This window comes from Mirounga leonina, unplaced genomic scaffold (assembly GCF_011800145.1).
Source record: "Mirounga leonina isolate KUSES-001 unplaced genomic scaffold, KU_Mleo_1.0 Mir_53, whole genome shotgun sequence".
NCBI classification, from domain to species: Eukaryota; Metazoa; Chordata; class Mammalia; order Carnivora; family Phocidae; genus Mirounga; species Mirounga leonina.
The window spans coordinates 55,712,735-55,856,148 of NW_023270807.1; the positions used below are offsets into that span (position 1 = coordinate 55,712,735).

General features: G+C 38.6%; 1 protein-coding gene across 1 annotated transcript; it reads right to left on the reverse strand.

The window, feature by feature from the left end:
* Positions 1–9,959: 9,959 nt before the first annotated feature.
* On the reverse strand, positions 9,960–90,154 carry FBXL4 (F-box and leucine rich repeat protein 4). Its single transcript, XM_034991578.1, has 9 exons — positions 90,015–90,154; positions 75,040–75,157; positions 73,801–74,384; positions 64,757–65,102; positions 55,511–55,755; positions 48,357–48,570; positions 28,872–28,943; positions 24,957–25,269; positions 9,960–10,324 (listed from the first exon to the last, which is right to left on the reverse strand). Exons 3-9 carry the CDS (start codon positions 74,310–74,312, stop codon positions 10,161–10,163), a joined length of 1,866 nt encoding a protein of 621 aa, XP_034847469.1. The 5' UTR covers positions 74,313–74,384; positions 75,040–75,157; positions 90,015–90,154; the 3' UTR covers positions 9,960–10,160.
* Between the last annotated feature and the right edge of the window lie 53,260 nt (positions 90,155–143,414).

Here is a 143,414-nt window from a genome sequence, read left to right on the forward strand (position 1 = left end):
ATGAGTGAGAAATAGATGTTATCGGAAGCCACTGATACTTTTGAGGTTGTTATTCACTGTAGCCTGATAAAGGCTAATACATAAACGCTTCCAAATCTGGACCAACAATCCGGTTCCTGAGGCAGAAAGATATCAAAAGTAAAAATTCTGAGGTTCCAAGAATCTTTGTGATAAAAATGTGTACATATCTTATCAATGTGCCTACTATACATTAGTGATAGAATGTTTTTATGCAGTTTAGAGTTCAGTATATGATAGGTACATATTTGAGTTATGGTCATTTGTGCTTGGAAAATAGGTGTAATGAATCTCCATGACAATTTCATAATGTAAAATTGCACCAACATGCAGAAAGGAAATGTCACAATTTATCTGGGGATATAATTTTCAAAGTCCATGGAAATATGGGGGAATGTTTTTTTAAAAATTATAATCCCACAAACACACAATGCTCTATCAATTTACATGACTGATGTCAGATTTACATCAGTAAAAATAATTTGCTTCTCATAATTTTGCGAAGTTTTTCTTTTTAGTACTCTTAATTCTCCTCCTAGTAACCATTTGATAATAGTTTAGGAAGATTTATTTTAACTTTATTCTTTCAATGTAGTCAGTGGCAAGGAAGAATTTCATTGATTTTGAAGGACCACTTGACCCCAGATAATACCACCTCTGCGGGAAAACCAGCGATAGCTTCTGATGCCTGTTTTTCATCTGGCAGCGGTGAGCTGTGGCCGGTTCACATCAACTCAAAAGAACAGTGTGTGCATCTCATCCCAACTCAGCACTGAGTGACTTCACATTGAAAGCTTGAAATCAGTCACACTGGGAGTACTTACATGACAAAAATTGGAAAGCACTACAGATCAGGGCTTTTCCCCCCCACCAGAGAGTTGGTGGTTAAACATTTATCAAAAGGCTTAAAAAGTCACCTTCTTTTACATTTGGTACTTTAATGTTCAGAACATCAAAAAATAGATGGCCTAGTTTGATTTCTGCGGGAGGATTTACAGGTACCGAGTTAAAACCGAAGCTAGCGGCTGGTTACAGAGGTTTAGGACTGTCGGTGCCAAGGAATCAGGCCTAATGACGCTCTGGGAATGCCCTTGCACTCAGACTCCGGGCCATGGTCAAACTGACGAACCGAGAGTAGGACATGAGACCCCTGACTTTGGTGAGGAGTGTCTATAGAAGGGGGATCAGAAGACATTTTGAAAGACAGAAGCAGAACAGTTGTCGAATAGTCTAATGTTTTTTCTCTTTTCTGTGTAGCTACACGTGGTCAGACACACTGCTGACAGATGCTAAGGAAACATATGCTAGAAACACACATTTTCAGATCTTGCCATTTTACGAATATTTCTGATTATAAGGACTTACGAATATTTATTTTAGGTTTTCTGGGTGGAATTATTTTTAGGACTTTTAAGCAAAGGAAACAGGGCTTCAACACTATCAATTCTTTATTTGGAGTATCTGTCAGCAAAAACATCTCAAATAAGAACGATGGTGTGCCGGAATCTGTGTTGGTATTAATAATTCTCGAGCTTTTGTGGTTGTAATCTTAGCAGCAATTTACAAATATTCTATAGAAAACACTGCAGAAGCATAACTTCTCACTAAAAAAAAAATAACAAAATTAAACACATACTTGAGACTGAAATGTATATGTGTGTTTATTTTTTTTTTCTAAGATTTTATTTATTTGAGATAGAGAGTGAGAGAGAGAGATCACAAGCAGTGGGGGAGGGGTAGAGGGAGAGGGAGAAGCAGGCTCTGCACTGAGCAGGGAGCACGATGCGGGGCTCCATCCCAGGACCCTGGGACCATGACCTGAGCCGAAGGCAGATGCTTAACCGACTGAGCCACCCAGGCGCCCCTGTAGTGAATATTTTTTTTAAAAGATTTTATTTATTTTGAGAGAGAGAAAGCACGCAAGTCAGGGGAGGGGCAGAGGGAGAGGGAGAGAGAATGTCAAGCCGACTCCCCATTGAGCACAGAGCCTCATGCTGGGCTCCATCCCACAACCCTGAGATCATGACCTGAGCTGGAATCAAGAGTGGGGCACTTAACCGACTGGGCCACCCAGGCGCCCCTGTGGTGAATACTTTTTATAAGGCACCATATAATACTGCTTAGTAGCACTTTCTTTTTATTTTATTTTATTATGTTATGTTAGTCACCATTCATTACATCATTAGTTTTTGATGTAGTGTTCCATGATTCATTGTTTGCTTAGTAGCACTTTCTAAACTGTGCCCTGAGAAACTATAGTTTCCAAGAAATGTTGACAAGTATTCCACAGAAAAGTGGAAAACACCACAAACCTTACCTCATCTCACCTTCCAGGAGATATTAAGGTTCTGAAGTAGAGAAAGGTTCAGTAGTAAAGAATTCTCCCTAACTGTGCTGAATCCATTGGTATCCCATGCTTAGTTCACCACTGATTTTTTTTTTTTTCTTGGCACATAACCACTTCTTAAAATTGCTCTTTGAGGGGCGCCTGGGTGGCTCAGTCGTTACGCGTCTGCCTTCGGCTCAGGTCATGGTCCCAGGGTCCTGGGATCGAGCCCCGCATCGGGCTCCCTGCTCCGCGGGAAGCCTGCTTCTCCCTCTCCCGCTCCCCCTGCTTGTGTTCCCTCTCTCGCTGTGTCTCTCTGTCATATAAATAAATAAAATCTTAAAAAAAAATTGCTCTTTGATTATTTATATGCATTCTGTAAACCTGGTCCCCCCCACCCTAATATGTGCCTAGCACAGAGATCTCCACATATATTTTTTGTCCATATACATTATCAACTAAGTGGATGGGTGAATGGGTCTTATCTTGTGTTATTCTTTCCATTCTAGCTCACTAAAAATAGTTTGGGCACAAGAACTGTAGAACCTGGGAACTAATTAGTAATGAAGGGATTGGCTTTTACAGAAACCAAATGCCACAGTACATGATACCTTATAAGTAAACTGTGTGTCAAACTCTGGTTTAAGTAACAAACCAAACAAACTTTAAGTAAATAAATCTTAATTGGGGGAATTACTGAGAAAGGAGAGAAAAGTAAATAACAGTGTGACTGCAGTCTGCAGTTTAATTGCAGACCTGTGTAATTTTAGAGTTTAAAATGAGCTGATGTCATTTCAGAACATGAGGATGGATTGTGAGTGGTTAGCACATAGATGACGGTTCATCTACCAGGCTTATCCTCGTCTAATTTCATAGAGGCTGTGACACAAACCTATTTACCCAAACCTTCCATTATAGTCAGCAGTGTCCTGAAATGATCAATTTTGAAAGTGAGCTAATGAGATACTCAAGCTTATCGTATTATTCTCAAGTACAGCATAATACAAACAATAAAAATCATTAGACATTGAACAGCATTTTTATACAAATAAAATTTATAACATCCCCGTTAGTTGTCTGTACAGATTCTCATTTGTAACAGAAAGAGCTGTTTTATCTTTGGTGTAATCTACTCAATTTATCTGATCATACGATTGCTTTGCTTTTAAATTTTTCCTTAAAAATTTTATAGCTAAGATTGCCCCAATTTACTTCGCCAAATACACGGATAAAAATCTTCCTTCCTCTGAAAATGTCAATTTCAACATAATTACCTTTTTCCTTTCAAAATGTAACAAACCATTAATAGTATTCCTATGTACAAAAATTTAAGCCCAAAATTCAGACCTATAGGCAAAAATCTTAAATACACTTTCTGCTGTACCAAAGGAAAAATCTTGGCTTCTCTCCACATTTATAAATTATATATAATAAATCATGATCTGATTAATTTATCTTTTACCTTTTGACTGGTAGCTATTGCTGTCAATCATCATCTCATTTGCTTATTGACACTAATGTACTGCTAGAGGACTAGGCTGCAAGCATAAAAATCGCAGCTGCTAGAATAGTTTTTTAGCAATAGCTAACATTCTGTTAAGGGTCACTGACAAAATTTCCAGAATAGCTGAAAAGTAAAGTTCTTTTGAAGTATTAATTTAGTATTAAATGTACTAAGAGAGGAGGAAACTAGATATAACACTGAAAAACGTGTGATAAATGGCTTTGAAAATGAAAATTACTGTGTCAGAAATAGGTGTCCTTTAATACCATAAAGTAAAAAATGAAAAGTCAAACATTCATTATTAATTTACATGGTAACCAAATGAAATTTATATTTGGTTTCATATCTCTTTGTTAGTATTATTATACTTGTAAATATGAGTTTCCAGTCTTTAGTTAATTTCTGGGAAACACCAAAAAAAAAAAAAAAACTTCTTTAAAAAAATTACTTTTTATTTGCTACATACTGGCCCAAAATTAATCACCCCACAAGAAAGGAAGAAGAATATTAGCTGTCTAAATGTTTTTCTATATTTTGTATATTTTTAGGGTCTTATTTCAGGGCAGTTTAAATTAAGAGGTTCCTTTACTTAATGCTCACAGAGTTAGGGATGTATTTTAATCTATTACTAGTCACTGGGAAGATAATTTATCTTACCAAAATGCTAATAAATATTAAAAAACTTAGGTCAGTTGACAATATTAATAATGATGGGCCATTTGGCCTCAAATTTTAATGGATAGTCTACATATTTTCTCGTGTTAAGGGAACCCTTATACACTGCTGGTGGGAATGTAAATTGGTACAGCCATTATGAAAAAAATATGGAGGTTTTTCAAAAACTTAAAAATAGAACAACCATATGATCCAGCAATCCCACTCCTGGGTATATATCCCAAGAAAATGAAATCAGGATCTCAAAGAGATATCTGCACTCCCACAATCATTTCCATATTATTCATAATAGCCAAGCTATGGAAACAACCTAAATATCTGTCAACAGATGAATGGATAAAGAAAATGTGGGATGTGTGTGTTGATATATATATGATAGATGATGTATATATATGATTTATATCATAACATATATAACACGCACATAATATGGAATAGTATTCAGCCTTGAAAAGAAGGAAATACTGCCATTTGCAACAACATGGAAGCACCTGGAGGACACTCTGCTGAGTAAAACAAACCAGACACAGAAAGATAAATACTGCATGATCTCACTTATGTGTGGGATCTAAAATAAACAAATTCATAGAAGTAGAGTATAATGGTTACCAGGGACTGGGGGAAGGGGAAATGGTACAAGGTTTTGGTTATGCAAGATGAATAGGTTCTGAAGATCCAATGTACAACAATGTGAATATGGTTGACAATACCTATTGTGTAATTGAAATGTGCTCAATTGTCACCACCAAAAAAAAAAAAAAAGGTGGTAACTATCTAAAGAGAGACATTATTTAGCTTGAATGTGGTAATGACTTCACAGTGTATATCAAATAATCACACTGTACACCTTCAATATATACAACTCTTAGTTGCCAAATATACCTTAATAAAAAAGAAAAAATCCAAGATTCTCTCTTGTTACGGTAAAAATTTTTGTTTTTTCCTAAGTCAATAAAAACTGTTCTTCATATTAAAATCTAAATGGTAAAGTGAGAAAGATAAAAGCTGAGAACAGGTTTGAGTGATGTATAAAATTAGGAATGGGCAAACCTGAGCTTAGTAATGATTTGGGAATATCCAAGAACAAGGGTCAAAGATTTGGTCCACCAGCCAAATTCAGACCGCACTTGAAAATGGCTTTAACATTTTCTAATGGTAAAAAAAAATAATAATAATCAAAGGAAGAAGAATATTTTTTGACACATGAAAATTACATGAAATTAAACTTCCAGTGTCCATAAGCAAATAGAGTTTTGTTGGACTGCGGCCACATTCATTGATGTGCTATGGTTGCTTCCGCACCCCAGCGGAAGGCGTGAGTGGCCACGGCGCAGACCTATGGTGCTGTCAACGTACACATTACAGATGGCAGGGATGCAGTTATAACTCTCCGCATTCTGAATGCCACGTATATTGCCATGTCGCAATGTTTTCTTATTACCAGTGGACACCCGTGATGCCAGAACAAAAAGGAAAAGGAAAAAAAGAAATGTGGGCTCCAAGTTTCCTGCGTTTAAGGCACGGTGCAGCATGGATAATTTTGTTACCACAGTAGATGGCAAAGCGTTGTGTTTAACGTGCAATGACACTGTAGCTGTTCTGAAGAATACCATATGTACAATGGGATTATCAGATGAAGTACTCATCACAGTGGCCAGAAAAATTAGGAATTTTGAAACAAGTAATCTCATTACTCATTACAGAATTTCTTTCAATAAAAGAAAAAAAAAATGAAAATAAAGCTGCAGCCAAAGTAAGCTTCTGAGTGGTTCATTCATTAGCTCTGCAAGGAAAGCCTTTTACCAATGGTGAGTTAATTAAATTGTTTTTGATTCATCAGCTACAGAAAAGTGTCCAAAGTAAACTTGCTTAAACTATTTAATTAGGCTTTTGGCAAGAACAGTGGCTTGAAGAATTGAGAACATTGGGAACAACATCAACAGTCAGTAAAAAAATGAGGCACATGATTCGGAGTGGTTTTCCCCGGCTCTTGCTGAGTCAACAGATGTTACTGCTACTGCGTCGTTCTTCTTGTTTATCGGATACGTCAGTGCTGAGGTTGAAGTGACTGGAGAGTGAGTTTCTATGAATAGTCTGTGTGGAGCAACTACAGGCAAGAGTATTTTCTCAGAAGTTAAGAAAATAGGACTTCGGGGCAACCTGAAGTAGAATCTGCTAAGATGTGTCATATTTGATGGTCAAAATATGTGGGGAGCAAAAAAAGGCTTGGTTGGTCAAATTTAGAAAACTTGTGAAAATGTGAAGTGTTCAAAACACATACCAATAACTGGTTATTTACTGTATTATTTATGGCAGCTATTTGTGGAATACATGTGACTTGACCTTGTGTTAATCACCTTGCCCTCAGCAGTGAACATCACTGAACCATCCTCAGCTGTCATCTGTCAGCTACAGAAGCTGAATAGCCCGATCTGTCCTACCACACTGCAGTCTGTTGGCTTAACAGTGGCAGTTTTATCCTGAGTTTTTGAGTTCAGAGCGGTTTTTCTGGACCAGAAGAAATACCCTGAACCACTAGTATGGAACACCAAATGGCTTTGGACTGTAGCTTTTGTTGCAGACTTGATCCTGTTTTGTAAGGAATTCGAGCCAAAACGGAAACACGGCAAAACAATGGCAACGGTTATTCCCACTGTAGGTGGGATTCAGGAAAAGGCTTCTCCGGACTCAAAGAGCATTCTGGAGTAGTGCTTTTCAAAGGGTGGCCCTCAGACCAGCAGCATCAATGACTGCTCATTAAAATGCAAATTCTACTGAATCAGAAGCTCTGGAGGTAAAGCCAGCAAAACGGTGTTCATATGCAAAACATACACTAAAGTAATTTTGATGACAACTAACGTAATCTGAATCACAAAGTAACCCCCCCCCCCCAGCAGCTTTATATATTTCCTGCGCTATCAAAAGGTAAGACAAGAAGCAGACTCTCCATTCTTACAGGAATCTGTAGCATACATTTTCTGAGCTGAAACCACAGGTCCAGCAGTGGGTTTTTTTGGACCCTGATGCAAATGTAAAGGAAATTTCCATTTTTCAAATCCATTCAATTGTGCAATTGAGGAGCTCCACCCAACCTTCAACTGGACGTGATTAATCTGCAAGGTAATAAATAGCATGCTAAAAGGAAAATACCAAGAGAAGAAATAATCTAATAGCATTCTATCAATGCCTTCCAAGGGCTAAATATGCCCAGTGAAAATATTCTCATGGATTAACGTATGTACTTGGCAATACTTATCTGTATGAAAAGATATTCTTAAAGACAAAATATGTAAAATCACACTAGAGATCAACATTAACAGATGAATACTTAAAATCAATTTTGATGACAGGACATAGTAACTTTGAATCCCAACTAAGTGAAATATTATCCTCCCCAAGAGTATTTCATTCTTCTTGTTGGTAGAAAACCATATCACAAAAAAATGGTTCTCAATTACTACGTTTTGAATTCTGGCAATACAAATTTTGTGGAAATTCATGTTCTCTATCATTTTATAATACCCATGCGATAATCTCAATTTTGCCTCGGAGTCCGTTACAGGAAATGTGTGCGGACCCATGCACACTAGGGACCACCCTAGACACTTAAAACATAGGTTGACAGCACTGTCCCTAAAGCCAGATGTCCGAGGCTGTATAATGGAGCTGCCACCAGCAGTGATGTGGACATGAGTGCATTCTTCCATCTTTCTTTGCCTCAGTTTCCTCAACCGTAAGCGGGATGAGTAATGGTATCTATCTTACAGCGTTGTGGTGAAGATGCTGTGCCTTAGGAAACGCAGAGCACACAGAGCATCTGGCACAAAGTAAGCACTAACTCCATGCCAGTTGCTAATTCAAGATGAAAGTACTACTTCACCCAGTTGGTAGTCAATTGATAAATCTCATCCTCCTAAAAGTTTCACCAGATAAAACATTTAAAATGTTTACATACATTTGTGAGTGAAAAGAAAATCCAAGTGCATGAAGGTAACAAGGTAGGTCAACCCAGCCCTTTCCCAACGTCCCATGCTTCCACCATGAAACGGAAGATAGAATGGGTCATACACATGACAGCAATCCTCATACCGATGGTTTCTTACGTGGAGGAGACTGTATTACTATTTTAATATTTCAAATGTCACAATATTACATTCTTTATATTCAATAAAAGAATAAGCACAGTACTACTACTAGTAATAATTTATAACCGTTACATTTTTAAAGTCTGACATATTATATGGCCTAACTCAGTAATATATTCTTAGCATTCAGTAAATATTTATTGAATGCCTAATATTTGTCAGATGTATAAATTCACTAGCTTAACTACTTTGGGGGGAAAATGCTTTCATATATGTATTGTTGAGAATACCCTCAAAAATGGCCTAGAGTCATATATTAATCATGTTAACTTTTTTAGCTGAATGTGCTTCTTCTTAAATGACTACAAGAAATTCTAGAGTAATGCTGTCTGATATGATAACCACTAGCCTCAGGTGACTACTGAACACTGTCGAGATATGGCTAACACAACTGAGGTACGGAATTTTTAATTACATTTTAATTACATTTAATTACAATTAACTACAATTAAATAAAATAGCCACACATGGTTAGTGGCTGCCATATTGGACAGCAGAGTTCTACAGGATTATTCTAGCACGTGCAGAAGTTGGAATTTAACATTTTGTTCTCCGTGGGAAAATAAATTTTGTTACACCATATAGTTAGTGTGCTACTCAAAACAGCCTTGTCTTCTCATGCCACAGAATATTTTTTGTTTACTTTTTTAGCAGAATTAAATCAATTCACTATTTAACAAAACAATGTTGTTTGTTTTCCCTCCACTGTAACAGATTTCTAATTATTTAAGGTGCTAGGGCACAGAAAAGAAAAAAAAAATATATATATATAAATGAAATACACATATATTATGTAAATCTTAAACCTTTCCCTCTGGCAAATTTTTAAGGCATCTGCTTAACAGTTGGAAAGCTATTTTCTTTAGTAGTTTACCTCTATTCTTGATCATGCTCATATCTTTATACTGGTATGATCCACTAGTAAAATAGATAAATATGTCAGAAGAAAAATGGAAAAACTAAAATTTTCAAGTCGAAGAGTTAATGAATCAGCTTAAAAAATAACCACAGCATGATTAGTTTCTCCAGCTAACTCTGGAAATTCTGTATATACCCAAACAAAACACTGGCCAGGTCACAAGGCTTATTAATAAGACATCCTTACATGGAGGTGTGAAAAATTAATTTTATTTTTAAATATCATGATACTTTCTGGCTCAACATGTTCCTTTAAAAATATTAAAAGGTTTCCATATTACTCTTCTATTACACATGTAATTACTGACTAAAGAATAATATTACTGATTAACATAAGGTAAAAATAATGTGAGCCACTCACATACACTTCAAGGAAAGTGCTTGCAATTTTTTATGAAAACACCTGTTTACATTTTCACTTCATTTAATGGACAATTTCATATTTTTCTTCAAAATCTACAAATGCCTTAATGGAACATTAAGACATTCCCACCATTATAAGAACTAAACAAAACCAACCCTAAAATAAAACCCTACAAAAGCGCATTGATTTTATTACAGAACACATATTAAGTCACTGCGTAAAGCTCTTTTTTATGAACACTTTTGGAAAGCTCACATTGAGTTCCAGCACAGCTCTATTATCAATCTGTGAACAGAAGGACACATCAAGCAAGGAAAGATCTTTACAAGATTCCAGAAGCTTTCTTAAGGATGGTGGACTTACCATTCTTGTTCCTGTTAAAGCAAAACAAAACACTGTAAATATCATATTTATATAACATCCTGATAAAGAGCCCCTTTACTATTTATTGTTTAAAATGCACTTAAAATAAATTGCCTTTTAAAAGGAAAAAGCATTTCTTTAAACCAAAGACATACTGCAATAATCCTGTAAAAAAAATACAAACTGAATTCTCCTTAGCCAATTTGGCATCTAAGACCTGGATTTTGTCAATACTCTACCCACTGTCTTCATTTCTACCTCCAACTCCTTCTAGTCAGCTCCTCCAGACTTTCCTATTTCTGTCACCCAAGTTTTCCTCAACCCGTGGGTCAAATCAGACAGCAGTGCTTATAATGATCCCCCTCATATTCCATGCAGTGCAGTTACTGAGCAACCACCCCTGCAGAAACTTGTGTGTCAGACACTGGAGATGCAAAGATGAGTAAGACATGTGTCTGCCGTAAGGAGCTCACTGACCAAACAAGTAACTACAACACAATTTGGTCAGTTTGACAGTAAGTGGTGGGTACAAAACGGCATGACTGGAAGTCAGATGATGGACACTGGACACTGTGTAGCTCACGTTAAATGTGAAGACACTACGGGACGTTCAGATAGAAGCTCAATTACATACATTATGAAAAGCACCTGCTACCTAGCAGGTACTCAATAAATACCAAATATCATTAGGCTTTAGGATATCATCTGTTGTAAAACAAACCTTGCTTTAACTACAGGTTTTCTAGGGAGAAAAAAAAAAAATCACAGTCCTATCACTTATACACTCCTACTGTTATGGGGACCGAAGTATCTGTAAAGTTAACCTAATGCCTTTTTCCCTGAGAAATCCTTTTGACTCCCTTCCCCGCCGTGGGCTCTGGAGGCAGAAGCTATACTGCCACATTGACTCTGGCTGGCCCCCAGATTCTCCCGGGCATTCAGAATGGGGCTTCAGGACAGCCTTCAGTGTCCATACATCTCTCTCGAACTAAAGACACGAAAAACTGATCGGGGCTGTTAGATTTAGCCATGTGTACCTAGAAAGACAGAGATGGCCAGCATGACAAGAAAAGAACAAGGCAAAGCCAAAGGGAGAAGCATACATAAGAGTATCTGTGAGTTTACAGATACAGGGGCAGAGCGGGGAGGGGGCTGGTGCCTGAGCATGAAGGACAGGAAAAGAAAGAAAAAAGAAAAAAACAGCTTTCTTGCCTTTTGGTGGTTTTCTAGTCTCTCCTGAGGTCTGACCATAGCTAGCTCCTACCTATGGATCTCAGAGAGACACCTCTATCTTCATAATCATTTTCTTTCCCTTATATATATGTTAGCGTGAGTGGTTTCTGTTACACAAGCTCAGAGAACCTCAGCTAAGACACTTAGCTATGTGGTGTTTTTCGCCCACCCATTTTCTATTTGGTCATTAGAAATGAGTTTCCTGATAAATTAGAAGTTCCTAAAAGCCTAAGAGAATGTCAGGGAAGGCAGTCGGGAGATTGGAAACTGACCTAGGCTAGGACGCCCTGTCTTATGCTTGCAGACACCATGTGCTTTTGTTTTTTTATCCATTGACACAGCTATGTTCTCCAGCTCGCTCCTTCAGGGCTGGGGCAGCATCTATCTTGTTCAGTGACCCATCTCCAGTGTTGGCAACAATGCCTGACACAGTATATGTTCAATAAGTGTGTAATACATGAAAGAATGAAGGCTGGTGTTTAATTTCCCAATACCACCACCCTGGTTTAGACCCTTATTAGATGGATTACTGCAGCTAATCTCCCTGATCTCCTCCATCTCCAGTTCACCTACCACTTGTTTCTAGATTAATATCCCTAAAAAGCTCTAAATATATCACTCATGCCCTGAATTAAACCTGATAATAGCTCTTCCTTGTTTAATTCTGTGCAGATTCCTCATCCCAGTGTTCAAAACTCTCTGTGAAAGCCTCCATTATACTAACGTTCTAAGTCAAATTAGATTGTCTATTCTCTGAAGATACTCTGTATTTTTAACTCTGATGCTTTTGTTTCATGCTATTCATTCTGCTTAAAATGCTCTCCTCCCCTTATTTCCTATTCACGTTTCAAGGATACCTTTCAAATACCTATTAACCTTTTTAATTAAACTTTTTCTTATTTCTCTAATCATATGTGTACTCTCTTTTCTTTGAGCCTCCAAATGCACTTCCTTCTGGCTTGCATGTAAGTTCTTTATATTCTGTTTTACTTCTTCTTTTTGGGGGGGGGGGCACGTTATAAACTCTCTGAAGGTAGAGACTGTATCTTGCTCAGCTTTGTACTGATCAGTAAGCATTTTCGGTATGAAGAAGGTATGCTACCTAACGTTCATACATGCCAATCACAAAATGACAAAATAATCACTGTCAGCTTGGGGTTTAACTAAGAATTTATTTATTTATTTATTTTTTTAGTGGATTCAAACACTTAAGGATAAAAGGAAACCATAAAACAACAATAAAAATGAAAATATAGCATAGTGGTTTAGGAGCATAGACTGATTCAAATTCAAATTTCCTTACTAGCCATGAGATCCTGGGCAAATCACACAACTTGTTTCAGCCTGTTTCCACTTCTGTGGCTATAATATACCTCATAGAATTGTTGTGAGGGTTAAATCAGTTAATACAGGCTCACAACAGTATAAAGCACACAGTAACATTGCTGCTATTATTATTAATTATTATTATTTTTTTACTGTTCTTCATATTTGAAATAAGATGTTCTAATACATAGGCATGTATGGCCCTGTTTCACCTCTAATTTGTCTTAGCCTAATAATGATACTACCTCACTCCTCTTTTCTGAGTATAGTTGACACACAATGTTACATTAACTTCAGGTATACGAGGTAGTGATTCAACAAGTTTACACATTACGCTACGTTCACAACTGTAGCTCCCGACTGTCACCATGCAATATGCTACAACAGCATTGACTAGATCCCTCTACTGTGCCTTTTATTCCCATGACTTACTCATTCCATAACTGGAAGCCTGTGTCTCCCACTCCCCTTCACCCATTCTGCCCATCCCTCCACCACCCTTTCCTCTGGCAACCATCAGTTTGTTCCCTATAGGTCTGATTCTGCTTTTTGTTTATTCATTTGTTGTTGTTGTTTTAAGATCCCACTTATGAGTGAAATAATGTTATTTATCTTTCTCAGTGTGACATGTCACTTAGCATAATACCCTCCATGTTGTCATAAATGGCACAATCACATCCTTTTTATGGCTGTGTAATACTCCATTGCATATCTATACACCACATTTTCCTCATCCATTTTTACTGATAGACACTTAGGTTGCTTCCATACTTTGGCTACTATAAATAATGCTACAGTGAACATAGGGGTGCATATATCTTTTCGAATTTGTGGTGTTTTGTTGTTGTTGGTTTTTTTTGAATAAACACCCAATAGTGGAATTACTACAACATACAGTAATTTTATTTTTAATTTTCTGAGCCACTTCCATACTGTTTTCCACAGTAGCTGTACCAATTTACATTCCCACCACGAGGGTTCCTTTATCTCCACATCCTCACCAACATTTATTTCTCATGTTTTTTATTTTAGCCATTCTAATAAGTGTAAGGTGGTATCTCATTGTGGTTTTGATTTGCATTTCCCTGATGATTAGTGATGTTGAACACTTTTCATGTGTCTGTTGGCTATCTGCATGTCTGAACACTTTTCATGTGTCTGTTGGCTATCTGCATGTCTTCTTTGAAAAAATGTCTATTCAGGTCCCCTACCCATTTTTTAATCATATTGTTTCTTTGGTATTTTTAAGTTCTTTATGTATTTTGGATATTAAGCCCTTACAGGATATATCATTTGAAAGTATCTTCTCCCATTCAGTAGGTTGTCTTTTTGCTTTGTTGATGGCTTATTTTGCTGTGCAAAAGCTTTTTATTTTGATGTAGTCCCAATACTTTATTTTTGTTTTTGTTTCCCTTGCCTTAGGAGACATATCTAGAAAAATCTTGCTACAGCTGATGTTAGAGAAATTGCTGCCTGTGGTCTCTTCTAGGATTTTTGTGATTTCAGGTTTCACATTTAGGTCTTTAATCCATTTGGGTTTGTTTTTGTGTAGGGTATTAAAAGGTGGTCTGGTTTTATTCTTTTACATGTAGCTGTCCACTTTTCCCAGCACCATTTGTTGAAGAGACTGTCTTTTCCCATTGTATAATCTTGCCTCTTTTGTTATAAATTAATTGACTATATAATTGTGTGTTTATTTCTGGGCTCTCTATTCTGTTCTATTCAAACACATTGATCTATGTGTTTATTTTTGTGCCAGTAACATACTGTTTTGATTACCACAGCTTTGTAGTATATCTTGAAATCTGGAATTTTGATACCTCCAGCTTTGTTCTTTCTCAAGATTGCTTTAGCTATTTGAGGGTTTTTGTGGTTCCACACAAATTTTAATACTATTTGTTCTAGTTTTGTGAAAAAATGCTGTTTGTATTTTGAAGGGGATTGCCCTAAATCTGTAGATTGACTTGGGAAATATGGACATTCTAATTAGACTAATTCTTCCAATTCATGAGCATGGAGTATCTTTTCATTTATTTGTGTCATCTTCAATTTCTTTCATCAGTGCTTTATAGTTTTCAAGTACAGTTCTTTCACCATTTTTGTTAAGTTTATTCCTAGGTGTTTTATTCGTTTTGGTGCAACTGTCAATGGTGTTGTTTCTTAATTTTTCTTTCTGCTACTTCATTATTGGTATATGGAAATGCTACTCATTTCTGGGTACTAATTTTATATCCTACAACTTTACTGAATTCATGTATTACTTCTAATAGTTTTTTTGTGGAATCTTTAGGATTTTCTATGTATAGGATCATGTCACCTGCAAATAGTGAGGGTTTAACTTCTTCTTTACCAATATGGGTTCCTGTTATTTCCTATCTGATTGCTATGCCTAGGCCTTCCAGTACTATGTTGAATAAGCGTGGTGAGAGTGGACATCCTGGTCTTCTTCCTGGTCTCAGAGGAAAATCTCCAGTTTTTTATCATTGAGTATGATGTTAGCTGTGGGTTTTTCATATTGGCCTTTATTACATTGAGGTATGGTCCCCTCTTAATTATTACTATTATGTTGAGGTAAGTTCATTCCACTTTGTTGAGAGTTTTTATCATGAATGGATGTTGAATTTTGTCAAATGCTTTTTCTGCATCTATTGAGATAATCAGATGATTTTTATCCATTTCTTCTAGGTTGTTCAGTTTGTTGGCATATAAGTTTTCATGGTATTCTCTTATAATTCTTTGTATTTCTGTTGTGTTGGTTGTTACTTCTCTTTATTTCTGATTTTATTTCTCTTCTATTTTTGATAAATCTGGCTATGGGTTCACTGATTTATCTCAAGGAATCAGCTCTTGGTTTCATTGATTTTTTTTCTTTTTTTTTAGTCTCTGTATCATTTAATTCTGCTCTGACCTTTCTTCTATTTCTTCTACTCACCTTGGGTTTTGTTTGTTCTTTTCTAGTTCCTTTAGGTGTAAGGTTAGATTATTTGAGATTTCTCTTGTTTCTTGAGGTAGGCCTGTATCACTAAAATTTCCCTTAGAACTGCTTTTGCTGCATCCCAAAGATTTTGGACCATTAGGTTTTCATTTTCATTTATCTCCATTTTTTTTTTTTATTTCTTTCGATTGCTTCAGTGACCCATTCATTGGTTGTTTAGTATCATTCTGTTTAGTCTTCAGGTGATTGCATCTTTTCTGTTTTTTTTTTCATTGTGATTTATTTCTAGTTTCATACCATTGTGATTGGAAAAGATGGAAAAGATGCATGGTATAACTTTAATCTTCTCAAATTTATTGAGGCTTGTTTTGTGGCCTAATATGTGATCTGTTCTGGACAATGTTCCATGTGCAATATATATATATTATGTTGTTTTCAGATGGAATGTTCTCTATATATCTGTTATGTCCAGCTAGTCCAATGTGTCATTCAAAGACATTATTTCCCTGTTGATTTTCTGCCTGGATGATCTATCCATTGATGTAAGTGGAATGTTAAAGGCTGCTACTATTCTGTATTACCATCAATTTCTCTCTTTATGTCCACTGATATTTGCTCTATGTATTTAGGTGTTCCAGTGTTGGGTGTATAGATATTTACAAGTGTTACATCTTCTTGTTGGACCGATCCCTTTCTCATTATGTGATGCCCTGTCTCTTGTTATAGTCGTTGTTTTAAAGTCTATTTTCTCTGATGTAAGTATTGCTACCCTTCCCTTTTTTTTTTTCACTTCCATTTGCATGGTGAATGTTTCTCCATCCCATCACTTTCAGTGTATGTGTCTTTAGGTCTAAGGTGAGTCTCTTGTAGTCAGCATAAAGATGAGTCTGTTTTGTTTTGTTTTGTTTTATCCATTCTGCCTCCATTGGAGGTTTTGGCCATTTACATTTACATTTAAAGTAATTATTGATAGCCATGTACTTATTGCCATATTATTATTTGTTTTCTGGTTGTTTTTGTAGTTTTTCTCTGTTCCTTTCTTCCTTTGCTCTCTTTCCTTATGATTGATGAGTTTCTACAGTGTTATGTTTGGTTTTCTTTCTCTTTATTTTTTGTGTATCTATTATAGGTTTGGATTTGTGGTTACCATGAGGTTCATGTATAGCATCCTAAGTATATAGCAGTCTATATTAATTTCATGATCTTTAAGTTCAAACACATTCTAAAAACAAAACAGAAAAATAAAAAAAAAAAACCTGTTTCTTTTTCCTCCTTCTGTTTTATGAATATGTTGTCCTATTTTACAGCTTTTTACTCATAACTTTCTTATGTCTAATTATGGCCATTTCTTTTCCACCAAAGAAGTCCCTTTAACATTTCTTGAAAATCTGGCTTAGTGGTGATAAACTCCTTTATTTTTTTTGTTTGTCTGGGAAACTCTTTATCTCTCCTTCAAATATGGATGACAACCTTTCCGAGTAGAGTATTCTTGGTTATAGGTGTTTTCCTTGCAGCACTTTGAATGTATCATGTCATACCCTTCTGGCCTGCAAAGTTTCTGCTGAATTAATCAGCTGATAGTCTTGTAGGTTTTCCCTTGTAGGCAACTTTTTGTCTCTCTTTTGCTTTTAAGATTCTCTCTTTATCATTAACCTTTGACATTTTAATTATTATGTGTTGTAGTGTGGACCTCCTTGGATTCATCTTGTTTGGAACTCTATTCGATGTGGATGTCTGTTTCCTTCTTTAGGTTAGGGAAGTTTTCAACTATTATTTCTTCAAATAAGTTTTTTACCCTTTTCTCTCTCTTCTTCTGGGACCCCTATAAGCAAATGTTTTTTGCTTGATGTTGTCCAAGAGATCTCTTAATCTATCCTCATTTTTAAAAATTCTTTTCTCTTTTCAATGTCCATTTTGGGTGCTTTCCATTACCCTGTCTTCCAGATGTCTGTTAAATTCTTCTGCATCTGCTAATCTATTGATTCCCTCTAGTGTGTTTTTTACTTCAGTTATTGGATTCTTCAACCCTGACTGGTTCTTGTTTATATTTTGTATCTCTTTACTGAAGGTCTCAATGGGTTTTTCCACTCTTCTTTCCAGCCTGGTTATCTTTATGATCACTACTTTACATTCTTTTTCAGGCCTACTGTTTATTCCTGTTTCACTTAGTTCTTTTCCTGAGTTTTTTTTTTTTTTCCTTATTCTTTCTTTTGGAGCATATTCCTCTGTCTCCCCATTTTGCTTGACTTTCTGTGTTTGTTTCTACGGATTAGGCTGAAGAGCTGCTTCTCCTAAATTTGAAGGAATGGTCTTGTGTTTGGTCATTCCCTATGTAGACTGTGCTTCACTTTTGCTGGCTGGCTGGAGCTGCGGCTCGCCTGGGCTGGCAGTCCTGGTACTTTCCACATAGTGAGTGCCCTGTCAGGATAGCTAAAACTGAAGTGGATGCAGGCCAGGGTGCCCAAAGGTTCTATGCACTGAGGGCACCCTAGCAGGACAGCTAAAGCTGAAATGGGTGCAAGCCAGGGTGTCCCAGAGTGCTCTATGCGGTGGGTGCCCTGGCTAAGTGGCTGAAACTGATGCGGTGTGCAGGCCAGGAGGTCCCTGAGCTCTCTGCACAGAGGGTACCCTAGCAGGATAGCTGAAACTAAAGTGGGTGCAAGCCAGGGGGACGTGGGGCTCCACACATAGAGGGCACCTTGGAAGGACACCTGAGGCAGAAATGGATATAAACTAGGGGTGTTCCTGGATTCTTCACACAGAGGGTGCCCTGAATGGTGGCTGTAGTTGAGATGGAGTATAGGCTGGGAGGTCCTGTGGCATTCCACATAGGGGACATCTTGGCAGGACAACTAAAACTAAAATGTGGTCCCTGGGCTCTCCACACAAAACATGCTCTGGCAGGACAGCTGAAACTGAATTGGGTGCAAGTTGGGTTGTCCCATGGTGTTCCATGGAGCAGGTGCCCCGGCTGGGTGGTTGGAGCTGAGGCTGGCAAGGGTGGAAGTGTTCCAGGGTGTTCCACAAAGGGGGCGGGCGTCCTGGGCTGAAATCAATGCAGGCATGGGCCTAGGGTACCCAGGGTGTTCCACACAGGAAGCACCCTGGCAGGGTGGCTGGATCTGAAGCAGAAGTCAGCCAAGATGGTCTGAAGCACTCTGCACTGGTGGTGTCCTAGAAGTCATCTGAAGCCAAAGCGGGTGGGCCTGGCATGTTTTGGAGTGTTTTGCACCTGTGTCACCCTGGTGTGAAGGCTGGGGCTGTAGTGAGAACTAACCAGGGGTGTCCTGGTGTGTACCACTTTGTGACCACCTTGGTAGGACAGCTGGGGCTGGTGTGGGCTAAGGGCCCAGGGCTCACTGAGGCACCAGGCCAGTTAGGTTGCCCAGACTGTGCAGTGGTCTGTGCTTTCAAGGTGGAGGGGGAGTGCAAACCATGTCCATCAGCCCCGCCCACTCTGAGAGCATCCTAGCAGCCCCACCCCCCCACTGTTTGGTGGAGTTCTAGTGCCAACTCTTTTATATACTAGTTGTTCTTTTAGATCACGGCTTTCTAGAGAAAGAAAATAATAATAATAATAATAATAATAATAATAATAAAAAATGAGAAAAGAAAAAAAAACATAAAAATGAAAACAAAAACAGAAACAAACAAGACCAAAAAAAGAAAAAAAAAACAAAACACAGCTTATTTTCTATGCCCCAGCACCACCGCCCACAAGGTGTGGGCTTGTGGACCCTGGTCTCACTGAGGTCGCCAGTTCACTGTGATGACCAGAATCGCTGGGGTGTCCAGATTCTGCTGGGGTGTAGGCTTTTAAGGTGGGGTGGGAACATAAACCGTGTTGTTCTCCACTCCCTCTGACCCAGAGAGTAAGCCCTCAGTCCAGTGCAGTTTGACAGGGTTCCAGTGTTGTCTCTTTTATATGCTAGTTGCTCTTCTACACTGAGGCTTTCTCTGTCCAAGGACAGAGAGACCTGTTCCCGTCCCTCAGTACTCCCCCTCCCCACTGCTGTTGGCATTGTCGGGGTCGGGGGGTTCCTTCTGTTACTGTGTTTCAGTTGTTCTTGCTGTTCTGTCTCTGGCCTTGAAGAAGCTGTTCAGTCAACCCTCAGTTCTTCAGGACGAACTGTTCCATAAATAGGTATTAACTGCTGTGTTCCATGGGGGTAAGTTCAGGGTCTTCCTATGTTGCCATCTTGGACTGGAGATATCCATATATCCTTGCTCTTATGTTTAGGAAAGTTACAAATGTTTTCAAAAAGAAGCCATTATACTTTTTTTTTTCTAAATTTTATTATGTTATGTTAGTGACCATACAATACATCATTGGTTTTTGATGTGGTGATCCACGATCCATTGTTTTCGTATAACACCCAGTGCTCCATGCAGTACGTGCCCTCCTTAATCCCCATCACCGGGCTAACCAATCACCCCTCCCCCCTCCCCTAAAAACCGTGTATGTGTCTCAGAGTCCATAGTCTCTCATGGTTCATCTCTCCCTCCGATTTCCCCACCCTTCATTTTTCCCTTCCTTCTCCTAATGTCCTCCATGCTATTCCTTATGTTCCACAAATAAATGAAACCATATGATAATTGACTTTCTCTGCTTATTTCACTTAGCATAATCTCCTCCAGTCCCACCCATGTTGGAGATCATATCACAGGCTATCTTTTAATCTTGGACTTTAAATCATTTTTTATTTTTTCTTATCTCTCCCTCCTGCTCTTATATTTCTCTCCTACTACACATCATTCTCCTTTACCTAAAGGAACCCATGCTATTAATCTTTTGTATTTTTCCATGTTTTCTTCAAGCTTTTTAAAGAATTCAAAATATAGTTAATATGTAATAAATATAAGATCATTTTTTTTTGTAGTTTTTAATTTTATTATGTTATGTTAGTCACCATACAATACATCATTGGTTTTTGATGTGATTCACGATCCATTGCTTTCATATAACACCCAGTGCTCCATGAAGTACGTGCCCTCCTTAATACCCATCACCGGACTAACCAATCCCCCCTCCCCCCTCCCCTCTAGAACCCTGTTTGTTTCTCAGAGTCCATAGTCTCTCATGGTTCATCTCTCCCTCCAATTCCCCCCCCATTTTTCCCTTCCTTCTCCTAATGTCCTCCATGTTATTCCTTATGTTCCACAAATAAATGAAACCATATGATAATTGACTTTCTCTGCTTGATTATTTCGCTTAGCATAATCTCCTCCAGTCCCATCCATGTTGGTGTAAAAGTTGGGTATTTATCTTTTCTGATGGCTGAGTAATATTCCATTGTATATATGGACCACATCTTCTTTATCCATTCATCTGTTGAAGGGAATCTCGGCTCTTTCCACAGTTTGGCTATTGTGGACATTGCTGCTATGAACATTGGGGTGCAGATGGCCCTTCTTTTCACTACATCTGTGTCTTTGGAGTAAATACCCAGGAGTGCAATTGCTGGGTCATAGGGTAGCTCTATTTTTAAATTTTTGAGGCACCTCCACACTGTTTTCCAAAGTGGCTGTACCAACTTGCATTCCCACCAACAGTGTAAGAGGGTTCCCCTTTCTCCACAACCTCTCCAACATTTGTGGTTTCTTTCCCTGTCCATTTTGGCCATTCTAACTGGTGTAAGGTGGTATCTCAGTGTGGTTTTGATTTGGATTTCCCTGACGGCTAATGATGATGAACATTTTTTCATGTGTCTGTTAGCCATTAGTATGTCTTCTTCAGAGAAGTGTCTTTTCATCTCTTCTGCCCACTTTTTGACTTGATTATTTGTTTTTTGGGTGTTGAGTTTGAGAAGTTCTTTATAGATCTTGGATACCAGCCCTTTATCTGTAGTGTCATTTGCAAATATCTTCTCCCATTCTGTGGGTTGCCTCTTTGTTTTGTTGACTGTTTCCTTTGCTGTGCAGAAGCTTTTTATCTTGATGAAGTCCCACAAGTTCATTTTTGCTTTTGTTTCACTAGCTTTTGGAGATGTATCTTGAAAGAAGTTGCTGTGGCCGATGTCAAAGAGGTTACTGCCTATGTTCTCCTCTAGGATTTTGATGGATTCCTGTCTCACATTGAGGTCTTTCATCCACTTTGAGTTTATCTTTGTGAGTGGTGTTAGAGAATGGTCGAGTTTCATTCTTCTGCATGTGGCTGTCCAATTTTCCCAGCACCATTTATTGAAGAGACTGTCTCTTTTCCATTGCGTGCTTTTTCCTGCTTTGTCAAAGATTATTTGACCAAAGAGTTGAGGGTCCATATCTGGGTTCTCTATTCTGTTCCATTGGTCTGTATGTCTGTTTTTGTGCCAGTACCATGCTGTCTTGGTGATCACAGCTTTGTAATATAGCTTGAAATCGGGCAACGTGATGCCCCCAGCTTTGTTTTCCTTTTTCAACATTTCCTTGGCGATTTGGGATCTTTTCTGATTCCATACAAATTTTAGGATTGTTTGTTCCAGCACTTTGAAAAATGTCATTGGAATTTTGATCGGGATGGCATTGAAGGTATAGATTGCTCTGGGTAGCATAGACATTTTAACAATGTTTATTCTTCCGATCCATGAGCATGGAATATTTTTCCATCTTTTTGTGTCTTCTTCAATTTCTTTCATAAGTGTTCTGTAGTTCCTAGAGTATAGATCCTTTACCTCCTTGGTTAGGTTTATTCCGAGGTATCTTATGGGTTTTGGTGCTATTGTAAATGGAATCGTTTCTCTAATTTCTCTTTCTACAGTTGCATTGTTAGTGTATAAGAAAGCAACTGATTTCTGTGCATTGATTGATTTCTGTGCCACATTACTGAACTGCTGGATGAATTCTAGTAATTTGGGGGTGGAGTCTTTTGGGTTTTCCACATAAAGTATCATGTCATCTGTGAAAAGTGAGAGTTTGACTTCTTCTTTGCCAATTTGAATACCTTTTATTTCTTTTTGTTGTCTGATTGCTGTTGCTAGGACTTCTAGTACTATGTTGAACAACAGTGGTGAGAGTGGGCATCCTTGATGTGTTCCTGATCTTAAGGGAAAGGCTCTCAGCTTTTCCCCATTGAGGATGATATTCGCTGTGGGTTTTTCATAGATGGATTTTATGAACTTGAGCAATGTTCCCTCTATCCCTATATTCTGAAGAGTTTTAATCAGGAAAGGATGTTGTATTTTGTCAAATGCTTTTTCTGCATCAATTGAGAGGACCATATGGTTCTTCTCCCTCCTCTTATTAATGTGATCTATCACATTGATTGATTTGCGAATGTTGAACCACCCTTGCATCCCGGGGATAAATCCCACTTGGTCGTGGTGGATGATCCTTTTAATGTATTGTTCGATCCTATTAGCTAGGATTTTGTTGAAGATTTTGGAATCCATATTCATCAGGGATATCGGTCTGAAATTCTCCTTTTTGATGGGGTCTTTGCCTGGTTTGGGGATTAAGGTAATGCTGGCCTCATAGAATGAGTTGGAAGTTTTCCTTCTGTTTCTATTTTTTGAAACAGCTTCAGTAGAATAGGTGTTATTTCTTCTTTGAATGTTTGGTAGAATTCCCCAGGGAATCCATCAGGCCCTGGACTCTTGTTTTTTGGGAGGTTTTTGATCACTGCTTCAATCTCGTTACTGGTTATTGGCCTATTCAGGTTGTCAATTTCTTCCTGTTTCAGTCTTGGCAGCTTATAGGTTTCCAGGAAGGCCTCCATTTCATCCAGATTGAGAAGCCATTATACTTCTTACCTATTTTTCTTTTATGTCTCTGTCAAGTAATTCATGCATTTCTTGGCCAAAGTTAGGCCACCTGACCACCAACCCCATTGTTCACCACAATTGTGCTTTTGTTTTAGATCAGTGTTACCGACTATCTTTGCGGTTCTGTAGCATCTCTTTCAGATGCTGGCTACTCTTCATCTCTACTGTATGAGGTTTTGAGGGGGAGAGTTGTAATACAGGTATTAACCAACAATACCACCAATCCTCTGAAACGAGGCCTCGTGCAATTAGTGATCCAGTTTTAAAGGCCCTGGCCACCTTTCCTCATTCTCTCTCATTTTCTTGAACTTCCCCAAATACTTCTAAGAGGTCTAGACTAATTCAAGGTGGAAGGTGGGTAGGAAGGAAAAGAAATAAGCAAGAAAAGCAGTTGTGATGGGATGGAAAGACAGTACTCACTATGCTGGGGCCCCAAATCTGGCATTGAGCCACGTTCTACCATATGCTTTCTATGAAAGACAATGATATCCAATTCCCTGAGCTATGAAGAATGAAGAAAAATACAACACAGATGAAGTAGCTAGCCCAAAGTGTATATGCAACAGGCAAGAATTTCTCCCTCAATTTTTAGGTAAGAATTTCTGCTTAAAAGTAGTTTGAACAAGTAACATGCAACCATATAAGCAACAACCACAAATGTATCATAAGTCTGGACTGTGCATTTTCCAGTAAACCACAAACTCAGATGCTGAAAATCTTCAGGCTTTCCTGTTGTTGAATGTTTAATTAACAGGAAAGGATATAATTAGCACTTTATGAGCTAACCTACTAACACTCATAGATTACCAGAGAACACAGTCCAAGTGCTATGTGAGTTCACAAAGTACCAACCATATGGGCAGTTATAACTATGATGTTGCCAGCAATACCTCACAGGGCTCCCAGTTGATGGACTGCAATATGGACACAAGGAATCCCAGAACTGGGAAGGATTTTCAAGAGATCTGCCTTGGGGTAGAACTATTCCTAAAATCTAAAATTATCAGGGATGAAGATTTGGCAATTCCTTAATCACGAGTTTAACATCGAGGAGCTTTATGTATATATGTGTGTGTGTGTGTGTGTGTGTATAATTCATTATACAAATGGATTTCTTCTCTGTCTTTAATAAAAATGGAGAACATAGCTCATATAAATTCTCACTCTTCTTACTAGACCAAGAAATAGTGCTTATTTATGAGAGCTTTCTGATAGGTTCAACTACAAAATTCTGTTATTTTCCTTATTATTCTCTGTATCAATTGGCCTATCTTGCACTTCCTCAAACCAAGCAGTCTTATCAGGACAAAATTTTATTGTATCCAAGAAGCGTTTTTTTTTCCTTGCAACAAGTCTGAGATTTGCTTCCACGTCAAGGCTTTAAAACAAATTGATATACTGTGCCCTTACCTAGTATGTCCAGTTGCCGTAACCTGGTACAATTACATGCCAGTTCTTCAATGTCCGTGTCACACACAGACCTGTTAGCTGTGAGGAAGAGTTTTTGCAAGTTGGGGAGTTGGCGTGCCAGTCTGGCGAAACACCCGGTACCACTCTGCAGTGTAGGGCACCAGCCAAGGTCGAGTTCCTCCAGAAGCGGGCAGCCAGAAGCCAGTTCTGCAATCCCGTTCTCAGTAATATTCTTGCATCTCCACAGATCCAGAGTGCGGAGTTTTTTACACTTGGCTCCTATCATGCTGGCTATCACATCATAGTCTTCAACCTGGAAATCAAATCATTCCAGTCTCTTACGTATTACACTCAAAAATACAAACTGTAGAGCAAGTTAAAACATTCCTTTTATTTAAGTGAAAACATTCTTAATCATCTCCTATTGTTTGCTTCCACGTAAACACACATTCTTGTTAATACAGATCTACCCACTTGTCTTATGGATCTGCCACTGTTTCATAAAACAGCAAGAATAATCGCTTACTTAAAAATCCATTTAACAGAACTCCAAAGGACTTCATGAATTAAATCCCAAAGCATATGAAATCTTCAGTCTCTCATAAAGAATGTGAGGATTCTGTGTTGTTCTCGTATGCCTTCCATTTTGACCTTGCTCTGCTACTTGTTGACGGGGCCTAGTTTCTTCTATTTTATATATAATTCATCAACTTTGGTGGGTATAGAAGATCTCCCTGACAAAGATGTGCACTTCACCAGGCTCTAAAATAGTATGTGAATATGCTGAGAGTACTAATAATGATCCTGGTTTGGAGTGAAATGAGGCACTTGGGGACTGAATATACAACACGAAAATAACTTAGATCATGGTATGTTAGTGCCGGTTACTGCGGTGTCCACAGTTTACTTCCTGATCACAGGATAATCCCCCACCAGACAAGGATTAAACATTTCAGTTCATGGGCTTTATATGCTTTCATAACGATTCGTTGGACAGCTTTCTTTTAAGAGTTTCATTGGTTTTATAATCAGGTGCCAAAATGATCACCAGAAGTCAAAAGGAAACAAAATAGCTAATAGTTCCAATCATTACTTCCTTTTGTTCATTTTGTTTCTTCGTATTTTCAACTACTATGTGCCAGCACCACTCCAGAGGCTAGGAACAACAGTGAACCAAAACACAAAGACTTTGTTCACATTTTTGGAAAAGACATACAGACAAATGAGCAAAATAAATTTAGAGAGTGGTAAGTGGTGTGAAAATAATAAAACAAGGTGATCAGCCTGTCAGGTGCTCAGAGTGTCAGGTGTGGTGGAAGTGGGGGGAAGGAGGGAGGGAGGGAGGGAGTAGTGATTTCCAGGAATGTACCTGGTGCATTCAAGGAACAGAAATAGGACTGGGTATGGGCCCAAGGGGAGTGAGGAGACTCAAGGGGTGTAAGGAGAGAGGCGGTAAGGGCAGAGAGTTATGCAGGGGCCAGGCCATCGGGCCATGAAATCAATGGAGGGTTTGAAACAAATATGATCTACATTAAAACAAAAACCCCTCTGGTTTCTGTCTGGAGGATGGTCTATGGCGGGTAAGAATGGAGAGAGGAAGCCCAGCGAAGAGGCCTGCATGAGCTTGGTGTAGAGAGACAAAGGCTTGGATTAAGTTTGCAGCAGTGGAACTGGAGAAATGGACAGATTTGGGGCTATATTTTGAGTCAGAACTAAGGCCTCATGGCTTAGATGTAGTCATGATGATTTCTAAGGTTCTGGTCTTCAGGAACTGTGTGTGGGAGAATCATGCAGGAGACCATGAGAAACAGATTTGGGGGGAATATAACTACTTAAGTGAGTGTACCCCAACTATACAAACCTGTAGCTTTGAAAATTAGTGCAGCCAATTAACTTCTTTACAAAGAAGTAATTTAAAGAACTTTTGCAAACCCTTGATTCTGATTGCTATTATTCTGATAGTCAAAACTAAAATCAAATGAATCATCCTGCCCTCTGGTCAACTGACAGAAAAGCAACTGAAATAAACATGGTATTAAAGTGTCAACAAAGATCTGTCTGTGTTACTGTTCCGGTGAACCCTGAATCTGCTGTGAAATGTGAGCAGTATTTCTATGACAGGTGCGGAATGTTCTAGCCACAACGTTCGTAACGGGATCAGCAATATTAGTATTTTTGAACTTCAATGTCAAGTCCTTAAAACTTAACTTCCTGGCAAACAAATATCAATAGCAACCATATTTTACTGATAACTACATACTTTAATTTAAAAATAGCCTACTGGGGTGCCTAGGTGGTGCAGTCAGTTAAGCATCCGACTCTTGGTTTCACCTCAGGTCGTGATCTCAGGGTCGTGGGATCAAGCCCCATGTCAGGCTCCATGCTGAGCATGGAGTCTGCTAAAGTTGTTTTTCCCTCTCCCTCTGCCTTTTCCAGCATTGCTGGCTCTCTCCCTCTCTCTCGCAAACAAATAAATAAATCTCTAAAAAATAAAACAAATAAATAGATAAAAATAGCCTATTTATCTAAATGCTTAAGAAGAGCCAAGATGCCCTTCAATAGACGAATGGATAAAGAAGATGTGGTCCATATATACAATGGAATATTACTCAGCCATCAGAAAGGATGAATACCCAACTTTTACATCAACATGGATGGGACTGGAGGAGATTATGCTTAGTGAAATAAGTCAAGCAGAGAAAGTCAATTATCATATGGTTTCACTTATTTGTGGAACATAAGGAATAGCATGGAGGACATTAGGAGAAGGAAGGGAAAAATGAAGGGTGGGGAAATCGGAGGGAGAGATGAACCATGAGAGACTATGGACTCTGAGAGACAAACAGGGTTTTAGAGTGGACAGGGGATTGGTTAGCCCGGTGATGGGTATTAAGGAGGGCATGTACTGCATGGAGCACTGGGTGTTATACGAAAACAATGGATCGTGGATCACCACATCGAAAATTAATGATGTGTTGTATGGTGACTAACATAACATAATAAAATTAAAAAAAAAAAAAGAAAGAAGAGTCATGCTTAAGTAGCGTTTTCTACAGAATCCTGTATTAATAGAAGTACTATGGAACCATGGGTTTGGCAGTCAGGTAAAGCTGGAAAACACTGGCTTACATAAAGGCACAGTGTCTCTGCTGCAGGACATACCACTGAAAACTCCAGGAGGAAGACAGAGTAGCATCATTTCCTAACTTCTGACCAGGAATCCCTACGTCACTGTCCCCCAGTACACATCCTTCCTTAACTGAATGTCTTTTAGGACTAACATTCCATGGGTCAACTTGAAAATGCTGACTTAAAATACCGGAAATAATTTCACAACTTAAAAACTGCAGTTAGCTTTGTGACCAACTGACAGCACTACTGGCCTGTGGGTATGACTGATCTCTTCTTTTGTAAAGAAATCCAGAGAGGAGGGCGCCTGGGTGGCTCAGTCGGTTAGGCGACTGCCTTTGGCTCAGGTCATGATCCTGGAGTCCCGGGATCGAGTCCCGCATCGGGCTCCCTGCTCGGGGGGGGAGTCTGCTTCTCCCTCTGACCCTCCCCCCTCTCATGCTCTCTCTCTCTCATTCTCTCTCTCAAATAAATAAATAAAATCTTAAAAAAAAAAAAAAATCCAGAGAGGTAAATAGCTTGTCTGAAATAACATCTGGCTTGAGGCAGAACCAAACTCCTTTTACCACGCACACTTCTTTCCTTGCTCTCATAGATAAATAATGTCGATGTTTCAAAGACATACTCTCCAATTTGAGAAAAATGTTTGAAAGCGGGGGACACAGTAGTTCACCGTAAATCTGAAGAGCTGCGGGTGAGTGTGGAGTGGGCGGGCCAGGATAACATCCCCCCACGGGAAGAAAAAGAGAACAAGTGATGGAGCAGAAAGAATTCTCAACTACTTACCATTACACAACTGCCCAAACTCAGGTGCTGAAGCTCTGAACAGAAGTTCAAAATGCTGAGCAGCGCTGTTTGCTGCCATCGGGGACCGCATTGGTGGCAAATATGGAAAGTGAAAGAAAGAGAAGAGGTCAATTAGACATTAGAGGCTGTCAGTGCTTTTCCTGAAACAGAGCTCAAAACCCAGGTTACAGACACCACAAATGCCATTTAATGAGTCCCCAGGTGCTCCCACCATTGATTGGCTTGAAGTCAAGGTAATCATTACTAGTTTCCATGTGAGTCGCCTCTTGGTATTCGGTTTTGCATGCCCTACCGATACCTTTGTTCCCTGTGACCTCTCAGCCCATCTCCCAAAGGTATGCAATTTGAAAATCTGGTTAAGACTGGACAATAAGAAAAGCTAAACAGCCTCTCCCTAAAAAAAAAAAGAAAGAAAGAAAAGAAAAGAAAAAAAAAAAGCCAAAACCCAGAGAGGGCTGGTGACACTCTAAAGAACAGCGGCAGCTCTGACAGTCACTGATCAGCTGCCGCCTGCTGGAGCTGCCAATAGTCACCCCAAATCAGGATCAAGCTGGTGACTTTAATGTCAAAGGATTCTCTCTGCTGACAACGATACCAACAACCATTGAGCACCTGTCACTAGCAACATGCTGACTGGAACATATATAATGTGCACTTTCTAGTCATGTTCCTGCCATGTAAGCCCATCTATTCTGTGCAATGAAAACGGTCTCACCACTAAAGAAACCCAAAGGATATGCTGGACTGCTACATAATCATGGGACCTAAAATCTCTCTAGTCCTAACTGCCTTTGATGAAATGCCTGCCATGAAACATCATGAGAAACAAATAATGCAAAGCATTTAAATTCCACTAGAAATTTAATTTTTTTAAATTCCATAAATTGAGGAAAAAACCTACTCAAACTTATGTGGCAAAATTTCTTTCTAAACATTTTAACTCAATCCTATCTAATTAAATGACAATGAGACTGGACCACCTCTGTTTAATCTGTTCCAAGTGTTCAGAAACTGAAACATGTCAGTTGGGGAAAGGATGAAGAATGTGTCAATGACAATACAAAACATGAGTTCAAACCCAGATAAGATTCTCACTGAGAAAATAATGAACTATTTCGGATAAAATAAACTTAGATAAGGCAAAAATAAAATAATAGGCCCAGAACAAAACTAGACTTAAGGCTAATTGTTTCACTGTTGGGTATTTCTTTAAATTAAAAATTTAAGGTAATCATTACTAGTTTTTTTTTTTATGATTCCTAATCCACAAAAATATGTGGATTTCTCTGTAAAAATTCTCTAATATGTTCTGATCTTGCCCATGGGAAAATCTTATTAAACAACTTTGTCATAAAGATCTGGTATTTTAATAAAACAAACCTAATGTTGTTTTCCCATCTATTAATAAGTTAAAATAGCTGAGTATTATAGAGAATCTGAAAATTAAATAATCTTCATAGGTCTCTTCTTAATGCCAACATTCTGAGAGCTACATGGGATTGTCTTATAAATGTGATAAGTGGTGTTGAAACTTAAGCATAAAATCATAAAATCAATATAAACTTTTATTTTTATATTTATTGAAAAATACAGTACTATATTTATTGAAAAACACATAGAACTGTATTTATTGAAAAACATCAGCTCATAAGTTGACCCAAGTTCTTCAAGGGTTAACTGTATTTAATTTATTGGCATTTTATCAATTTCTGTGTCATAACTGCTGACTTTATCTGATACCTTCTCACTGAATTTTTCTTCTTGTTGAAGAATATTTTTAATAGTTCTTTTAGTGAGTGTGAGTGGTAAAATCTTAACAACAACACACATTTATAGAGTAGTTATTAACATGGCAGGTACTGCTATAAATTATATATTTAACCCGCACGACAACCCTATTGTTTATGTTTAGTCCTCACAACAACCCTACACACTCATTTTACTCATTTAATAAATATTTATTGAATGTCTACTCTGTGTTAGGCACTGTATAGACACTTGGGATATATCAGTAAACACAGCAGATAATAACCTATAAGGTAGATATTATTATTTCCATTTATTTATTTTTTTATAAAGATTTTATTTATTTGAGAGAAAAAGAGAGAGCAAGCACGAGCGGGGAAGGGGCAGAGGAAGAGGGACAAGCAGATTCCCCGCTGAGCAGGGAGCCCAACTTGGGGTTTGATCCCAGGACCCTGAGATCATGACCAGAGCCAAAGTCAGATGCTTAACTGACTGAACCACCCAGAAGCTCCTATTCCCATTTATTTATAGATAAGGAACTTATAGATAAGGAATGTGAGTCACAGAAAGTTAAATACTGTACTTAGTCTTTATATTTTCCTTCAATCTTGAATGAAAATTTAGCCAGGCTTAAAATTTTAGGATGACAGTTACTTTCTTTCATCACTTTGAAAGTGTTACTCCATTACCTATTAGCCTCTATTATTTTGATAAGAAGTCTACTGTCAGTCTAATTGTCTTCCTCTGTAGGTAATATGTCTTTTCTCTCCAGTAGCTCTTATTCCTTTATCTCATATTCTGCAATTTCATCACAATGTACCTAAAGATTTATTTTCACTTACTCTGTTTGGTTTCCTGAGTGAACATCTGATTCAAAGACTTGCATCTTTCATTATGAAAGATGAAGACTGTTATCAATTTTCTCTTCAAATATTGCTTCTCTGTCATGTTCCTTTTTTTTTTTTTTTCTTCTGGAACACCTACTAATGAACACTGGAGTCTCCCAAGACCAGTGCCTACAGTAGTTTAAAAAATATGTCCACAAACTATTCTATACTTCTTCCTTCCAGAGATGGAGCTTAGTTCTTCTCCTTTAAGAGGGGGCTGGACTTAGTGACTTACTTCCAACAAAAAGAACATAGCAGAAGTGATGGTATGTTAGGTTATTGTGATGGCTAATTTACATTAATCAACTTGACTGGGCCACAAGGTATCTGGGTATTTGGTTAAACATTATTCTGGGTGTTTCTGAGAGGACGGTTTTGGATGAGATTAATATTCAAATCAGTAGACCGAAAGCAGTTAACTCCGTAATGTGGATGGGCCTATCCATCAAAGATCTAAATAGAACAAAAGGCTGACTCTCCTCCAAGTTAAGAAAATTCTTTTTTTTTTTTTTTTTAAAGATTTTACTTATTTATTTGACAGAGAGAGACAGCGAGAGAGGGAACACAGGCAGGGGGAATGGGAGAGGGAGAAGCAGGCTTCCCGCCGAGCAGACAGCCCGATGCAGGGGTCAATCCCAGGACCCTGGGATCATGACCTGAGCTGAAGGCAGATGCTTAATGACTGAGCCACCCAGGTGCCCCAGTTAAGAGAATTCTTCCTGCCTGATGGCCTTCAACCTGGGGCATCAGCTTATTCCTGACTTCTGACCGACACTGAAACATCAACTGTTCCTGGGTCTCAAGTTTGCCAGCCTTCAGACTGGAAACATTGGCTCTTCTGGTTTTCAGGCCATTGGACTTGGACTTAACTACACCACTGGCTCTCCTGGGTCTCCAGCTTGCTGACTCACCCTGTAGGCCTTCTGACTTGCCAGCCTCCATAATTATGTGAGCCAGTTCCTTAGAATAAAGCTACACACACACAAACACACACACACCCTCTTATTTCTGTTTCTTTAGAGAATTCTAATATAGTTATAAAAGGGCACTGGCTCCTCTTGGTTCTACCCTCTCCCCCTGCTCACTCAGGAAAAGCCAGCTGCCATGTCATAAGGACACTCAGAAAGCCTACGGAGAAGCCCATGTAGAGAGCAAGAGGACTCTGGCCAACAAATAACAAGGAAGTCTGCTGATGGCCATGTGTATAAGTTTAGAAGCTGGCCCTCCAGCTGCAGTCAAGCTCTAAGATTGACTGCAACCTTGTTAGAGACCCTGGGCCAAAACTCTCCAGCCAAACAGCTCCCAGATTCCCGACCTACAAAAGCTGTGCGACATCATGAATGTCAGCTATTTTAAGTCACCCAGTTTGGGGGTAATCTATGCACAATAACAAATAAATAACATAATGACTGGCATATAGAGTAGACACAATATATATTTATTAAATCAATGAATAGGTTACTCTGAGGATTAACTGAGGTGTGTGTATGTGTGTGTGTGTGTATTTTATACATACGAACTACATGCAGTGGTGCCTGGCATTCAAACCTTTTACAAGTTTAAGTGCATTCCTCAGACCTCTTCTTCTAATTTAGTAATTCTTTGTGTCCAATATAGAATGTAATCAACTTTTATTACAATAACTACTGTTTATTTCCTAGATTTCCAACTAGTTCTTTTCCACAACTACTTGTTCTTGCTGTTTCAGTGTGTGTTCCATAACTTCTTGTTCCATTTTAAAAGGTGCTTTCATTTACTTCTTTGAACTCCCATTCCCTGACCTCACTCCTTTTATTCTTCCCTGGCTAATGGTCTTGCCAACTGCCCCCATCCAGAATCAGGGCTTCTACTGAAAGTGCAGTAGGCCTGCTCTGCGGTGGTCCTGAGGATACTGCAGAATCAGGAGAGGCTTGGCTCAGTTCTGATCACAAGGTCCAGCCGATGCCAGGTCACTAGATACTTTTTAGTATATGTTCCCAGACCCAAATCCCTCCTTTCTCTAAGATTTCCATCCAATCCCTGGGGTGGCTTGGACAGCCATCTAACATGGTCACTTAGCTCTGACTACTCCCATGTTGGGACAATAAGATTCTCTTGATAAAGTCTGAGATGAATTCCTGTTAAATCAGTTCTTCTAATTAAAATTAAGAGTAAGGTAAAAAATTTATTGCGAAGAGCACCATATTAACCTGTCTGGACTGCTCCTCAGAGGAGCCGTATCTATTGCTAACTGTCCAGCTTAAAGATTGTAACTTTGAGGCACAACATACTTTTGAATTAAAATTCTCATAATTATATATCTAGAAAACATTTTATGTAAGGGTAGCTGCATTCTGGAGGAATTTCAAGCCACAGAAGAGGAATTCATGGCATACTGTACTTATTCATGGAAATATTTTACAATAACTTACATAGACTGCACATTAAACTGGGAATTAAAAATTCATTTAATAGTAGAGAGAACTATTATTTTCATTCCCGCCTTAAAGAAGGAACACAGAATAAAAGAGATTCATGTCAAATGATATCAACACAACTTCGCTAAATAAGAGATGGGAGATGAAATGCTGAGACCGCCATACAAGGGAATGGAGGTGATGGCTACGGGAAACAAGGATGACCTTGGGAGAGATGCTGTGAGGAATGCAACTAGGAGTCAGAGATAAACGCAAGGGCTGACAGGTAGCACTGAAGTGAACAGGTACAAGTTTACAGTTTCATGACTTTCTCCAGAGCTCATGAGAAGCCAGAGACTGTGGGAGTACCCAGGTTTAGAGAAGACAACAATAGTTTGCAATCTAAGTCCAATTAACCAATTTCCTCCTAGAATATCTTTAGGATATTCTTTCTCTATGCTGTTAGTATTCAAATTAAAGTACTGCTAGTGATGCTGAAGCAAAGAGGAGAAACTAAAGAGAAATGAACTCTTTGTTTCCAGATATAAAAGGGCCTGATTTGGTGGGGAACCACAGACTCAATGATCTAGAGCAGGAGTTGACAAACTATTGCCCACAGGCCAAATCCAGCCTACTGCCTGCTTTTGTAAATGAAGTTTTATTGGAACAAAGGCACACCCAATCATTTATGTATTGTCTATAGCTGTTTTTACACTGTGACAGAGATTATATGGCCTACAAGACCTAACATATTTACTATCTGGGCCTTCACGAAAAAAGTTTGCCCACCCCTACTTAAGAGAACAATTCTACCATAATGAGTTCTTGTGGCAATTCTACATGTCTAGAACACACAAATGAATGGATTAAACCTACATTATCAAATGTGCTATGCAAAAGGAATTCAGAAATAAAAAGTGAAAAATTATATGAATCGCTTATTTAAGATTTAAGATATCTATTAGGTCCCCAAGTCCACAAATTCTGCTGGTTAGTTCTGTAAAATTCAATAGAAGCACAAGAGTAGCTCTATAAAGTTAAAATACAATTTAAATAGTTATCAGCTTTAATAATGCAAGACAGCAGATTCATTTTCAATTGAGTTTGTAATTTTTAAACAAAGGTCCAACCTTATTTAAATCACCATGGAAAGGAATTCACTAAGGAGTGACTAGATCCGTATTAATTTCTCCTACAGAATTATCAAAACATCTCCTAGGTGAATGCTGGCATCTGGTAGTACAATATATGCTCCTAAAGAAAGGATCCTTTTGCATTCCACCTAAAATCTGCCTACTAACCCTGTTCAACAGCTTCAAAATCCAATGGGTAACTATACGTTGCAGAGAATTATTAATGCCTCTCCTTGTTACAAGGAAATTTATTAAGAGGTAAAAGAAGGAAATTCAAATTTTCATTCACAGTTTTTTTAAGAAATGTTACCCATAAACTACATAACCTTCCATCCTCCAGACTTCTCAAGTGCTAAGAAAAATACTTAATAAGATGATAACTGCTGTTTATTATATACTCACATATAAGTTTTAGACAGTCCAGATTTATGGCTTAAAAGAATTATATTTATGCACACCATGTACATAATACAGTAAGACACTGTTTAATCAATGTATGCAGTACTATGGTCACTTTTTATACTAATACAGGTTTATAGTTGTTATAACTAGTTTATGACCTTTGTTGGTCAGTTAAAATTAGTTGTTGCTTAAATTTAATAAAGAATGCAACCCTTAAATACAACATTCTTAATAGAGGAAGGTAGGAGTCCAAATCAGTATTCTCTACTCTAAAAAATGATTCCTAGAAAACATTCTAAAGGAACATTATAAGTTTATATATTACAGACATGTATTAGCTAAAATACAGACTAGTGACATCACCTGATCACAAACAAATGTAGTTTCACTGATCATTATATTTCAAATACATCAGAATAATATCTATAACTAAAGAGATGGGATTTTACAAAAGTATATTCACAATGTGAAAATTCATAAATTTGCATAACAAACACCACCAAAGAAATCCCAAGAACACAATCAATCAGCAGAATTTAAAATACACCTATATGTATGGGGGCATCTGGCTGGTTCAGCTGGTAGAACATGTGACTCTTGATCTCTGGGTAATGAGTTTGAGTCCCACACTGGGCATGAAGATTACTTAAAAAAAAATACACATATATGTATGAATCACTCTTTCTCTAATTTAAAAATTTTTTTTTGCCCCAGTGCTCCAATCTCAATAAAATTGAGGAAGGGGAATATAGAATAAAAGAAGTATTTTGTGGGATGCCTGGGTGGCTCAGTCGAGCGTCTGCCGTCAGCTCGGGTCATGATCCCAGGGTCCTGGGATCAAGTCCCACATCATGCTCCTTGCTCAGTGAGGAGTCTACTTCTCCCTCTGCCTGCCGCTCACCCTGCTTGTGCTCTCTCTCTCTGACAAATAAATAAAGAAAATCTTAAAAAAAAAAAAAAAAAGTATTTTGAGAACTGTTTAAAGCACTTGCAACTAACTATATGTAGAAACAATCATCATTCTAGAATATTTAAATTCAATTACTTTACAGAGATTTGCTATGAACCATCTACTACAAAGTGTTATCTTTTATACAGTTTAGATATACAATATGGTATAGGTTATATAATCTGATAATCACAACTGAATATCAGAATATGGTTCCAATAATTTGTGAAATTCCCAAAGTGCAAGTATGTGACAGAACAAAACCTTAGACTAAATCACACACGTTGACCCTGCCCTCGAGCCTCATTCAGAAGCTATTTTTACCACTGTAGTGGATCTCTTCTATAATCAGTTGACTACAGTGAGCTTTGCTCACTGATGACTAAACTGACTAATTTCCATATCAACCCATCATGGATGATGGCAGTTCCCACACCAGCTGGACTTGACAATAGCCTTACTGACTACATTAAAAAAGAATGTTCCAGTCAGAGGGGTAAGGGCTGGACTGTCAAAGAAGCACATAAGAAGAGCCTGAGGCATATGTTGGTTGACACTGTTTGTTTAAAGAGAAAACATTAGTCCAAAGACTTTATCTGTCTTCTTTCCTGTTAAGAGGAAAGTGTCCACCTGTTCTGTGCTGATGCCTTTAATCATTTAAGTCACATAACTAACTCTCAGTGTTCTCACTCTAAACTCACCAAATAAGTCTAATAACTATAATTTGGTTTCCCCTGTGATATGCCAACAGTGAGAGAATGTGCTAATCAGCTACCTCTAACGAATGACATCCTTGCCAGGTAGGTTGTTTACACCTGACTTACTGGTGGATGATAATGAGTCTGATCCCCAAGAGATGACGCTGACCCCACATCCCACCTCACTGCACTGACAAGTCAGGCTTCTTGGCCCTAAATGAACCCTGACCCTGAACGAACCACAGCCACATACACTCAACCCCATCGGAAGCCTCATATTCCCACTGGAACTTTTTTTTTTTTTTTTTTAAGATTATTTATTTATTTATTTATTTGAGAGAGAGAGAATGAGAGAGAGCATGAGAGGGAAGAGGGTCAGAGGGAGAAGCAGACTCCCTGCTGAGCAGGGAGCCTGATGTGGGACTCGATCCCGGGACTCCAGGATCATGACCCGAGCTGAAGGCAGTCGCTTAACCAACTGAGCCACCCAGGCGCCCCTCCCACTGAAACTTCTTTAAAGCCTATTAGGATAAAAAGAAGTATAGATATATCCTTGCCTGGAGACATATAGGAAAGACTTTAAAAGTTGTTAACTTTTAGTATATAATAGTAAGCTAAATATATTAAAAGTTATTAAAATTCCTAACTCTTAATTCTGTTTAAGAACAGGGGTGCCTGGGTGGCTCAGTTGGTTAAGCATCTGTCTTTGGCTTGGGTCGTGATCTCGAGGTCCTGGGATTGAGCCCTGCGTCGGGCTCCCTGCTCAGCGGGGACTTTGCCTGTCCCTCTTCCTCTGCCCCTCACCCCTGCTCATGCTCTCTCTCTCAAATAAATTATTTTTAAAAATTCTGTTTAAGAACAAAGTAACTATTAATATCTTTTCGTTTTATATGTTATCTAGACAAATTAATCTGTCTGAAGTGGACTGCATTTAAATGGCAGTTAGCCAATGACCGCTTGCATTAGTCAATGTAGGTGACCAACGTAGGTTTTTCCTATATCAGTTTCTCCTCTTGTTCTCGGTTATCCACTCTGGCTCTGTTAAGTGAGTGGCCACCCCTTTCATTTGAGTCTGTTAGCTGCACTGACTCCATCAAAGGAAAGGCCATCCCTGCTTCTACTCACCAGCATAAAATAATGTGTTCTTTAACTCAAATAAGAATGCAGTGAGATCACCATTATCTCTGTTTCAGAAAGCAAATTCATGGCATTAAATCAAATCATACTGTTTTCAAAAGACAGTTTATGTATCCTTTGTGGGACAGCTGAGGCACAGGGTGGTATGCATTTTTACTTATATATCTCCTCTCTGCCAAATAACCTGGCACAGAAAAAAGAAAATATGAGGAGAGTGCTGATATCCAACAGAAGTAAAGATCGACTACTTTTGTTGTCTTCTAGTTGATGAAGATGAAGGCAGCGGGGTCCTTGAAACTGTTGTCTCTGCCCTGGTAGGCCAAGTAAACAGCTGCTGAACCATACTTGCGGATTACTGTCATATACTAGTCCCCCACAATACCTATAATCAGTTTTTTCACTTCTTCAGATTCTTTCAATTTATGCTCTATCATTCTTGAAGTGAGGCAATCAAAACTGGATGCAGGTGTTCCATTTATAACTCCAACTTTTAAAAAACACACTTGGTTTTCTTGTCTGCTGCTAAGCAACAGAATGACATTCTTACTGAGCTACTATCATGCCCCATCTCACACCCATTCCAGATTTATATATATATATATTTTTTTACAAACAAAGAAAAAGTGAACAGGCTCAAACTTCTAACACTAATGCGGACTGTTTTAGTAAATGCCCAGGACTGCTCTTAAAGACACTTTTTATGCCATGTGTTAAAAAGTTATTGTTATGCCATCCTCTACAAGTTGTATTAGTTGATTATGTCTGCCATAACAACATCCCATAGACTAGGTGGTTTAAACAACAGAAATTTATTTTTGTACATAATTCTGGAGGCTAGAAGTCTGAAATCAAGGTGGCAGCAGAGTTAGTTTCTTCTAAAGCCTCTTCTTGGCTTGAAACTGGCCGTATTCTTCCCGTCTTCACGTGCCCTTCCCTCTGTGTATCTGTGTCCTAATCTCCTCTTCTTTTTTTTTTTAAGATTTTTATTTATTTTTGACACAGGGAGAGTGTACAAGCAGGGGAAGCAGCAGGCAGAGGGAGAGGGAGAGGGAGAAGCAGGCTCCCCGCTCAGCAGGGAGCCCAACATGGGGCTCAATCCCAGGACCCTGGGATCACGACCTGAGCCAAAGGCAGATGCTTAACCAACTGAACCAGCCAGCACCCCTAATCTCCTCTTCTTATAGGGATACAAGACATACTGGATTAGGGCCCACCCTGATGACCTCATTTAACCTTAATTACCTCTTTTTTTTTTTTAAAGATTTTATTTATTTATTTGAGAGAGAGAGAATGAGAGACAGAGAGCACGATAGAGAAGAGGGTCAGAGGGAGAAGCAGACCCCCCATTGAGCAGGGAGCCCGACGTGGGACTCGATCCCAGGACTCCAGGATCATGACCTGAGCTGAAGGCAGTTGCTTAACCAACTGAGCCACCCAGGCGCCCCAACCTTAATTACCTCTTGAAAGACCCTTTCTCCAGTCACATTATGAGCTACTAGGGATAGGACTTCAACACATGAATTTGGGGGAGACACAATTCAGCTCATAACACAAGTATTTAAGAGTAGGCTGCAGATATATGCCCCCTCAGAAGCAAAGAACTGTATCTTCCACTTATTTCCAAATGGTTCAGGAAAAAAAAAAATTATGCATATGGTAGGGGAATGTATTTTTTATTCCACTTTTCTTTAAGTCTAAAATCATTTCGAAATAAAAGGTTTCTTTTTAAGTATTTAAAAGTCTATTTAATGAGTTAAATTTTTACAGCCCTCCTCTCATGAAAATACATCATCATGTATGATGGAAGAAATGCTTGTAATCAGTGCTTATCATACATAATAAGAATCTTGTGAACAGAGAAGAAAAGGACCAATCAGACTGAAACAAAGTCCTTCCTATCATTATATATCTAACTCTATTATAATTACCTCTTCGTCATGAATGGCAGAAGATCCTAGTTCAACAAATTTCTTTCCTGTCTGCTCTAAGTTCCCATCTTTTGCCTAAAATGTTGTCTATACAACCTAAAAGATCCACCAAATTCATTAAAAAGAAAGTTACCCTATTTACCAACCCATTTCACTAGTTACTCTGGGATCATGTAGTAAACAAGGCCCAAGTCTTGGCTCAAGGGTCATTTCTTCTCAAAAAGTTTGCCCAACATGGACCCCTCTCCGACTAAGCACAAGCTGACATTCTTAGTATGCATCTGGGCTTACTGCACACCAGTCCACTTTGTCTCTCTTTATCGCAATACTATCTTGTTCTTTACAGGCATATGTTTACTGCTTTGTGTCCACTGAAATTCAACAAATGTATACTACTAACTCTGCAAATAGCTTATTTAGTGATTTTTTTTTTTTTTGGTTGAGTTATAAGAAGACATTTGTTATTTCTCCGATGGAACAATTTTTCATCTCAAGCCTAAACATCTAAAAAATGAAAGGGATCTCATGAAATAAATGAACAAAACAAGGTGAACTATATTTCACTGTTTTTCAGGGCTAAGAATTCTGAATAGATACAGTTCAAATATTTTCTTACAAGTTTTTCAAGTTCAGATCTAACCATCCATCTGCTTAATACATGTTTAATAATGAAAAAAATGAACTGATAAGAGCTAGCTATTACTCATTCATTCAACACAAGTTTACTGAATACCTACTACATATATTCATTATAGTGAACACCAGACACTGTTCTATGTACTAGCCGTGAAGAAGTATACAGTCAAACATGGTCCTTCCAATTATGGAGTTCTCAAGTTAGGAATGAACATTCCTTTCACCAGAAATAAATCAAAAGGGTGAAAGAGATAATTCAGCCTAAATCTCCCTTAGCACACGATGGGAAAGATACTCTTATTTAGGAAGATCTATAAGAATACTTCCCAGAGGTGGAAATATTTGTGTAGGATCATGCTGAGTAAATCTGTACCACCATTTTCACATTTACACAAGTTCATCTGATTATTATAAAGTGTGTGGTTCTTTTAAACATATAACCTAATTTGGTCTTCTCAATAGCCTATGTGATAGGGTAAGCTTGTTTTTTTTTTTTTTTAATAGACAAACGTTTAGCTTAGTACAAGTGACTTACCCAAGCACATACATCTTTTAAGTGGAAAAACCAAGATAAGGACTAAGTTATATGACTTAGGTTCATGATACAGAGTAAATAACAAATATCTTCCCAGTTTTTAAATTATCAAATAGTGTATGAATCAGATACTTGAACCCTACTGCTAAGCAAAAGTTTTAATCACAGCTGAAGTCTCAACAAGATCCTACTGCTGCTTTCTCTCACTGTAGGTACCAGCTACAGTATTAGCTAAAGCAGTGGAGCTGGGCAGAAAAATCTTTTTTTTTTTTAATTTGATAAATTTGATGTGTGGCACTCTGTAAATTTAAGGTGTATACCTTGATACTTTAATACCTTTATATATTGTAATATGATTACGATTGAAGCAATCAATAAATTATATCATTACAGTATAATATTATTGTCTATATTCCTTACACTGTGCATTAGATCTCTTTGGCTTATTTATTACACGTTACACATTTGTACCCTTAAATACTATTCATCTTATCCTCCCCCTACCCCTTATCCCCTGGAAGGCACCATTTTACTTTGTTTTTTTCTTTTTATAGGTCTGGCTTTTTAAATGAACTAGGCCAGATAAAAAGCTGGGTTCAAAAACTGGTGAAAATGACAGCTAGGACTTATTTTAAGGTTGCCCTCATTTTAGTTTACTACCAAAGCAGCAATCAAGCAGTACAAAGGATATGCACCAGGATACAACCCCAGCTCCCGACAAGGTTATTACGCATGAGGCTCGGTGGTCAATGCAGCAGCCCTGACGGTAAAATCTGTCAGGGAGAGAGAAGCCCACTGCCCTGTGCTCACTGCCTGTTTCACCACTGGCTCAGGAAGGGGCCCCACCAGCATGCCAGGATCTACCTACCAGCATAAAAGGCAATTCTCACCCTATTATGCTTTCATTCTCCCAGGTTCTCAGTCTTACTGAGTAATCAGACCTGCAACACGCCTGGCTATGCCTAACCACTTAAGAACATACCACTAGACATCAACAACGTATCATTTTACATGCCAATATTATTTGTGGGATTATCTATCCCCATGCTACTCTCCATTATGGTATAATATTGAGAATTGGCCTATATAAACTCTTTGCTTAAAGCAGTGTATTACATATTGATTCCACAAACTATTACTTAAATGTAATTTGAATATATATAAGTTGAATAACTTATTTATAAATGCAGAACACTTCAAAGTAAGTTTGTTCATAATAAAAATAAAAGACAAAACTTCCACTTCCTGTAGTAGCTTCAACTAGAAAATATTTATATAACATAACTTAGTAGTTTGTATATTACACTGGATCCTGATGTTGTGTGTGCTGGTTACAAGGTTATACTCCTTCACCAGTTGCAAACTGGAAAAGGAACAGGTAGTAAGGAAAAATCTCTGGTTTAAATAGGGACAGCCAAGTTATGAGAATAACCACCATTCTATGCTTTTATATATAGTATAATTTTAATTATAACACTAAGACCACCAAAGCCGGGTTCAAAGCCTGACTCTAACTTATTGCTCTGTGCCACCAGGAAAGTTACTAATCTTTTGGGACCTCCATTTGATCATCTGTAAGATGAGAGTGATACCACTTTCACTGGACTAGTGTAAAAAATTAAATTATATGCAAAATGTCTAGGACAGCAAACACAATATATTCAGGAAGCTTTCCCAAATTTTGGGACTAAAACCCAGGTCTCCAATATCACCTAAAGCTTTGTTCACTATGCACACAGACTTACTTAAGTCTTATAAAATGGCACAGATGTATTATGTTTATTAGTGTAAATTATATATAGGCACATAAAGTGTAACTACTAAATCATCAATCTAACCTCTCTGAAGTTAAATGCTATAACAAACTCAACATTTTATAATATTCATTTTTGCTTATTTTAGAACTTTGTAGAATTTAGAAAAATGGGTAAAAGTGACACTGGATAATTTGTATTCCTTGTTTAAAAAAAAAAAAAAAACTCTCCCAAGAAGTTCAAATTTGTATCTTCTTTTTCTTCTACATATTTCCTTAGAGCAAACAGAGGCATTTAAGATTAACTGCTGTTCCTTCTTTTCAAAACAGTTTATAAGATCTGAATGTACTGCCAATGATTACATGGAAGGCTTAGAGAGAAGCCAGGCCCCTAGATCGTGTCTTCTTATTCTGTTTGCTCTTCATCCACCAACACCACTGAGTGCAGGAGAGGAAATGTACATGCATGGAAGAAAGAAGGGGTGACGTAATGCTTTGCTTAAGCGAAGAGGGAAGTGTTTGCAGATTGATATGAATACCAGTGTTATAGCTTGTGCTTGTTAAAAGAGACCAGCTGATCATGCTGCCTTCTCCCTTTATTCCTGTGAGCTGCTTAGTACCCATGTCAGTGTCTGATATAGAGACCAAGGAGGAGAGGACAATAGAAGTGAGTAGAGTATAGGTAAAGAGCATTGAATACAGACTTGAGAAGCAGTGAAAGTAAACACTGCCTGTGTTTTTCCCAATTTTGGATTTTCCCTTTTATATCACTGAAATGGCATTATTTTTTTATTTTATTGTATGTCAACTGTAAATCATTAAAATTTAATTTTATGATTTTTTTACATATTCAATGTCAGAAGAACTGTATAAAACAAAGTTATAGATTATTTTTATAATATTTTAGCAGATGTACTAATAAAAATAAACTTTAAGAGGTAGTAACATAGTGTACAATACAAATTTTACTTAATGGATTCATATAATAATTTTACATCTATACTGAAGTAACTGAAAGAAGCTGGAGCTGATGCTATCTAGATTTAGATACATATGTATAGATCTCCACTCTTGAAATAGGAAATCTTCTTAGTCTTTCATAAATCAAACTTTTTAAAAAATATACTCTTATGTGGAATTTAAGAAACAAAACAAATGAACAAAGGAAAAAAGTGACAAAGAAAAAAACACTCTTAAATACAAAGAACTGGGTGGTTGCCAGAGGGATGGTGAATGGGAGGGTGGGTAAAACAGAAAAAGGGGATCAACAGTACACTTAACACAATGAGTACTAACATACAGAATTGTTGAATCATTATATTGTATACCTGAAATTAATAAAAAATAAAAAGAAAATGATTTCAGAAATATATAGTCATATTCTATCAGTTTCTTAAGGTAAATTAAAGAAAACTGGATCACTTAATGATTTCCTAACACCTAGACCATGTTAATACAGAACACTTCAAAAGCATCCCATGGGATATTTTTTTTTTAAGAATTTATTTATTTATTTATTTGAGAGAGAGAGAGAGAGCACAAGCAGGGGGAGGGGCAGAGAGAGAGGGAGAAGCAGGCTCCCCGTTGAGCAGGGCGCCTGATGCGGGACTCGATCCCAGGACCCTGGGATCATGACCTGAGCGGAAGGCAGAGGCTCAACCGACTGAGCTACCCAGGCACCAACCATGGGATATTTTTTTTAAAAATCATCACAGATGTAAGGTACCTAGCAGGTTAATATAATTTCTTGGTTCTTACCCTATTTTTCTTCCTGATGATTTATTTAATAATTAACTTTGCTATATTTCTCCTTAAAGTTAAATTTAACCAGAAAATTTTTAAAGGAGGCATTATCTTGCTCAAAGGATCTCAGAGTTTATAGTACATAGACCAATAAAACAGTAAAAATACCAATAAAAATAAGATATGGTATAATTTAAGAATGGACAGACCTACCCAAGAAAAGATAGCTGACGATTTTATACTCACAAATGGTAAGTCATTTCACGACAGATGAATGAAAACATGGGCTAATATTATCTTTAAGCTGGCATTCAGGGACAATAGCCCTTTCATTTTACAAAGAAATCTGGAAATTTGAGAGACTATGTGACTCACCCTAGATCATTAAGCTTCTCACTGGGCCAGAACTAGAATCAGTCTCCTTTCTACCATACTAGGTCACCAGTTAAACTCTAGCTAAACATTTTGCCCCAAATTGAAAATAACTGTATTAAACAGAAGCTCTTATACTCACATACTCAGGCTTCCAAAGATTAGAAAAAACACCATGTCTGTAAAAAGGTATATACTCTGATCTACCAATAAAAAAGGCTATATACCCAGATGGTTTTATAGGTAAATTCTATAACAGGTAATTTCCATCTATTCAAGTTATGCCAGATCAAAGAGAAAAACAGGAGCTTCCCAAATCATTTTGCTATGCTGTCACAATCCTAGCCCCAAACCTGATAAAATAGCATGATAAGGAAAACCACAGCTCAATCTCACTTATTATAGACATTGTTATGGACACGGCATGTATATTAAATCATTTAAGCCTCACAACAACTCTTTGTGATGCATACTATTATTATCTCCATTTTTATAGAAGGGAAAGCTGAAGCACAGGGGGTCAAGAAACTTCCTCAAGGTAACAATTTGTAAGTGATAAAGCTAGAATTCAAATTCAGGCAATTCGGCTCCAAAATATTAGGAAACTAACCTAGTTCTGTATTAAATTAAAAACATGTAGGGATGCAAGGACTATTCAACATAAGTCATTATATTGTTAAGTAAAAGAAGAAAAAAGATGAATGCATTAATGGAGGCTTAAAAATAATATACATTTTTGATAAAATATTCTTAATCAAACAAGAATGATAAAAACTACTTAGCAGAAAGCAACATCAAACAACATATAAAATTAGTAAGCTGCATTAGAAGCTGTCTGTTTAATTCGACACTAAAGTTCCAGTGCCTAAAACAGTGCCTGGCACATAATAGGTAGTCAAATATTTGTTGTATAGATATTTTTGAAATGAAACAGTAAGACATCCCCACTATATTAAAAATAAGACTGGTGTATCTGTTATGATTCTATTATTCCACATTACTTATTAAGTTCTACCTAGTGAAGCAACACTTTAAATATTAAAAAAGAAAGAAAGTGTATTAATTTTGAGGTTATATCATTGTATCATGAGAAAATCCAAAAGACATAAGTAAAAAATTAGAACAATTATGAGCATTCAGCAAGGTGAGCAGATATAAAATATATATACAAAAAACAATAAGCTCTAAACTAACAATAATCAATCAAAATTAAAGAGAAGAAACAGTATCTGAGACTATAAAATGCAAAAGATAAATCTTTTAACCAGGATATAAGACCTAAGTGAAGAAAACTATAACATGCTCTTGGATGTAAAACAAGGCCTACATGAACGATAGGAAGCCTTATTAAAGAGCAAAATGAAATATAATGTACTTCTAATAAAATCCTTGCCGAAAGATACAACTAGAAGAAGAATATACAAGGATTAACAAAAATGTTTAAAGAGAATGGAGATGAGAGTTTCCCTACCGTAGAGTAAAACCGACTACAAAACGGCCACAATGATACTATTAGCACTAACATTTATTTATTGAGAGTTCACTATGTTCTAGTCACCCTCTAGGCACTTTACATGTAATTTAATTCTCACAATGACCCTGAGATATGTATTTTTATTCTCTCCATTTTAGAGAAAAGAAAACTGAAATACCAGAGGTTAAAATACCTTGGTATTTAAGGTAAAATTTAAGATAGTCAAGGGTCCACCATAGCAGGAAAGCATCTGGCATATCATTCTGGAAAAGTAATTTGGTTATCTTATTCATTCACTTAATAAATATTTATCAAATGACCAATCTTACCAAGTACCATTCTAGATGTTGGCAATACGGCAATGAAAAAGATATACAAGGCTCCTACCTTCATGACAGTTATGTCCCAGTATAAGGAGACAGATACTAGGAAGAAAACAAAATCACTTCAGAGTGATACAGATGCTAAGAAGGAAATAAAACTGGATGATATGAAAGAAACAAACCAGAAGGGGGGGGGGCTACCTTTTTATCAATACCCAAAAAGTGATCTCTGAAGAAAAAAAATACTTGAACACTGAGCTAAGAAAAGGGCAGCCACGTAATAAGCTGGAAGAATATTCCAGACAGGCAGAAAAGCAAGAGCTGTGAGCTGGGACCAGGTCAGAATGTTCAAGTAATAGAAAGAAGGTCAACATGACTGGAGTAGAGGAAAGGAGTATATGACAATAAGTGGATGTTTACTACAGGGGCCCAGGCACATCCTCTTTGATCCAGCAATACCACCTACAGGACTCTATCCTACAGCAATAACAGCATGTATATGCAAAACTCTGCACAAAAGAATGTTATTGCTAGATAATTTGTGAAAGGAAAACAACTGGAAAAACCTGAAGGTTGATCACTTGGGGAATGGTTGAATAGATTATGGTATAACCTATACTACACAGTTAATGAAAAGAGTCAAATGCTATATGTAGTGATCTCGAAAGAAGTCCTAGAGATACTATGCGAAAACAAGCAAGTAGATCAATATAAATGACAGGATTCCATTTTTCATTAATGAGACTCCTAAACTATAGTATGTAAAAAAATTTTTTTAAGATTTTATTTATTTATTTGAGAGGGGGAGAGAGAGAGAGTGCAACAGCAGGGAGAGGAAGAAGCAGATTCCCCAATGAGCAGGGAGCCTGGCTCAGGGTTCAATTTCAGGACACTGGGATCAGACCTGAGCCTAAGGCAGATGCTTAACCAACTGAGCCACCCAGGCGCCCCATGGTATTGAGAATTTTAACTCCTAAGTCTAGCCCTGGATAAATTCCACTTTGCTTCCTCCCCATCCTGCACACTATCACTCTGCCTCCTTCTCTAATTCATTCCCTGCCAGCATTTCAGCTCACCTCAACCCATTGCTTATTTTTTTACCTGGAAATATGAACAACCTTACAAAAATTTTAAGAATACAGAGAAGAAGAACATTTTCCTATAATTATACAAACAATACAATAGACTAAATAACTTTGAAATGACTGAATCAGCTCTATTAATTTTAGAATAGTCAAGGGGCATCAAATCTATTTAAAAATCAGAAAGCATATTATCATGAGCAATTATAGGCAACTAAATATTCAGCTAGCTATCACACTAGCAAAGATGTAAATGATGATTATTCTTACCTCTACTTTTGTTCTATAGAGAACAAGTCGTCTAAGACCGCATAACTTGGCAATGTGGTTGAAAGCTTGAGGTGGTAGTTTATCACAGGATGAGAGATTTAAGTCCTGTAAATTTGGACACATCTCAGAAATAATCTCCAAGCAAGTTTCATTAAGAAAGTGGCTGCAAGATAATTCAAGGCGCACTAATTCAGATCCACAAACCTTCAGAAACCTGTAAAAACAATGTTCTGTGTGAATTTTGTAAAACTAAAAGATACTTTTGCAAGTACATTGGAGTTACCTCAACTCTCAGTAGATACCTTCAGAAGAATGGATTTCTATTACAGAAAATGTAAAACTTGTTTCCCTTAAATTACCAAAATAGGCATGATTAGGCTAAAATAATTCAACCTGATATGATAAGATGTATTCATATCATATAAAAAGTCAGCTAACGTGAAGTGAAAAATTAAGAAAGTAGAGAATGTATTTCTCCTATCTATCTAAAATTCACATCTGAATTGGTAGAGCCAAAAAACCAAAAACATAACTCTTAGAAGTAGAAGTATTTCCCCCTAAACAATACGCATACAGTACTGGATAATTTATTTTGAATATGGCACACAAGATGAAAGCTTTAATTAAATGACCTCAAAATAAATCAGACTAGCCTCCTCTCAACTAAGGAAATGTCTGAACTGGTTTAACTGTCCTATTGTAATGTTCCTTAAAACTGTTACTATTTACTAGACTGATGTTGAAATTATTACAAGATATTCAACTGCAGCTTCACATAAATACACAGAAGTAATTCAACATGGCGGACATAAAACTCTGTATCAGAGCGGTAATAACAATATTTATTGTAGTTGCATTACAGATGGGGGAGGACAGTCCTGTCTATAATCATCATCTGAAAATAATATAAAAGTAAATGTGAGTCTAGGAATATTTGAATCTATGAAACTTCATCAACTAAGCAAACTGAACCCTTAACTGTAACAATTATCCCTGTCCAGGTCTCTTGACATTTTCTTGCCTATCACAGTGCCACATCAGTAACATACTGTTAGTTTATTTACTCCACATCTTTTTTCCTGAATGGATTAATTAGCTTCCAAATACACATATAAAGGAAAATTAACTAAATCAATCCCTTATGAAAATAAAAGAAGTAACACTGGACTTCTAAGTCAAAAGGTTAATTTTTTGCCCTGTTCCACTTCCTGGCATGTGACCTTGGAAAAGGCATTTACCCAAGTCTCAGCACTTTCTCAGCTGTAAAAGGCAGACTAGAATTACATAACAACACTTACCACACTGCCTCATGGTTTTGAACATCAAACATTATGTGAAAGCAGTTGGTAAAGGTCAAAGCACCCCACAAACATAAAAATACAAGTTGAACCTTGGCCAACTCACATTCAAACAACAATAAAAAATTCAGTTGCTACAAATTTATTTTAAATGTTGAAAATAACTATTGCCCACATATCTTATTTATACCTGAACACCCATTTATTCTTAATCCACTGCAATATGTGCTTTGCTCTCCCTAAATTTGCCCTTTCCTTTTAAATGCCAAACTCAATGCCCTTTCTTTTCAGTGCTTGAATTACTTGACTTATTGTGGCATTTCACACAACTGCCCACCCCTTCCTTAAAATTCCCTGACGCTCCTCAAGCTACTCCCTCTCCCAGATTTCTTCCAACCTGTCTCACTACTGTTACCTTTGCTAAATTGAATTAGTTAAACTGCGGTTTGCATCAAGCATATTCACTTATTCATTCAACGAATATTTATTTAGCTCATATTATGATCCAGGCATTACTCTAGGCCCTGGGGAGTTAGCAGTGGACAAAACAAAGTCCTGGCTCTCATGGAGCTTACTGATATTTTGGTAGGAGAGGTAGGCTATAAACAAGTAGCTGAATAAAACAAATAGTATATTAGAAAGTGAAAAGTGTCGAGGAGGAAATAAAAGCAGGGAAGGGCAATAGGAAGTATCAAGGGTAGGTAGGGTGGTCAGAGACGCCTCACTGAGAAGATGAGTCAAGACCCAAAGGAAGTACGGCAGTAAGCAAAGCAGGTATCTGGGAAAGAACATTCCAGGCTGAGGGAAGGGCAAGCACAACGGCTCTGGGGCAGGATACCACGTAGAGTGAGGAAATGTAAAGAGACTAATCCAGGAGGTACGAAGTGAGGGACAGATGAGGAGCAGGTCAGAGAGGTTAAGAGGCAGTTCATATAGTGTGTGTCCCATAAACACTTCGGCTTTGAGGGAGATGGCATTCTCAATCATCAGAGGGTTTTGAGCATAAGAGTGACACAACCTCCTTGTGTCTTAGCAGGATCACTCTGGTTTCTGTGTAGAGAATAGACTGAAGGGGAAGAGAAGTAAAAATAGGGGGACAGTCAAGACACCACTAAAATATTCAGGAAAGAGAAGATGGTGCACTGGATCCAGATGGTAGCACTGAATGTGGTGCTCAATATTCAGATTCTGGATCTATTTCAAAGGTGGGCAATGTATACTAAATTATGACACACCTTCTCTATACTGAACTGAACTCAGGCTCATCTACATTTTTTTCCCTCCTAACTACAATGTCCTTCCCTACTAATTTGTTTTTATTGAGATTTAAAGCTGCCTCAAATCCTTTGGCAACTGAAACAGATTTTTGGCATACCCAATCCTTAGCACAATGCCAGGCATGGAAAAAACATTTGATGAGAGTTTACTGAATGTATCTTCCAATTAAGAAAATTCACTTGAAGAATTTAAGTTTCCTCTACTCCAGAACAGACTAAGTTCTATGGGCTCAGGGTATTTTCCCCTTACTAGGGTTAAACTATTCCCAAGAAATATGATGAAATTAACAATTTTACCTAACTTTGAGTATAAATAGTAGTTATAGGTAGTTCTTCATATTTTTGTAAGCTAGCAACCTAGAAATGGATGTAGGGTTTCAAAGAACTAAAGACTATTCTACTTTGATTTGATACTTGCAACACTTTGACATCTCTTTTCTCCTTACCTCATTATTGAACTTTTCTTCTCTAAAAAATTTAGAGAAGAAAAGTTCCCAAATTGATTTAATGAATGACAGAATTTGAAAGCACAATAAAGATAATGATCATGCCTACAGTACCTTTTGGACTTTCCCTCTCTTTTTCTATATTGCATATTTTTACTCTGAGCAGATTATTTAGTTAATATCCCCATACTGTGTCTTCCTAAACTTATAGGATCTGTACTACCTACTTCTTCATGATCTCTGCAGTTCAAGAAGGCAGACGTAGTAGCAGACTCAATTAATTAGCCGAACACAACTCTTGTTTCTTTCCTTAATGCTCCTCATGTAAGTTTTATGTTACTGAGTAATTACATACATGTTTTTGTCTTGGTCATCTATTTATTTGTCTCAATTGTGATACTGGTCACCTAAAAGGAGAACTACAGCTTCTTTATTTTCTACAGCCTCTTCATTCCATGATATGAATTCTCATAAAGTATTTCTTGATATTGAGGGTATTATGAGAAGACCTAAACTAGGTCTCTTGCTATGGGAAAAGAAAGAAATGGCTTATCCTTATGTGAAGTAATTTGTCCAGAGTAATATAGGCACATAAGAAGTAATTTACTACATGGTAACTCGCACCCTAAAATAATAAAATCATATGAATACATTATTTAATCTGAGTTTACTCATCAAAATAAAAGGCACCAATCCTCAGAACTTGCCTGATGTATAAAGGTAAGGGGGAAGAAAAAGGGAAGGGGAGAATGAGACATAAATGTCTATGGCTTCTGATTCCTACCGGTACATTTTATTAGCTGACTCTGAGTTTTATGAAACAGCATATTTAAGATAAATCTTTAATCCCTTATAATTTGGAACATTATTTAATACATCTGATCCAAAATAAAGCCATTAAAAACAAAACTCCTTATTGGCAGGAGAAAGAAAGTCTTAAAATTGCCTCAAATCTCTGGGAATTGACATTCTAAAAGAGGTAACTGTATAAAGCATAGGTAGGCAATTGAATAAACAAATAAGCAATAAGCTCTTTATCCCATAAAATTGTAGCTCTGTTTCAAAACACCTAATAAAATTCTTGTATCTAAAAAGCATCCAAGAATGTTTCCTGAATGAAACAATTAGAGGAGTCAGGGGTAAAATCTCTACATAACTGAAGTGGAGATCAAGGTGATTAATTTGGGCAACTATCCGAAGAAAAATAGTAGTGGAAAAATAAACCTAAGGCTTTTTGAGCATCAGAGTGATACGATTAAGCCTCAAAGCACAAACAGGTGGGGTGGGGGGCAAAGAAATATCAAAGACTAGGGAACTCTATTATAAAAGAAAAGTGGAATTATAAAAGATGTGGTTCTAATGAGTAATGATATGCATGAGCAGTACTTGAAGTTGCAAATCACAAATCTGGAGATAGAATAGGATTTTAATAACTGATTAAAACTTTTAAGTTCTTGTTATTCCAATTCAACCTATTTTCCCACTCTTTTGAATAATATAAATTCCTAAAAAGTTCCTTGAAATCCAGTTAAACAGTTCCAACCTGTGAGGAAAGGTTTTTCGGCAACAAAAATAAACTGTATCAAACTTTTCCCAGAGACTTGCTCAACAGCAGCTCATTATCACTGGTCTCTAGTTTAAAAATGTACTTTTTTCTTTAAAGTATTATAAATAAGTCTTCTTCACAGTAATGAGCATAAATAGACCATACTTATTCATAGATTATTCATTAATAATCAAGCCATAAATATGTATTGTTTATTCTGGGAATGCTGCCTACAAGCCATAATGACTATCAATTCGGCAGTCAAGTCAAGGAGGCCAACAGCAATCAGTAGGCAAGACTCCAGTATCTCCCATCCAAAAAAAGAATTCTCTCTTCCTGGTATTTAAATGTTTTATTTCCTTCATGGGAACAATGACTATGCTTAAAGGAATGCTATCAAGATTTATAGTTTCACTGGCTGAAATACTACCGTAAAATATGGAAAACTTAAATTTATGTATGTACCTTTGTGATTATTCAAACAGCCCCACAGCAACTAACATGGCTGAATTGAAAATGGAAGAGAAATTGCTGGTGAGAAAGTAGACTGGAGCTTTAATCTTGCAAAAGAAGATCTTTATCCATTATGATTCTAAAATTTAAAAAGTAGCATTACTAAACTTTCTTCTCACAACTTATGCCTCTGCTCATGCACCAGAATGAGTGAAACAAAGGGAGTTTTAAAACAGTGATTTAATACTACTGTTCCATTTTACTCATTATATCATGGTCTTATGCAACATTTTGCCAAAGAAGCTGGACTTCAGCTGTTCACTACCAATGTTTTCTTCAAAGTCTACACTCATTAGTTATCATCCTGTTATTTTATTAATAAAAATATAGGAAGGATGTTTACATGTTTATATCTTTATTCTTCCTATAGCCTGACGTAGGAACTATGTTAAACATTTCTTTACACAGTCAACACTCAGTATAATTTCTTAAACACTAAGGATGAAAACAAACAATAAATTCCGAGTAGTGGGAAACATTGAAGAAAGAGCTCTTAGAGGAATTAAAATAACCTGAAAGGTCCTTACAATGTAAAATAATGCTTACTGACACCAGTCATTCTATCTATGAGTTAGTCTTGATTTTTGAGCCACGGTGCATGCTCTAAACACCCGCAGTCATCATTAGCTTCAGTCCTTCTTGGTCCTATTAGCAGGGAGGAAAATTTTCAAATGAAGGGTGGGGGTGGGGGGAGCAAGGGGAAGTAGAAAGGATTCAGCTGTGTTTCATTGGATAGCTGTCAAATGTCCAGCAATTTTTAAAATGTGGATTCCATAAAAATTCACCAAAATCATACTGCCAAAAAAGAAATGCCTATTTTTTTTACCCTAGGTATCTCCTAAGCAAACTTACATAACAGAAAATATTTTGTACACATAGCATGATATATATATATATGTATACTCTCTGACCCACAATACCGTAATGTTTTATGTAAGATCTCCTTTCTATGGCTCTATTTTTGGCGGGAAAGAAAGGAACTCAGGGTATCCAGGGTTTCACAACATGTGCTATAAGCCATTACTGCTTGTGTTTATTTTTTACTTTGTTGCATAAACTATCAATATTAGCACTTTGAACACACTGTTATTCTCCCAAAAATTATTATTTCATCCGAATTTTATGGCATCAAATATTTATTTCTGGAACTGCATCTTTATTTTTATAGTCTAGTCAAGGGAAAACAAGGCTCAATATACAAATTTCTAATTCATAAAGCACTGTTCAAGAATGTATCCACTGAGGATGTGTGAAGAGAAAGCTGTTGTTCATTTTTAACTTCTAAAAACCAAATAGAAGATGATCCATTAATCAAAAATAACAGGTAATTTCCCCAAAGTTTCTACTCCTTCATTATTTAACTTAATGAAATGATGGGATTATACTGTAATGGACAATGAGAATAACCCTCGTCAAGGTTAAAAGAAAAACACCTGTTTGTATCATAAGCAAAATTAAGATGGCATTACTAAATGAATATGCATTTGTGCAAGCTTTCAAATGTTTAACAGGTGACATTTAATAGTAAGAAAACGAAATGCTTAAATAGAAAGGAGCAGAAACACCTGGGCAGGTCTGCAAGTGTGGTCGCCTACTTAGCATGCAATTGCATTTTCAACATAATTAGTTTAAATGAGCTTCTAAATTTGGGTGATGTATTGCACATGTAATTAAGATTTAATTAAAAATGTTCTATAATAAATTGTTTTCCATTTCTGACAAATCACATTAGAGAGGTGGATTTTGATTTGGAAATAGTTTTTAAAATGTGTTAATCATCTGTGCTGAAAATATGAGGGAAAAAAGGAGGTCTGCTGAAAGTTACTTGGGATTTACAAAATTGGAGGGAAAGGGCAGAGTTTTGCGTCATATTATTGTGAAGTTTAGCTGAAGAGGATGGTGAAACTCATTTTGATAAGTAGAAGCATTCTGAACGTGATGATACACAAAATGGGTTTCTTTTTTATTTCTGTAAAGTATACAGTAGATACTTTCAAACTTTTCCTACGGAAACGACTCAACAGTTTAAGTACCGTGTGCTGGTAAAATGAGTGCAGCAAGGCTTGGAACTAACCTGCTAAATCCCGCCACAGAGATGAAGCCCCTATTGCCAGTCCAAGATAAATTAAGCCACTGAACGAGGGTGCAGCGAGGCTGCAGAAATTCCAGAGAGGTGTCATTTAGTTTTGCCCAGTACGGTTGCAGATTGAGGTGGATGTATTGTAGAGGATCACAGCAATGCTGGTTCAGTAGTTTGCAAGTCTGGGCTAATCTACACAGGTCTGGTAGTGTAAGATGATTCAGAATCAGTTGAATGAGCTACATCAAACAGATTGAAAAACAGAATCACTTAAGTATATTGTCCGGTCTAATAAAGAACAATAGTGTCACATAATTCGTAACAATATTTTCACATACAACATCAAGACTCCACAGCATTACCCAAATCAGAAGAAACCATACTTACATAAGACAATATATATTACATTTCAAAATTGTTTTAAGTATACTCGGTTCATGTTGACTACTCATTTTTTTTTACAGTACAAACATCTATTTTGGTAATCTGTTGAATAATAGTTTCTCATAGACTCAACATTTACTGAACATCTACTATACCTCAAACATGGTGAGAGATGAAGAGTTGCCATTTTCAGAGTTTTGCAGAGTCCAATGGGAACTGGTAAGTACAATGACATGTTTTAATAGCTTTGAAAGACAGCAGCAGGGGCTGCTCTGGAAGATACAGGCCTAATCTCAAAGGGAGAGTGTACTTATACCAGGAAGGCTCAGCTTTAAAGGGTGAGAGGCAAACTAAGTGAAAGACTAGTTAGTGGTTGGGGCACCTGGGTGGCTCAGTTGGTTAAGCGACTGCCTTCGGCTCAGGTCATGATCCTGGAGTCCCGGGATCGAGTCCCGCATCAGGCTCGCTGCTCGGCGGGGAGTCTGCTTCTCCCTCTGACCCTCCCCACTCTTATGTGCTCTCATTCTCTCTCTCTCAAATAAATAAATAAAATCTTTAAAAAAAAAAAAAAAAGACTAGTTAGTGGTTAAGGACCGGGTTATGAGGAGCCTCACAGAGAAGCGTGAATTTATTCCTTATTCCGAAAGCAATAAGGAGTCTTGAAGGGCTTCACCCTGCAGAATGACATGGTCAGATTTGCATTTGGAAAGCTCATGGCAGGGGGTACTCCTCAAGGCAGGGAGGCAGGGAGGAAGGGAGGCAGGGAGGCAGGGAGGGAAACCAGCCACGGAGCTGCTACAGAATTCCCAGAGGAAAGAGAAAACAAGGGCCTACTGGCAGTGATGATGTAGCAAACATATACAAAAAGTATTAAAGAGGAGGAATCCAAAAGATTTTTTTATCTCTAATTAAAATAGTTTCCTTGAACTAGTCCAAGATTTTTTTTTCCTTGACTATGAGCAGTTTGGGGCTTCTAAACTAACTTTTCTAGAACTACTGCTAAATAGCCTGGTCTGGACCAAGAAACAAAGAAAAAAAAAGATCAAATATTTGCTAAATGGTAAAAATCTTTAGATGAGAGAGAATATTGAGTTTCTTGCTTAATGCAGCGTATTTGTCTAGCTACACTTTTTGTTTTGCAAATATACCCTTTAACCTTAAATGATGTTCTTCGATTTATTTGACTACGTAAGCCCAATATTCACTTCAGGACAGAATTTCACTGTTTTAGGCCAAAAACTTACAAAATAGTGACAACAACGTGATATTTAAAATAAGCTTAAAGGGTACATAAAATATGAGCATTGCTGACTAATACAGATTGTGTTCAGTAAGGCTTGGGGTATTTTTGCTCTTTATTTTTAAGACTGAACTGGACTTTAAAAAATATTAAAGGTGTCTGATATAAAAAAGAGGGAACGATAAGGAAATTAAAAATTATCCTAAAATCCCATCACCCCAGGGCGCCTGGGTGGCTCAGCTGGTTAAGCGACTGCCTTCGGCTCAGGTCATGATTCCAGAGTCCTGGGATCGAGTCCCACATCGGGCTCCTGGCTCGGCGGAGAGCCTGCTTCTCCCTCTGACCCTATCCCCTCTCACGCTGTTTCTCTCTCTCTCTCAAGTAAATAAATAAATAAAATCTTTTAAATAAATAAATAAATAAATAAAATCCCATCACCCCAATAACATGCAAACTGCTGACATGTAAAATATTATACAAACAACAAAAGAAAATCGGGGTAAAACATTAGAAAACCCAAACACCGAAGAAAGGTAGAAAATGAGAAGTTTCTATCATCAAATCTAACGAACCCTCTCCCCACTGGTAAGCCCTTAACGTTTTTCTGATCTCTTCCAATAAATATGTACAAAATCCCATTTTGGATTTGCACTAAAAGAATGATAATATATACACTGTTCTATACCTTGCTTTTCTCATTTAATGATGTATCTTATAGGTACCTCTTTATCTGCACATAGAAATCCACCCCATTCCTTTTTATAGATGTGGCATACTGTCCAACTGATTTCTCACTGACATAATTCCTGTTTTAATACTGCAATAATGTTGTGTGTGTGCATGTATGTATATCTTGGCAAACTTTGCAAACATACCTTAGGGTAAATTTCATGCTTTTAAGTTTTGACATAAGCACAAAATTGCCCTTCAGAGTGTTTGCATCAATTTACTACAGTGTAAAAAAGTACCCATTCAGGGGCACCTGGGTGGCTCAGTCGGTTGGGTGACCCACTCTTGGTTTTGGCGTAGGTCATGATCTCATGGGTTGTAGGTTTGAGCCCCGCGTCAGGCTCCGTGCTCAGAAGGGAGTCTGCTTGAGATTCTTTCCCTCTGCCCTTCCCCTCACACATACTCTCTCTTTCTCTCTCTCAAATAATTTTTTCAAAAGATTTTATTTATTTGACATACACACACAGAGAGAAAGGACAAGCAGGGGGAGGAGGAAAGGGAGAAGCAGGCCCCCTGCTGAGCAGGGAGCCCGATGCGGGGCTCAATCCCAGGACTCTGAGATCACGACCTGAGCTGAAGGCAGATGTTTGACTGAGCCACCCAGGTGCCCCAATAATTTTTTTAAAGTAACCATTCACTTATGTCCTAGACAGCACTGTTAGCAATAAATTTCATCATTCTGAAACCAGAAAAAGAAGAAACAGAAACAAAAACAGTATGGCACTGTTGTTTTTTATTGCTCTTCTTTTTTTAACTACAGAAATGTAACCCTTTGCCAAGGGAGTTGCCAATATTTCTGTTCTTTTGGCCTGTTTCTGGACTCTATTCTGTTCCATTTATTTATCCATTATTTCTCTCATATCAATAGACCTCTAAATCAAATGAGTTTTGTTCTAATTTTTTTAGAGTTTATGCATTGGAATGCACTGGCTGTTTGGCTGCACATGAGAATCTATCTTCATTGTTGATGCACAAATATCATTCCCATAGCTTCAGAATATGCCTTATTATCTGGTGGAATTATGCTCCCTCCATTACTCTTCTTTTCCAGAATTTTCCTGAGTATTTTCATGTTTTTTCAGGTAAACTTTCCAATTAAAAAACAATAAAAAAAAATTCTGTATTTTAATTGGGACTTCATTGAATACACAGATTAAGGAAAGCTGACACCTTGACTTTATTGTGTCTTCTTAGGCAAGGGCATGGTACGATTTATCATTTAATGATCTTTCATGTTCCTAGAGTTCCTAAAGCTATTGATTTTTGTCTATTAACTATGTGACCTGCCAACCTTTGTTCCTAATAGTTTGTCTATTCTAAGAATTCTAGTACATAATCATATCATCTGCAAATGATGATGATTTTATAGCCTCCTTTCCAAAAATTACACCTTTTCCTTCTCATATTTCCAGCATTGGCTAGTGTTTCTAGAATAATGTTAAGTAACACTGTTGTCTTGTTCCTGGCTTTAATTTAAATGTGAGCCACAAATGTGGCACATATGTAATTTTTAAAGTAAATACATTTTTTTAAAAAGTCAAAAGACTGCAGTTAATAATACTGTATTGTACACCTGAAAGTTACTGAGAGTAAATCTTAAGCATTTTCAACACAAACATTAAAAAAAAAAAAAAAGCGATATGAGGTGACGTATGTGTCACTTATCTCGATCTTGGAAATCATTCTACAATGTATATGTATATGAAATCATCAGGGGCGCCTGGGTGGCTCAGCCAGTTAAGTGTCTGCCTTCGGCTCAGGTCATGATCCCAGCGTCCTGTGATCAAGCCCCGCATCGGGCTCCCTGCTGAGCGGGAAGCCTGCTTCTCCCTCTCCCTCTGCCTGCCTGTCTGCCTACTTGTGATCTCTCTCTCTCTAATAAATAAATAAAATCTTTAGAAAAAAAAAGAAATCATCATGTTGTACGCTTTATATACAATTATATTTTTCAATTATTCCTTAATAAAGTTAAAAATAAAGGCAAAAGAACAGTGATACTAATTTTAATATAGTTTATTTAATACTATATTAAAAATGATCATTTCAACTTGCAATCAGCATAAAACTACTGAGATATTTTATTCTTTTTTTTTGTATGAAGTCTTTGAAATCCTGTATTTTATACTTTCAACACATTTTAATTCAGATTAGCCATATTTCAAGTGCTCAATAGTACATGTGGCTAGTGGCTACCACATTGGAGAAAGAATTTCTAGTGTTTGATAACTAAACGTGATGTTAGCTTTTGGCTAATAATATTTGGTAGTAAACAATTACTATCAAGAAGCTTAACAAGGTATATATATATTTTTTTAACGGCGACGGATAACAAATTTGGGTATCTATCCAGCTGTCATTTGTCAACCAATTTTATGTATCCACTAAGATGGGATAGGATTTTTCTCCTTTTGACCTAGTACTATGGTATGATAATTCTCTAATACCAAAAACAATTTCTAATAGCAAAACACCCTTGAATTCCAGGAATGCGTCCTGAATGATTTTGTTGTATTATCTTTTAAAATAATTCTATTTACTCTACTGTATTTGTTTGCAGAAGTAAAATTGGTCTGTAGTCTTTTTATGTGCTACAATGTTACCCTGGCTTAATAAAAACATCAAAAGCTTTCCTTTTTTCTTTACGCCATGGAAGAGTTTAAATAATATAGGATTTATCTGTTTCTTAAACGTCTGAAAGAACCTATGAGAGCCATCTGGGCTTGGCAACAGTAGGATCTTAAATATTTGTAGAATGAATTAAAAATCTGTTGTTTTAACTACAATATTAAAAGTCATATCAGGAGAATTTTTAAGCAGTTAGTGCAAGAAGGCATTAAAAATTAAATATATCCCTGTATCAGAGGATCAATAATTCACTTTTTCCAGATGATTTGTAATTTAAATAACACCCGGCAATTTCTGGCATCGTTCCAAACAAAAGACACCAGTGTTAAAAGATGTGTATTTTGTGTGAAAACATTCTATGATACTTAATATTACATTTTAAGCAAATATCAAAATAGAAAAAGAATAGCAAAAAGTCAGAGACCATGACATTGACGTGTGAAAAAGCACTTTTGGATTTTGATTAAATAAGAGATGACACGTTTCCAGCCTACAAGACAATACCCATTAATCATTACATATTTAGTATCTATTACAACGTGTTTTTATATGGGGGCATCCTAGCATGAAGTACCATTTGATACTACAGCGAATGTAGGATGTGATGGTGGGGAGGACTCCCCAAACAGACTTGATCTATCTGCCCTCAAAACCCACTCTACTCATAATACAATTATCTTCAACTATGAAAACACTGTCATTTGACACATTTATATATGGGTTTTTTTTTTTCCACTTTAAATAATTTGGATTATCTTAAGATAATTTGGGTAACTTTTTTTTTTTTAAGTTTCTCTTTTTTAGTCACTGAGAGATCATTCAGTGTTCTCTCTCTCTGCATGGTGCTCGGCTTTCGTCAGGGCTCGGTAATGTCCTCAGACTACAGATTCTGTCTCCCGGTGTTTTCCCCATGCCTCTGTGGTAGTGATCAAACCCCTTACCCGTACTGGAAGCCTTCTCTCTCTGCTTTCCTTCAGCATAGAAATATGCTGAAATCTCTCCCAGCCTGCATCACAGATGGAAATCTTCCTACTCTGCTGCTCCCTCCACCATTCACTTGTCTTTTCTCCTTTTAGAAGTTAGAACAGATAATTCCTATAATTCATACTCTCCCCCATTTTGATATGCCTTTTTTGAGTGCCACACAAAGGGGCGAAATGTTATGCAAGATGACAAAGTAGTATTCATTATTGGTGGACAGTCTTCTCCATGTTACAGCCCATAAAAAGAATACATTCACAGAAATATTTTTCTGCTTACACTCAAAGTAAACAGTTTTTGTCTCTGCTTCTCTCACCCTCCTTCATGCCTTAACCAAATATGGCAAGGTTTTCTCATTCTTCACCTATGTTCATGGCTCCACTAAACTGATAAATGTAAAGGATTATCAAAGATCTCCCAGCAACCAAAACCTGTGGGTACTTGTAATTTAGCTCTCTGCAGCAGTGTGGCTATGTCCTTTTTTATGTTTTCTATGCCTATTGCTTTGCTTTTAAGACTCTCATCTTCATCTCGAGTGCCTTTTCTGATGGGTCTTCCTCTATGGGACTCCTAGATGTTAGTATTCCCAGAATTCTGCTCTTGGCCCTTGATTCATACTCGACAGACTTTCTCCAGTTAATTTTATCTACCATGGTGCCCCTTGCCTCTTTCAAGTAGACTCACTCAAATATAAACTCAGACCTTCCTCCTGCATTTCAAACTGAAATACTAACTGCCTACTGTCCTCAACAAGTTGAGATGCTTTGGTGAATCACAGGCACCTCAAAGTCAGTATGTCCTTCCTACCTTCACCCACTGTCTTATGATTAATGGCATGTCCATCCACCTAGTCATTTCGACCAGAAACCTGAAAGTCTCTCTGATGGTCTGCTTCATCTAGAGATGAACATTTACTTACTACTTTCAATTTCTACCCTCTGAGGTCTGAGAATATTTCTCTTACTCATCTCCTTTCCAAATCTTCCAGTATCCAGGCTTCATCATTTCTTGCCTCAATACAGCAGTAATTTCCTAACTGGTGTCCCTGACTCCCACCCTGACCTCCTCTTGGTCTACTCTTCATTTGCCAGCGGAGTAATCTAAGACAGAAATCTCATTTTCTTATTCTCATTTTTTAAATAAATTAAATAAAACCTTCAGTGTTTCCCCACTGACTACAGAAAAGGTCCATGGTCTTTTTAATACCATGACACATATGAAAGACAAAATTTACATGAAGGCCAAAAACCTGAGCAATTATTCTAATTGTGGGACAACGCATGTGCAAAAATGCCTGCATATTATGGGACGTTCCTGGCATGTTAGCTATTCCACACCTTTCTCTCCCACTCAAAAAAGCATTATGAAGAATACAAGAGAATACAAGAAAGTGAGTGTGAAACTATTATAGGTATATCATCTCTAATTTTTTACCACAAGGTATTTATATAAAGTCTCAAGTATCTAGGACTTCGCCCCGATTAATTTTGCTGGGTACTGAAGAAATACAGCACCCTGAGGAACACAGGCTGAAGGGATAAAACGCAAATCTCTCAGTAAAACAAGCCCTCTCGGATGCAGGCTGTGCATTGCCAATGCCATGATGTCCCAATCACTGTCATCTCCATGAACGAGGTGCTGTAGAGTTAGGCACCGAGGCTGTTCTGAGCCTCCATCCAGCTTCATCTCTTACAGCCTCTGCTATCCAATCCTCTCCCAGTCACCCTGAAAGACCGGAGTTTCCAAACAGGTCACAGGGTTTCACTTCCTCTCACCTCTGTACATTCTCTTCCTTCTGCCTGAAGTTCCCCTCAGTTAGTCATCCGAATGCTCTGTGTCAGCCTTTTCTCAGGTCTGGATAAAATTCAAAAACTGTTCAAAATATATTTGCTGAATTTAAATCTCTATTTTGTAGTTTTAGGAAATGGGTAAGAATCAAAGAAGTGATTTCGTTTCCTCCTGATGAACTGCTCCCACTGTCGAGAGGACAGATACTCCTTGAAGCCTGGGGAACAACCCTGTCAGGATCATATCCTCCTCTTTCCCCAACTCAACTCTTCCTTCGACTTTCCTCAGTCCTCCCAACCAAGAGCCAGAAGGTCTCACCCAATCTGTGAAGCTTTCTTTCTATAACACAAGACCTGACCTAGATGGCCTGGGTGGGACCCTGGTCCCATGGCTGACTGACTAAATTACGTTGGATCCTTAACTTCATCTTTATGTGCCAACTTGAGCTACTTCACAGGATGTATGACAGCATTTTAACTGCAAAATGTTGTACGGGCATTGTGGTGACCGTTAGGCCTTCAAGAGGCCATCTTACTGTTCTCTGCAAGTTAAGTTACTTGTGTTATTACAATGAAACCTGAAATACCTACCAAGTTGGAAGGGGAGAGTTTAAATTGGCTGAAATTTGTTTATAAATTTTTCTTGAAAAGATTTGGTTATATTATTTTTAACCACACATAGCAGTGGTCAGCAAGGGGCAAAAATGCCTGGTGGTGTGCTTTTGGCACCTGATGCCTGGGAGTCAGGGATGCTAAGCTGCTACACTGCAGAAATGCCCCTGGAGAGACACACTAAAAACAAGGCTTTAGGCAAAGACACCCTCCACCTGCCTAGACCAAAAATTATAACTAGTCAGCATTATATAAAAGAGAGTTAGTAGAGAAGCATAAAGGACACTTGGAGAAACTATGGGCTTATCAAGTAGATAAGCATCCCTCTCACAGTCTTACTAATACTCTAATGCAAGACAAAAGTGGTAAGATTACTTAACATAATTTTGTCTTGTTTTTTCAGAATCGAAATACAGTCAACCCTTGAACTACAGCAAGGGTTAAGGGCGTCATCCCCCTCCACAGTTGAAAATCCATGTATAACTTCTGACTCCCCAAAAAGTCAACTATTAAGAGCCTACTGTTGACTTAAGCCTTACAGCTAACATAAACAGTCGAGTATCACATTTTGTATATTATATGTACTATGTACTATATTCTTTCAATGACATAAGCTAGAGAAGAAAAAATGTTAAGAAAATCCTAAGGAAAATGCATTTACAGTATTACACTGTAAAAAAAAAAAAAAAAATCTATGTATAAGTGGACCCACACAGTTCAAACCCATGTTGTTCAAAGGTTAACTACACATAATACATGAAATTATGTACACTTTACCAATGCTTCTATTTTTCCAATACCTAGCAAAATAAACATTAATACCTAAACATTTAAAAATTATAGTGTTATGTCCAATACTGCTACTGATTATCTTTGTCTTACCTCATAAGGCAGTTTATCAAAATATCCATTATTTGGCCCTTCCCTGAGGGCAGTACTACTAAACTTTTTGTTAAGACTGTCCATTCCACAACCATCCTTTTCTTCATAGTCATCATCTTCTAGATCATTCATGTCAATAAGTGAAGTCTTGAGAGAAAGCACTGGCTTGTCCTTCGTACCATGTAACACGACTGCATCTAATTCAGTGTAATAATCCAGAAGAGAACTATTTACTTCCAGCCGTATGAGGTTTGTGGGAAAATTTATCTGCTTAATACAAGGTTTAAATTGGCGAGCCTGGGAAGCATTCACCTTCGCCGGTCTCTCTGACCAAAGAATCTCCCATCTGCCAAAGAAAGAGATTTACCTATAATACACTTAAGAATGAGATTTACTGTTACCTTCAGGTTATGGCCCCATGCCCAACATGTTACAGTGTGATGCACAAAGGTATTAAATAAGGTGAACAGAATCAAACACAAGTATTATTTCCAGTACATAAATAAATAAATAAATAAACAAACAAACTAAATGTCATAGACCTTGAAATATTTGTACTACTTAAATTATTTTTATAATTTCCTAGAAAGTGCTTTCTGGCACATTTCACATTGGTCAGTTAGAAACTGGCATAGCTAGACCTACATGAGGAACACCATTCGGTTCTACAGAAAAAGGAAACCCAAAGTCAGAATAAGGCGTACAGGATGAATAAAGCTCTGCTGTGTGCATGTCCTAAACCAACTGTGGGAACTACACTGAGCATCTTGTCACACCAGGGTCTCCTTTTCCAACTTTTCCATTTCTGTCACTAGCAACATACAAACTCAAAACTTTCGTTATCTCTGATTTTCTTTTATCTGGCCATTAAGTTTTGTCAAATTTTTCATGAAATTGTCGCTTTTATATGCTCTTCCTCTGGGAATTCCTATTATTCTCCTCTTTTAGTCATCTGTATATGTTCCATATCTAGCAAGTATCTAACACATACCGGGTAAATAACATTTTCTCCTACTCCTCCAAAATGAACCCCCCCTTTCCAGCCAGATTAATCATTACCTTCCAGATAATAAACTCATTTCCACCTTTGTGTCTTTGCTCATGTTGTCTCCCCACAACGAAATGTCCAACCTGCAATTATATGCCCATCTGTTCTTCAAGGTCCAACTCACCTGCCATCTCTTCATGGAAGTCTCCTTATAAAACTATTTTCCAAAATTATTTAAAGATTCTCCATAACATAGCATCATTAGATACATAATATTCTCACATATGTGTTATAAGTAACCATTTCTAATATTGTTTCCAAATATATCAGAGAAAATTAGAAGCACAAAAAATACTTCAATTAACATCTTTCCATTTCTAATTACTTTAGTTAGAATTTTTTTAATACATATTTTATGTCAAAAACTAAGTATTTTTAAGTCTCTCAATACATACTACACACTGCTTTCAAAGAAGCTTATGCCAACAGCATATAAGAATGACTACTGAGAGGCACCTGCCTGGGTGGTGTAGTTGGTTAAGCCTACGACTCTTGATTTCAGCTCAGGTCATGATCTCAGGGTCATGAGATTGAGCCCTGTGTCCAGCTTCACCCTCAGCATGGAGTCTGCTTGAGATATTCTCTCTCCCTCTGCCCCTCCCGCACCCCCCGCAGCAGGCACGCACGCTCTCTCTCTCTCTAAAATAACAAATTCATAAATCTTTTTGGAAAAAAAGAATGACTAAAGTTTTATTTATTTTTAAAAATAATCTGTAATTTCATGGTAAGCCATATCTCCACAGAACATAATTTATAATTCACTGATTACTAATCACACTTAAAATGTTTTCATAAACTTATGAATCGTATGAGGTTTTTTCTAATATATTGTCAGTTCATTTCCTTGGCCCAGTGACCTATTAAGATTTAAGTAAAAACTGATTACAGCAAGGCATTTAGGAAACTGAGATAGACAAAAGAGTGAGGCAAAACTATAGAAGTCATCAACATGCAGGCACCCTAGCGGGCCTTGAGGCCAAGATGGCAGCAAGAAGGGCACAGAGCACCAACTTGGAAGCGTAAGGCAGAAGCTCATGAGGATTATAGTGAACGTGTCACTAACCATTATAATAGGAACTTTTGCAGTTACTAGACCCTTTATAATCACCTCATATTTGCTACTTTTGCTGATTCTCTCCCGAAAATTCGGAATAAACCCCATCAAACATAAAGAGCCTATGAGTATTATAACTGGAGACAACACGGAAGTCAGAATGGAGAGATCAGTCCCACTGTCTAACCAACCTTGGGAGACGAGGGAAAAGTTCTAAGGAGTACAGCAAGTTGTGGCAGGTTCAAAGAGTGAAGGAAAGCAGGCTGGGTGTCTTGCTCTTCCTGTAACAAGGCAGGAAAGCCCACCTGGAGTGCCAGGCTAGACCTAAGTACCCCTAGAGCTTAACTGCAAAAATCTTGAGGGTTCCTAACAACAGAATTGATTTGAACACTCTAATGTAAACCTACACAGTTAAACAGAGCTAGCCATACAGGTACAAGGAACTGAAGTATGAGTCATTTAAAACCATGTTGGTGAGAAAATGCATTCCTAATTTTGGACAGTATATTTCCAAGAATCATGAGGCAAATGCTTTTACTGTTTATAAATAGTAAACTCTTACTGTTTGTCGCCACAGTGAAATGACATCAGACGATGTTAGAGGAACCTCTCGTGTCTAGGAAACAGGGACTGCACAGGACCCTGTGAAATAATTGCGTGTACTGGGTCACAACACATGTGGTCTAACCCTATCTATTCTATGATTTAGCTTCAGTGAGGAGTTTTTATGAGACTTAACAGAAACTCTGAAAATGTGACGTAGAAATCACCTCTGCCAGGTCCTTTGCAATAAATAAATACACAACTAACACATGTTCTTCATGTACAGTTTGAACTGCATTATAATGCAAATTACATTATAAATTTACAAACATAAGCTTAAAGAAGAACTCTGACTAGAGCAGAAATATTCTATTTTAATAAGGTATTAATCCACTAAAGTCCTCCCTACTTACCTTGCAGAATGGACAAAGTTAGACGATGCTTTAAATTGACTTCCTTAACCTTTGTTGTATATTTAAACATATCAGGAGTAACGCTATTTTAGCAACATTTTTGCTTCTTCTATGTAGCATGAATATTATATATTTACTTACACATATATCTTAAGTTGTAAATATGATGGCATACTTAAAGAAAAACATCAATATCATCAGTTTTTAGAAATATTTTAAAATGTCTAAATATAAAAAACTTTCATGTATCTAAATTAGTCATATTTTACTTTTTCTTGATAACCTAAAAAGTAACAAAAATTATAAAAAGAGAAAAATTATTTTCTAGGTCTGTGGCCATCTGAATTAAACTAACATTAACTATAAGACCAATACAAATTGATCCTGAGGGATCTGCATTAAAGTGAATTTTTATTTACAATTTCCTAAGAGAACTAGAATATATTATTTCCAAGTTAGAAAGAGAAAGGTATCTATTTTATCCAACAAGAGAACATGCCAATATTATTTTATTCTGGAAAACTAAAGCCAGAATCTTAAAACCTAGTCAGTGAAAACAAGCAAGCAAATACAAACAAATGTACATGCGCGCGCGCACACACACACACACACACACACACACTCCTTTCTGTGAGACAGCTCCAACTCTTAATCCTCTTGACCCAGGGCAGTGTTAAGGAGAGTAAACTGCTTTAAGTCATGCCCTCTGTGGTCTGTACATTTATCTGTTTACTATATGTGCTCACACACTGTATATATGTATGGGACAAATCTGACCAACTCCAACATCCTATGTAAGTATTTTAATCTACAGTATCACATATGAAAAATCAGCTTGGAATTCCATTCTGGCTGTGCTTAGAGCACTTAATTCTGGAATGGTAACCAACAGCATTCTCTTCATCAGCCCACTTATTTCCCTTTCTATTGTACTGAATGCCTACTATGTGTCCAGTTCTTAGAAACAAATCCCTCTCTGTGATGTTGATCTGTTGCTTCTCCATTGAGAAAGTCTCTCTAGGGCACCCCAGAAGCAACTGGGAAACAGAGAAAGAGAGATGTTCACCAATGGAAACCAGAGAAACAAGTTTTCCAGCATATTTAGGTTGGACCCTGGCACATGGATACAAAAAGCTTCCCTGTAACCAAAATTTCTCCTGGTTAGTAAGCATATCTAGTAGCCAGCACAAAGAAAGTTCTCTTGCCAACACTGTTCCATTCCATCAGCTGAAAGTAAAGGGATAGAAGAGGAACACCAACAAGAATAAAAGAAAGCTATTTAGATAGTACACCTACTCACTCCCTGCCTCCCAGCCCATCTCTAATTGGAACTAACTAGCATGTGCTTTAACAAAATCATGCTTCTTGGCCTACAAAGTCAGGACCAGACAATGACCAATTTGTGAAACTGTTGCTTAAGCAACTTCCTTTGGCAGCAAATTCTCTCTGTGACAGCCACTGTCTTTCTCCCTTTCTTAACTTCAGTATTATATAAGTGTTTTCACTTTATTTTTTTGAGGACTATTTATTTATTTATTTATTTGACAGAGAGTGAGAGAGAGAGAGGGAACAGAGGGAACACAAGCAGGGGGAGTGGGGAGAGGGAGAAGCAGGCTTCCACCTGAGCAGGGAACCCAATGAGGGGCTCAATCCCAGGACCCTGGGATCATGACCTGAGCAGAAGGCAGATGCTTAACGACTAAGCCACCCAGGCGTCCCTAATTAAGTGTTTTTAATGCTCAGAAAAATCCACTAAATTTGATCCCCAAATAACTTTATTCCAATCGGTTTCTTTAATATGACCTCAATTTGTCATTTTCTTTCTCCTCTTTTCCTGTCTCTTTTTTCCAATGTGTAACCCTGTGCTAGCCTATCTTCTGACTCTTACACAAGCCTCCATTAACATCTTATCCTCAGGACTGGGACACTGGATACTACCTGTTTTATTTTCTCTGAATCGGCACTAAGCAAGAAGTAAGAAGACTTTGAGATCTTATAGAACTACCTGTAACTTGTCTACTTCACTTACTGAACAAAAAAAAATGCAACCAGAAAAAAAGGGGAAAGATTGCTTTTAAATTCTGAATGTTCTGGGACTACGAGTCCATTTCCTGCAAACAAATTCCTGAGCCACTCCAACACACTCTCTTGCTTGTTAACTCTTAAGGAGGGCATAAAACCACGTGCTCAATTAAAATAATAGGCAGTACAGTCCAGGGGTTCCCAAACAACAGCATGTGATGGAGATTTCCATGACTAAATGTGAAAAATAAGGAATGTATTGGTATGTATAAAAATATGCACACATACACATGTAAAATCGCCAGCCATTCTTTAAGATTCTGATCATGCCAGTTTCCTAGTATAAACTGAAGTTTCTTGTATAAAGTGATGGTGATGATAAATGATGTTAGTATTTCATGGGTTTGTCTTTTTAGGTGTACTCATTAAGCAAAGTAAATAATGTGACAACCTGTATCAGTTCTCTAATGTTTATTATCATTATTATTATCTTTCCTAGTTTATGACAGCCAACGTTCCCTACCTGTACTCCACTTAGACCTCTTGGGCAGTTCTGTGGGCCCACTCTCCACACCTCCCAGCTTTGCTGCTAAGGGCTTCCCCCTGCAGCCTTCTTCAGAGAACTGCTTGGGCTCCTAGAGCCTCCTCATCCAGAGGGTAGCATGTGCCTGGAAGATATCCATTCTCCTTCCCACTCCCCTCACCCACAGTCCAAGACAGACGGGTGCAGGAGCATAAGAGCCCAGCTCCCTGACAACTTTTCCTCCAGGCTGACTGCGACTTCTTAGGAAAGTGCATCCTTGCCTGACTTCTTCCCTTCCCCACAGTGCTCTCTCCACTCTCTTAGTGATTCCTCCAGGAGCCCTTCCATTGTGAATCATCTGCGTAACAACAGTCTTCTCAAGGTCTGCTTCTGGGACACTGAATCCAAGAGCCTGTGATTCCCAAAGTCTGGAATCCACTAGTCTAGATCTTGAGAATGGCACTTCCATGCCTGTGGCCCTTCGCTAGCTTGTTCTCCACACTTTTTCACTTCTTTAAACACCAAGACCTCACCTCATGACTTCACCTTTGCAACGTGCTGTTCTCTCTCCACCTTCCCCATCCAAACTAAAGCTTCACTCAACTTTTGGGTCTCAGTGAAGTCACTTCCTCAGGGAAGACCTCTCTGAGCCCCAAAGACTAGGTTTGCCCTCCACCATTACACGTTCCCTATGATCTCACGTTCTTCTTCCAGGCTGGCCTATAAAACACTCAAAGAACAAGAGCCATGTTCGTCTGGTTCTTTGTTTTGTTCCCAGCAGTGAACTGGCAGAGAGGGTGTTCAATGTTTCCGACTGTTTAAAGAAATTCACCAAAATGTTAACAGTTACTGAATCTGGGGAGAGTTGTGAGGGTTTTTTTTTCCTGTGTATTTTCTTTCTTGATATAACAAGTTTTTTTTAAACAATGAAACATCTACTGATTTCATAATCAGTAAAATTTAAAAGGTCCTTTTATATCCTGCAATAATATATATTGGTTGGATCCTTTTTCTCTTAAAATTTAATGGTATTTTCTGTGGAATAAAGCTAAAAGTCAGTTAAGCAAATTAGAGATACATTTGTAAATAAAGTTGCCACTTTAATCACAACCATATACTACAACTGTCAGCTAGGAACCCAAGAGCATGATTTATATTCAAAATCAGTTATGCACACATTATGGTTTAGATTAAAGATATTACATGTTTCATAGATCTCATTCCCAAATTTATCTAGCTTTTTAGGGAAAAAGTACATAACTTTGTAGGAAAGAGACAAAGAATGACAGAATCCAATAAAAACAATTCTCACATAAAGAAAGGATCCTGCCCAAGGTACTTTTTCTCTCAGAAAAAAATTAAACAAAACAAATCTGTATATTAAAGGATGCTGGTTCTCTGTTTTATAAAAAATAGATTCATTAATAATATTATTCACGATGAATTATCAAGGTCATTCTGAAAAGAACAAACAAAGATCATCCCAGCAGGCTCCAGCTTGAGCTGAGCTGTACTCTGCATTTGTTTCCTAACACTGGGGAGGTGTTTTGAGGGTACAAGGGCCCTCAAGGAAGCAGTGTGTCAGGTGGTTAAGTGATCCTTGTCCCCACTCCTCCTCCAGTGGCAGCTGGGGACTGACAGTTTAATAGGTGCCCAAAAACTGCTCTGGGGTTCGAATAAGCTCAAAAGGGCAGGGCTTTTTGTCTACTTGGTTCATTGTTCACTGCTGTATCCCTGGTATCCAAATCAATGCTTAGCACATGGAAGACACACATATATTTAATGAATGAATTAGCAAAGTGATAGAAAGATCACCGATATCAACAAGTAATAGAAAAATGAGAAAATAATATGATTAGATAGTTCAAGGAGAAGGAAACATAAATGGCTCTTAAACATGAAAGCATATACAACCTCAGAGACAATAAAAGTATTTTAACTTAAGGTTTACATGAGATAACATTTTCACCTACCAAAATGACAAAAATATTAAAATTTATTAACACACTCTGTAGCTCACATGAGGCTTGGACAAAACATGTATGCATATACAATGCTAGCAGGAATATAAATAAGCAGAGCCTCTTTGAAGAGAAATTTGGCACTATCTATCAAAACTGCAAATGCATAGACCCCTTGGCCTGGCAATTCTTTTGGGATCTTAACCCACAGACATACTTGCACATATGTAAAATGATTTATGATAAGGTTATTCATTGCATTAATGTTCATAATAGCAAAAGCATGGAAAAACTAAGTACCCATCAAAAGGTGATTGGTCAATAAGTTGGAATACATATACACTGTGCATTACTTACAACCACAGAAAAGAATGAGGAACCTCTCTTTGCACTTATATGAAAAGATAACAGTATATACTACTAAATGAAACAAGGTATAGGGCAATGTGAATAGTATGCTTATTTTTTGTGTATAAAGAAAATAAAAATGTATTTGTATTTGTTTATATCTGCATAAAGAAACTGAAAAGAAATAAATAAGTGGATAAAAGTGATTTCTTTGAAGATGGATGGGTCTTAGGCACATGGAGAACAGAGTACATGCAAGACTGCATTATGTACTTTTTAGATTATTGAACTATGTGAATACATTACCAGGTCAATAATTATATTTTTTAAAAAACAGGAGGCTGAACTACAAAAAGAGAGAGAGAGAGACAGAGGCACTGCTATGCAAATTGATGTAAGTAAACAGGCTTTCAGAAAGAATGCACGAATTTCTCAAAGCAACATTTGTTTTTAAAAGAATATGCTTGTTACAGAGACATTCCCCTGGGCGCCTGGGTGGCTCAGTCGTTAAGCGACTGCCTTCAGCTCAGGTCATGGTCCCAGGATCCTGGCATCGAGCCCTGCATCGGGCTCCCTGCTCGGCGGGGAGCCTGCTTCTCCCTCTCCCACTCCCCCTGCTTGTGTTCCCTCTCTCACTGTGTCTCTCTCTGTCAAATAAATGAATAAAATCTTTTAAAAAAAAACCAAAAAACAAAAAAACAAAGACATTCCCCTAACATTAAAGCTAATTCCCTAAGTACCCCTCCTAAAGTATCACTATAGATCTACTTTGAGTTACTCACTGTGTGTTAAAGCAGTAACATGATGCTTGTTTGAAAATATGTTACAGGTCATATTTCCTACTAACTTCTCAGATTGGCCCACATCCCAATTAACTGAAATCACCCTTTTTGTTTATAGTAACTTGTGATGCATAAATCTCATGATCTATGAATATTACGGTGTAAGTGTTACATGTATAAAGAATGTATTACAGCTTTAAATATGTGATTTTTCTTTCCCTATCAGAAAACTAAAGAAAATTTTAAAAATCCAATTTGTTCAAATTACTTAGAATAAGAAAAGACATCCAATATTAAAACAAACATAACCTTTCAGCCATATAATTTGGTCATTAAAAAATGAGTCTTACCTTACTTCAGCTGGTGGAATTGGTGAATAGGGATTTGCAGAACAAGCCAGAATTCTAATGACTGCTCCAGGATGATAGGTTTCCAGAACATGAACGGCTGTTGGATACACCTGTTGTTCAAAAGTAAGTTCCACGTAGTCTTGGCTTTGAAAATTAGGCGGTGTCCTCTTGAATGGCAAGGAAGCGCTAGGACACTGATCCCACCATGTTCCATAAGTTCGAAATACAGCTGTCTGAGTGAAGTCACCAGAACTTGGAAATACATTTGGTACACCTGCCAAATTCCACATGGTATAGGACATACTATTTTCACTTCCATAATGGGAACTGAAATCCACTACTTCTTTGGCATACTGGACCACCTCTGCGTTGAGAGAGGAAGTCCGGCTGTTTGATTCTATAGTTCTACGGCTGTTCATCATTTCTCCTCTTGTAGCTGTCCTGGCTCGGCGCCGAAGGCATATATAATAAAACATGGTCAGAACTGTTAACATGGGAAAGACTGGTGACATCTAGGTGTGAATTATGAAGCTTCAAAAGGTCAGGTGTCCTCAGTAAGACGCATGAACTCTTTGAAGGATGTTCTAAAAAAAATGAATGGCTTAGTAAAGTAAAAATAATTCAAATATACAGAAAAATGCATGGATAAGGTAGTAATTAGGCTTTTCCCCCAATGTAATTTCCCAGAATGAAACTGAAAAAGCAAAATTCACTGTAAATGTAAATCTCTGGCATAATTTATCGAATGAATTTTTAAGAAACCTATATATTGATAATGTATACACTTTTATGCTATATGGGAAGCAAAACTGATATTATAAGGCAATGGAAAGTATACGATCCAAAAAACTCTATTTTATACAAAATTATAACTATCTTTCAAAAAATACTAAAGTCCTTGAACTTCTAAAATGAAAATTATTTAAAATATCTAGCAAACCACTAAAACACTGCTTTAAATCCAAAAGAACTTTAAGGCATTTTATAATTTCACATTTTAACAAATGATTCCCTATTGTTAATTATTACTCACCTCCAAACATGCTAAGTACAGATTTCACGTTATGGGAATATAGTTTTCTGGAGCTGACAGTTAATCCAGATGAACTAAATTAACTGCCTTATACATCACAGATCACCAGACAGTGTTTAATTTATAACTCTTAGCAGTATTTGTTAGGGCAGGCCATGGCTGGCTGGCATCTGGTTTGCTGCCAGATACTCTTAGAAATCACTCACCCCAGAGAGAATGGTCACAGGATACACACAGGAAATGCAAAAGTTGGCATTCATCCATGTGGCCTGAAAATTGCATGCTGATTTCAGGTTCAAATGTTGAAATGTCACATTCTTTTACCTATAAGACAACAGTTTTAGAAGATCTTTTTATTTCCAACTTAGGAAGTCAAATATCTCAAAAAGATTATAGATCACCTTTTAGGTAAACAGACAAACATAAATAGCTACCTATTAAGTACAACTTTCAAACTGAACAGGTCACATATTTCTGAATTTTGTGGACAATTCTAAATAATGTAATTTTAAAATTTCAATACAGAATGTAGTAAAAATGTAATAATGACCCCTTTCTATATAAACACAAACCTATAGCTATGGGTCCAAGTATGTGGGTAGACATATATTATGGGGACCACACGGTATTTTTTATCTCGTTTTATTTATTTTTTTTTAAAGATTTTACTTATTTATTTATTTGAGAGAGAGAGAGAGAGAGAAACAGCATGAGAGGGGATAGGGTCAGAGGGAGAAGCAGGCTCCCAAGGAGCAGGGAGCCCGATGCAGGACTCGATCCCAGGACTCCGGGATCATGACCTGAGCCGAAGGCAGTCGCTTAACCAACTGAGCCACCCAGGCGCCCTATCTCGTTTTATTTTTTTAAAAAATTTCTAAATACAGTTGACACTCAATTTTACATTAGGTTCAGGTGTACAACATAGTGATTTAACATCTCTACACATTATGCTGTGCTCACAAGTGTAGTGACCATCTGTCACCATACAACACTATTACAGTATCATTGACTGTATTCCCTGTGCTGTACCTTTTATTCCCATGACTTATTCATTATATAACTAGAGGCCTGTATTTCTCACTCCTCACCCATTTTGCCTACTCCCCACCCCCCTTTCCTCTGGCAACTATCAGTGTTCTCTGTATTTATAGGTTTGATTCTTTTTGTTTATTCATTTGTTTTGTTTTTTAGATTCCACATATAGTGAAATCATAAGGTATTTGTCTTTCTCTAATTTCAATTAGCATAATGGCTATGGTCCATCCATGTTGTTGCCACACATAGCAAGATCTCATCCTTTTTTATGGCCGTATAATATTCCTCTGTGTGTGTGTGTGTGTGTGTGTGTTTACATCTTCTTTATCTATTCATCTATACATTTAGGTTGCTTCCATATCTTGGCTACTGTAAATAATGCTGCAAAGAACATAGGGGAGCATATCTTTTTGTGTTAGTGTTTCTGTTTTCCTGGGTAAATACCCAGTAGTGGAATTACTGGGTCATATGGTATTTTTATTTTTAATTTTTTGAGGAACCTCCATACTGCTTTCCACAGTGGCTGCACCAGTTAGATTCCCACCACCAGTGCACAAGGGTTTCTTTTTCTCCACATCCTCACCAACACTTGTTATTTCTTGTCTTTTTGATTTTAGCCATTCTGACAGGTGTCAGGTGATATCTCATTGTGGTTTTGATTTGCATTTCCCTGATGATTAGTGATGTTGAGCATCTTTTCATGTGTCTATTGGCCATCTGTATGTCTTCTTCAGAAAAATGTCTATTCATGTCCTCTGCCCATTTTTTAATCAGACTGTTTCTTGAAGGCAGGATCTAGCCAAAGATCATTTCTCAAAGTACTCAGTACATGGTAGGCACAAAATATTTGACATGTTGACAGAAAGGTGATGAACAAAAAATACTACAAAAGTCCAAAATAATTTAAGATTATATAACAGTATTCTTGTGCCTCTTAATCCCAGCCAGATTCAAACACACTGAAAGGCTTGACAAAATATAACCAGTAAAACAGTAAATAAAGAACTGAGCTTGAAACAAGTGAGGAAAATCCACAGTTGTGGGAAACAGACAAAAGAGAGCAGGAGCTGAAGCTAATACAACTGCTGGAACCAGGTACAGGCCTTAATCGTTATAAGGGGACTTTCTAATACCCATACAGAGAGGTTATTTCAAGCCAGGTCATATGTGGAAAGATCTTCATAAGCCAAAAATAAGGAAAGATCATCCTATCTGTTAAAATCAGAAATATGAAAACTCACTGGCTAGGAAGCCTAAGGAGATAATGACCTCAATTTGGGTAATGGAGAAAAGTTGCCGAGGGAAATCAGAACCCTATTAGGTGTACATTATGCATACAGCAAGGGCCTAAATTCACACTACTTTCATGAGTTAGAATCTCTACCCCATCCCCAAGCCAAAAAAATTTAAAAAGATAAAGTAGCTCTGAACTGGTAAACTTTAGAACCTGTTAGGGGCAAATGTGAAACCTCTTTGCAGGGATACTTCCATGACACACGACACAGGACAGACTAAACCCTTACTAAAGATACATCACAGTAAAAACAGACTCCAAGGGAAAATGAACCACAATGAAGGTCAGTCAGTAGGCAGGCTCACTAAATGGAGGAACTTGAACCCCAAGAACAAGAAATAATAGAAAAATCTGAACAAGACATTTTTCTAGGGAAGAGTAATAAAACATGTATTAAAATAATAAGGTGTTTCTGTAGCACACATTCCTAGTGCTAATGTACCATGAATCAACAACCTCAGGAAATATAACACCAAGTGCTAAAGTATAGGTCATGTTATAAATATGGGAAAATATTCCATTGTATATATATGGACCACATCTTCTTTACCCATTCATCTGTTGAAGGGCATCTCGGCTCTTTCCACAGTTTGGCTATTGTGGATATTGCTGCTATGAACATTGGGGTGCATATGGCCCTTCTTTTCATACATCTGTGTCTTTGGGGTAAATACCCAGTAGTGCTCAGCCATCAGAAAGGATGAGTACCCAACTTTTACATCAACATGGATGGGACTGGAGGAGATTATGCTCAGTGAAATAAATCAAGCAGGGAAAGTCAATTATCATATGGTTTCACTTATTTGTGGAACATAAGGAATAGCATAGAGGACATTAGGAGAAGCAAGGGAAAAATGAAGGGGGGGAAATTGGAGGGAGAGATGAACCATGAGAGACTATGGACTCTGAGAAACAAACTGAGGGTTTTAGAGAGGAGGGGGGGATTGGTTAGATTATGGGATAATATCAAAAGCAGCAAGAATGCCATATGAGCAATATCATCTTTAAGCTGCGTTAAAGTTAAATTTTACACTGAAGCAACATATGTAAAAGTGAGTTATAAACTGTAAATATATGTATTATATATTCAAACTTCTGCACAGGAGAAGAGAAATGTAAATGGATGCTTTATTTTTCCAACTATGAATAACAATAATCGTTATTTTTTGTAAGATAAAGCTAAAAATGACAAGTTTATGAAAGAAGGAAAAGCAGTGTACATACAGTACCCTGAAAAAGCAAATATATTTATTCTTTTCCAGCAATACTATTCAGAAAAATATAATAAAATTAAAACCTGTTTTTGAAAATAAGGCATAGAAATAAAAAAGGAAGTGTGCAACCAATGGTTAACACCCTTTATTAATTATAAACTCCTTTCCAATCAACTAAGATGACACTATAAAAGTGTTTGGGGGGGGGTGCAGAAGAACATATGGAGAAGAAAGGATAGCTCCCTTTACTTTTCCCTGGGAAATGAAGCTGAAAAAGGGAATAGAGCCATAGTCTCAGGACTCATGTGGCCAGCAACGGCCAATGCTGAAGTCCAAATTGTCCATGTACTGTCTGGACTTTTGCCAAGGCATGGAGGCAATTTGTGATAACCAATGAACATCCCAATGAGCAATGAACCAAATGCAAAAGATACAATAACTCTATTTTATGAGGAGAATGGGATTCAAAGACAAAATGACTTTTCCCACCTGGTGCAAATAAATAAATATTAGTCTGGTACACTAAAAGTGGTCCAAAAGGGTGATTATAAAATATACCTTTTGAGAGACATTTTCTCTTCCAGTTCATTCAAAATGCTACTTTAATTTTTAAAACTCTCACAGCATATAAAAATATTATTTTCCATTTAAAAAAAGTCACAATTAGAAATAGGGTCACCGTTATTTTATTAGTTGTTTAATCCAATTACTTATCAACAACGGCTATGAGGGGAGAAATTCTCCACAACACACGGAACTTTTATACTAGCATAATCAAGGAATACAGAACAACAGCCATTTTAACTTCTATCCTGAGACTTGCATACTCCTTGGGAAACAACTTGCTTTACACAACATGATTTTATTATAATACAACTTTATTTTCAACTACATCTTTCATGTTATAAAATGTTCAACAAAGTTAAATAATACAATTACAGAGAAAGCAATAACAGTGGAAAAGAGAAATTAAGAGGTATAGACAAGGGAGAACATATGTTTTCTACTGAGATTTGAAGTGAGATGGGGAGTCGATGAGGCGGAGAGAAGCAGGATGGCAGGAACCGCAGAGAAGATGGCTCCTGTTCCGGCACCGCAAAGAGGAGAAAGGCAAAGGACTGCCCATAAAATAAACAAAAGGAGGCCATCAAAATGAACTCGAAACAGGACCACGCCAAGGCCAAGTTCACAGTGGGATGAAAGAACCTAGAAACAAGCTTAAAACCCCAAGAGGATTCTCAACTTAAAGTGAAGATAGAGGAGAAGCAAAAAGGACAGGCAACAAGGCACAGCCAGATACTGAAGACAAGTCACAACGCAGTCCTGCCGCAGAACGGCCCACAGACACAAGCCAATGAAGTGATGGGGAAAGACGAGGGTCTAGGCAGCTCCGCGGCATCACACCAAAATGTAACAGAGTGCATAATGTGGTAAGAAATCAAGATAAAAAGGCCAAACCTGGTAATGTTATCATTTCTGAATCCTGCCAAAACTGATCAAGAAACGCTATTTTGAGGAAGGGACTTTTCTGGACAAGTCTAGAAATCCAGACATCGGTGAATGGAGGAAAATATCAATCAAGAAGAGGGGAATTATATTCGAATTCAGTGCAGCAGCTGCCCCTCACAACCAGCCCTCTTTCCTGGCCTGCCCCCTCTATGCTTCTAGACCACCGCGGGCTCTTCTATCTCCTTCTGCCTGTCTGGTAACTTCTCCTTCCCGGGCCTTCTTCCTCTTCATTCTCAAATATATAGAGGTACCATTAAGAGAAGGCCAACTTTTAATAAAATGACACCCAAGAATGTTCCACCTACCTTGGCACGTCTTCTCCCCCCGTCCCTTCCATTTCCACACTCCCCACCTCTGCTGTAGAACATCTGCCTCACCCCCAGCCACACTCGTGCTTGCACACCTCAGCATCCTCAAGTCTTCCACTGAGGCTGGGCTGCTCTGGAATGCCCTGTTCTTCCCCACTTGGCAGCCTCTTATTCATCCTTTAAGGTCAGGTACAGACTTGGTCTACCACTCACTTTTTCTCTGCTCTTACATTTTTGTGGGCCATTTCTTACGTGGTGAGATTTTCTTCTACCCCAATAGACTATGAATTCCTCAAGTTCAGAGAATGTGATTTAATCATAACTACACCCTTAGGGCTTAGCACATGCCAAGATATGCTCAATAAGCATTTGTTCTGGTTTTTTTTGAAGATGGGCAGAGAAGATGGCGGGACAGAATTAAAATAAACACAGAAATGAAACCAGGGACTCTTCAAGATAAGAACACGAGGACCGAAAAATGAAGCAAAAAAAGGTTCCTTATCTTGATACAGAGCAAAAGAGGGGAAAAATGGATAATAAAAACCGAAACACAATAGGTAAGAATCAAATGTATGACCTTCTTTGAAGCCATCCAATAAGGAATAGTATACATATTGAAATTTTACCGTTCAAAGAGAATGTAAAAAAGTAGTAACCTCTGTTAGTACAAAAGCAGCCCCTGAACACATAAAAGAGACTTGACCTTGGCTACAAAGAAACTCTGATTGAAATTAAAGAAAGATCCATGAAAGAGATGATTGGAGAGGTAAAAGGGAACTCTTTTCTCAAATACAATGAATTTTTTTAACACTCCAAATCTGTGTTAAGACCATAGAATGATTAAGAAGAACTGAAAAACTATGAGTAGAAAAGAAGTTTTTAGAAAAAGTGATAACCTGGAGCGCCTGGGTGGCTCAGCCGTTAAGCGTCTGCCTTCAGCTCAGGTCATGATCCCGGGGCCCTGGGATCGAGCCCCGCTTCGGGCTCCCTGCTCAGCGGGAAGCCTGCTTCTCCCTCTCCCACTCCCCCTGCTTGTGTTCCCTCTCTCGCTGTGTCTCTCTCTCTGTCAAATAAATAAATAAATAAAATCTTTTAAAAAAATAAAATAAAATAATGTACCAATGTCAGTAAGGAGACTACTGGGGATGGAATATTACTTTACATGCCTCTCTTCCTCTAAGTAAATTCTCCTCCAGTTAAAACACTTTTATTCTTTTTTTTTTTTTTAAAGATTTTATTTATTTATTCATGAGAGACAGAGAGAGAGAGGCAGAGGGAGAAGCAGGCTCCCAAGGAGCAGGGAGCCCGATGCGGGATTCGATCCCAGGACGCTGGGATCATGACCTGAGCCGAAGGCAGACGCTTAACCATCTGAGCCACCCAGGCACCCTAAAACACTTTTATTCTGATTACAGTTTTTATTCAACAAGGCTCCAATATAGAATAAACATGTAAAGTTCTTAACTGAGCCAAGTGTATGGACAGGGAACACAGAGCTTCCTAGCTAGCTTCAAAGCTTCTTGAAAATCCAGGCAAATAGAGCAAAAGAAAGCAGGGGAACCACTCAGGAAGAAAAAACCTAAAGGCCGAGGAAAAATCCCGAAAACCAAAAAGACTGAAGAGAGAAAACAAATCTCTCTAGCTACTAAAACCATAAAGGATATTGAATTTACTTTGTTCAAACACTAACTATACATTTTTGTACAGTAAAATAAAGAGCTTTTACCTAATAGAAATATATTGAATTTACACTTAGCCTTCCTAACAAAAATCCAACTATAAGATCATAGGTATGTCACTGCTCACTACTGATGCTAAAAGAGCAATTAACTAAAATGGTATAATATTGTTAAATTAACTTTGGTGTGCAATTTACATTCCAAAAAAAAAAAATGTACTCCATTTTAAGTGTGTAGCTTAATGAGTTTTGACAAAGACATATACCAATGTCACCACCTCCAGAATCTAAATATAGGATATTTCCATCAGCCCAAAAGGTTCATTGCTGCTCCCTCCCCATCACCCATCTACTTCCTGCACCAGATAAAAACTAACCTGCTTCTTATCACTATAAATGAGACTGTCCTTTATTCTAGAGTTACACATAAGTGAAATAATATGGACGTATTCTTTTGTGTCTAGGGTATTCTGCACAGCCTATCTTTAGATTTATCCCTGTTGTTATGTGTATCACTAGTTTGTTCCTTTTTATTGCTGAATCATATCCATTATATGGACATATCCACTCACTTGTTGATAAACATTTGGGTTGTTTCTTGTGCCAAAGTGTTTCTAAAATGGCTGCCAACATTTTACATTTCCACCAGCAATATATGAGACTTCTAGTTGTTCCACATCCTCATCAGTAGTCAATGTTGTCAATCTTGAACCATTCCAGGGGGTGGGTGGTAAATACCTTGTTTTAATTTGCATTTCTCAATTGACTAGTAATGATGTGGAGCATTTTTTCATGTCTTTATTTGCTATTTGTATCTTCTTTTGTGAAATGTCTATTTTACCCATTTTTTTAGAATCAGGTTTTTTTTTGTTTTCCTATTATTGAGTTGTAAGAGTTCTTTGTACATTCTAGATATAAGCTTTTTATCAGATATATGTTTTGCAAACATTTTCTACCAGTCTGTGCCGGGCTTTTCATCTATTTGATATCTTTTAAAGAGAAAACTTTTCAATTTTTATTAAGTCCAATTTATCTTTTTTTTTCCTTTTATGGCATATTTTTGTGTATCCTAGCAAACATTTTACTTAAGAGCAATGTCAAGTATAATTTCAAAAGGGTAAACTCTGGGACAGATAATATTTAATACCTTAAACCTGGAAACAGTTAATTACAGATTAATGAAATTTTAAGATGATACCAAATTGGATGCTGCAAACACTTCCAGTGGGAATGCAAAATGGTATAGCCACTTTGGAAAACTTTGGCAGTTTATTATAAAGCTCAACATACCCTTACCAAACCATCTAGCAATCCTACTCCTACATTATTTATCCAAGTGCACTGAAAACCTATTTGCAAACAAAAACCTGTATGCAAATGTTTATATATTTATTCATAATCACTCCAACCTGGAAACATGAATGATGTCCTTCAACAGGTGAAAGGATAAACAACCACACATCCATACAATAAAATAGTACTTAGTAATAAAACAGAATGAACCACTGATTTAGCAAATAGCACAGATGAATCTTAAAATGATTTTGTAAGGGAAAGAAGTTATACCCAAAAGGCTACATGTTATAGAACTTCATTTATAGAATACTCTGAAAAAAGCAAACTATAGGGAAGGCAAACAGATCAGTGATTGCCAGGAAGTTAGAGGAAAAGACGGGTTGACTCCAATGACTACAACGGGCCCACACAAAGGAATTCCTTGGGTGATAGGACTGTTCTGTATGCTTTTTGATTTCAGTCTTTGTTTTGGACCAAAACAAAGTCAAGTTGGAGATTTAACATCCTCATATTGGCTTATTTATGGGGGTCCTACTTTATTAGTCTGTTCTTGACCAGCACACTCTGAAAGCTATCTGTTAGTTGACATGTCCTGCCCACTCATTGTGTCTAGGACAAAGCCCAATCACAGAGGCCCTTCCATTCACCTGGCTTTAGGGAACTACCCCTCTGGAAGAGAAGTACAGTGACCTTCATGACTTCACAGAGATTCCCAACCAGGAACAAATCAGCCAACACAGATCTGCATTTATATGTAGGAGTAGAATTACCTATCTTAAAGACAAGGAAATAAGTTGGGCAATTAGAGCAAATGGTCTCCAGTAAAAGTTAGTAAACAATAAGGAAGTAGTTTTAAAATCATAATTGTTATCTTTAGTGTGAATTAATAGAGTATAGAATTCACAAAACAAGGAAAAACTATTTTAAAAAAATTTTAAGGTCTTCGAAATCAAAAACATGGTGGCCAAATTAAAAATTTAAATGAAAAAAATGATGAGTAACTTAGAACACAGATACAAGAAACCTAATGCCTATATAAAATGAATGCAAGAGACTGAAGCTGATAGAAATTCAAGGAAATGCTAGAAGATAATGTAATATTTCAGGAATTCTAAAGAAAAAAACTGACTCAAACTCTTATTCACATAGAAAAACAAAAAACACAATGAAAAATGTTTCTGGACATGCAAATATACTTCCTGTAACTCTTCTTAAAAAAATCTTCAAGAAAATATTCCAGTCAAAAACCAAAGAAAGTAAGTATTTTCAAAAGGGAAAGATGTAATATTCAAGTTACTAGTGACCTTACAGTCAAATTTAAATCTTTACAGATACAGTACTGGTGAAGATGAAAAGGACGGTTAGGGGGAAAAAAACACAAGTAATGTAAAAAAAAAAAAAAAATATCAAATCAATAAAAGCATGTAGGGAAGGCAAGGAGTTACAGCCTCACGTTATTGAATGGAGGTATAAGGGAACAGTTATAGATGATTTTAGAATTTCTGAACTTGTAAGGGAGAGAAAAAAAGGTAAATATGAATAGATTAAATTATCCTATTAAAAGATAAAGTCTTTTGCACAAGGGATCTTTGTAATGGAACTGTTCTGTATTTTGACTGTGGTGGTGGTCACAAGATATACATAATATTGCAGAGAATTAAATGCAAACACACACAAGTGCATGTAAAAGTCATGAAATCTGGATAAGGTCTATAAATTGTACCAATGTCAATTTCCTGGGTGTAATACTGTCCTATAGTTATGCAAGATGTTACCACAGGAGGAAACTAGGTGAAGCATACATAGGATTTCTCTATATTATTTCTTATAATTGCATATGAATCTATAATTATCTTTTTTTTTTTTTCCCAGAGGGAGGAGACGGGCTGAGGGAGAAGGAGAGAGAGAATCTTAAACTGGCTCCACACTCAGCACAGAGCCCAATGCGGGGCTTGATGTCATGACCCTGAGATCAGGACATGAGCCAAAATCCTGAAATCAAGAGTCAAACGCTTAACCAACTGAGCCATCCAGGCGCCCCTCTATAATTATCTTTCTAAAAAAAGTTTAAAAATGCAAAAAAATAAAATTTTGAATTAGGAGGAGGGAAAACTAGAGAGAGAAATAAAAGTCCAGCTATATGATGTTTGATGTTTAAAAGAGGCAAGTAAAGCAAAATGATGTGGAATGACTAAATTTAAACATATGAGCAATAAAGATCTGGTACACACAAAACTGACAGAGATGGCAATAGTAATATCAGACAGTGCTGACTCCAAGGCAAAAATCATTAAACAAGGCAAAAAGGATATTTTATATTTTGTAAGACAAAAATCCAAACAATTACACATAGGATGAATTCAACCAAATTGATAGTCACAGAAGGAAACCAACATATTTTGCTCCATTTTGAGGGAAAAAATAATATTGTATAATAAATGTAGTAAAAATAACAGGGAAAGGATGGCTTATCAAAAAAAAATGTTTTAGAAAAATGTCCAGATATTTAGAAAAATAAATTTGTAATATTATCATAGCAACCATTTTTAAATCTAAATTTATGATACAAAATATCCAATTAGGGGAATTTGTACAAAGTATTTTAATAATCTTGGGGTGGAAACTTAGAGGTCATAAAGGAAGAGAATAATAGAACAAAATTTCTGTAAAGCAAAAGTTCCCAGAAAAAGCATTAGAAGAATAGACTATGAAAAAAAAAAAATACTATCAAATGGTGTACCAAGTCACTAGTAGCCACAACATGTAAAGAGCTATTACAAACCAATAAGAAAAAGAGAAACACTTCAACAGAAAACTAAGTAGATGATGAACATGTAAGTTACAAAAGAATGCAAATGACCAATAATTTACAGATATTTAACTCCATCGATAAACAAAGAAATGCAAAATTAAAACAGTAAAGACATACCATTTTTCATCCATCCTTTTCATCTTCACCAGTACTGTATCTGTAAAGATTTAAATTTGACTGTAAGGTCACTAGTAACTTGAATATTACATCTTTCCCTTTTGAAAATACTTACTTTCTTTGGTTTTTGACTGGAATATTTTCTTGAAGATTTTTTTAAGAAGAGTTACAGGAAGTATATTTGCATGTCCAGAAACATTTTTCATTGTGTTTTTTGTTTTTCTATGTGAATAAGAGTTTGAGTCAGTTTTTTTCTTTAGAATTTTTCTTTAGACCTTAAAATTTTTTTAAAATAGTTTTTCCTTGTTTTGTGAATTCTATACTCTATTAATTCACACAACCTGCTCTGCAGGTTGGGCTCTGCGCTCAATGCAGAGTCTGCTTGAATCTTCTCTCTCCCCATAAAACTACTAAAATGTTAAAAATGATTGTATCCCCTGGATACAATTCTTCACAGGTCTCTCATGTTTCTGCATGTCTTATAAGCCGGAGCACTGATGGCCTTTGTTCCAGACTATCTTTATAGCAAACATCCATGGTAGATAAAGAGAGGTTTCATTTTGGAGAAGAGGACACGTTTGTCTATTATCCAGTATAATAAATACATTGCCTCTCTCTAGGACAAAGGTTAAGCAAGTTTACTTGCAGCCCATTACGTAAGATTCAGGTTCCCTAAACTCAGGGTTCCTGTCCTGTAATGTAATCTGTGTGTGCTAGAGTCATCTCTTCATTATCACATACCCAGCAGAAACGGGTTCAAGGAAGCAGCACAAGAAAATGATGATACTCTGGCTACTGCTGTTGCTGTGCTTTGTCTCTGGCCCTGGAGTCTCATGTCTTTTGCCAGTAACCATGAAACTGTTGGCTGCAAGTAGGGTAAAATCTCAAGACCTGTAACAATCCATGGCAATGATATGGCAGCAGCAGCATTCTTATAAAGTGTATAAATTTACTCTTCCAACACCTTTTGAAGAGCAATATGGCACAATCTATCATAACTTAAAATGTATATAACCTTCGACCCAGCAATTGCTTGTCTAAGCATTTACACCAAGGAAATAAACAAATGTGCTAATATATACATACAAAATGAATAATAGAAATAAATTTCTATTCTGTAACAGAAATAAATTTGAAATAGCTTAAATATCAACAGGGAATCAGTTAAATAAATTTTTGGTTATTCCTACACTGAAATACCAGAGTCTTTTCAAAAGATAATGTTATATGCACTGACATAGAAAGATGTTCATCAATTATTACTAAATGGAATTTACAGAAAATTATATATAGTACACTGCCATTTATGAAACAAATGTAGACTTATACACATGTATTTTTTGTATCTGGAAGGAGAACAAATGATTAATGATGATCTCTGGGAAATGTGGTTATTGAGTAGGTGGGCACACAACACTTTCACTTTCTCCTTTGGCTACTTCTGTATTACTTGACTTTTTTTTTTTTTTGAAGAATGTATATATTCATTTTATAATCTAATAAAGTTTCTAAGCATCTGTTACGGCGGCACTTGAAAATTCATTACATTTAAGACGTCCAGTTGGGATGGTAAAGTACAAATGGACAAGGGGCTGTCCTGGGTGTCATTTCTATGGGCACTTATCCCTCAGAGCTGCTGAAACCAGGTACAGAAAGTCCTGAGTCATAGCTGAGAAGAGACACACTACACTTACTAATAACACAATCCAAAGTTAAAAGACATGCAGATTTTGAACAGCTGCTTTTCTATGTACAACTCTGAGGAGCAACTCTACGTGGCAAGTTCTGAGGTACCAAGAGAAGGGATTTATTTAGCAACGGTTAATGATTCAACATACCATGAAATAGGTTAACTAAAAAAAATAATAATTTCAAGCACAGACAAGAAATTTTAGAGGGGCAGGGGAGGGGTTGGTAAGGTGGCTTAGTCGGTTGAGCATCCAACTCTTGATTTCGGCTCAGGTCATGATCTCAAGGTCTTGGGATGGAGCCCTGCTCTGCAGGTTGGGCTCTGCGCTCAATGCAGAGTCTGCTTGAATCTTCTCTCTCCCTCTCCCTCTGCCCCTCCCTGCTGCTCATACTCTCTCCAAATAAATAAATAAAATCTTTTAAAATAAATAAAAAAAATAGAAGGGAGGGAAGGAAGTCTATTTAACCCCATTAAGTGTCCTCATTACAAAAATATTTAGTGGTCTATGATATGCCAGACACTGTTTGAATCACTAGACATTAAACACATTATAAAGCTAGAGTAAGAAAAGCAGCATGGTATCAGCACAAGAAGCCAGAAATCACTGAACAGCAGTTCAGAAAATGTCTTTAGAATACGCAAGAATTAGGACCTTGGATAAATAGAGTATTTGTTATCAGTAGGGAAAAACAGAATCCAACAAATGATGATGGGATCAATGGCTGATAATTTTGAATGGGGGGAAGTGCCTTACTTCCTTCCCCACACTAAAATATACATGAGGTAGGTTAAAGACTTTTGGATGAAGCCTAAGATCATTAAAAGTACTAGAAGAAAACAGGTGGATATATATATATTTACAGTTCATGTGGCAAAAAGTGTAAGAGGACACCAAAGTTAGCTCCATGAAGTTAAGACAGAATGTTGATCACAGGAAAATTATGATGATGAGGCAGAGACTAAGACAGCAAAGAACAAAGGGGTAGTTTTTGCTAACTGACCATATCTGAAAGTAAAAGACAGCAGTTAACATTTTAAGATGTCATGCACACAGTACAATTGCATTACTTGATCACAGCATTATAAAGAAGAAATTAACCATTTTACATTGAGATGACCTCTCTGATTTCCAAGTCAGTAACAGAAGAGAAGCGCGGGAAATTGCAGGGTTCAGAAAAAGCCAAAATTTGAGACAGTTTAAAAAGTTGATACTCAAAAAAGAGGTATGAAAAGAAGAATTCAATTCAATGAGCAATTAGAGAGAGCCTACCATAGGGTGATCCACACTGCCACTAGAAGACAAGAACGCTGTCTCTTTCCCCCAAATGAAGAACTGTAGGATGGTTGATGTATTAAGAAAAATCTCCCTTCACTTAACCAACAGGTATAATATGTAGTACAGAACTACAGAGGCATTAAGTGAGCCGTTTAAGGATAAAATGTGCCTGAAACCAAGGACTACACGCCAGGAAGCAGTAACGGCAGCTTGTGTCCTCAAACAAATTGGAACAAGATCACCACACCTGGTGTTGAATCCTCCAGGGCACAACGCCAAACACGGGATCTCGTCAGTGCTACTACCGGACCACAGGTTTATATCACCTTGACTTTCTATTTATTCGTATATTTCAATTAGTGACTGCATCCCGAGGCTATGTGGCAATAAGCATTTGGGAACCATCAAGGCAATCCAAAACCACTGTAAGCATGTTGACAAGGAGGCCAAGTGGCTGGTCACCATCAACACTACACTCTAAGGACACCCCTAAACATAGAAACAAGGTTGCTGCCGGTATCTCGTGGCAGTCCTGAAGACATGGGCCTGGTTAGTCAAAAACCATCCATGCCAGAGGGAAACCGAGGCAACACGCAGAGGAGCAACAAGTGCACAGGCGGGCAGGTGGCCGACGCGGGACCTCAGGGTCAGCACCGCCCGCTGACACCGCGGTGTAAACAACCCTGGGCAGGGTGGATGCCGGGACGCCGCCTCACGCCGTGCAGACAGAGTGGGGCAGAGAAGCAGCGCCCAAGGCACGTAGGCCGCTTACAGGTGCCCAGCAAGCTCCGCAAGCGCGGCGCAGGCTTCGAGGGGGGGCGACCGGTGGGGGACCTCTGCCCCGCGCCCGCGTTCCCCGAAGCACGGCGCTCAGCCCTGGCCCGGCCCCGCCCCAGCGCTGAAGGAGGAAGACGGAGACCCGCAGGAGGAAAAAGTATAGGAAGGGCCGTACCCTGCAGGGTCCGGGAGAGGTGCACGCCGTGGGGTTCACCAGCGACCCAGGCGGCACCGGGAGACGCGGGCGCGGGCGCGGCTCCCAGAGTCCCGCGCTCCCGCACGGCGACGGCGAGGCCGGCCCAGCGCGACCCGGAAGGAAGACGCAAAGACCGCGAGGAGGGGCGGGGCCGAGCCAGAGGGGAGGCGGGGCGCCGTTCCCGCTGGAACCTTACGGGGCGTCTGAACCGCCCCCTCCTAGGCCGAGGGGAGGAGATTCCTACAGACTTCCCAGCCCGAGTCGTGCCCTATAAATCGCCCAGTTACTACCCAGCAGGCAGGGGTTGAAATCCACTGCGGGAGTAATCCGTTCCTCGCACCAGCCTGCCATCTGTAGTGTAGTCCTGCTAGGGCTCTTGCAGTCCAGAGTTGGTGGGTCAGGTAATGCATAGGGATTATGGGTGGTAAGGTCTTCAGAGCTGAAATGGAAAATAAATTATAGGTGCTCTAGAGGCATAATTCACCAAGTTTGCAATCTCTTCTGCCCCACATACAAATCCGTCCTGCAAGCTCATTTCCCTCACATGTGGAACCCGTGACCATGATCTCTCAGGAACGAGATGGTCTCACGTCTCCCTTACTCAGTTACTTTTATTTATTTTCAGTAGATACAATATAAACTTTTTAAAGTTTGCATTATACTGATCTCGTTACAAGATTTCTACTGAGATGAAAAAAACACTGACTAATGAAGAGATGAAAACATATTACTTGCTATCTATTTGCCCCTAAAGAGGCAAAATAATAGATAATAGATATTTATTTATAAATTATATATATGAACTGAACTGATATATGATGTGCAATAAAAATTGCATGCAAAACTGGACATTTTTTAAAAGAATATTTGATGTGCAGTATAAATTGCATGCAAAACTGGACATTTTAAAAAGGACTTGAAGCTTAATCCCCAATTTTCCTTGAGTGTGGGCAGCTTAGTGACTTGCTTCCAAAGAATATGGAAGGGAGGAAAAAGTAGCTTTATTGTGGAGAAACCTGGTAAACACTACCTTGGCCAGATGAAAGATAACACCATCAGTGACAAACCAAGTTAATAGCATGCACCCTGATATGGTGTGATGAGAAAGGCACTTCATCTTCATAATTTTCTTCCTCAAAACCCATAAACCCAGTCTGACCTTGAGGCAACATCAGAAAACCCTACAAAATACCTGAACAAACTATCTAGTTAATGGAAAAAATATAACAAAACAAACAAAGAAAAACTGAGAAATTGTCACAGACCCAATGGGGACTTGGGTGATAGGATCACTAAATGTAACATGTTATTTTGAATGGGATCCGAGAACGTGAAATGGATGTTAGTGGGAAAACTAGTGAAATTGGAATGGAATTTAGTGAACAGTAACGTACTAATGTTGGTTTCTTAGTTGTACCAAGTGTAATTATAATATACGATGCTAACAAATAAGGGGCAAATGGATGAGTGGTATGTAGTGAACAGTGATGTACTAATGTACTAATGTCGGTATCTTAGTGGTAGCAAGTGTACTATTATAATATATGATGCTAACAAATAAGGGGCAAATGGATGAGTGGTATGTAGAACTTTCTTTACCACCATTGCGACTTTTCTGCAAATCTCAAGTCTATTCTAAAATCAAAAGTGAACTACAAATAAATGAATTTGTTAATGAGTAAATAAAACCTGCGCTTTTATGATTGCCAGTGCGACTTAATTGAGTTGATGCCTTTAGGGCACTCAGACCCAGTCCAACTAAAAAAAGTTTCTCATTTCTAATTTTTGAAATAAATAAATAAATAATTTTGAAAAAAATTTAATTAAGGTATAAAATATATTCAGAAAAGGACACACCCACGTATTCACCGCTCAGATCAAAAAATAAATAATTACTAGCACTCAGAACCACCGCCCCACTTGTTTTCTTAAAACTCTATCCTTCACTCCTCCCCAAAGGTAACCATTTTCCTGACTTCTAATACCAGAGTGGTTCTTGCCTTTTTTTTTTTTCCTTGCCTTTATGTAGTTGGATTCATACGTTACCGTCTAGCTCCTTTCTCTCAACATTAGGTCTGTGAGAGCTATTCATGTTATTGAGTGTAGTGGTAGTTTCTTCAGTTTCTATTGTATAAATATACCATAACTTATTTATTCTACTCCTGATAGACATTGAGCTGTTTTTTTGTTTTGATTATTACAAACAATGCTGTTATGAACATTCTTATTCATATCTTTTGTTGCATATCTTTAGCATGCCTCCCCATACATTTTCACCTCCTTGGTGTAGAAGAGATATAGTGGTTGGTGCTATTATTTGTTTTATTGAGTGTTTTGGTTTAGTTTTGTTTTTAAAGGCACTTAAAGTGCTGCTTAGAAAGTATGTAAGCTCATATTTAAGGAAAGGGAAAGACTAGGGCAAAGTTTCATTTCTGTGACTAGACGGAATTTTGGTCGTCATTGCTCCATCTACCTCCCTCCAACCTTCTCGTCTCAAGCGCCATGACATTGCCATGCTTCATTTACTGAGCAGAAGAGCCAAGTGGGGCCAAGGAACAGGGCGATACTTATCAGTTAGTGATGGCACCGATTTAATGGGTGAACTAATGCCTAGTTATTAAATGGAATGTTGTTTGGAGCTGAATAGCATCCCACGCCGTAACAGCACTATTACAAATAAAGAAAGTCCCAACAAAGCTTAATTGTGCATAAAGAACCAGCTCAGCAAGCTGGTTATGATCCATTCTGTGTTCGCTTCAAAAGTTACAATGTTCTACTCAGATGGGGAGGCAGGCAAAGAAGCAGCAGGGTCAAAACTCTTCTTTGTCTCTAACTCTTAAAACACTCACCATCATACACTCCACTGTTTTCAAGTGATTTGTCTTTATCTTAAAATGAAATGTGTACCAATTATAAACTTTCACGGGGAGGAGTATGCATGACAAGAAGACACTACATCAGAGGCAGAAATAGTGTATATTCACACTGCAGAGAAGACCAAAAATGTCTTCACCATGAGCTCCCTTAGGTTTTCTACCATTGGTTACCCAGTAAAGTCTTCTGTCAAGTCAAGATCTCTCAGAAAATGCAACTCTATACATTTTCCACTAACTCAGCCAAAATAATTTGCCTCTTTGTGAAATCTTAAGTCAACTAGTTAGTTGAAAAGTGGTTTTCCATCAATAATATCAGTCCAAGGTTTTTAATATGCCAGTGGCCAAAGAGCATGAATAATAGCCAATAGGAGTGATCTTTTGGTGTACTTTTTTTAACCTCTTAGATTCTGTGACAAGTTTTATTTTAATATTAATCTACCACAATATTCATCTAGAAACAGTCACAGCCCTACGAAAAAAAAACTAAGAATTTTAAGCAAGAAGTCCACCCAAAAGTCATGTAGTCCAAACCCCTGTATTACTGATGAGGAAGCTAAGGCTCAGAGAGATTGACTTCTCCAAATCATACTGTGAGACTCTCAATGACACCTGGTTCTCTGACTTTACATCCAGAGGGTTCTTTTTTAACAATGCCACATTACCTTATGATTTAACAGAAACTTAACTAGTCCTATTACCATAACCTTGAAGTACCCTGAATACAGTAGAAGAAAATCGAACTTAGGAGTAGGAAGACCTGTCTATCCAGCTCTGCTATGTAAGTAACTCTGTGATCTTGGATAAGTTACAACTTCTCTGAGCTTGTTCTCACTTCTATGAAATGTGCCTAACTCACAGGCACTAGAGGGATTTAAAAGAGATCATATATGTGAAAGCACTTTGTGAGCTATAAAGTAGTATGCAAATGTATGAATATTATTAATATTTATTAAAACACGTGAAAGATAAGAAATTGAATCTTTCCAGCACAAAATGTCAGACTAGAACTTTCACATTCATTCTAGTCTAATCCTTTCACTTGTCACCAGAGGAGAGAAAAGCCTAGAAAGACTGGGTAATTTGTCCAAGACTTATGGCAAGTTGCTGGCAAACCAGAACTTGAATTAGGTCTCCCAACTTGCAGTTTCAATGAACTTCTAATATGTTTGATAAGTGAACACTAACTACAAATCAGCAAGATGATTTAAAATAATCTGATAAAATTTCAGACTGAATTTACACAGGCCTAGAAGGGATATCTTGAAATACTTTTTAAAAGTATTTTTAAAAAATAAAAACTTCTCTAATTCATACTGTCTATGCTGTTTTGCCTTGTATTATTCCTTTTCCTATAGCCTGGATCATTTACTTATTCCTTTTCCTATAGCTTGGATCATAACTAAGCATTAATAAAACATTGTCAGTGGTTAGGGCCTGGGTGGCTCAGTCAGTTAAGCGGCTGCCTTTGACTCAGGTCATTATCCCAGGGTCCTGGGATCCAGCCCTGAGTTGGGTGCACCGCTCGGTGGGGAGTCTGCTTCTCCCTCTCTCTCTGCCCCTCCCCCTGCTTGTGCTCTCGCTCTCTCTCTCAAATAAATAAATAAATAAATAAATCTTAAAAAAAAAAGAAAAACATTGTCGGTGGTTGAGAATAATGTAGGAGAAAGACCGCCTAGATACAGAGGACAAAAACAGATCTCTTCCTAAAGTAAATTCCTGCCTATGGTTCTATGAGGATTGAAAACACAGCCACGAAAATGACACTCATGGGCAGGGTCTCAGGTAAGGCCTATTGCTACAATCTCTCTTCTTCCTACTTTTTCTTTTTTTAAGTGAAGATGCTTTTGAAATAGTTCCTGTGTATTTGTGTTAGACAGAACCCTGTGGTCTATTCACAGAATGACATGACAATCAATAGAACAAAAAAGCAAAGATTTTCTGTCCATACAGGTAAAACAAATACCTGAGAGTTTCAATATTAATGGTCCATATAATTCAGTCTTCAATGAAAGATTTGAGGGGACTGGATTATCCTGATAAACACTCATTATTCACCTATTTATTTGTGCCCTTACACAACTGTGAATGTCCCTTCTCCACTGTAATATAATCTGTGTATTTAAAACAAAAAATTGAAAATACCATTTTTCGGGTAACCCAAATCCTTTGGAATACAAACAAGTGCATCCTATTTTTGTTATTGAGCCATAAATGTGTTCCCCATCTAGTTAATGTGAGTAATAAAATGTCTACAGTAAATACAAATGACTCAAGAATAATATATTAAGCATAATTTAAAATGAAATCTTTACAATTTTTGAAACTTTATTATAAAGCATCCCCCAAACCCAGAACCCTTTGCTGATGGACTTCTTTCATCCAGCACTCCTGCATCTCTCATGGATATTATGTGAAAGAACAAATATAATCTGGCAGAAAGCTCCCTAAAAGTACAGTTTTAAGTATCATTCCTTGAGGAGCACCTGGGTGGCTCAGCTGGTTAAGTGGCTGTCTTCAGCTCAGGTCATGAACCTGGGGTCCTGCGATCATGCCCTGCTCAGTGGAAAGTCTCCTTTCCCTCTGCTTCTCCTCCCCACCCCCGCTCATGCTATCTCTCTTTCTCTCTCTCTCTCTCTCTCTCTCTCTCAGATAAATAAATAGAATCTTTAAAAAACATATAAATACCATTCTTTGAGATACTCTGTTTGGGGTTTCTTGGTTCAATTCCTCAGTGCCTTATTGGGAAAAATTCCTCTATTTCAAAGTCATTTAAAAAGAAACACAGAAAACAAATTTACTTACAGACTTGCCTTCCCTCCCCCCCCCCCCCCCCCCGGTTATAAATTGGTAGAAAGTTTCCAGAATTTTGAGGAGAAATTGACTTTTCTTTAATACATTTCTCAAAATGTTACTGAAGATAAAGCTCCCTATTATATAATATTCTTTAGCTATTTTTCTTGTTGCTTATCTTTTCAGCCTTTAATGGTGAGAGATTTGATAGCTTTTGAGTAGGGGTCTTTTCCTCCAGACCAAATGACTCATAAAGCAAGTCACTAAGAGAAGAGGGCGAGAAGCCAGGATGGCCTGCTGGCAGCATCCCCCCTCCCACCCGCCTCCTGGCCTCCTGCCCCCTGATAATGCCTCTGGCTGCCAGGACAGCCCAAACAACTTGGCGATGGGCCAGACAAGATTTAATGATGGTCAGTTGGGATCGATCTGTTATGGAACTGGGCACTTTATTTACTATTTACTAAGTAGATTGCTATTCGTATAGTGTTGGACTATTTTATAGGAGAAGATGCCTTGAGCTAATTTCGTATTTCTATGTCCTATTTCCCTAATAATGAATATTTTTCCATAACCGTTAATGCAGCTGGAAAATGAGCTTAATGCAATCACTTAGAAGCACCTCCTCAGAGAATCAACACAAGTATTTGAGACTCAGAAGAGTGGGTTTTTGAGCTACTTTCTTTGAAGGTCATATTTTGAGGATGGGAGGAGTCACCTTAATATTTCTATGGGTAATATTAGTATTTTATTCTTCCACTAATAATTGATGTTCATTTACACTGAGAGTTGGAGTTCACATACAAATTGTGTTTGGTGTTTTTTTTCTATTCCAATTTTGTCTGTGCCTCCAACTACAGACAGGAATCTAGGCAAGCATTCTTTTACATGAATACCTGACTAATACAATTTAGGTAAAAATAGTAGAAGTCCTATAGGCCAATACTTCTAAAACTTTAATGTGCAATGAAATATTATTCAGCCATGAGAAAGGAAGATATTCTTTCATTTGTGACAACATGAAAGGACCTTGAGCACATTATGCTTAGTGAGATAAGTCAGGCCAAGAAAGCAAGTACTGTATAATCTCACTTATATGTGGAATTTTAAAGAGTTAAACCTGTAAAAAGAAAAAAAAAGAGTAAAATATTGGTTACCAGGGGATGGGGTGGGAAGGATTAAAATGCTGTTGTTTAAGGGTACAAACTTGTAACAGGTAGTAAATAAACCAGAGAGCCAATGCACAGTATCATGAATATAGATAATAATGTTATACCGTAATTATGTAATGGGATAAATATTGCTATATTGGCCATTATATTACAATATATAAATGTGTCAAGGCAACACATTGTACACCTTAACCTCACACAATGTTACATATCCAATTTATCCAATTTAAAAAAACCCTTTAATGTGCATATGAATCTCCTGGGAATCATGTTAAAATAAGATTCTCGGGGCGCCTGGGTGGCTCAGTTGGTTAAGCAACTGCCTTCGGCTCAGGTCATGATCCTGGAGTCCCGGGATCGAGTCCCGCATCGGGCTTCCTGCTCAGCAGGGAGTCTGCTTCGTCCTCTGACCCTATCCCCTCTCATGTGTTCTCTCTCTCTCATTCTCTCTCTCTCAAATAAATAAATAAAATCTTTAAAAAAATAAAATAAAATAAAATATGATTCTCATTGTGGGTAGAACCTGAGTTCTGAACTGATCACAAGCTCCTAGATGATCCAGATGTTACTGAACCCTGCACTCCACTTTCAGTAGAAAGTTTTAGGCCATTTCCCCTGCAGAGTATTATATCTGAACTGTGAAGACTTATCATGAACAGGTACTAATGTTACAAAGCAATACCTCAACTTCAACTGGAGACTCGAATAAAGTAAATTGATAAAATCTTGTTAAACATTTGTGTTGACTCCTAAAGATGGTTTTGGATTTCCTTGGGATTAGGGGCAGGTAATCCATATTTTCTTTCAGTTTTACTGAAAAGGCAGGTACAAGAGAAAAATCTATGAAGTGTTGGCATAAATGGGCATCTCTTTAGTCTTAGAAGACTGTGGCAAGCCCATCTTGCAAGGTAATTGAGAAAGCCAGCAGCCAATATCAGAATAGTTTGGGGGATAAAATTCTGGCATATGCCAACACTGCATGAACTTGACCAATTTAGCTTTCTATATGTCAAAGTTCTCCACCAGGAATATCACGTCTCCAGCTGCTGTTCTGCTCCATCCTGCCTTTGTTTTCACCCAGCTCAAGTGCAGCAGAGAAATGAGGGCATAAGAAAAACATCAGATTTGTTATTCACAGCAACAGTTCCAAGCCCAGACAGCTCCAAAGTAAATCTGAGCAAGGTCTTGCTGTGACTGTGTGACCAAAGACTTAATGTTCTCATACCATTAGTGGGCTCTGGCACTTTATCAAACCTGTGATATTGACTAACTACCAGTAATTGCTGATTTATGGGCAAAGTTTTCTCAGCCTTGTTTTCTTCAGGACTCTAATATACCTTCATCTTCTGGAAAAGTGTTGAATCAGTCAGTTCACATTCTCTGTGAGATTTGCCGTTGACATATCTAAATAGAGGACATCTTGTCCTTTTACCTGTTGCTGTTGAGATGACTTTGTAGGACTTTACTTGCCTTAAGTTTACCTCTTAAGAAAAAATCCACACTTCTGTGCATTCAGGGAGGGCAATTAATAGAATAGAGCATGTGGGAAATAAATTTTATCATTCTACAACTTTTTAAAGCTCTTTACTTAAGCAGGATAAGATAATGATATAACTAGGATTTCTAAAAGAGCATCTAGTCCCGGATAACAAATGGATTTCACTTCCAGTGTCATAGGACAGAAGAATGAGGGCAGATGTGCCTTTTACTTTCTGATCCAGAATTAGTATCAACCCTAACTTCTAATCCATGCTTCCTTTCTTTGGTTCTTTCTTTTTTTTTTTTTTTTTTTTTTCCCTTTTCTAGCTTTCTTTCTTCATTATCTGGCACTCTCTACCTAGATACAAGTACCAACCAAACCTCAAAATTAGATCCGAGGGGGGCACCTGGGTGGCTCAGTTGTTTAAGCGACTGCCTTCGGCTCAGGTCATGATCCTGGAGTCCCGGGATCAAGTCCCGCATCAGGCTCCCTGCTCAGCGGGGAGTCTGCCTCTCCCTCTGACTCTCCCCCTCTCATGCTCTCTCTCTATCACTATCTCTCTCAATAAATAAATAAAAATCTTAAAAAAAAATTAGATCCGAGGAAGGATTAGGGTCATATCAAGAGCCTAAGACAATTCTATCAATTTCACCTCCCCTTCAAACTTCTACTACTCATTCCATTATTAACCAGCACCTGGGGCTCCTCATAACCACTTCCACAGCAACCTTTGTCCTTTAAAATTTCCAAAGGAGTCCATGTTACTATGGGTGCTTTGTGCCTGAAGGGTCATGTTACAGAAACCCTTGAACCATACTATAAAATGTTTATGACCACGCCACAGCTCACTATAGTTGGACACATAGATAAATTTCTGGTTCCCAGTTAATTCATTTTCCAGAATCAAAACCTCCCATCAGGTGCCTCCTTCATCTCTTTCTCCATTTCCTCATTCATCGCATACAGCACTGGGAGGGAGGCAGAGGTTGGTGAAACCAACTGAGACCTTATAATATCTTGGAAGTGTCCAAGTATAGAAATATATTTTGTCCTGTTTATTTCTAGCTTCAGGAGAGTGCTAATTGCAGCCAAGACATCTAGAGTTGATTTAGAAATCTCTCTGGCAGTGTGACCTTGGCTGAGTTACTTCACCTTTTTGATATTTTGTCAAGTGTGGATAATGGCATCTCCTCTTAAATGTGGTTAATCAAAGAAGATATGCAAGAGAACTTTGCTCTCTCCACAGCAAAGGTTCTAGTCTATATAAATCAAGGAATTATTAAGATACTGATATTTTCAGGCTAAGTTAAGTGTGATTGAACTTTACACCATTAAATGTGCATGTGATTTCTTTATTGGTGGGCTGATTCTTAGTATGTTAATGAAGACCTATGTATAGTTTTCTTGATTAACTCATGGCTCAGGACCTGTTACTTCAAACACCAAACAAGATTCAGTTTTTTGAGGCATTGCATCCAGTATCTCAATTATTCATCTTAGGAATTAGTGTAAAATTAGCACAGATCCCTGTTCATATGGAAATAGATGGGTATGTTAAATGGAATGCTGTAGCTGGAAAAAAATCTTGCATAATGAAAGGATTAATATTAATATCTTTGAATGGAAGATGTATATCGTATTATTAGTAAGAAATAATTCATTCATGTGTACTTGTCATCTAAACAATTATTTTATGTAGTTTATCTCACTTCCAAAGTACAAGCTATTCAATGTATTGAGGAAATATTTTGAAATGGAAATATGTTAACACATTTTTAACTTAAAGTAAAAGCTATGTTGAAACACTGAAATTTCTTCCTTTCTCCTTCTTCTCATATTTTCTATCACTTCCCATGTTCAAATTTTCACATCAGTCACTGTAGGGTTTATTAATTCTTAATCAGAAGGGGATAATTAGGGTACACTTCCACTAACCATACAGATAAAATACTAGGTGTATGTGATGGTTTGCCATCACTAAAATCCCTTAGTCCTTTCAGGTAAGTCTCTCAGAGCATTTTCTGAGTTTATCTACAGAAGTAAACCCAAAGAGTGGCAACAATAATGTATGGACATGCTGAAGGAAATGAGATACCAACGTCCATCACGTGTGTGTGTGTGCGTATACACACACTTATGTATAAATGTACACACACGCACACACCCTGGACTCAAGTTGAGGCCTTTAATCAGTGTTAAGTTTCTGAAGCTTTTCACTATTATAATATAGCCTTATTCTAAAATTTTGCCATTCCTTTTCATTTAGAAATTAACTCAACAAGACATGTATCATATGACCTCACTGATATGAGGAATTCTTAATCTCAGGAAACAAACTGAGGGTTGCTGGAGTGGGGGGTGGGGTGGGAGGGATGGGGTGACTGGGTGGTAGACACTGGGGAGGGTATGTGCTCTGGTAAGCGCTGTGAATTGTTCAAGACTGTTGAATCTCAGATCTGTACCTCTGAAACAAATAATGCAATATATGTTAAGAAAAAAAAAAGAAGAAGAAGAAGGTAGCGGGAGGGGAAGAATGAAGCGGGGGAAATCGGAGGGGGAGACGAACCATGAGAGACAATGGACTCTGAAAAACAAACTGAGGGTTCTAGAGGGGAGGGGGGTGGGAGGATGGGTTAGCCTGGTGGTGGGTATTGAGGAGGGCACATTCTGCGTGGAGCACTGGGTGTTATGCACAAACAATGAATCATGGAACACTACATCAAAAACTAATGATGTAATGTATGGGGATTAACATAAGAATAAAAAAAAATTTTTAAAAAAAGAAATTAACTCAACAATCTTATATTAAGGATCTATTAGGTGAAAGGCACTTTGCTAAATGTTGTGGAGGAAATAAAAACTAACAAGGACCTCACTATCTAGGTGTACAAATATCCATGTGTACAAATATCTTAATCACGAGAGGACAGCTTAAAAGCATTATAAACAAAATTCTTTGTGAGCATAAAGTTGGACAAAATTGTCACTACGCACGGCTGCTTAAAGGAGTTGGCATGTTTAACTGAGCTAAAAAGATAACAATTCGAGGGATTTCCAGGCAAAGGCAACAACAAGAAAAAAAGCCTGCAGGGGGGAAAAAAAGGCAGGAAGTGTTTTGGGATTGGTGATGGGTGAGAGTTGCAAAGAGTATCAAAGTATTTCCTATTTCTTTGCTACCCAGAGCACTTTGTGATAATCTTACCTCCTTTTCATCAATGCTGTGAAAAATTGTTTTTGAATACAGATTGATATGTGAAGAAATTCTAAAGCAGAAAGTGATTTCCCAGGGAGAACATACACAATAATTTCACTGCTTTGAATTGCCAAAGACAAATGAGGATGGCATTAACTAACATTGTAAACATTCATGGGGGCCTAAGGTGTACCCGAAAGGAGAAAAGAATCATCTGATAATACAGTGTTAGCAACCATGTGACAGGCCCAGTGCACAGACAAGATGGCTGGCAAAGCCTAAGAGGCCACTGGGTGAGAGTCTGTCCGCTGAGATGCAGGCCCAGGCACCAAGAATCACTTCATACTCCAGCTGAAGCCCCGTTGTAAAGGGGCCTGGGACCCTTGGGATGGCATCGAGCAAATAATCCTGAAATGGATTGGTTGGTTTCCTCAACCATTTCTAACTCAAAATTCTGGAAAGAGAACGCCCAAACATACTATTTATTTATTTATTTGCCCAAAGGGCCTATTCCACTTACTATGACTGTAGAACAAATTACTTTAGAACTTCACGTAGAAAAATAGCTATTATGTTCACAGATTCTGTGGGTCGGGTTTTTGACAACATAGTGGCGTCAGCTTGCCTCTGCTCTGTACTCTCCGGGCCTCAGCTGGAAAGCTGGAAAGTGGAGGACTGGATCATCTGGAGGCTCATTCTCTCACATACCTTGCAGTTAACACTGGCTGTTGGCTGAAGAGTTCCTCTCTGCCTGTGCCTCTCTGCCTGTGCTTCTCATGCTTCTCTCTGCAAAAAAGCTTGTTTGACTTCATCACAATATGGCGGCAGAGTTCAAAGGGCAAGCATCCTAAGGGACAGAGCCACATGTGGCCACATGTCCTTTCTGTGCCCTCGCTTTGCAAGTCATAAAGAATTACTTCTGTCCTATTTTACCTGTGGAAGTAGTTTCAAGTTCCTGGCCAAATTTAAGGTAAGAAAACAGAGACATCACCTCTTGAGAGGTAGAATGGCAAGGTTCTGAAGAACATGTCAAACCAGAAATACTGCTATAGCCATATTTGGAAAATACAATCTGCCACAGGACCCTAGAGAGCTCATAGAACAAATACTGTTGCCCCCCTCTCTTTCCCTCTCCTATACCTTTTGTAACTGTTGTGGTTTCTTAAATGAAGAGAGAGGCAGAGGATTAACAAGAAGTCTGGACTCTGATTAGGAGAATTATTAATACAGTTTACTATGGGTTTTCAAAATTCAAACTCAATATAGATTAATATTCCTGGAGCATGGGAAGGATAAAAGTATTTGAAGAGGTGGCTTGGGATAAATCACTGAGAACTTTAAATGCCACACTGAGAATTCAGGTTTTATGCTGGACTTGGGACTTTGTTTTGTGGCAGTGGAGAAATGGCTGCACAGTTTTGATCAGGTGAGTGACATAATCATTTAGGAAAATGACTCATTCTTAAAGCCCTGGACAGGATGGCAAGACATTAGAAACTGAGAGAAAACAGAAGTTCTCTCTTTTTTTTATTCAAGTATTACTAGTTTCAGGTGTACAATATAGTGATTCAACAATTCTATACATTACTCAGTGCTTTTTGTAATAAGTGTATTCTTTTTTTTTTAAAGATTTTATTTATTTATTTGACAGAGACAGACACAGTGAGAGAGGGAACACAAGCAGGGGGAGTGGGAAAGGGAGAAGCAGGCTTCCCACTGAGCAGGGAGCCCTATGCGGGGCTCGATCCCAGGACCCTGGGACCATGACCTGAGCCGAAGGCAGGCGCTTAATGACTGAGCCACCCAGGTGCTCCTAATAAGTGTATTCTTAATCCTCTTCACCTATTTCACCCATCCCCCCACCCGCCTACCCTCTGGCAACCACGAGTTTGTTCTCTATATTTAAGAGTCTGGGTTTTTTTTGTCTCTTTTTTTCTTTATCCATTTGTTTTATTTCTTAAATTCCACATATGAGTGAAATCATATGGTATCTGTCTTCCTCTGACTGTCTTATTTCACTTAGCATTATACTCTCTAGATCCATCCATATTGTTGCAAATGGCAAGATTTCATTCTTTTTTATGGCTGAGTAATATTCCATTTTGTATATATACCACATCTTCTTTATCCAGTCATCTGTGGATGGGCACTTGGTTTGCTTCCATATCTTGGCTAAATAATGCTGCAATAAACATAGGAGTGCATATATCTTTTCGAATTTGTGCTTTTGTTTCTTCCTTTGGGTAAATACCCAGTAGTGACATTACTGGAACATATGGTAATTCTCTTACTGATTTTCCGAGGAACGTCCATACTGTTTTCCATGGTGGCTGTGCTGGCTTGTCTTCCCACCAGTCCATAAGGGTTCTTTTTTCTCCACATCCTTACCAACACATGTTGTTTCTTGTGTTTTTGATTTTAGCCATTCTGATAGGTGTGAGGTGATATCCCATTGTGGTTTTGATTTGCACTTTCCTGGTGATGAGTGATGTTGAATATCTTTTCATGTGTCTGTTTGCCATCTGTATGTCTTCTTTGGAAAAACTGAACAGCTACATGCAAAAGAATGAAACTGGATCACCTTCTTACACCATACACAAAAAAATACCTCAAAATGGATTAAAGACCTAAATGTGAGACCTGAAACCATAAAATTCCTAGAAGAAAACATAAGCAATAATTTATTCAACATTGGCCATAGAAACATTTTTCTAGATATGTGTCCTCTGGCAAGGGAAACAAAAGCAAAATTAAACTGTTGGGACTACACCAAAATAAAACAGTATTTCTCTTAACTGATCTCCTCTTAACAGAAATGCCTCATTATTCCTAGCTCTCAATGTTGACTCCAAAATCCATGGACTGATTTGCAGGACACCCTAGATGCTGAGCCAGTAAGACACATCCTAACCCTCCCTTGTACTCCTACTCCTTCCTGATGAGTTGCTTGCTTACCAAGAGTCAGGATGTTTGTTTCCCAATCTGTTCATGAGCTTTAGTTGCAATTACATAATTTAAGAAAATATTTTAAGACAAAAGTAATGATAAGTGTAAAAGCAAAGACGGTTGTTGTTTCTGTGAAAACCAAACTACCTGCTTTGGGAAAGACTAAAAAAGGGTCTAATAGTTGCTGTAGGATTAAGGGTGGGTGGAGCAAAGATAAAAGATTGGGGGGGAAAATGAAAATCTGGAAAGATTCTATAGTCAGTCTTGTACTTTCAGAGTAGACAATACAGTGTAGCACAGTGGTTAAGAGCCCATAGAGCTAAAATTAATGAAACCAGTTCCAATTCTACCATTTGCTATCTATGCGACTTTGGGTAATTTACTTAACCTTTATGTGCTTCAGTTCCCTTATCTATAAAATAGAGTTACTAATAGTACCTACCTCATAGTTTGTATGAGGATTAATAGAGTTGAAATTAATAAAGTGCATAAAAGAGTGTCTGCTACATAGAAAGTATTAAAGAAGGCTATTATTATTAATTATTCATTATTATTATACACTGTGGATAGTTTTTAAAAGAAGAACAGTGCAGGGATTCCTGGGTGGCTCAGTTGGTTAAGCATCTGCCTAAAGCTCAGGTCATTGTCCCAGGATCCTGGATCGAGCCCTGTGTCGGGCTCCCTGCTCAGTGGGGAGTCTGTTTCTCCCTCTGTCCCTCTCCCTGCTCCTGCTCTCTCTCTCTCTCTCTCATAAATAAATAAAACATATTTAAGAAACAAAAAAATAAAAGAAGGACAATGCAGAACACCAACAAATGGATCAATTCAGGAAAATGCTATGGCTACATTAAAAGATGAGTGCATGGAATATACATAATATGTTCACAAGGTATACATGTATCATTATTTTTATAATTCCCTGCTGAAACAGACTTATAAACAACACTGACAAGCCATTGGTTCCAATGATCTGAGATAAGAGATCTTTCTCTGTCTGGAGGGCTCTTGCCAGGTGGGTGATGCTAAGAGTTTATGGCAGGAGCAGGGAGAATGCAGAGTAAGGGGCCAAGATAAGAGACTTGGTAGAAGGAGACTCTATAGAACTTAAAATTCCTTGCACACAAAAGGAGAGCAAGGACTCTGATTGCAAAGCTTGATCCTGAGTACTTAAAAAGAAGTTCATCAGAAGAGAGAACTTGATTTGGGAAGGGAATAATGAAAATGCTTTATTTAAATATAATTGGTTTTTAAACTTTGCTATTTCCCAGGATTTGGTCCTGGGCCCTCTACGTTTCTTCCCCAAATCCTCTCTCTATGTAAACTCATCTCATGGCTTTGGTTAGCATATCCTAATCATGTCATAATTCATAATCCAGCTCAAATCTCTCTGCTGAACTTTAGTATATACAGCTGGGTCCCAAATACAGCTCTTCTCGAATGTTCCACAGAACACTCATTGAACATTCAACACGTGCCAAGCAATTTATCATCTTCCCACTAACACCTGTTCCTTTTCCAAATTACCTTAACTAATGATACCATCATTTACCCAATCATTCAGGCAATGGGTGATCAAGAAACCAATCTAAATGTCGCCTCTTACCTTACCCTGACATTTAATTGGTCTCTAAGACTTCCCGTTTTACCTTGTAAATATTATTTGAATCTGTCCCTTCTGCCTCCTAACTCATTTCCTTGCCTTCATAACCGGTTTCTCTGCCTTCATGCTTTCTCCCTTCTAACCCATTGCTACCAGAGTTATATTTGTAAAATGCAATATGATCATATTGCACAAATGGTTAAGACTCTTCAGTGGCTTTTCATGGTCTATAGGATCTAGCCCCAAATTCTATAGATGGTACACAATATATATGTCATATTGTGATCTGTTCTCTGCTTCTTTCTCCAGATTCATCTCTACCCCTTGTACTCCATGATCAGTCATATGGATTTATCATGAAAATAACCTCCCTCCCAGAATTTACCCTTCAAAAACTTGGCATAATGGAATTTTTAAAACAGAAGATTTTAACCTGATCAACAAAGACCATCTCTACTGGCTTCAAGAAACAGAAAAGAAACTATTGCAATCAAAACTTTCTGAATTCTTTTTAAGAAAATTTACCTAATATTAAGCATCCAACTCTTGATCTCAGCTAAGGTCTTGATCTCAGGGTTATGAGTTCAAGCCCTGCACTGGGCTCCAGAAAGAAAATAAAGTTTACCTAGTATAATTCCACAGGGAAAAAAATCCTCCAAATGGTATGTTTTCAATCTACATTTTATTCTTAATATTTGTTTTTTAAATTTATAAATATTTGCTTCTAGTTAACAACTATATTTTGTATTTTCCTGGCATTTACTTCTATGATTAACATTGGTATTTTTATAGTATGAATAGGACCAGAACTCTGATTTCTAACATTGTATCTACAAGATGAAAAGAATTTGTCTAAGAATGACTGGACTTCTAACAATCATATAAGAACCAATTATGCTGTCAGAAGTGCCCTACACACAAAGTTAGAAATGAAAAAGAGAACAAAGAAGTTATTAAAAGAACACCAAGAAAATACTTTGCACAGCTCTATAATAATGAAACCTAAAAGAAATGAACAGTAGTCTAAGAAAATATAAATTTCCAAAATTGGCCCTTGAAGAGGTAGTAAATCTAAATAAATCAATTTTCATGGAAAAAAATAAAGTTGTCACAGAACTACTACTTAAAAATGTGCAGGACCCAGATGGTTTTACAGATGAATTATTTCAAACTTTCCAGGAACAAATTGTTTCTATGTTATATAAACTGGTCCAGAACATAGATAAAGAAAGAAACTGTTTCTCTTCCTTATATGAAGTTAGCATCCATTTAACAAGGAGAACACAAACTTCAGACCAATCGCCCTTGAAAGAACTGACACAAAACTCCCAAGTGAAAGATAAACCCATTTACTTTAAATGATAAAGAATGACCCAGCAAAGTTAATTTCAAAAATGCAAGGATAGTTCAATAGTGGGAAATGTATTAATAGATCAAAAGGAAAATCATATTATTGTGTACTGCAAAAAAAAAAAAGAAAAGAAAGAGGAGGCATTTATTTTTATAAACTTGAACTAGGAAAATGCACAGATACTTTATGGTTGGCATAACTATCATCTGCTCTTAAAATGGTATGAAATAGTGAAACAAGATGCCCTGAGATGTCACGAGGTAGTAAAAACTCCACATATTCTGTGCAGTGAAGGAGCCTGTTTCAATCCAATTCTATGTACTCTCTCCTCCCAGAAATGGAGACTGAAAAGCCAAGTCCCTGGCACAGCACCTCCCTGGAGAAGAGTGGGTATAGAGGACAGGGGGACAGTGCAGGAAGCCACGGCAGGCACTTTAATGAGCATGCTGTCCCAGAGAAATACACCCGATGAAGCAAATGCCAATGAAAAAGCTGTTCATTCTCTGGAAGGGACATTACAGCTCCGGTGTGGAGAGGTGATCCTTTCACGTAGGTGAGAGAGAACCCAAACGGTGGGGAACAGAAAAAAGTCATTGATTCAGCTCAGTAGAGGAGGAGCAGGCAAACTGGGGCAGGACCAAAACCATGACCGTAGCCACATCTGGAACCACACTGAGTACGTGCTATAGTTTGGGATATTTACTTCTAATTAAGCGCATCCTACAGATTGGAAGGTAAAGAGAGAGAGAGATGTGCGGACCAGGTTACACAGGGCCGTGAAGACCACAGGGCCTGCAGGCACACTGCCACTTTCTAAGGACGGTCTCCCGAACTGCTTTGTTTCGTTTGGTTTTGTCTTTCTTCGAGCTTGGGGATGAGATGTGCGTCCTGCTTCAGGGGAAGCCCACTTGCCACTCTAGCCCATGCCAATAGGGGAAGAGGTTGCTATATGAAGCAAAGCTGCCTGATCGCGGAGCCTGCAGGCATTAAACGAATAGTAGATGATGAAAATTGTTTATAAGGCAAAGATTGAAATTTAAGTGAAAAGATGATGTTTGAAATCTAAGCACGTGATTACCTTTTACAAATATACTTGGGGGGTGGCGCCTGGATGGCTCAGTTGGTTAAGCGGCTGACTCTTGCTTTCAGCCCACGTCATGATCTCGGGGTCCTGGGATCAAGCCCCGTGGTGGGCTCCCTGCTCAGTGGGGAGTCTGCTTCTCCCTCTCCCTCTGCCACTCTCCCTACTGTCTCTCAAATAAATAAATAAATCTTAAAATATATATATACTTCGGTGGTTTGCATGCATGCACAGGCAGCTATTTCAAGAGTCCCAAGACCACTGTCAGTCTGAATGATTCGGTGAAAGGACACACAGGACTCCAGAAAGCTTTTGTCCTCACTGCTGTGGTTTACTACAGTGAGAAGATACAGATGAAGATGAGCATAGGGTAAGGTCTGAGAAACACCAGGACCAAGCTTCCAGGAGTCCTCTTCCAGTCGAACTGCACAGGGACGCACCTAATACTCTCAGCAACAGTGTTTGACAGCAAGTACCAAGTGTTCCCAAATAAGCAACTCAGTGAGTTTTGGTGTCCAGGGTTTTTACAGGAGGTCAGTCAGGTAGGCATGCAGAGCTGCATGATCACAGCTCCTCAGAATCCACCTACCTCCCCAGACGAAAACAGGTATTCATCACAAATCACATTTTAATTTTTCAAATAGTCTTTTTTTTTTTTTTAGGGCTATTTTAGAATCACAGCAATATTGAGTAGAAGGTACGAATATTTCCCAAATACCTCCTGCCCCACCCGTGCACAGCGTCCCCTAGCAGAGTGGTACATTTGTCACAATGGATGCATCTATACGGCTGTATCCTTATCCCCATGAGCCCGTAGTTTACACTAGGCTGTGTTCTTGGTGTTGTATGTTCTATGGGTTTGGAAAAATTTGTAATAACAAGTATTCACCATTATAGTATCATACAGAGTAGTTTCGCTGCCTTAAATATTTTCTGTGTCCAGCCTATTCATCCCTCTGACCCCCCAGCCCCTGGAAACCGTTGATCTTTATACTGTCTCCAAAGTTCTGCCTTTTCCAGAATGTCATATAGTTGGAATCATTTGGATTTACCCTTTCCAGATGGGCTTCTTTCACTTGATAATATGCATTTAACTTTCCTCCATACCTTTTCATGGCCTGTTCATTTCTTCTGAGCACTGAATAATACTCCAGTGTCTGGATGTACCACAGTGTATTTATCCATTCACCTAGTGAAGGACATCTTGGTTACTTCCAAGTTTTGTCAATAATGAACAAAGCAGTTATAAACATCTGCATACAAGTTATTCTGTGGAAATGTGTTCCGCTCCTTTGGGTAAATACCAAGGAGCACAATTGCTGGATTGCATGGTAAGAAGATGTTAGTTTTCTAAGAAATTGCCAGACTGTCTTCAAAATGGCTGTTTTATTTTGCATTCCCACCAGCAATGAATGAGAGTTTCTGTAGCTCCACATATGAAGCATACTTTTAGAGTAAGCTTATTTGGTCAAACAGGTATAGATGGCCCAAGGCCTCAGGCACACAAAAACACTCTGATCAGGCAGAATATTCCAAGGTGTCAGAGGTTATCTCCTAGCAGTTAGCCCAGGGCCAGCCCTGAAGACAGGCCTTTCTCTGGAATGTGATGAGTATGAACAACCGAGGTCCGCTGAGCTAACCCTTTTCTGCCTCCACAGCCCAAGTCCTGAGCACCCAGCTGCTCTCAGTAAGTACCTGGTCTACACCTACACCCACCATGCATTAGTATGAGAAAGAAAAGAGCACCCTGACTTTCTCCCAGGCAGTCTTAAGTAACAGGAAATGTCCAGTGGCTGAAATGCTGACCCTTCTCTGCTCAGACTAGGTGTTTTCATCATTCCTGAGGTAACATCACTCCAACTCCCACTTGTCACACTTACTTCTAGTTAGCTTTCTATCCTGCCTGGAGGGATGGGAAAAGAAGCCTTCTACTATCCTCTAGGCTAGAAATGCAACCACTCTTCATCCACTTGGTCTGGGGAAGCTGGAAAGAAGCTTGCCTGGGCTTCATCAGGAATTGGTGAGTTGGAGTTCTTTTGAAAAGATCCGTTTGGTTAGAAAAAAAGAACCTGCTCTCGATTCCTTCTTTGGAAGTAAGCAAAATATTAATCTTTAACTAGACTACTTTAGACACAATCCTTTGCAAGGCTGGGATTCGACCCTACAGAACAAAGCATGTATTCTAGATTGGCAATGCCCCACCTCCCTCATAACCAGAATATTTGAGTTCAGGACACAGAGGGTGAAGCTGATAATGATGCCACTCTTAATGACACCTAAAGGCCCACTCTTGATATTTCAGGTTAGACAAAGCCAGACCAAGAAAAATAGTGCACGCCATTTTAAGGAAGTTGGGTTTATCCTGGGGTTAATGAGAAGTCATCGAAGGAATTTACGTGGGCCACTGCAGACTAAGGTTTATATTTTTAAAATAGTGCTCTGAACACAGTGAGGGTGGAGGGAGACAGGAATGGATGCCAATTTAGGAGGTTGCTGCATTAATTAAGGCCAACACTGAGTACTGAACAAAGACAGTAACCGTAGGAGTAGAGAGGAGTTTGGATGAGAGATATTCAGGGAGTAACACTGACGTGCAGGAAAGCATCTAGCACAGTGGCCACATTCTGGGTTAGATGAGAGAAAGACAGAGAATGCACTAGTCCCAGGCTTCCAGTAGGGGATACATGGGAAGGTGTAACATCTGCATGGTAGACAACACATAGGAGAGGTTAATAACATCTTTATTAAGTTGACTTTTGGAGGAGGAATTTTAGGAAGATTATTCTGAAAGCAATCATCCCCAGAGAGAGGGGAAACCAAAAAACCTGAGAAACCCTAATTAGGGTGTGACAGAATAGAAAAGGCATAAGCACTAGTGAACTTTCAAAAGAAAGATCCATAAGTTCCGATGTTTGATTAGTAGAATACAATATGAAGTATGAATATACATACATGAATATAGAGTATGAAGGGGGAAAAATGAGTTATACTTCCAACTTCTAATTCCTGGCAAAGTACCAAAGTTACATGACTGGAGTCCCACGGATAAATAATATTATTAATTCCAATAAGAAACTTCAATTTGAATTTTATTGTATGGCTAAATTATTTCTCTCCATTTGGCACAAAAGTCTCATTATACTTATAACCATTATCCCCATTGGGAACAGAAGATTTCTTGCCCAGAACTGAGCTGATTGCCAAATTCCTGTTTGTGCTGATGATGTTTAAGTGCCATAGCTTTTGTTTCTAGGTTACTCTTGCTCCCTGATGAATGGGGATTTAGTTTGTGTAACCATTTAATGCACCAAGTTTTAAAGCCTGATTGTAATTTCTGGTTCGAGATGTTTGACCTTTTTTCCACATTTAAATATCTGAAAAACATTTGGAAACTTCAGCTGGGAAACACAACAAAATTCTGTCACAAAGATTCCTGACCTTTCTACATCTCTGAGAAAGGGAATTAAGACTTCAGGCTTTCTTAATACACATTTGAAACTAAGCTCATTGATTGAGAGCTTTCTGTTCTGGATGTGGCTCCTTGGCTTCCCCCAGTGTCAGCGTGAAATCTGTCACTCTTTATCCGTTACTTTCTCTTTTTTCCTCTGACCTCTATAAAGTTCAACTGACTTTCAGATGAATAAATACAAGTCCAGATTGTGTTCAGATATTAGTAGGTATTGCCAAAATGGTCAGAGTCTTAAACTAGGAAGCTAAGATGTCAATAATCCGAACACTGGCTGGCAGAGGGTTGACCTAAATTTGAGACCTCAGTATTGTTTTCATTTGAATAAAACCAAATATTTTCCACTGCTTCACTTATTCATTCAGGAACTCCTTTTTGGGGCATACTGTGTGCCAGGTACTTGGGAGGCAGCAGTGAATAAAGCTAAGACCTTTTGCTCACAAAGCTTATACTTGAGTGGGGATATAAAATTATAAGCCTAATAAATTAGTATATCTATGGTATGTGAGTAGGTGATTAGTTCTCTGAGAACAAGAAAAGTGTAGAGCAGGCTAGGGAGGAATTAGGAGAGGAGGTGGGGTGGAGAAGTTGTTATATTAAATATAGAGATCAAGGGGGACTTTGTGGAGGAGGTGAGATAGGAGCATAAGCCTGAAGGAGGTGAGGGAAATAACCAGAAAGATATCTGGGAAAAAAGCATTCCAGGCAGAGGGAACAGGAAGAGCAAAGACCCTAAGGCAGGATGCTGCCCAGCATGTTCCAGAAGCAGCAAGTAGGCAGGTTTTAGGGGGGTTAGCAGAGGATGTAGGCTGTTGCAAGCATAGGCATGGATAGGTACTCTGAAATACCTGACAACTTCAAGACCAAAACTGGCTTTCAATCTGACCATAGCTATGCAACCTTTTCTTTACTCCCCCATTCCCCAAATGAATTTTCCGCTTCTTAAGCTCGGATTTGCACCATCCTTCCAAGCCGTTCCTGCCTACTTCTACCTCTATGCCTTTGTACATTCCTCATGGCACCACATTTTGGACCTTTATCCTGGTAGCAAAATCCTCTCCTTTGCTAAGGTCTACCTCATGGTTCATCCACCCTCGGTGAGGTTTTCCTTAAATTCACTTATCCATTTTCTTTCATTCACTCAGTGCCACAGATTTCATCCCTTGAGTATTTGCTATCTTGTGTCATGCCTTTATTATGTCATGCATGTAAGTCTTTTCCTATAGAGTATAGGCTTCCTAAAATCTGAAATCATTCATCTTTATTTATGTAGCCTTTGCAGTTAAATGTAAGTGGGTATACAGACATGAGTAAGACTCTATCCCTATCCTGGAGGAGTTCAATCTTGAGAGAAAATGGCTGGCAAATCATTAACAGTGATACTCTAGGATCTATACACAGCTCTGATTCTGAGAATGACAGAGCACTCTGAACAGAGAGGAAAAGAGGAACCAATATACATTAGATGCCACATACTATCTCATTTAATTCCTACAATAGTCTGGCAGACAGAGGTTATAAGCTTCATTTTAGAAGATAAGGAAATTGAGGTCCAGAGAGGTGAAGTTTCTTGACCATGGTTACTCAGGTAGATATGATCCGTCCTGGGACAGGATTTAGGCCTTTGATTTTCATTTAACTACACAATTCTTCCACTTGCCTATTATCCTTTACCAGTCCAAAGAACACAGCAACTAAGAAATATGTTTTATACCAAATAAAATAGCGATTTCTTTCATTTGTCCTTATGTTGCCTTTCAAATATCAGAGGATGCCCATGGTAAACATACTTTTCTTTATTTTATAAACTTCAATCTTGTCTCTCCTCAGACTTTGATTTAAGAAAAATGAAACCCAGTTCTAGCTATATTTTTCTCTTACAATTCCTATTATATGTTTGTTTAAAGATCAGTTGTGAAATGAAAATGTCAAGTTTGAATTCTAACTCTGCCTTTCATTTATTACAGGTTACTCAATTTAGCAGTTTTAGGTCAATCCATTTGTAAAATAGAGATACCAGTGTGAGGATCCTGGTAGAATTAATTAATATTTTAAGAACATCTGATACTATGCAACTGAAAAATTCTAGCTCAGTGAACACAATTACAGTTTTCATTGCATGCATAGAAAGCATTATAGGACACATGCATTAGCATATTAGACAATTAGGTGACTTCTCAAGTTAACTGAGAGAAAAAAACAAAGACCATCCAAATGAGAACAAACAGGGGCTATATGTTCAGAACTTGAGATCACAAGGGAGTCAGCCACCATCACTTGCATTGTGGCAGACTCGAAGGCAAGCAGAGGAGTGGGAAAATTTTATAGTAGAAAGAAGGGAACTTTTAAGTGTACTCTAATTGGAGACTGTTGGCTTGGGGAAGCTGTAGATAGGCTAACTAGAGGTGGGGCATCCTAAGTGAGTGGTTTAGAGTGCATATCTGGTTTTCTCTCGTTGGCCCTTAGTTGGGAGCAGAGACAAGAATTAGGGAACCTGTCAGTTATTAATCAAGTCCTGGCCATTTTGTTATGAACATTATTGTTTGGCTTCCTGGATTAGTTGCTAGCGGTAGTGGTCTGACTTTCCACAAGTTTGACTTACAGCAGGTTGACTTCCTAGGCTAGTTACTGTAGGTCATGGATTCATTTCCTGGGCTGGTTGCTGCACATTGTGGGTCAGAGTTCTATTTTTACATATGGCTTGTCCTTTGTTTGTTTGTACATTCAGTCTCTCAGTGTAGGTCTATCAAAAGTTGACTTAGCAGGTCTCTATGTTTTACAGGACTCTATATGCACTTTAATGAATTGCTGTTTTTAAAAACTTAGTTCTAGAAGCATCTAGAGTACATGTGCTAATTTTTCTGAGCATTAACCTCATTAAATTTGATATATTAATAATTTGGGCATTTCCTTCTCTTGTCAAAACTTCTAGCAAATATTCCAAATGCGACCTAAAATTTCTTTCTTTTTTTTTTTTTTTAAAGATTTTATTTATTTACTTGAGAGAGAGACTGAGATAGAGAGAGCATGGGGGGGGGGGGCTCAGAGGGAGAAGCAGACTCCCTGCTGAGCAGGGAGCCCGATGTGGGACTCGATCCCAGGACTCCAGGATCATGACCTGAGCCGAAGGCAGTCGCTTAACCAACTGAGCCACCCAGGCGCCCCGACCTAAAATTTCTATCATGATTTATTAGAAGATATATGTAGGATAGAAAAGTCACTGTTAGATTTTAAAGAGTTTATTACCATTGTTGATTACATTGTCACTCTTGTTAATTAGTCCTCCAAAAAAGTTAGATTGACCATATGTGTTCTATTCTTTGAAGGCTTATAGGAAAACAAACAAACAAACAAACAAAAAAACAAACTTACAACTGGGATTCAAGACACCATACACTAAGCAATAGGAAATTTCTAGAAAATAAAATCACACTTAAACTCTCCATGACAAAAATCATAGTAGCCAACACAGGAAAGGTAAATCAGGCATACGCTGAGAGAGTCATAGGACTGCTAATCAACACTGGCTTCAGTAAATATTCTCTTGGTCATTTCAAATGAAGGTAGCCAGAAAGACAGAATAGACATTTGTCCACTGCTTGCTTGGATAATTTTTGATTAATGATGCATCTCTCCTCCACTCTTAGTTCTCTTATCAGAGGTCAGATGAGACCGCTCCTAACCCTAGGGGGTAAACCCAAGCCTCCGCTAATCAATATGTAAATTTCATGACTACAGTGATTGGCTCAAAGGTGGGCTCGTGACCTCACCCGGTCCAATCAGAGTGAATGTCAGGACTTTTCATGAGAATGCTGGAACAAATATTCTCATACTTCCCTGGTGGGCATGAGCCACGAAGACTGTTCCCCAAGGGCACTTGCAGCCAGCTTGCAACCACAAGAAGAGCGCAGGTCCAGGAATAAGATCAACAATGATGAAACACAGTTCAACAGTGCGCTGGAGAAACTCGGTGTCCTACCTTCTTAAGCAGAGAGAAACCCAGTTCTTCCCTACTACGAGTTTCTGCCCTTGTGAGTCTCCTTTACTACTCATACAGAACACTCTACTTCTGACCCTCTGGTCATCAAATGTGTAGAGGTTTTCCCCCCACACTAGCAGGCAATGCTCTGGGACACCAGCTGGGTATCCTACAATTTAACTCAACGCTAACACTATCAACCTGGATATAGTGTCTGATCCCAGATCCCACAGGTTACAGGTTTAGTCCCACAAGACAGTACTTTCCTCTCCTCCCTCACCCTCGCCCCCCTCCTTCAGAGGCCAGTTGCAAGTCCAGGCTGTTGCCTGTGCTTCTGACGAACTGGTTATAGGTTGCAGGGTCCAACAACCCCCTCCTTGGGGTCAATTAATTTGAGCAGCTCACAAAACTCAGGGAGGCACTTACTTACTTACCTTTACCAGTTTATTGAAAGATATGATAACGGATACAGAGGAACAGCCAGATGGAGAGATACACAGAGTGAGGTCTGGGAGGCTCCAGAGCTCAGAAGCGTCCGTGCCTGTGGAGCTGGGGGTGAATCACCCTCTCGGATATAAATGTGTTTGCCAGCCTGGAGGCTCTCCAAACCCACCTCTATTGGGATTGTGTAGAGGCTTCTCCTGTAGGCATGATCAATCATTAACTCCATTCCCAGCCCCTTTCTTCCCTGGAGAATGAAGAGCAGGGCTGAAAATCATGGCTTTCCCCAGCATCTAAACAAGGCTTGGTCTTTCCAGTAACCAGCCCTTATCCAGGAGCCACCCAGGAGCCCACCCACAGTCACCTCAGTAGCATGCTCAGTAAGATGCTCCTAGTGTTCTTATCACTTAGGAATTTATGAGGGTTTTAGGAGCTGTCAGGACCTGGGAGCAGAGACCAATATATGTATTTCTGTTATCTCACAAGCCGTAAAGAAAAACCAGAGAGTAACTGATGATATTGTTTGAATCTATTTTCCTAATTATAACTTTATAGTCCTTTCCCAATTATAAAATAAACATAGAAAAGCATAAAGATAACATAAACAAGGCTAAAGAAGTAAATAACCCACTGCCCATAATCCTATCATCTAGAGATGACCTCGCGAACATTTCAGAGGGTAGAGCTCCAATAGACGGGCACCTGGATGAAGACAAGCTTGTAGCTAGAAACTGGGGGATATATTTGGGGAACAAACCAGAACAGCAACACATATCCTATTTACCATCAATAGCAGTAGAGTGCAATTGCCATGCAAGATGGGACAATGTTTTTCGGCAAAAGCCCCGCAGCAAAGATGGTTATTTCTTGCAAGGAGCAGCTACGGCCCTGCAAACCAACAAGCAGCATAAGAAACATGGCTGGTCCAACCCAGGTCCCATTTGACAAATTCACACAGATAATCTCAGCGTCAGAGAAAAACAGTGAAGTCCCTAGCTGTAGCTGAGGCAAAAATCACCGCTTTGAAGAGGAGAGACCTGTTCCAATCCCTAAGGCTTCCCTGCCCTCAGGAAGCTTTCCATCAAGAAATGTGCTTTAGAGCCCCCGGTGGGAAGGGAAATGAGCAGCCCGGTGCTTAGAGTGATTTCACAACTCGGTCTTCATTTGATTGGAAAAGTACCTTCACTTCAGGCCTTTAATGCGCCCTACTCCTTAAGGCCAAAACTCCCACTCCCAGAGACATTTCTGTGCAGTAAGAGAACAAAGCTTGTTGCCTTAGTCCTACAGAGACTTTTTTTACATGCAACCAAAACAAAATGTGACTGAGCTAGAGTTATGAGCCGGAGACGGCCCCTGTTAGCCGAAAATGGCCCCACGGCTATTTACTTCCTCACAGCAGGCTAAGACCTTTAGCCCCAAGCCTGCCACTGCCAACCTCAAGTGTTCACACATCGAATTGCTTTACACAGAATCCAAATAAACATATTTTTAGCCATTTGGAGCCTACCTACTTTACATACCCTGTGAAACTGCACCCAGTATCTGCTAAGCATAGATAAGACAAAGCCTGTGGCTATAAAAGAAGGCAAGTCCTTGTTGCCCTTCAGAGTTCTCTGACCCAGAACGCCCCCCCCCCCTTACTGCTGGACGACAGCACCTAATCAGAGCCCTTCACTCTGATTTCCCCTGACTTCTTTAGGACTTCCTCTGCCCTATTCCCCTTCGGGGTGGTGGCCTGGCAGTGCTGTTTCTGGAAAGTCTTTTGCCAGAAGGGGCTTCCCCCACCTCCCATGCTGCCCTGACTAAGCCCTCCCCAGGCAAGCTGGTTGTATGTGAATGTGGCCCTGTCTCTACTTTGTTCAACCCTGGCGTCTCTGAACTTACCAGAGCCAGTCGAGTCCAGCCTCTTAATGTATTTGTGTTACTTAGTTCAGAAGAAATGTACTCCCCAAATCTTACCAATGAAACAAATTTCATGGTATATTAATATTAATATACTTCTCCCGCTCCCCCAAGTTTTGAACCAACTGACGGATAAAGGAGTCAAGAGGAAGGTGATCAAACTTCTGAAAAAACTATGAAGACTATGGCATTGGTACGTGGCAACTATGGGCGTCCCGTGCTGCCCCCACATTTAGTCATTCAGTCTTAGGAGTGGCTGGAGATCTCACCTTCCCACTCCAGCGGCAGATTGGAGGCCACAGTTTCTCCAGGAAGTGAGGCAGATGCATCCTCAAGTGATAGGCAGAGGATAGAGCTTGGGCTTTTCTCAAGTGCCCCAGCCAGAGAAGCCACCCGGTGACAGGGCAGAGAGAAGCTGAGCTTCCTAATGGATGGCCCTCACATAGAAAGAAATAGCAGGATTGAGAGTCGGTGTTCTCCAATAGCACATTCTCTTCTGTGATGGCAATTACAAAAGTGGAAATGTTGCTGTGGAGTGAGTTTAGATCCCAGATGATATGGTTTTACTTGAGAACCAGCACTTTCACAGTCCTCCATTTAAAGGAGGAATACAACTATTTCTTCTGATAAAAACGCTCATTTGAATGCTCAAGTTCTGTCAGTGAAAAGGGCTTCCTTTATTTTTATGTTTAGGGTAACAACATACATGCCTAAAAATATGTCAGCTTAACTAACAGTTAAGTCAAAATTTAATCAAAAGTCTTTAAGCACTGGACTATGTAACTAGGGGTCATTGACTGAGAACCCCTAGCTTAGGGTTGTGAAACTTCGGATTGTCTTTGCTAGGAAAACATACCATAGTTTGGGGTTGGTTTAGAACCTCCTCTAGTGATTACTTTCTAGCTTTTCAAAACGAACAGTTCCATCTTGGTTCTAAGAAAGAAGAGGCTTTAGACTCCAGCAGTGGTGACAGCCTAAAATATAGGAAAGGGAAGCGTGTGTAGGAACACATCATCGTGTCTCGAAGGCACGTTGTCATATGATGTTTAGCAAAGTCACAACCTGGGTGACAAATTCCATAGGCTCACGTATCTGCCTGGCATGCTTCTGTATTCTGAGGTATGTTTGTAAATAGTAATCTGGCGGAAATGAAGTATACAGGACTCCAGTGACGGGAAATAAGGACGGAAAAGTTTTGAGCCCACGAGAACAAGAGGTTATATGAGGGTACTGTGGCTTTAAGTGTGAGCCCTGAAACCCTGAGCGTGTTGTGACACTGTTGTGACATTTAAGAAGAGTTACACCAGACAATTTAGATTTCACTGTGACATATGCTGTATAAATTCTTTAATGTTTAGCTTATCTTGCACTAAACAGCAGAAGAATACTTAGTAAGTGCAAGTAGGTCAACATCACTTTAATTTGCATTATCAGTTCAGAAGAACATTTTACACTATATGTGTTGTGATAAAACACTGTGTCATTTCTGTCACCCGATGCAGAGTATTTTTAGGTCTTTGCACATTATGTGTAGAGATATTTGGTATTGCCTTTAATGTAACTTGCCATCTGTGTTCTAGTTTCTAAGCATTGGCAGAAGTGAGCTAAAAGCATTGGCCAAACTTCAAGGGGTTAAGATTTTTGCTAACAAATATGGACTATTTGATATGAAAACCATCATTGTTTGATATGTCAAATAAAACATTTGTCAATCAAAAGTCTTTAAGCACTGGGCTATGTGACATTTACTCTTTTATAAACCAACAAAGTCCCTGGTGGCATGCCTTTTTTCCTCTCATTTAAATAGTAGTAGGAGAACAAATCATACTTCAGGGCAAGTTGATAACTGCCAGTCACGATTCCTGCCTTGTTTACTATAATGAGGAGGGTAATAAATGCATCTGACCATTTCGGCTGGCATTTGCATAGATGAATGATTTGTCCAGTCAGTCGCTCTCCAGTGATTTGGGTCTTTTTGTCAGCACAAAGAGCATTCAGTCTCTCTGGAATTTACAGCAGCCAAGCTCTCATTAGCAAACATCCTTTACCATGAATGATTCAAATAATTACCACTGAAATAATAAACTGTTTCACAAAAACATTTTATTTGATGGCTCCAAACATCAACTTTTCTGAATTGTTGACATTCAAATAAGCCAGAGAGCTTCATTGTGAAGGAACAATGGCTCTCTTGTTAAAGGGTGGGCATTGTTTTACCTCCAATAGACCTTTAAACTTGGCCAGCTATCAAATGCGTCCCTCAAACTGCCAGCCAACATTCTGGGTAATCAGAGGGCATGTACCAGATGGAGCTGTTAAAACTTTACATATTCAAACTCCAGGAAATTTTCTTTAGATTTTCTTTTGAGGTTGCAAACCTAGAACTCCAGATTAATTAGCAGCTGCTACTTTGTATCTTTTTGCACCTAGTGGAGCCAAGTATTATTAAATGTCCTCACTTATACTAAGCTATTCAAGTGCGAGCTCTTCGCTGTAATGGTATTCTATGTGTATAATTAAGTGTTATTTGATATAGTTTTGGAGTTCAAACAAATGAGCAAGCAACAATTATACCTTATTATGATCTTCTCTAGTGCATAGCCATAGGGTTGCTCTCGGTGCATTACCAAATTCATAGCACCAGGCAAACAGCAGTTCCTGTTATCAACTTTTTTCACCCTCTGCGCCATGCATAATTTAGAGAGTTTTATTAATTTTGAGCTGGTTTAATGTATGCGCATGTTCTAAAGATCTAGGTAGATTGTATGACTAAGTTTAGCTTTCATAGTGCAATTGTTTATGCATGTAAATGTCTGAAAAATATTTTCCCTCAAACCTTAAAAAGCTATGGTTTCATTTAAATAGATTAACTTGCACATTGCACCTTCTTCCTTACCTGCAAGGAAAAATTCAGGAAGGGAACGAATGGAATATATTTCTGTGCTTTGCAAATTTCCTCATTACTTTGCTTTCACTTTCAAATTTAGACATGTTATATATAGCAAGAATGGAAAACCGTCAACAATACTGAAATACCTTGATGTTCCTACAAAATTACAACACGATGCAAGAAAATCGTGATCATTGGGACGCAAAATTTTTAAATGTTAACTTTGAGGCATAGCTTAAGGATATTAATAATACCAAGTAGATTTCATAGGCTCCATAGCCACTATCTCCTAGAAGTCAAGGATATCAAAATTACCCTTTCGGGATGTGCTTGATATAGGCGGCCACTTAAAATGGCATACCAGTCCTGACGCTTCCATTTCTATCCCACAAAGATAGATGCAAACTAGAAACATAATTTGTCATACTTAAAATAATTTACTTTATCGAGACTTTGTGTCCAAATCCTCGAGTTTTTCCTTTGCCACTAGCTCAGAACCTTTGCCTCCGAATGGTGTGGCTTTTTTGTTTCCCATTCCTTGTGCTGCCTGCTCCGGTTGGTAATCATGGTCAAACCTACAGAGCCCATTTTTCATTTTGTTATCTGGCTTGTCAAATCAAAGGTCAAGAGATGATGAAGAAACCCCAAAATAGCCCAGGATTGGCAGATTTTCCCCTAAGTTTTCTAGCGGAATTTGGTGCTTATGAAAGTGAGGGAATAAAGAACTGGCTCTAGCCATAAATCATGCAGGCGAGAGCTTTCCAAGTTTTGCACGGTTTCAACTGCCTAGTGCCCAGGGGCCCAGAAAAGAAAAGCAGTCATCCTACCATTAATAGTGCCATCTGCAGGCTCTTAGGGCTGAGGGAATGCGAGGAGAGCTTTCTGACATCAGCTCATTGTTTATGATTGGAGATGTGGGCCACAACTAAGTGCAGCCTTAACTCTTTAGCCGTGACATGACATGATATACGAGGCACGACTTGATATATGAGGGATATAGAATCACAGATTGTTAGCGCCGGGAGCAACATCAAGATCACAGTAGGCAGCAGAACTCGTACTTGAATCCAGGTCTCTCGACAGCGAAGGCGGAGGTCGTTCTCAGAATTAGACCACAGTGATAGGCCCCTGAGGCTCAAACCTTACTCGGAAGACCTCTCTCATTACAAGCTGACACAATCACCTGCCCTATACATGCATGAATTTTCTATCATGTTAATAAAAATGATCCCGCACGGTGCTACTCTTGGTCAACAGGTCTTTTCGTGATGATGTCGCTCTAGGTGCGGGGACAAGGATCATTTGTGGTAGTGTTGTCAGTCCTTCCCCAGAGATCCGAAAGAAAATTGTCTTCTGGTATTGTGCCAATAGAGTAAGGGAATACGTATGCTGTTTTTAAAAGGCAGGGATGTTTGTTTGTTTGTTTGTTTAACAAAATATTCCAGGGACTGCTACTATCAACTTGCTGAAATGTTTAAGCCCATATCTTCAACTCACATGGACAGAATATTGTTTTCAGTTCCATCTGGCGGGGAGAAGAGAATGGCCCATGGTTCCTTTTGAAACAACTGATTCAGTCTTTTGAACAGTCCCAAAATACTGATATATTTGACATTGTGGTTTGGTTGTTGAATTTATGCGAGTGTTCTCTCCTTAATCAATGAACAGATAATGTTAAATTTTGCTTTAAGCTCTGTTATAGGCTGAATTGTGTCCCCCCACAAAAGGCATATGTTGAAGCCCTAACCTCCAGTATCTCAGAATGTGATTGTATTTGGACATAGGGTTTTTAAAGAGGTGATTACAATGAGGCTGTTAGGATGGGCCCTCATCCAGTCTGACTGGTGTCTTTATAAGAAGAGGAAATCTGGACACGAAAATACACCAGGGGTGCATTCACACAGAGAAAGGACCACTTGAAGACGGAGCAAGAGAACAGCCATCTGCAAGTCCAGGAGAGAGGCTCCAGAGGAAACCAGCCCTGCCAGCACCTTGATCTTGGACTTCCAGCCTCCAGAACCATGAGAAAATAGATTACTGTTGTTTAAGCTACCCAGTCTTTGGTATTTTGGAACGGCAGCTCTCACAAATGAATACAAGCTCCTTGAATGTATCACTTTCTCTTACTTCTAAAATGGAGCCTTCTAGCTGAGCCATATTTCCTCCACATCTTCTACCTGGCTAACTCCTTTCTTATCCTTCAGTTCTAAGCTTGGTTAACACCTCCTCCAGGAAGACTTCCTTCACTGTGCTGCCCTGGTCCCGGGTTCCTCCTTTGGGTTCAGTTGCTGTCCCAACACTTACCACATGGCCCTAAGCAGTAAACCCGAGTTAACTCTGGCAAGCAAGAGCCAAGGACCCTGCCTTGCGTAGTTTTAATAGAAAAGTGTGTTATGTTACAATTCCTAGCGGCATTGCCGGCTTGTGTCTCTGTAAGAAAAGCAAGAACGTTCCGAGTACATGTGCCCAGTACTAGCTTCGGTGAATCATGAGGACTGGTTTAAAAAGTATAAAGCAAAAAGAGTTAGGGTGGGCAGGAAAAGTTGCAACCAAAGGGTTTTGTAAAGCAAGACATATGTCAACACATAAGTGGGAACAATATAAGTTAGAGAGAAATGTGGGGAAGTTCTGTTGTTAGAACGCATATGCAATGGAAAATTACCAATTTGAGAAATAGAATAAATAGTAGTGTAAAAGTAGGATGGTTAAAGTCCTGGACTTCGGCCCTCAGACTTGCAAAACGCCATGCCGTACTGACTGCTGGTCTACTAGGGGCCTGCATGCACATATGTGCACGCTCACATGCTCAGACTCACACACCTGTACACACACATATGTGTACCCGCACACACACATCCATATGCATTTAAAGGAGAAGCAAACTGGACAGTCCCGGAAGCCAGCTGCCTCTCATTAACACTTTACCTAATAATGTGTATTTTTCCTATCCAGCCTTCCTTAGCTGCTTTGGGACTGCTTTTCATCTCCAATCTGATGCAGAAAGTCTTCTGATTGCACTTAACTAAAGCAAGAAATTCACCTGCTAGGGCACCTGGGTGGCTCAGTTGGTTAAGTGACTGCCTTCGGCTCAGCTCATGATCCTGGAGTCCCGGGATCGAGTCCCGCATCGGGCTCCCTGCTCGGCAGGGAGTCTGCTTCTCCCTCTGACCCTCTCCTTTCTCATGCTCTGTCTATCTCATTCTCTCTCTCAAATAAATAAAATCTTTAAAAAAAAGAAAGAAAGAAAGAAAGAAAGAAAGAAAGAAAGAAAGAAAGAAAGAAAGAAAGAAAGAAAGAAAGAAAGAAAGAAAGTCAGTCACCTGCTAGAACTACCTCCTTACCCTCAAGTTCCCTGAGAGCAGGGACTGTTTCCATGGCATGGTCACAGGACCTGGAACTCAAGTTCCCCCATAAATATTGTTCTTGAAGTGGAATGAACGGAATGAAGGAGAGAGAAAGAGTAAAGTCAAGAGTGAGAGGAAGCGAAGAGGAAGCTTTCTTGCTCTGGTTCCTTCCTCAGCGACTTGTCTCAGACCTAAAAGCCTCCGGTGTTTGCATTTATTCACTCTTTTTGTACCTGAACCTCTCTTAAATGACTGCACGTATAATATTTTTTTCTCACTTTGAAAGGGATGAATCCAAGTTTTCAGAGTCAGAATGACAAATTGTGCCATTCCTGGCTTACTAGATAAATACACCACCACGACCCTTCTGATAACTTTTCCCGTTTGACTCTAAATAGTTATCATGAAATAATTATAGATGCTCTCTCCTGTTATGTGTCATAATTGTCTCCCCCCCCCCCCCCCCCCCACCTTTTTCCTAGGCTTTTATTATCACAAAAAAAATATTTATGCAAGGAAATAGCAAGTTATTCACTCAGCTCATTTTATTCACCATTGTCTTCTGATTTCTTCACACTACTTAATTTAGCACGTCAAGGTGAAACGATTAGTTTATCTCACCTTGACACTGCTTTAGTCCACTGACAAAACACGTTTGTGACATTCTTGTTGGCTACTTCCTTTCTAGTAATAGCTACCTCCTGAATTACTTATTGTTGGATGATATTTCCAAGTCAGAATAAGTATGTGACCAGCAGGTAAATCTGGTCGATAATAAATCAGAACAAATAAGGGCATCAAAGCAAATGCCATCTCTTAGGACCACAGCACACGATAAGTGGTTGTTTCAGATCAACATCTGCTTTTACTTCTCTTGACGATAAGAAAAGCCCAATTAACACCCGCAGTTTAAAAAGATGCAACTTTTTATTTATCTAAGACTCTACTGCTAAAAACCTTGCCAGATTTACAATTCTAAAGACAACAGCTTTTTGTAAATGTGTTTTATTTGCAGTTATAATATCTATAGTTAAATCAGTTCATTAAAAATAGAGTTGTAAACTATCTCTCAAACTGCCATATTTGCGTGTTTAAAACAAAATGATTAAATCATATTCTTACACCGCATTTGGGTAGAACTGTGAAGTTGTCTAGTATTCAAAATAACGTCCTTAGTTAGGAAATCCTTTCTTAATTAGGATAGAGGTTAGGACAGTGTAATTTTATATTACACATCTAGTCACTCAACCCAGGATTAAATAAGTATGGTCCTTAAGCACTTCACCACGGTAGTATTTGCCATGCTTAATTTGGAAAGAGCTGTTACCTGTCTATCTCAGGGTAAATGAGCAACTGTATAGAATCAGTAGAAAAAATGACACCATCTTAAGCCCAGAACAACCCTGTACTACACCAGAGCCTTCAGTCTTGGTGAAAACAGTCTGTATCTGGCTTTTTGAATTATATTATTTCTTGCAGCCCTACTTGGCTTCATTCTTTTCACAAGAAAGCTGGGGGACGTTTTTCTTTTAATAAGAGCAAAAAAGATCCTGGAGTTTCCCCAAGGCTCTGTTGTGGAAGAGATCCTGTGAGTGAGGGCGCACGGGCAGAAGGAGCTCTGGAAGGAGAGCCAGAGACCTGGGTCCCAAGTGCAAGCCCGCTCTGCTAATTGTGTGCTGTGGGTTCCTCTTCTTAATCGCTCTTTACCTTTATGTCTTCATTGTTAAAATAGGAATACTAGTCGCTGCCCTGCCTGCATAGTTGTTATGAGGATCAAATGAATTAATAAATGTGAGAGTGCTTTGGAAAAGTTAAAAGTGCCACTCAAGAGTTAGTTATTCTTATTTGGCCTTCATATTCTTCGGAAACCCCATTTATAATAAGGCCCTCCTGGAGAAGTAGCTGTTTCTTGAAATCCCATGAAAGCTTTGTCTTTGTATTATCTCTTACCGGTTCCTTTGGAAGTTCAGCAAGTCGGGCTGTTCCCTACTGCGCTGTGCATACATTGCCCAAAGCAATTCCAGGGCCGGCCTCCACAATGGGCAGCCTGCTCTGCGCATGGTCAGCTCATTGAGGATCTGTACTATGGTGATGAGATTAAAAATACACATGCTATTTATTGTGTTTTTCTGATTACAAAAGTAATACTTCTGTGTGGGGGTGGGGGAGGGAAGGAAGTGTTTGTTTTACTTGGCAACAAGCATGGAGAATCAGGGCAATGGCCCCTTGAACAACAAAATTGGGGAGGTCTTAAGCTAAGAAGACACACGTTCTTTCATGAAGGGGCTCAGCAAAGGACAATTCAGTATAGAATTGGGGCAAAAGTCATCCTAAGTCAACAGAGTCCAGGGTCCTAGTTGATTAAAGTCTCAAGGGCCTTCAGGGGTCAGTATCAAAAGTTCTCAGGCTCGGGCACCTGGGTGGCTCAGTTGGTTAAGCGACTGCCTTCGGCTCAGGTCATGATCCTGGAATCCCAGGATCGAGTCCTGTATCGGGCTCCCTGCTCCGCGGGGAGTCTGCTTCTCCCTCTCCCACTCCCCGTTTGTGTTCCCTCTCTCGCTGTGTCTTTCTCTGTCAAATAAATAAATAAAAAATCTTAAAAAAAAAAAAAAGTTCTCAGGCTCTAGTTAGTCCGGTGTTCAAGTACTCAAAGAGGTTTCGGTCCGCCAAGAGGATTCAAGGATATGCGTTAAGTCAGTCTTTACTTTTGAAAGAGCACTGGGAGTTTTACCCCTGATTTATTGTCTCTTATATGGCTAGGCTATCTCCTGGCCTGGTAGTGGCTGTTTGTTTTTATATTCTTTTGTTCCCTTAAAATCCTTAACTACAGAGGTCTCTTTTTCCGCAACTTTAACATATCCCAGGGGTTCTGCAAGAAATGTACTTGGGCAAGTAGTGCGGGTCTTGAGAAAGAGGAACAATGCTGGAGGCATCACAATCCCAGGTTTCAAGATACACCATAACGCTGCAGTAATCAAAACAGCATGGTATGGGCACAAAATAGACACATAGGTCGATAGAACAGAATAGAGGCCCAGAAATAAACCCACACATACATGATCAATTAATCTACAACAAAGGAGGCAAGAATGTGCAATGGGGAAAAGACAGTCTTTTCAACAAATGGTGTTGGGGAAACTGGATGGCTGCATGCAAAAGAATGAAACTGGACTGCCTTTTAACACCATACACCAAAATATACTCAAAATGGATTAAAGACCTAAATGTGAGACCTGAAACCATAAAAGTCCTAGAAGAGAATAGAGGCAGTTATTTCTCCAACATCAGACATAGCAATGTTTTTCTAGATAACTCTTCTAAGGCAAGGGACACAAAAGCAAAACTATACTATTGGGATTACATCAAAATAAAAAGCTTTTGCACGGCAAAGGAAACCATCAACGAAACAAAAAGACAAGCTATGGAATGGGAGAAGATATTTACACATTCTTAATAGAACACTCTGAATTGACAGAAACGCACAAAGAAAGAAAAAATATAAATTACCTACTATCTAAACATCAATCCTTCAATCCTACTACCTAAACATAAGCATTGTTAATATTTTGATACATATCATGTGTAGCCTTCGGGCCTCTTTCCACATACATATATAATATATGTTGTGTATTTGGAAATATACATGTTGTTATGGACCAGATGTTTGTTACTTCCTCCCTCTCCCCACTCTTATGTTGAAGCCTGAACTCCCAATGTGACTGTATTTGGCAATAGGGCCTTTAGGAGGTAATTAAAGTTAAATGATGTCATGAAGGTGGGGCCCCAGTCCAATAGGATTAGTATCCTTATAAAAAAAGAGGCAGCAGAGAGACTCTCCCCTCTGTCCCCACCCACCCTCCTCTCCTCCTCTCCTTTTTCTCTCTCCCCACCGTGTGAGGACACAGCAAGAAGGCAGTGGTCCTCTGCAAGCCAGGAAAACAGTTTTCACCAGATACCAAATTGCCTGGCACCTTGATCTTGGACTTCCAGCCTCCAGAACTGTGGGAAATAACTTTCTGTTGTTTAAGCCACCCCATCTATGGTGTCCTGTTATAATAGCCTGAGCAGACTGAAACACGTGTATCATACACTGCTGTATTTGTTATTTTTACTTAACAGTAGATGATGAACATTTCTCTGTGCATTAACTATTATACACTGTGATTTTTAATGTTTAATGACAAAACATAGATGCAACCTAAATTTGTAATAGTCCCTATTGGACATTTTAATGAGTTTCAATTTTGGGTTATTATAAATAATGTTGTATGAATATCCTTGGATATTTATCTTTTTTACATAGCTCTCATTCCTCGAAGTAGAATGGCTGGATCAAAAAGAATGAATATCTTAGAAGTTTTTGTTATATGTATTAAAATGTCCTCCAGAAAGATTGTTTCAATTTATACTCCTACTGATGGTTATCTGAGGTTTCCTATTATCAAGAACTCCCGCCAACAAGAGGCACTATCATTGTAAAAGGGTATTTGTTGATTGGAAGGCAAAGGGGTATCTCATTGCTATTTTGATTTGTATTCTTAATTCCTAAATTAATGAAGTATGTTTATTTTGGACTTACTCTTTAAGGATAGCAAGGAAAGAATGTCACTCTTAAATATAATTATTAGCAACTTTATTATTAAAATCTTTTTTAAAAATTTTTTTTATTCTTATGTTAATCCCCATACCTTACATCATTAGTTTTAGATGTAGTGTTCCATGATTCATTGTTTGTGCACAACACCCAGTGCTCCATGCAGAATGTGCCCTCCTCAATACCCACCACCAGGCTAACCCATCCTCCCACCCCCTATTATTAAAATCTTAATGTTTCAATATGACATTTGTTTTATGACCTACACTTTACCACTTGTAGAGTATACTTAATGTACTCACCAATCCTGCAGCTTCTGACACAACTTCACTGCTTTACTTTTCTTGATTCTTTGAAGAAACATGGAATTTTTATAGGTTTTATGGAAGCTGGAATTTTAGTCTGATTAGCCCTAGAAAAACTTCCAGGAATCCTTAATACAGAAGATTATGGCATGCCTCCAGGTAAATCATATGCTGGTAATAGGACAATGGGATCTTTAAAATAGGTTAGTTTAATTTTACTACCTGGCTATTTTTTTTCCATAATGAATGGATATTTAGCACATAGCAGATGCAAAGTAAATATCTGTTAGAAGATTGAATGGATCAATGAGGGAATCATCTACTGTTTTCTCATTTTAAATTGAAGCAAATCCTATCTATTCTAAACCATTTAAATTAATGACTATAATTCTACCCATTTCTATCCCCAGTGCAAACCTCCTTTACGTTCTTCTATGTTATGATAAATTCTACTTCTTTTCTTGCAGGATCTCCTGAAAGACCATCTTTCTAGAAACTACTGAGCGGCTCAAGAGTCAAGGAATTGTCCTTCTAATGCTCTAACTCCATGACCAAGCCTTTTGCCGAGTTTCAAAGTAGCAAGGGATAAAATTAAGGAAAGCATGAGTCACAATTTCTCCAAATCATGTGGAGAACAAATGACATGTCAAGTTCCCTCTTTATTCTTTTGTTTAATCAGAAATTACCATAGAAAATTTGCCCTAAATTGGCCTTGGAAAATTCATTGTTTATTTTTTTTTCAGTCCATTACCCCAGGAGGTTTTTTAATCTTTATTTTCTTTTACTGAGATTAACCTTGATCTACCCTCCACTTTTGTCCACTCCCAGTGAAACTATCTTTTCTAAAAATTAGTGTCTATTTTACAGTCATTTGTGAAGAGGCATTTGCTGAGAGATCTGTCATAATATTTTTGATAGAGTTAAAAAAGAGTTAAAAGAAATTTTCTTCAAAAAGACCAGTACAAAAGTACTCCTACATGTACTAGGCTTTCGGATGCCTCAAATATTTTCATGAATGAAAGCCCTTTTGGTTATTTTCATTATAGGAGAAATTCTTCTATGGAAAATTCAAACCAACAAAGAAAGCTCAGATTGCAATTCTAACATTTTTCAGCAGAGTTGACCAAACATGAGTCCTAAATTGACGTATTATGAACACAATAAATAAGGTTTTAAAGTCTGGCTAACACTGCAAAGCTTTTTGAAACAGACCTCTCTTTTATGTATCTATCTTTCCGGGAGTTCATGGATCATGAGAGGACATGGAATTCGAAGGCCTCTGGTTATTCTTACAATAGCCACAGCTAATGGACAGCTGGGCAGCAAGGGTCGGTCACTTCCTGTAGAATCATCTATGATGAATCGTCCCTGTGGCCAGCTTGGGAGTGGAGGAGCCCTTATACCGCCGACCAGAGTTATTAAAAGACTGCACGGGCGTTGTTAAAGGTTAATTGCTGATGGATAAACAATTCAACTCAAACCATTTCTGTTGAATTCCTACTTTGTACAAGGCACAAAGATAGTAGTGTTGGCAGCTGTGACGTGGGCAGTGGTGGTGGTGGTGATGGAGGTGGAGGTGTGTGTGTGTGTGTGTGTGTGTGTGTGTGTGTGTGTGAGTGTGAGGCGGAAGAGTTACAAGAGGAATGACCTAGCCCCCACCCTCAAGGGTGGAAATGCTATAATGGAAGCAAAGCTACGGGCTGTGGGAGCAAAGTAAAAGATAAGGAACAGGTACGAATCACCCAGAGGAGCCCAGTGGTTCTAGTATCAGGGTACAAGAGATCAAAATTGAACTCCATGAAGTGGGTCAAGAGGAAGTGAATAGTTTTAGAAAGAAAGAGATCTTATAGGTGGCGAAAGAAACACAGCTTCAACAGACTAAGGATTAATCAATGAGAGCGAGAAAGACGACAGATAGACACACACACACACACACACACAGAAAATGGCAGATATCTCATTGTAAAAGAACCAGAATCTGGAACAGCCCAAGCCATGTAGGGAGACTTAATTTCTTTCATGTTCTTACCCGTACTAATCTACCTGCATAGAGAATGGTTGCTCCATTGCTAGAGTGCAAGCTGCAAGGAGACAGCCAATTTGTCTGTTTTGTTAATTGCTCCCCAAAGAGCACATGACACTAGTAAGCACATAAAAATATCAGCAGAAGAATATATGAACATATGAGATAGATGACTTATAGAACCACAGGGAGGCCTATGTTCCAGAAGCTGGGGTTTGAGGAAATACACCCCCCACACATACACCATTATCAGGCGGCAGCATAAATCTGTGAACAGAAAACTGCTAGAAATGTGTAGGCTATAGCAAGATATTGATTAGAATTTTTTTTTTATTCTCCTGGATTCTCTCACATTCAGGACCCAAGACTGATGTAAAGATGAATCGATGACACCCCATTATAAGGAAAACAGAAAGCAAGTAGAAACAAACACCATCCTTGGAGCTTGTTAAGAATTAGCCCAATTGGTTCTACTACTACAGGGATGGGGATTAAAGGGAACACCGGAGTCAGAAGTCATCAACTCATTGGGGAGTGCTTCGTGTGGGTTTTATCTTTCCTCCTTCTTGCCAGTCCTCAACACTTCTGCCAAGTTAGCAGGAAGGCTCTAAGAGCATGACTTGCAGAGACTGAAGTCTGTCAGAAGAGACTGGCTGCTCACTCTCTGGTTGAATGTGTCCCGTGCAATGTCATATTCTGGGTGTACTGAGTGAGATGGCAGGGTGAGAAGAGAACGCTGAAGACACGGCACTGGCCTTTCACCATGTGCTGTGGCAAAATGGCTGAACTCCCCACGGATCAAACAAATACAGCAGAGGTAGCTAGGCTGAGGTCTGGAGTGAGAGGACCCCTGAAGCAACAGGTAGTGGGGCCCTATTGCTAGAGAGGAATGTGGAAGGGTTGGGAGGGATTGAGCAGAGTGGACCTCCCAGGTCAGGGCACTGTGCAGTAGAAAAGGGTGGCCTCCCCTCATGGGGAAGACCTGGAAAGTCGTCTGGCCTGGAACGTTCTCCCAGTGACTACCATGCTTCCTTCATCAGGTTGACTCCTCTGGACTCTTCAGTCAGGTCAAATGTCAGTTCCTCAGAGAAGGGCCAGACCATAATTATCTTGGTAATTTTTGATTAATGGTTGTCTTCTCTTCTAGACTGTAGCCTCTCAAGGGCAAGGGATCCTGGGGCTTAGGCTCACAGTGGCCTTCCAGTGCCCAGCTCAGGGCGTGGTGGCCAGGGGAGCCGGCTCTGGGCTTGGGAGCTCTTCTACCTGTGCTGCCTCTCTAGGCCTCAGTCTCCTCATCTATAAAACAGGCTAAAAAGCATCTTGACTCTATTGGTTACTGTGAGGGTTAAATGAGAGAGTACATAGAAAGTGTGTGGCTTAGTACGTGACAGTTATTATCCACAAGATGGACAGCTTTTGTTTTCTATGACTGGCAGTCAGTAAGTATTTGCTGAATTGAATTAACAAGAGCCAACTGTATTGGGTGCTTCCTATGCCAAGGACTGTTGAAATGTTTTACATTTACTATTTCTTTCCATCCTTCAAATCCCCCCCTAAGAAAAGGGTACCACTATCAACCTTATTTTTCTGATAAGGAAGCTGAAGTACAAAGAGGTTAAGTAACTTGCTCAGAGTTCACACTGTGATTAAATTGGTGAAAACAGGTTAAGGAGCATCCCGGACCATGACATATATTATCGGTTTCCAATGGGTTTGTTGTAAATGCTTCTTTAATTCTTTAGCACCCTCTTTTGGGTCCCAAACCAGAACTGTTAGCAAACAGCTTACCTTATATGAAAACATTTATTTTATATGGCTAGGTACTGAAAGTAGATAATTTTAAAAAGCACAAATAGTCAAGGGAACTTCCTCTGTGGCCACATTTATTATTTCTTATAATTCAATAAAATATGTCATTTGCATCAAGGTCATTTTGTTATTTGCTTTTATTGGACACATGCAAATTTAGAAGATACCTTAAAAGCTGCGAGCCTTGAAGTGCATCATCACCACAGCATTGATGTAAATATAAATCACTTAAAATATATCAGAATAGGAATTCTAAGAAAGCTTGACTGAGGAAAAAATCATAGATGTCTATATTTGGCTATGTTTACATCTACCTATGTAAATAAGTAACTTTCTATTTATACTCATAAATATTGAATTCAGCAGTATTTTATCTTTGCATTCTTACCTTTGAATGGAGCTCACACATTGCTCACTGATTAAGATAACTTAAAAAAAAACTTCAGAAAGTACTCCACTTAAAGCTTTTTACTCAGAAAGCTAGTAATTTTTTCCAGTTGTTTAAATGATGTGCACAGTGTTTCCTCTTAAGTCTCATCTTTATTAAACGCACAGAAATTCAGTAGGCTGAGAGGTTAGGAGCTCAGGCTCTTGGGTTATACTGACCTGGATTCAAATGCTGACATGACTTAGTCAAGATATTTAACTGGCATAATGCTTAGCCCCTCCATTGGCAAAATGGGATAATAATAGTATTTACTGCCTAGTGCTGTTTTAATCATTAAAGAAGATAATACGGGAGCACCTGGGTGGCTCAGTCGGTTAAGCGTCTGCCTTCAGCTCAGGTCCTGGGATTAAGCCCCACATTGCTTAGGGCTCCCTGCTCAGCAGGGAGTCTGCCTCTTCCTCTCCCTTTCCCTCTGCCCCTCCCCACCACTTGTGCTCTCTATCTCTTTCTCAAATAAATAAATAAAATCTTAAAACAATACATTTAAAGAAGATAATACAACGGTCCCCCCTTTATCCATGAGGATACATTCCAAGACCCCCAGTGGATGCCTGAAACTGCAGACAGTATGGAACCCTATATATACTCTGCTTTTTCCTATACATGCATTCCTATGATAAAGCTGAATTTATAAATTAGGCACAGTACAAGATTAACAACAATGGCTAATAATAAAAACAGGACGATTATAACAATATATTGTAATAAGAGTTATGTGTATGTGGTCTCTCTCTCTCTCTCCCTAAATAACTTATCGTACTGAGCTCCCCCTCTTCTTGTGATGGTGTGAGATGATACAATGCCTACGTGATGAGATGAAGTAAAGAGAATGATGTAGGCATTGCGACTTAGCAGGGGACTATTATTGACCTTCTGCCAATACCTCGAAAGGAGCATCTGCCACTGCTCTCAAGTAGCTAAAGCTGTGGGTAATATGGGACTACTGTATTTGTGAGCAGCTGAACAGTGTTAACCTACATTTAGAAAAGTAACCATGTCTGTTAGTGACTCCCATACAACACTTGGTAGATGTTTAAGTTATCGTTGCTCAATTAATTGAAATTCAGAAGGCGAACTGTTTATAGAGTCCAACAACATAGTCTTAGTACGAGTTGCTATTTAGTTTTTCCCCAGCACATTCAAGGACTGATTGTAGAGGACTCACCCTGAGAGCTTTTGAAAATTTAGGATTCTGGTAACTCTGAAAATTCTGACTCAGTCAAAGGTGTGGCAATAGGCCACAAAAGCATATTTTTAAAAGCCCATTCAGGGATTCCGATAGACAGCCGGGTTGGAGACCATTGCCTCATATACACCTTCAATTCAATTTAAGAAAAGTCCCCTGTACTTCCATTGGCAGGATGAACCCCCAATAGATGGAAGCCAGATCCCAACAGTTTTCTGGTTAAGGAATATCCACATCAGAGCATCTGCAGCCTCATTCCAGAAATGACTTTTTTAACTCTCTAGAGGTACGACCAATGGGAGGAAGTCCCAGAATGGCATGAGAGAAACCATAGGGAAGGGAAGCATTTTCCCCAAGATGTCAGTGTCCCCAAGGCAAGCAACAGCAGCTCCTCCCACCCAGAGAAGGAACCAGTGGCAAGCAGCTAGAAGAAAACACACACCCTTACCTCCTCATTTGGATTTCTGCTCTTCTGTAACTCTCGGTGCCATCTATTACGAAGGTGGCCAATAAATACTCATGAACTAATGATTGTCATCTTCGAGCCAACCCCTCATTACAGCAACCCTTAATACATCTCAGCTCGGGGATGTGAATTTAGCCAGCAAAGTTGACTTAATGGCTATCCCTCCCCACCGAATCCTAGGGAAGACGGCATACATTTTCTTTCTCCTGCCTGCAGGCCTCCTTGCCCCAGCCATGTGTGTTCGAGCCCTGTCCCCTGTCCTCCTCTTCCTTCCTGCTCTATCGCGCCTCCAGGCACGCCACGGAGTCATGTGCTCGAGGGTATAAATAACAGACCGACATTCATCTCGGTGGTGGCAAAGAAGCTGCTGCCACGTTTTCTTTTTCTTTTTTTCTTTTTTTCTTTCTGGAAACCTGCCTTTGGTGTGACTATCTACTGCAGCAGTTTGAGACATTTTCACAAAACAGTTCTGAGTGAAGCCGGGAGAGGAGATGGAGAAGTTAAGATACTGCCGTGGCCTTCACACATCAGTTTATAACTTGCCTAAATATTTGTCTTCATGTCAACAGCACTTCAGTATGAGCCAATAATTCATTTCAATCCAGATTTGTATGCTCTGAAATGTTCTTGGGGGAAAAAAGTTGCTCAGTGCTTCCAAACTTTTATTCCTTTATCACTGGGAAAATACCTTTTTCTTTTTTTTTACTTATTTAGGATCTTCTTTAAGAATTTATAGCAAAGATGTAAATTCTAACAGAGCAGGCAGTGTGTCTGTTTTTGCTCACAATGTCTGACGATAATAGGTGCTTTAAAATGTTTTTTTAATCTGGGAAGACACACTTCAGTAAAGAGTGTTGGAGGACGAAAGAAGACAGAGAGATTTTTAGAAGGCCATTTCAAGGAGAGAGAACCCCCCAAAAGATGGAAAACTCTTCTTCCAGTGCATACAGAGAGAGGAGAGAGAATGAGGAGGAGGAGAAAGAGCATAATAAGATAAAGAGGACAATAAGGTATTTGTCAAGGAGAGAAATTATGGCCTCTCTCCCTTCGTTGCCCTTGATAACAAGGGGAGTGTAGATAACATATATGTGGTTCAAACGGAAGTTCCTGCAATGCCCCCCCATTCTCTAAGGATGAACTCTTAGCTTGACATGGTTTATAAGGCCCCGCAGGACCTTGCCCCTGCCCAGCTATGCAGCTTCGGGCCCATCTCCACCATCCCCTCCCAAGTGTGTCACATCCCAGCCATCCTGAACGTCCTTCACATTCCTTGCATCTGGGCATTGGCATATGCTGTGCTGTCTGCCAGGAACACCTTCCACCCCTTCGCTGGCCAGTTTCCTTTCGTGTTTAGGTATCTGCTGAAATGTCATCTCCTCCCAGAAGTGTCTCTAGGCCTTTGGGTTGGGCTCCCCTTCTAGGTTTCCCTGTTTCAGCCTCTCCTGGATTGGGCTGTAACTGCTTACATAGCTGCCTCTGCCAAATACTCCCCAGGGGTAGTGACCAAGCCTACGGGGTCCACCATTGTTTCTTCAGCACTGAGCACAGCCTGACACACAGTCCATCAATTTTTACTGAATAGATGAAGAAATGAAGGGAAAGGAAGGAATCTGGAGCCTGAGCAAACAGCAAGGGACCATGTCAGCAAAGAGATGGTGGCTACACTGAGTGTGTGTTGGTTTTCCTGGCGTCTCTAAGATCCACTTGGTAGAGTCCCAGAAGATTTGGGAAGGTGAACCTAATGCAACTGAGGCCAGAATTGTGTGTAGGAAAGAAAAGAAAGAGTAAATGATCGCCGATAAGACTAATACGTTTTGGGGGTGCCTGGGTGGCTCAGTCGGTTTTGCTTTGGTTAAGCAGCTGCCTTTGGCTCAGGTCATGATCCCAGGGTCCTGGGATCCAGCTCCACATCGGGCTCCCTGCTCAGTGGGAAGCCTGATTCTCCCTCTCCCTCCCCCTTCCTGCCTGTGCTCTCTCTCTCTCAAAGAAATAAAATCTTCAAAAAAAAAAAAAAAGACTAATAGGTTTTGAAAAGACCTATTTGCAGTTAACACACTCATTTCTAGCTACATATGTTATGAAGAAGGTCTTATTGAATAAAATTGTCACTTAACATCAGACAGAAGTTCTTATATCATTTTTTAAATTTTATCTTCCACTTAGGAGGAAAGAAGAATAGGCCAACCCACATAATTCCATACAACTCTTTTGTAGAAAATTCCCATAAAACAGATAAGTTGATTTCAGTATATAGAAACAATCAAAAAGAAAGTTCTTAATTAACTTTAAGACTTGCTTTGAACATGGAGGTTGTTCCAGCCAGGAGCTATTACCTTGGTTTCTGCATAATCCTGTCTCGAATGCTTATATGCTTAGGGTAATGTCCTGACAAAAACCGTTGATTATCCTGGTTAAAAAAAGAGGGGGACAAATCCTGTCACAGTTAAGATGGTGACCCAAATCACCACGTATTTCCTGACTGCCTTGATTTTCTCACTCCCGTGCAAAGTAATGTTGGGTTGTGTCTTTCCTGCAAAGAGGCTTTTGGTTTCACTGTGGGAATGTAGTGTGGATGCAGCATGCATTGGCCATTGAGGAGACCACGGTCCTGGATGCCCCAAGCACTTGGGCATCCTGTCTCACTTGGATACTTGTCTGTTACCTGACTAGAGTTACTTATTTGAATTTTGTTCCCTCATTTTTCCATCTATGATGGGAAATTTTCTTAGAATCTTTTACAGTCTACCCATATTATTTAAAACTCGTATGTAATCTATTTGATGTTATAAGCATTTTGTGTTTCTCTCTCTTTTAATTGGTCAAGGGCTTTGCAAATAAAAATCGATTATCCAGAGATTCAAGGATATGAATCAAGGCAAAAAGCATTAATTTAATAAGGATATCTGTTACCTACAATTTTCTATTTTATATCATCAACTGCTTCATTAGAGGGGAAAAAATAATTCTTTAAATATACCAAAGCACTTAGCATATAAATATCCAACTAATGCTCATTGATACATTATTCTAAGCATACTAAGCATTAATCAAATACCCTTTATCAGCCTATGATAATTTTCATCTATGGGATAAGAAATTAGCTGATAAGGTTTAATTGATATAGGAATCACAAAGTTAAACCTTAAAAAAATATGGGGCTTCGGGGCGCCTGGGTGGCTCAGTCGTTAAGCGTCTGCCTTCGGCTCAGGTCATGGTCCCAGGGTCCTGGGATTGAGCCCCGCATTGGGCTCCCCGCTCAGCGGAAGCCTGCCTCTCCCCCCTCCACTCCCCCTGCCTGTGCTCCTTTCTCAATGTGTCTCTCTCTGTCAAATAAATAAATAAAATCTTTAAAAAAAAAAATATGGGGTTTCAAGAAATTGAAGAATGGAATAAAAACATGCATTAAAAAGACGCTAGTAACGCATTAAATGTCATACCTTTGAAATTACCTTGTTTCTTAATTAGAATTCTTCAAGCATATCAATTGAACTTGTCCTCTCTGAGAACCACACCCTAGGCAAATTCAAAGCATGGAAGGGAATTATTTTCTAGTTAATGGAGCATGTAAGTTTATTTTAATATTCAAGGTTATGATGGGTGAAATGTAAACTGAGAAGTTTTCCTCTTTATCACGGGTCATGGTATAATAGCAGCATTTACTTTATGAAATAAATGTCCAATTACCGTAAAACAAATGGAAGGTCATTACATTTTACTTGGCTTTTGTATGCAGTCTATGAAATGTGTTTCCTTACAAATTGGCATGTTGTAATACTTTGTGTTTGTAGTCAATCCAGGGAGCCCAGCCTTATCTCTTCCTCATTACAAACCACATGGACTCCATTCTAGCGATGATAACTTAGTCTTTCTCATCACTGAACCTTTGCATTAACCATGCTCTCTGCTTAAAATGACTTCTTCATTTCCTCCACCAATCCACAAACCTTTTCTTCTTCAAGACATTTCAGAAACTCATCTCCCCCACATATGCCTTCCCTAGGACTTCTCTAATCTTTTGTAATTATACATATGTGAAGCTTGGGTCAGTTATCCTAATTGTCTCGATAACCCAAGTAACAAATAAGTCCCTTGCTTTGGCCTGAGAAAAGATTGCCAGTTTTGGCTCTCTACATGTTTGCCTATTGGGTGAGGGCTCTAGGGATGGAGGGGAGGACTGGCTAAGAGTATGTGTGGCTCAGTGCTAGTTACCATCCTTGGAACAGAGTTTGCAATATATCCCAATACTACCCTTCACTGTAGCGGTTCTTTGTAACTGTACGCTTATTTCATTTGCATTTGCCTGTCTCCACCATTAAATTCTATTTATTTCTTCCATTCATGGTGAGTCTTTTGAAACCAACAATGATAGACTTACTATGTGTTTCTCTGAGGAGGAGTGAGCATACTTTGGTTGATGATGCCAAGGTCATAAATCCAATTGTCTTCCTAGCCCAGGCAAGTTACGTAAATGTGCAAAGAGACACAGTGTTAGACAAGGAGCAGAGGCTTTGGAAGCTGGAGGCTACCTGCCCAGCCTAGAGGCATTCAAATTCACAACACCCCTGCCAATCCAATTTGGCCTTCCAGTCACTAGTTTGCAACCCCGGATGCCCTTATTTCTTGCTCTGAGCCTGTGAGGTGTGTTGGTAGTGACAGGGTGATTAGTTACATTTTATTGTGCAGGAATTGAGACGCAGAATAGTAACTCTATAGAAGTCACACAGGAAAATCAGCTTCATGCAGATGTCTTGTTCAAAGAGAATAGATTGCAAAAAAAGATAAAATAAAAAAGCATGATCTAAAACCTGGGAGTGAATGAGTAAGACGAATTCCCTTAAAGGAAAATATTCTTATATTTGGAAGCAGTTTTTCAGCACATTCAGTAAGTTTTAAAAACATAATGAAATCAGCCAGTCCCTTTACTGCAATTTGGATATATATATACACACATACATATGCATACACACGCACACACACACATGCATACATAGACACACACACACACATACACATACACATACACACACACACACTTATTTTTATGATTAAATCCTAATTACCCTGGGAACTTTGGCGTCATGTCCTTCCTAAGAGATTTTGGCTAATATGGGAACTACCTTGATTTATAGAAAACCTCATTTTAAGGGCAGGATGGTTCCTTTCCTAGGTCTCCTACAGGTTTTCTCCAAGATTATGCTTTATGTACTGTTACTACTCTTAGTTTTGATGGGAAAGGAAAGTTGGGGAAGAGATCCTTGAATCCACTATTTAATGTGAATGCTTTGAAATTGTTATTCACTTCTGCTACCAGCTGAGAAGTAGGCAAAGCATATTCTGCAAATCAAGCCCGTTAAAATTCCGTTGCAAAGTGTGGACTTGACTGACTGCAAGTGGAGCTGTCAGCTCGTACAGGCATCACCGTCAAAGGGCCGTGTCATCTGTCAGGGTCGGTTCCAGCTCACTGTTCCACACAGAGGGAATGCACTGTTGCCTCCCAATTGATAACACGCTGCCGGAAGCATGTTCCTTTCTCATCCGTCTTCTTGTAGCTGTCAAAAATGGAATCCATTAATTAGTTTGTTCTTGTGAATTTTAGTTGTTCTCAGGACATGTAAATTTTAAAGTAAGACAAATAAAAATCCCAACCCAAACCACGAGGCCTATAAGTGCTCAAAATCCCAAAGTGGTAGCTCTTGCTGACAGCGGTGAGAACTGACCAGCTAAACTCTGCCTTAAGTGAATGTAATGATGTGGCTAGTTTCCCATCCCTTTTAATGAGAGCATGTTTCCCAAGGCAGCAGAGGGATGGAGAGTTAGAGCAAAAGGCGGGAGATGCCCTTGAACATGGCTCTAACTAGTCAGGCAGTTTGACACAACTTAGGGAGTCTGGTTGCGGCTGCTCCTGCATGATTACCTTTTTGTACGTTATTCCTCTCCCGTGGCTTTCAGAAGAAGTTTGATGGGCTTTATTTCTCATTTTGGAGGTCCCAGAAAGCCTAGGCAATTCTATAAACTCCGTATACTTTAGACAGGGTACCCTCATGTGTAATTCACTTCAGCATTCCAATATACAGTGTATCTGTGAATTGAAGGAATATTCTATAAGAAAGTTGAAACAAATATATTGAACGATCTTTATGTCTGGTGTAGTATATTTGCAAAAATGAGTATAGCTCAGCTTAACCCAATTTTCTCTCTCTCCATCTTTTCAAGTCAGTGATAAAGGACCGCACTGACAGTAAATTATTTTATTCTATTCTATTCAATTCAATAAGCATTTATTAAGTGACTACTCTGTGTAACTCACTGTGCTAGGTACTCTGGGAAATACAAAAATGATTAAAATACAGCAGCCTTGGTCCTCTAGAAGCTCATGCTTTAGAAAAAGAGGCAGATGCACACACAAAGAGCCCTACTTCAGGATAGACTGCAGGAACTTGCTAAAGAACGGGCCTTGGAAGAGGAAAGAGAGCTCCGTGCCAGGGACTCTGAGAGGGAATCCTGGGGTGGGCAATGTTTAAGCAAGGATTTGAGGGGAGGGACCAGTCTCCGCCTGGCTGTAACGTCCTCAGTTTTAAAGGCTATCCCACATAAGGAGGGAACATATACACCAAAGCAGTGAGTCTGCAAATGACCAGGAAGACTGAACTTGCACAGGTGGGGATGTGCAGGGAAGAATTTTCCCTACTGAGGTACCAGCACGAGGGCTGCCCCCGTGCAATACAGGGAGGACCCCAGGATAGAGCCATCCTGAGCACTGGGCATTCTACTAAAGGTGCTCCCTTTGTGGAAAATGTATGGGGAAGTAGTTGATTAGGATTACATCTAACGATCTGGAGCATAAATAAATGGTAACTCTAACAGGAAGTATCTGAGGTTTTTCCCTTCTTTTTAGGTTTGCTCATCTCCAGCCAGGATATAATATGGAAAAACACGGCCACTAGAATGAATGGAAAAGAAGATAAAAAAATAATTTAGCAGAGTCTTTTTTAAGAGCATCAAAACATTTCGGGAATTTCTGATTCTTTTCCAGCAAGCAGCACGGACGTTTAGGATTATTTTAAGGCCCCGCAGGGAAGGGACTTGGTTTTGCTCCTTGCCGAGTCCCTACAACTCAGAGGAGGACATGGCTCACGAGCAGAATTCCAGCAGCATTTGCTGACTGTGCTTTTCACAAAACCTATCAACTGCAGCTCAGCCGGGTCTCAGAAGTGGAGCAAACACCACTCTGCTCAGCCGCAGGCGACCCCTCCACGGAGGGGTGACTTTACTTTGAGGTGAAACGTTACTAGAAAGAGAAGAACTTTTTAGCAGGTGTAAAATAGGGACATTAGCCAATCTGGTCACAGCTACTCTTATGATTTGAGTCAAACTGATTTAAAAGGAAAAAAAGCTTAAACTGATAGCCTAGAAAAATGAACTATGACAAAAGACTTCTGCTGAAGCTGAGAAGGATTGAAATGCTCATGTTTCTTGCTATAAAATGCTAACCCTAAGGTTATACCTGGAATGAAGTGAGGTCGTCAACTATTTGGTTAATTCAGTCCCCCTAACTGGTCCATTTTCATCCAGTCAGCAAAGTTTATTTTATGTGAAGAAAACTAGTTTGACCACCTTCACGTGAAAATAAGGCCGGCCACAGTAACCTCTAAGCTTCACTTTGGGATATATAGGTCCAGCCTCGGTGTTTATAGGTGAAGGATGTTGACCAACAGCTTCACTGGTTCAGCTGCAGATAATTTACTTAGGTGCTTCTGAGTCAAGAGGAGTCCGTGTGGGGACCTCTCTAAGCTGAAACAATGGAGGGATACACATAAGAAGCATTAATACCCACTAACGATAGAGCACAGATATAGGCAGGAGCAATATCTGAACTATTCTACCCGACCCTTAAGAGTGGGCGTTGGTTGCAGGGGTGGGTGGTTCAGAGTCCTGGAGGTCCCCTTCTGGGCCAGGCCTTTGGTTGCTGGATAGCGAAGGAGAGGTGAGGGCAGCGAAGGAGAGGTGAGGGCGGCAAAGGAGAGGTGAGGGCGGCGAAGG

Coding starts and splice junctions, on each gene's coding strand:
- FBXL4 (XM_034991578.1), bottom strand. CDS start 74,312: ATGTCACCAGTCTTTCCCATGTTAACAGTTCTGACCATGTTTTATTAT. Junction 65,103..73,800: donor ATTCCACCAGCTGAAGTAAG/GTAAGACTCATT, acceptor TTTCTTTGGCAG/ATGGGAGATTCTTTGGTCAG. Junction 48,571..55,510: donor TCTGTGGCGGGATTTAGCAG/GTTAGTTCCAAG, acceptor TTGTTTTTACAG/GTTTCTGAAGGTTTGTGGAT.